This window comes from Astyanax mexicanus, chromosome 17 (assembly GCF_023375975.1).
Source record: "Astyanax mexicanus isolate ESR-SI-001 chromosome 17, AstMex3_surface, whole genome shotgun sequence".
Lineage (NCBI taxonomy): Eukaryota > Metazoa > Chordata > Actinopteri > Characiformes > Acestrorhamphidae > Astyanax > Astyanax mexicanus.
Window position 1 is genome coordinate 38980521 of NC_064424.1, and position 144179 is coordinate 39124699.

At 41.6% G+C, this 144179-nt stretch overlaps 1 protein-coding gene and 1 pseudogene across 1 annotated transcript; one reads left to right on the forward strand and one right to left on the reverse strand.

The window, feature by feature from the left end:
- Positions 1-8507: 8507 nt before the first annotated feature.
- Positions 8508-18096, forward strand: LOC125782393 (uncharacterized; annotated as a pseudogene).
- Positions 18097-32588: 14492 nt separating this feature from the next.
- On the reverse strand, positions 32589-98253 carry nsmfa (NMDA receptor synaptonuclear signaling and neuronal migration factor a). Its single transcript, XM_049466405.1, has 15 exons — positions 97965-98253; positions 69416-69474; positions 67520-68386; positions 65461-65527; positions 63535-63540; positions 52466-52518; positions 51680-51769; positions 49505-49632; positions 46231-46314; positions 45856-45889; positions 44822-44892; positions 44507-44586; positions 44260-44362; positions 36714-36789; positions 32589-34189 (listed from the first exon to the last, which is right to left on the reverse strand). Exons 1-15 carry the CDS (start codon positions 98033-98035, stop codon positions 34092-34094), a joined length of 1887 nt encoding a protein of 628 aa, XP_049322362.1. The 5' UTR covers positions 98036-98253; the 3' UTR covers positions 32589-34091.
- Between the last annotated feature and the right edge of the window lie 45926 nt (positions 98254-144179).

Below are 144179 nucleotides of genomic sequence, written 5' to 3' on the forward strand. Positions count from 1 at the left end.
CCCATAGCTTTCTTTTCACGTAAGTTATCTGCGGCCGAAAGTAATTACGGTATAGGAGACAGGGAATTGTTGGCTGTAAAACTGGCATTGGAAGAATGGCGTCACTGGCTGGAAGGGGCCGTACACCCGTTTACAGTACTTACAGATCACAAAAACCTCGAATACCTCAAAACCGCTAAACGATTAAATCCCCGTCAAGCTCGCTGGTCTCTATTCTTTTCGAGATTCCAGTTCTCCATTTCGTTTCGTCCAGGTACCCGCAACACCAAAGCTGACGCGCTCTCCAGGGTTTTCAGCACCACGGACAGCGCAAATGATGTAACCGAAACCGAGCGTATCCTTCCGCCTTCAGTAGAAATAGCTGTCATACGCTGGGAGTTGGATGACCAGATTATGGAAATCAATGCTGGTCATCCACCTCCAGCAGATTGTCCTCAGGATAAGACGTTCGTTCCACCTCGTTTCAGAGATAGATTAATTACGTGGGCCCACTCTGCTCTATCTTCGGGTCATCCTGGTGTAACGCGCACGCTACAGTTAATTTCCTCTCGCTATTGGTGGGAAACCATGAAAGCCGACATACACACTTTCGTTACGTCATGTTCGGTCTGCGCTCAGTGTAAGACTCCCAAGACCCTTCCAGCCGGTAAACTTATGCCTTTACCAGTGCCTGAGCGACCTTGGTCGCATTTAGCTGTGGATTTTGTGACAGATCTACCTGTTTCAGAGGGTTATACCACAATCCTTACAGTGATTGACAGATTCTCTAGGGGTGTTAAATTTATCCCGTTTCCTTCCCTGCCCACTGCGTTCCAAACTGCTCAAGCAATCTATACTCACGTGTTTAGACACTTTGGTATTCCCGAGGACATTTTGTCTGATCGAGGGTCTCAGTTCACCTCTAGGGTGTGGAGGGCATTTTTTGAACATTTAGGAGTGCATGTTAGTCTGACTTCTGGCTTTCACCCTATGAGTAACGGGCAGTGTGAAAGGGCTAATCAGGAATTAGGCAAATTTTTACGTGTTTACTGTTTTAAATATCCTACTGATTGGTTCCGTTATCTCATTTGGGCTGAGATAGCTAAAAATTCGCTCACTAACTCCACTTCTGGTCTCACTCCCTTTCAGTGCGTTCTGGGTTATCAACCTCCTTTGGCACCATGGACAGCGGTGTCTTCCGACGTGCCAGCTGTGGATGACTGGATGAAACGCAGTGAGCAAGTGTGGGAGGACACTCACCGGCAGGTCTCAGAGGTGCTCCAACGTTACAAGGAGCAGTCGGACAAGCGCCGTGGTGACACCCCTCACTTTTCGCCTGGTGACCGTGTATGGCTCTCGACCCGGGACTTCAGGTTTGAGGGGTGCTGCAGGAAGCTCCTGCCTAAGTATATTGGTCCCTTTCGTATACTGTCTCAAATCAATGAGGTTTCCTATAAGGTGGAGCTTCCTGCGCAATATAAAGTGAATAATTCTTTTCACGTCTCTCTCCTCAAGCCTGTGGTTCCGGGTCCGCTGGCAGAGGGGGCTCCTGACGACGTACCACCCGCGGCGGTGGAGGGGGAGGATTCTTCGATGTACGCAGTTCGTGAGGTGCTGGATTCTCGCCGACGTGGTGGCTTGCTACAGTACCTCATTGACTGGGAGGGTTATGGTCCGGAGGAACGTAGCTGGGTGGCTGCCGGGGATGTGCTGGATCCTGTTATGCTGGCCGATTTTCACGCTCGCCATCCCGGTAAGCCAGCTCCCAGACCTAGGGGCCGTCCCAGGCGTCCTCTATCCGGCGCGGCTCCGGTCCGCCGGGGTTCCCGCTCCCGCAGCCCGTGTCTGTCCGGCGCCTCCGCTGCAACTCCTGCCACTCCCGCCTGTACTCCCTGTCCGTCGGGTGGGCGTCGCCGTGGACGCCCCCGCGTCTCTGCCGCTCCGGTCTCGTCGGGGGAGGGTAATGTCAGGTCTGATGCTGATAGCGCTTCTGTCTCTCCCACACTCAGTGCTCCCTGCGATCTCCAGTCTCCGAACTACACTACCCAGAACGCACCACACGCTGACATCACACATTCACCTGATCTCGGTACACCTCCCGGAAGTCCGGAATACTAATTTCTCACAGTATAAATAGCCCTTTCACACGCATACCTGTGCTGAGTATTGTTTGGTTATCCACTGTACAACGCGTTTCTATTTCTTGCATGTTTTCCTTTTGTGTATGACCCCTGGATTGTTTTTTCTCGACTCTGATTTTTGCCTACGCTCTGACATTGGATCTTTTGTGTATTACCTGGACTGTTTATACCATTGCTGATTTTTGCCTGCTCTTCTCTATTGCCTTGCCGTGTATGACCTCAGGACTGTCCCTCGTTATTCGGTACGTGTTATCTCTCTGGCTGCTGTTCGCCCCTGTTGAATCTTTTCTGTATACTGACTACCCGTTGTTTCTGTGCTGTAAAATAAATCACAGTGTTCTGCATCTGCACGTGTCTGAGTACTGTCTAGCCTTGACAGTTTGATAGTACTCCAAATTCTGATCTGTATAAACCAAATTGTTTAAGACTTCAGGAATGTCGTTTGATAATGCTTTAATTTTCTTATTTTATAGAAGTCTAAATTCTAGTCTATGTACAAACAAATACAAGCGCAGTGTCTGATCCACATAAAGAAAGCCCTGGCACTGAACTACCAGCACCAGCTTATCAACCCACAAAACAATTACTTTTTTGAAAATGATCAATATAAACCAAATTTTACAGACTATAAGGCACACTGGATTATAAGACACATTTTAAGCAACAATAGAAAGAAACAAGGGTGTCACCATGTTTGCGTTCTAATTCAGCATGTCTGGCCACTGGGGGCACCTAAATAAACAGTTAATAAAAAATAAAAAAAATAAAAAAAAACATATTTTTGAGTGTTGTATGTTAATCTACACAGTTTCTCTCCTGAAAACTGTGTGTTTGGGTGAGTAAAGTGCTTTCATTTATTTACAGTAAGCTTACATTCCCAGTATTCTCAACAGCGCGGTTAGCAGCAGTGCTAGACGTGGTTAGCAGGGCTTAGAGCTAGTAAACGTGCTACACTGAGGAATCCTGAGGGTTCCAGTATCTCAGGGTGCTATCAAATCATATCCAATCAAATAAAGTTTATTTGTGTAGTGCTTTTTACAACTGGTGTTGTCACAAAGCAGCTTCACAGAAACATGATCACAGGACAAAGAATCAGGCAAAACATTAAACATATAACATACAGAATACAGAACCCCCCAGTGAGCGCGGAGGCAAGGAAAAACTCCCTCAGAGCTGCAGGAGGAGGAAGAAACCTTGGGAGGACCAAGGCTCACATTTAAGGGGGAACCATCCTACCACTGGTCAAACGGCTTTTAAATTAATTTTAGTCTTTATACATCCACATAGATGATCTGTGATTAGCTCTATGATCTGTGATCTGCTGATCTGTGGTGGGCGATGGAGAAGAGCTGACTTCAGAAACCTCCATCAGTCTGACAGGACAGGAGACATGAGAGACTGAGGGTCCAACACCCATCCATCGGTATCGGGTCAGACAGGTGGGCAGTCAGTAACTCGGAGGAAGGCAGAGAGATGGAATTAGTTTTAACTGGATTTATGTAAAACAGAGAATATAAAACATTATCAGAGTGTGGCTAATGACTCCGGCAGATCTAAATAAAACAGCATAACTAAAGGGAGAGAGCCAGAAGGTAACATAGACATGGAGGCTCCCTGAAACACTGGCATCCACCCACTCCACCGTCCACAAACCTGAGTGACTGAGTGCAGTGGGAGAACAACAGCACCTTAACACATTAATTACCAAAAGCTAAACTAACAAGTAAGTTTTCAGTCTAGACTTAAAGATTGAGACTGTGTCTGAGTCCCGAACATATTCAGGGAGATTATTCCAGAGTTGAGGCGCTTTATAAGAGAAAGCTCTTCCTCCTGCAGAGCTCCTCTGAATTTTATTAACTACTAAGAAACCAGCACCCTGAGATCTAAGTAATCGCGGTGGTTCATAATAGGAGATGAGGTCTCGGAAATACTCAGGAGCGAGCCCGTGTAGGGCTAATTTTTCTGCATCATGCAGGGATCAGGCATTTCTTAGTTTGGCAATGTTACGTAGGTGTAGAAAAGCTGTTCTAGTAACATTAGATATGTGTTTATCGAATGCTAGATCTGAATCTATAATAACTCCAGGGTTTTTAGCTGCTGAACCAGGTGTGAAGAAGAAGTCGGCCAGATTTAGCATTAAGTCTGATAATTTATTTCTAGCAGCTTTGGGGCCTAATAGGAGAACTTCTGATTATCACTATTTAATAGGAGGAAGCTGTGCGACATCCATAATAATTATTTCACATCTTTTACACATTCCTCGATTTTCTCTATTCTCACTCTGTCATCAGGTTTGGCTGATATGAAGCGGTGTGTTATCCACATAACAATGAAAAATTACATCATGTTTTCTAATAACTTTGCCCAGTGGGAGCATATATAATGTAAATAATAACGGTCCTAATATAGAGCCTTGTGGAATTCCATATCTTACCTCGGTATAACTGGAAGACATCATTTATCCTCACAAACTGATAACGATCGATTAAGTATGATTTAAACCCTGATAAGGCAGTTCCAGTTACACTGACCATGTTCTCTAATCTTTCTAAAAGGATAGTATGATCTATTGTATCAAAGGCTGTGCTCAGATCGAGAAGTACCAGTAGGGAAACACAGCCTTGGTCGGCAGCTGTAAGTAGATCGTTTGTTATTTTAACTAAAGCTGTGATGAGGCCTAAATCCAGATGGAATTTTTTCATAGATCTGTTTTTTTTGCAGGTAAGAGCAAAGTTGTTGGGCTACATATTTTTAGGTTTGAAGTGTTAGTGCTGCAGTCTGATTATGATTGTTTAAAATAAGTTAAGATATTTAGATTGACTGTTTGAGTTTTTGGACGTTTTTGTTTGACTCGGGGGACAGACACAGTCTGAATACACTGGTATCTAGGTAACGTCTCTTTGCAGCTCGCAGACGGTTGGTTAAGCCTCTCTTTCTGCGGCCTGGTCCCGGCTCTGGATTGTCAGCAGCTTCTATTAGCTAGCGGTTCATTCCACGTAGCTTATTTAACTACGGTTAACAAGCAGATTACTGTTCAATATATTCCCTCTCAACAGCGGTTCAGAGCGGTCCTCTGTTTAGCAGCTAATGCTAATTCTGCTGGAGATCTAAACTGAAACTCCTGTATAACGCTGCAGAGGAGTGTCTTTACTGCTCCTTACAACCTCCCTTAAAACCTGGTAGAATTCATACATAAGGTGCACCAAATTATATAGCGCACAACGTTTTTTTGGTAAAATTAAAGGATTTTAAGTGGGAAACTCAATATACTTCTAAAGCTCTGAGCTGCTAAAACAAGCTTCTTGATAATCATGGTTAAAATAAACTACTACTAATCATAATAACGTTGTAGAACCTTTTTACTCTTATATTTTCTCATTTATTCATAAAGGTGTATTTATCTCTGTCTGTGTCGTTATAAAAAGCTTTTTGGATCAGTGTGTGAAGATCAGTTATGTGAATTTGCTGAATAATTTTAGTGACTATTTTTGCACTGGCATTAAAACAGGAGATTTTGTGTAAGAGCTGAACAGGACATGCGTCAGCACTGTGTTTCTGAAGCCGGCGGTTATTAGGGTTATTAGGGAATTGTATTTCAGAATTGCATGTTCTGCACTACTATAATTACTGCGGCTTCATGGGGATCTGACTCGCCTACAGAGAACACTGTAGCAAATGACCTTTTCTGTTTTACTGAGGAGAAACTATTCTAGAAAACTGCAGGAACACTCAGCCCCACACCCCCCCACCGGGTCTCGTGTGGCACGGGCAGGTTTAGATTCCTGCATCAGCAGACACAGACACACACACACACACACAGATGCCATGTTTAATTGTTTACTGAGGGACTGCTGGAACAAAGGTGGATTAATAACAGCTCAGCAGTGTGAAAAGTGCAGACTCCTGCAGATAAAGAGGTTTTTCTATTCTCTCTTTCTTTTCTGACTCAATCAAGCTCTGTTTCTTTTGCCCTCACCTTGTTTCTTAATCCAGAGTAAGAACAGTTTTAAGGAAAGACTGAAAGAAAAGCTGAAACAGCAAAATGATGAAAAAAGGAAGACACACTGAGGTGAAGGGATGCCCAGGGATACAATGTGAACCATTTCTACTGACTGTTTACAGCAGACCGGGGCCCACATGAGGCCCGTTGGCTGTTCACATCTGGCCCACATGAGTTCTATGGCAATTAGAATTCAAATTAAGCTTTCAGTAATGTATAAAATGAAAATATAATGACAGTTTAGTCTGTTTCCATTGACCACTTCTTTTCTATTGGCTTTTGGCACCATCTATTTGCATGGTGTACCACAGTGTATTTGGTAAACATATATATTATACAAGCATCATCTGAGCTGCCAGCTTTCTGAACTGTTCACTCTGTAGCATTTCTTTCTCCATCTAATTTTCTATGAATATTTTAAATATATATTTTATCTGTCTATACTTTTTCCTCTCAAACATCCAAATTATTGTGCAAAGTAATTTATATAAAAATATAAATTAAATTAAGTTACAATTATACATAATAACTAGTATACTTTTAAGTCTAATTAACTGAAGATTTTCACATACAAAATATGAGGGAACAAATGAGCTCACATTATTTAAGTAAATTCAACTGGATCCCAAAGGAGGAAGTTTCCAAGAACATAGACCAGTTCAGGATTATTTCCTTGCTGAGTGTCGAAGGGAAGATTTTCTTTAGCATACTAGCAAGGCGGCTGACCGACTTTCTCTCTAGCAACCACTACATTGACACTTCAGTGCAGAAGGGGGGCACATCTGGAGTACCGGGGTGCCTGGAGCATACAGGAGTGGTGACCCAGCTCATTAGAGAAGCCAGGGAGAACAAGGGAGACCTGGCAGTGCTTTGGCTAGACTTGGCTAATGCCTACGGCTCCATCCCACACAAGCTGGTCCAAACAACCCTGGAGAGGCACCATGTGCCGGGCCAAGTGGCTGAACTCATCATGGACTACTATGACCAGTTCAGCATGAGAGTATCAACAGGGTCCATAACATCAGAGTGGCACAGAGTGGAGGTTGGGATCATCACAGGCTGCACCATCTAGAGCTGGCCTGGGGACCTTTTCAACACCTCAGTATGAGAAAGTCAAGGGGAAGGAGAGACGCAGACTGGTGCAGGAGGAAGTGAGGGCAGAGGTGGAGGAGAGGAGGATGAGCAGAGCTGTCGGTTTGAGGCAGCAGGGTGCCTGGACAAGGTGGGAGCAGGCCATGGACAGGAAAGTCACATGGTCTGAGCTGTGGCGGGCAGAGCCGCAGCGCATAAAGTTCCTTGTCCAGGCAGTGTACGACATCCTGCCCAGCCCATCAAACCTCTCCATCTGGGGCAAGATGGAGTCTCCCAACTGTCCGCAGTGCCCAGGCAGAGGAACATTGGAGCACATCCTGAGCTGCTGCCCAGTAGCTCTTGGGCAGGGGCGATACACCTGGCGCCACAACCAAGTCCTGAGACCCATTGCGGAAGCCATCAGCATGGGAATCAGCAGTAGCAAACGGTCCCACTCCACCACCCAGAGGATCGCCTTTGTGAAGGCTGGCGAGCGCCTGGGGAAAACCACCGGAGCCAGAAACCCAGCAGGACTGCTGGCGACGGCGAAAGACTGGCAGCTGTCGGTTGACCTGGAGAAACAACTGAAGTTTCCCCAGCATATAGTCGCCACCACCCTGAGGCCAGACATCCTCCTGGTCTCAGAGGAGACAAAGAACATTCTCCTGATTGAGCTAACAGTTCCATGGGAGGACCGATTGGATGAGGCCCACGAGAGGAAAAGGACCAAGTACGAGGAGCTGGTCATAGACTGCCGCAAGCAGGGCTGGAAGGCAAAGTGCATGCCCATCGAGGTAGGCTGTAGGGGGTTTGCAGGCCAATCACTCTACAAGACCCTGAGTGCTCTGGGCATAACTGGGATGGAGAGAAGAAGGGCCATCAAGAAAATCATGGAGGAAGCAGAGAAAGCCTCCAGATGGCTCTGGATCAGGAGAAGTGACCCATGGAGTAGTAGCAAATGCCACCTGAACACAAGCCGGGTCTGATCAACCTAGGCTGGGTCGCCAAGGAGAGGGTGTCTGATGTTAAAAGACCCGAAACACCCGAGGACCCTTGGTTACATCACTGACGATGTGTTCAGGAGCATCCTAGAGATGTATTTCATCAAGTGGAGCATCCTAGAGATGTATTTCATCAAGCACTCTACTGGCGAAACCAGTGGCGACCAGGAACAGGCTGGTTGACAACCAGGAATAGATTGGTGACGACTGGAGAGACAGTGGACAGCATGGAGAGACGGCAAACGGGGCGGGAAGGGTTGGCAGCCCGAACCGCAGCTTCTGAGAGGAGGAAACCCACAACAAGCTACAGAGCGGATCATGGAGAAATACCCCCAGGGATGCCCGAGAGGGGGGGAGGATGAGCATCCCAACCGGACGGACCTGAGGATAACGAACACTGGCAATGAACAAAGGTTTACGAGCAATGGCAAAGGACAATTAACGACGAGCAAGTGCAGATGCGGAAAGGTCTGCAAGAACAGCCGAGGTCTTAAGATTCACCAGACCCGGATGAGATGTTTGGAGGAAGAGCAAGCGCCACAACGCACAGGTACTCAACCGGATGAGACGCAGGAGGAGCCAGGCCCGGAGATACCCCACAGAGCCAGGAACCTCCAAGTGCCGCAACCAATTCCTCGAAACAGACTTCCGGAGACCGGAGAACAGACTTCTGGAGACCTTCCGGAGAGGATTCAAATCAAATGGCCACAGGCCTGCAAGACAGCAGTCTGGCAGCAGTTTGACGAGGATGCCAACTCTGTCTTAGATGCAATGGCAAAGGGTGATGCGGACCGAAGGCTGCAAACGATGACGACAATCATCGTCAGGCTAGCTGTGGAAAGGTTCGGAGTAGTGGAGAAGAGGATAGGAGGAGCACCCTTCACTATGAACCAGAGAGCAGCAAAAATCCACCGGATCCGGCAGGAGCTCAAGTCTCTCAAACTGCAGTTCAAGGAGGCAAGTGAGGAGCAACGCCCTCCCTTGGTAGAGCTGCGAACCATTCTGAGAAAGAAGCTGCTGACCCTCCGCAGAGCTGAATGGCACAGATGGAGGCGGAAAGAAAGGACCAGGAAGCGAGCATCCTTTATAGCCAACCCCTTCGGCTTCACTAAGCAACTCTTGGGACAGAGGCGTGGTGGGAGATTGGCCTGCTCCAAGGAAGAGATCGATCGGCACATCCAGACCACCTACAGCGACCCTGCCAGGCAGCAGGACTTAGGCCAGTGCAACACCCTGATACAACCACCTCCGCCCACCAAGGAGTTTGATGGCAGGGAACCACTCCTGAAAGAGGTGCAGGATGTTGTGAAGAAGGCACGATCTAGTTCAGCTCCCGGTCCAAGTGGAGTGCCCTACAAGGTCTACAAAAACTGTCCCCTGTTACTGGAAAGGTTGTGGAAGATCTTGAAAGTCATCTGGAGAAGAGGGAAAGTGGCGCGGCAGTGGCGATTTGCTGAAGGAGTCTGGATCTCAAAGGAGGAAGTTTCCAAGAACATAGACCAGTTCAGGATTATTTCCTTGCTGAGTGTCGAAGGGAAGATTTTCTTTAGCATACTAGCAAGGCGGCTGACCGACTTTCTCTCTAGCAACCACTACATTGACACTTCAGTGCAGAAGGGGGGCACATCTGGAGTACCGGGGTGCCTGGAGCATACAGGAGTGGTGACCCAGCTCATTAGAGAAGCCAGGGAGAACAAGGGAGACCTGGCAGTGCTTTGGCTAGACTTGGCTAATGCCTACGGCTCCATCCCACACAAGCTGGTCCAAACAACCCTGGAGAGGCACCATGTGACTGGCAAAGTGGCTGAACTCATCATGGACTACTATGACCAGTTCAGCATGAGAGTATCAACAGGGTCCATAACATCAGAGTGGCACAGAGTGGAGGTTGGGATCATCACAGGCTGCACCATCTCCGTGACTCTTTTTGCGTTGGCAATGAATATGCTTGTGAAGTCTGCCGAAACTCAATGTCGGGGCCCAAAGACCATGACAGGAGTGCGTCAACCACCAGTCAGGGCATTCATGGACGACCTGACTATAACCACCGAATCAGTACCCGGCAGTAGGTAGATCCTTCAAGGGCTGGAGGAGCTATGTGGGTGGGCTAGGATGAGATTTAAGCTGAAAAATCAAGGTCGCTGGTTTTGAAGCGGGGCAAAGTTGTGGATAAGTTCTGCTTCAGTATTGGAGGGGCATCAATCCCAACTGTCTCAGAGAAACCAGTGAAGAGCCTGGGCAAGGAGTTTAACAGCAGCCTGAAGGATTCAGTATCCGTTCAGGGAACCTGTCAGGAGCTGGAAAGCTGGTTGAGAGCGGTGGACCGGTCTGGGCTTCCTGGTAAGTTCAAGGCTTGGATCTACCAGCACGGCATCCTGCCAAGGGTACTGTGGCCTCTGCTCGTTTACGAGGTGCCAATCTCAATCGTGGAGGGCTTAGAGAGGAAAGTCAGCAGCTTCCTCAGGAGGTGGCTGGGTCTGCCTAGGAGCCTTAGCAGCATTGCTCTCTACGGACGCAACACCAAGCTCCAATTGCCCCTGAGATCACTGGAAGAGGAGTTTAAGGTGACAAGGGCCAGAGAAGTAATGATGTACAGGGACTCCAGCGACCCTAAGGTGGCCCAGGCAGGGGTCAGAGTGAAAACCGGGAGGAAATGGGTAGCCGATGAAGCCGTATTACAGGCAGAGTCGCGGATACGGCACAGAGCTTTGGTTGGAGCTGTAACCCGCGGTAGAGCTGGCCTGGGGACCTTTTCAACACCTCAGTATGAGAAAGTCAAGGGGAAGGAGAGACGCAGACTGGTGCAGGAGGAAGTGAGGGCAGAGGTGGAGGAGAGGAGGATGAGCAGAGCTGTCGGTTTGAGGCAGCAGGGTGCCTGGACAAGGTGGGAGCAGGCCATGGACAGGAAAGTCACATGGTCTGAGCTGTGGCGGGCAGAGCCGCAGCGCATAAAGTTCCTTGTCCAGGCAGTGTACGACATCCTGCCCAGCCCATCAAACCTCTCCATCTGGGGCAAGACGGAGTCTCCCAACTGTCCGCAGTGCCCAGGCAGAGGAACATTGGAGCACATCCTGAGCTGCTGCCCAGTAGCTCTTGGGCAGGAGCGATACACCTGGCGCCACAACCAAGTCCTGAGGCTGGAAGGCAAAGTGCATGCCCATCGAGGTAGGCTGTAGGGGGTTTGCAGGCCAATCACTCTACAAGACCCTGAGTGCTCTGGGCATAACTGGGATGGAGAGAAGAAGGGCCATCAAGAAAATCATGGAGGAAGCAGAGAAAGCCTCCAGATGGCTCTGGATCAGGAGAAGTGACCCATGGAGTAGTAGCAAATGCCACCTGAACACAAGCCGGGTCTGATCAACCTAGGCTGGGTCACCAAGGAGAGGGTGTCTGATGTTGAAAGACCCGAAACACCCGAGGACCCTTGGTTACATCACTGACGATGTGTTCAGGAGCATCCTAGAGATGTATTTCATCAAGTGGAGCATCCTAGAGATGTATTTCATCAAACGTATCCCAAATTACAGTGTGTGAGCAGCTGCTTCACTATAATGTGCTGCTAAATAGAACTCTAGAGAGATATGAATTAGCTAGTAAGCTAACTGCTAGCCCTGAAAAATGTCAGCTTATTTTTAATGTCTTTGTAAAAAGTTTTTAATTTGGTCTTTGCTGCAGAAACACATTTAGATTAGAATTGTTTCTGTGAATGTTGGTGTTTTTACTATTGCTGTGTGTAATATCTACTAAAGTAAATAAGTATAAAAGCACACACATTCACTTCCCACTTTTAATTCATTTTATTAAAACCAAACATGCAATTAAACTGCTCTGTTATCTTTAGAACTTTATCCTATACATTACTGATCCAACAGCAAACTTTCTCTTAAAAACACAAAGAACTGTAAGTAAAGAGTGTCAAGAATCTGTAAATTGGAAAGTACCTCTATTAAATGAGTTTTTAAACCTTTTAAAAATACTTTGTGTAAGAGTGTAGAGCAAACATCGGTCCATAATCATTCTGCTAGCTTATGTAATCATTCTAATGTTTATTTATAGTGTTTTATTGGTAAAACATAATTAACCCTCACAAAAGTAAAGAGTTAAGTTTAAGTTAATGTTAACGTCATTGTAAGATTTCAATGGTTAGCTCACCCTGACTGACCTGAAGTCAGCTGGACTGCAGTTACTGCAGCATTTACTCACATTGTCCCCTGGGTGGCAGTGGATCTGACTGTACCAGACGTCAAAATCACAGGGGAGTAGATTAGATCTGCTGTACAAAATGTTGACAAGGTGAGTCTGCCCCAAACTCTGAACAACACATGCTCTGCACTTTACCTGCAGGCGTGAGAAATCAAGAAAATATAAAAGGAGAGTGATTAAAGGATTAAACGCTATTGTATTCTACAGCCTTGATTAAGGCCTGCGTTATTCATACAGTATAACGTCAGGTGCCTGTTTGTCCCTCAGCTGGAGGGCCTGTGTGTGTGTGTGTGATGCCGGGAGAAGGTCTTGGGCTCTGAGGTGAATTGCTGACCTTGGCGGGCGAGGCTGGTGGCGGCTGGTCGCCGATGGCCTGTCACAGCTCATCAGGGAGAGCGGCTATACCCGGAGATTTATCACCTTATCACTGCGCTCACTTTCACCGGGCTGCTGGCTCAGTGCCAGCTCAGACACACAGAGAGGCCTGTTCTCTTCCCTTCATTCATGCTCTTTTCCCGTGGCTACAAGCATAAAACATCTTAGATCCGTACTGGATGAATTTACCTCATCTAGGAAGTGTATTTCAATTCACTGGGGTAAATACTCAGAGCCGGAACACCTTATCCACTCATTATGCACAGTGTGTAGGGCCCCGCAAATAATATGAAGGCCCCAATCTTTCCTTACATCAAGTTACAGAGAGTTGGAGTCCTGTATTAATCAGAAGCTGACGTGAAACTGTCCTTCAGGCAGCAGAAAAAGCAGAAAAAGACTCTACAAGAGTGAACTGCACACACAGATGTCACGCGGCCGTGTTCTCCTTCCACGCTACCTGACTACATTTCCCAAGATCCCATGAACAATAACGTCAACAACACACGCTCACCTTCACCCAATCATGTTACGCTCCGACGCTCAGACTCACCAGTGTTCTGAGTTAGTTCCGGTTCATTCCCCTCTAGCTTCCTGTATTTAAGGCGGCCGCTTGTAAACAAACTCCGCGAGGTATTGTTAACTCATGTTACATACTAAGCGTTTTCCTGTGTATTGTTTTTGCCTTCTCGTTACGACCCTGTTTTCGGATTATCGGTTTATGTCTTTTGTTTTGCCCTTTCTGGATTTGATGTATGGTTGGACTGTTTCTCGGTTACGAACTCGGACTGTATTTTTGACTACGTCTTCTGTCATCGGTGAGATCTTTGTTTGCCTGGCTATTCTGTTAGCAGTATCTGTTAGCTTTACTGCTAATAAACCTGTTTGTATTTTTAACTCGGCTCGCGTCACTCCTCACTACCTGGCGTTACAGAATACCTCGCCTGAAGTGATGGCCGAGTTTAATGACCTCCAGCAGGCAGTCAGGAATCAGGGGAGGGTTCTCGAACAGCATAGCCAGCTTTTTGAGAGCCTTGCTAACACCGTTACTGCTCTTACTACCCAGCAGTCAGATCAACACTCTCAGCTAGCTCAGATAACTGCTAGCCTTCAGGATATCGCTACTCAGCTTGTCCAGCTGAGAGTGGCCACTCCAGCTAGCCTAGCCTCTGCTAACCAGGCCCCGGTTAGCTCTCCTGCTATCGCTCCCTCGGCAGCCGCTTTTCCGGTAAGCAAACCTGATAAATATGATGGTTCTCCAGATTTATGCAGAGGCTTTCTCTTGCAGATGTCACTATTTTTTGCTAATTCAGCAGTTAGTGCCGACGCTGCGCGTATTTCGTTTTTTATATCTCGTCTCACCGGCAAGGCTTTGGATTGGGCTACTGCTATTTGGCCTAGTATTGAAAATAGCCCATACGAGCATTTCCTCAGGGAATTTAAGTTGGTTTTTGATCACCCGCATCATGGACAATCTCAGGGAGAGCTCTACGCGTGATGTTTCGAAATGGACTCAGGGCTGATGTTTTGGCCGAATTAGCTTGCAAGGATGATGGGCTGCCTTTGGATGAACTTATATCTTTAGCCATCAGACTTGATCAGCTCAAACAGAGCTCAGTACCTGGCCGTAGAGCTGCTGCTATTTCTCCTCGTTTTGCTACGCCATGCGCATCTGGATTTACTCCACGGACCACACTCAGGGATGAGGAACCCATGCAAGTAGACGCTACCCGTTTGTCAAAAGAAGAAAGAAAGCGACGATTTCAAGCTGGATTATGCTTCTATTGTGGCAGAGCAGATCATGTGTTGCGAGATTGTCAGCTTTGCCCCTCCCGAGTTCAACGCCAAGATACTTCAGGCTCGTCCTACGGTGGGCTCTCCCATGGTTATCATGGCAACCCGGACCGTCCATATGAGCCATCTGCTACTAACTCGGGAAAGCGTGTGGAGAGGATTCCACACGCTAAAGGGGTAAGCCGACTCAGTCCTGATATGTTTTCAAGATCTTTTATTATTTCTGTTGTTCTGTTCTGCCAGTCTTCTTCATTTGTGTTTCCAGCCCTGATTGATTCCGGTGCCGAGGGGAACTTTATACACGAGCAGCTGACCAGACAACTCCAGATTCCGTTCAATCAATTGGCAAATCCTATGAGACTGTCTGCGGTGGATGGGACCCCAGTTGGCCGAGGAGCTGTTTCCCACACCACCACACCTGTCAAGCTCAACGTCAGCGCTCTGCACTCAGAAGAGATCAGGTTTTTTGTGATGAAGAACACTAATTACCAAATTATATTAGGACTTCCATGGTTGAAAAAACATAATCCTCTGATTTCTTGGTCTAACTGTGAAATTATTTCTTGGTCTCCATACTGTCATGATCACTGCATTACTGTTCCTAAATTAATGATCCAATCTACTACTGTAGAGAGTCCTGGCCTGGAGTCACTTGCACATATTCCTCCTGATTACTCTGATCTGAATGAAGTTTTTAGCAAGTCACGTGCTACTCAACTTCCCCCACATCGCTCCTATGACTGTGCTATAGAGCTTATAGACAATCAGATACCTCCCAAGTCACGTATATATCCTTTAACTCAAACTGAGGAACGTGCTATGGAGGAGTATGTGCAGGAGGCTCTATCTCAGGGGTTCATTCGTCATTCCACTTCTCCTGTAGCCGCATCCTTTTTCTTTGTCAAAAAAAAGGATGGAGGTCTGCGCCCATGTATCGACTATCGACAACTAAATGCAGTTACCAAAACTTATCCCTATCCTCTCCCTTTAGTACCTGTAGCGCTTGAACAACTACGCGGAGCTTCCATCTTCACTAAACGCCCCGTCCGTATTCCAATCTTTCATAAACGATGTACTCCGTGACATGCTAGGAAAATTTGTCATAGCTTTTATAGACAACATTCTAATTTATTCACCTGACTTGACTACACACATTTCCCATGTTCGTGCTGTATTGACCCGTCTTCTCCAAAACCAGCTTTTCGTTAAAGTGGAAAAATGTGAATTTAATCTGTCTACCATTTCCTTTTTGGGTTATGTTATTAGTGCCAGAGGCATTACTATGGATGATAGGAAGATTCAGGCTGTAGTTAACTGGCCAACCCCTAGATCAGTAAAGGAACTACAAAGATTTCTTGGTTTCGCAAACTTTTATAGAAGATTTATTCGTAATTATAGTTCTGTAGCTGCTCCACTGACCAATCTATTGAAACGGAATGCTAGAAAGTTGATCTGGTCTGAAGAAGCATCAAATGCTTTCTCTTCTCTCAAAGAGGTGTTTACTTCAGCTCCCTTGTTAAAACATCCAGATCCTAAAGAGCCCTTTGTTGTTGAGGTAGATGCATCCAGTGTTGGAGTAGGTGCTGTCCTCTCCCAAAATATTGGCTCTCCCAGTAAGATGCACCCTGTAGCCTACTTCTACCACAAACTCTCCCCAGCTGAACGGAACTATGGTATTGGTGATCGTGAACTATTGGCCATTAAATTAGCTTTAGAAGAATGGAGACACTGGTTAGAGGGAGCACTACATCCTTTCGTGGTAATAACTGATCACAGAAATTTAGAATTCTTGAGATCTATGAAAAGTATGAATTCACGTCAAGCACGTTGGTCTGTCTTCTTTGCTCGTTTCAATTTTGTAATCACTTATCGACCTGGCTCCAGAAACACCAAGGCAGATGCCCTCTCACGAATTTATGAGGAAGATAATGTAGAAACCTCAGAACCCCCTACAATTCTAAAACCAGGTATAGTTCTAGCTCCTATCAGATGGGATATCTCGGAGGAGATCAATCTAATTAACTCTACATCCCCTGCTCCTTTGCAGTGCCCCCCAGACAAATCTTATGTACCAGACCAGTGCAGAGATAGACTCATTACTTGGGCTCACACTTCTCCTACTTCAGGACATCCTGGCGAGACCCGCACTTTTCAATTATTAGAGAGTCGTTTCTGGTGGGAAAATATGCGATCTGACATCCACAATTTTGTATCCTCCTGTACTGTGTGTGCTCAGAGTAAAACTCCCCGTACTCTACCTGCTGGTAAATTAGTACCTCTGCCTGTTCCTGCTCGGCCTTGGTCTCACTTAGCTGTCGATTTTGTTTCTGATCTTCCTGAATCTATGGGTCAAACAGTTATCATGACAGTTATAGACCGTTTCTCTCGCGGAGTTAGGTTCATTCCTTTTAGTAAAATGCCTACGGCCCTAGAAACTGCTGAAGACATTTTTATTCATGTTTTTCGTGTTTTTGGTATCCCTGAAGATATTGTCTCTGATCGTGGTCCCCAATTTATTTCTCAAGTTTGGTCTGCCTTTATGAGTAGTTTGGGTATATCTGTTAGTTTATCTTCTGGCTATCACCCTCAAAGCAATGGACAATGTGAGAGAATGAATCAGGAGCTAGGAAAGTTTTTGAGAGTCTATTGTTCTAACAACGTCCATGATTGGGCCAAATTTCTCCCTTGGGCGGAACTAGCTCAGAACTCACTGATCAGTTCCACTACTAAAATGACACCTTTTCAATGCTTTTTAGGATATCAACCACCCATCATGCCCTGGTCAGCCGAACCCTCTAATATTCCTGCGGTAGACGATTGGATGTGTGGGAGGAGTGTGGGAGGAGACTCACAGACGCATTGAGGCTGTTTTACAATGGCAGAAACAACAGGCTGATCGCCTACGCCGTGAGACCCCCCTTTACTCTCCTGGTGATCGGGTTTGGCTATCTACCAGGGATTTCCAGCAACCAGATGCTAATAAGAAACTTTCAGTTAAGTATATTGGTCCTTTCAAAGTCATTAAGAGAATTAATGAAGTTACCTACCGTCTCGATCTACCCTCTCACTACCGTGTATGCCCTTCTTTTCATGTGTCTTTATTAAAGCCGGTTATCCCTGGTCCGTTGGATGAGACATCGCTTGGGGCGTCTCCTCCTCCTCCGGTGGCTATGGACGGTGGCCCGGTTTATGCGGTAGAACGACTTTTGGACTCCAGGAGGAGAAGGGGAGCCCTGGAGTATCTGGTGGACTGGAAGGGCTACGGACCTGAGGAGAGAAGTTGGGTTCCGGCAACTGATGTCCTGGATCCTTTAATGGTGGATGACTTTCACCGGTCTCATCCATCCCGTCCTGCACCACGCCCCAGAGGTCGCCCTAGGAGAAGGTCTCCAGGTCCAAGAAGGGGTAGACGCGGTGGTTCTGTCTCTGTCCGGTCCCTCAGTTCTGTCCGCAGTCCCAGGAGGGGTCGTCCCAGGTCCAGGGCTTCCATCCATTCCGTTCCCGTTTCTGGGCCACCTGTTCAGGACTCCGCTGAGGTTGGGGGGGCTGTCTCCTTGTGTCGTCCTCATCCTTCGGATTATTCGGACTCTTTGGAGGGGGGTACTGTCACGCGGCCGTGTTCTCCTTCCACGCTACCTGACTCCATTTCCCAAGATCCCATGAACAATAACGTCAACAACACACGCTCACCTTCACCCAATCATGTTACGCTCCGACGCTCAGACTCACCTGTGTTCTGAGTTCATTCCCCTCTAGCTTCCTGTATTTAAGGCGGCCGCTTGTAAACAAACTCCGCGAGGTATTGTTAACTCATGTTACATACTAAGCGTTTTCCTGTGTATTGTTTTTGCCTTCTCGTTACGACCCTGTTTTCGGATTATCGGTTTATGTCTTTTGTTTTGCCCTTTCTGGATTTGATGTATGGTTGGACTGTTTCTCGGTTACGAACTCGGACTGTATTTTTGACTACGTCTTCTGTCATCGGTGAGATCTTTGTTTGCCTGGCTATTCTGTTAGCAGTATCTGTTAGCTTTACTGCTAATAAACCTGTTTGTATTTTTAACTCGGCTCGCGTCACTCCTCACTACCTGGCGTTACAACAGAAAATTACTTACTATTCCATTCCACCTAAAAAACGTGAAGTTGTTACTTCCAAGTGCTAAGATGAATTCTTAAATGCTGCTGCTATATTTACACAATCACACAGGCTTATTTCACATAAAAAAACTGTGGGTCTCTACCCTGTAAGGTCCTATACATGCATACAATAATACGTGATAAGGATACCTGATAATGAATAATGATATCTACAGTGAATCTAAAATGTAAAAAGTTGGATATGTTTTGGTTGGATTGGTCATAAAACACTTTTTGATTGTAATGGGCTGGTCTAGGAAAAAGCCTAGGGCTGAATTTAGATCCCAGTCCAGCACTGCATGTTTTCCTGCAGTTAGTAAACAGACAGTATAAGCGTCTAATTGAAGCATCTGTCCAATAGCTTCTTATAGATTTTCTAATTTTGCAGATTTCTCTTCAGTTACTCTCCCTCTTCAGTTATCTGTATGTCACAGTGGATGCAGATGGAGTCGTTTGAAAAGCGTCAAAGTTTTCTTTCATGCTGAGGTTTTGCTTAAGTGCTTTACAGCGCTGTATTTTAGAAATGTTAAAGCGATGAAAAGTGATGAAGTGTTGGATGCGCGCTGTTCTTCTTCAGTTGTTCAACGAGGGTTGGGGATTCTTCAGTTGTTAAACTGGGGTTGGGTGTTCGGAGTTGCCACCGTTCTCTTTCAGTTGTTCATCGACATGTGTTTCAGAACTTTCAAATCGGACAGTTCTTCGCGCCTGACACTCTGGCTGAAACTCCACTCTCTTTGACTAGGTCTGCCTAACAACAGAGCGATCTATATTCTGATTGGCTCAACGAGAGTACATTTTAATATACAGCTGATGGATTGGCAAGCGTGAGAAATACCATGTGTGGCATGTGAACTCGCTGAGGTCTCAAGTGAGTCTCAAAGCGTGAGACTTGAGAACACTGAACATAAGGCAACTAAACACACAAGCAAGTAAGAAAATGAACTCACTTCAGCTAAAGTTGATGCAAAAATTAACATAACATACTGTATTTAACCTAATAAGCACCTGTTTTAGCCCTGCTGTTATAAAAGTTTTAAATTTGCATTGATTTGCATTTAAACTTATCATAAAAAATATAATAAAATAAAAAATGGTAAACTCACAAATAATCAGAAAATCAGCCCTGGACGTTTTCCCAGGCCAGTCCATTACAATCACAGAAAACACCCAGCTCTTCCTATCAGACCTCTTACATGCATATTTAGTTATAATTAGTTAAATTTAATGAATAATTTAATATTAGAAAACATGAAACAGACTTTATTCTAGCTCTTTCAGAGGCCCACACACAGAGCAGCCCACCAGGGGTTGTCCCAGTACTCCTTATGATCAGGGATGTTTTAATGCATTTGGGGGCCACAAGCAAAATGGACCCTACCCTAATACCATCACAATACAATACAATTTGGCAGATGCACCTGCTGCTCATTCTCACTCATTCTCTTTTTCACATCATACAAGAGAAAAGAGAAAAGCACTTTGAATGTACCTACAATTATTTAATTTCACTTCGCTATTATTTAACAGATTTTTTTGTTTTATTTATATTTAAAAAACATCAAAGCATAATGCCACTGCGCTCTCTCACGCCTTTTCTCAGGCAGTGCTGAGAAAACTCCTGGTGAAACTAGTGGTGAAATACACAAGGTATATGTCAGCGTTCATTTCTCATCACGAGGTCACACTTAAGGTCACAAGTAAAATTTATTAACTCGTTACTAGTTTTGCCCAGTCTTCTAAAATGCGCCTTAGTCTTGGTCAAAAATGTAATAACATTATAATAACTAATGGATCAAGTGTAGTTCAAACAGCAAAGCAATGATATAAAACACACTGTAACCACCATCTTTACTGAAATGTTATATTGTTGTTTGACCCGGACTGAGGCAAAATGCGCTGTGCCTCGTCTCTTTCACATAACCATATAAAACTCATTTTAGTTTAATAAATCTTAGGATGAGTAAGGGCATGTACATTTAAACAAATATTGTCAAATATAAATTATATGTTAAAGGTTCATTATCAGACATCCCAAGATTTCAGGGAGGTTATCCCCCAACACCCCCCCTAAAAAAATAAAAAAACAGAACAAAAAAAGCTTGCACACACACCAAAAGATAACGAAACTTTACTTTTATTTAAATTCATTTTATTGTTTTTTATTAAATTTAGATTACTCAGAGGTGAAATGAGTTTTATATTTTTTCTTTTTGGAAGGCCCTGCCTCTGCTTTCCCTGCCTCCGCCATGATCTGCTTTCTCTCACTCACTGAACAAATCCCGTCCGGGAGGGGGGAAAAACACTGCCCGCCCACACAAAAAACTGATTGGCTGTCTCACAGACTCTTTGCAGAGAACAGGCCAATCAGAACCCTCTCTGTTTTGTCTCTCTCCTTCCCACACGCGATTAGAGAAAAAAAGTCTGTCGCCTGTGTGCGCGTTTGTTTGCAGTGCACTCTTGGGGCACTCGTTCTGAATTCCGGGAGATTATTTGTGAGTCGCGGGCATCAGGGAGCCACCACTGAAATGCGGGAGACTCCTGCAGCTTCAGGGAGACTTGGTTTGTCTGCATTATGTAGGACCTGAGAGTGAGTGTGTGAAATGGTTACAGCAGTCCAATTTCAAAACACCACAGAGAGTAGTCTGCCCCACCCACCCCTTCCCAGCAACAAAACTTATTTGGGTTGCCAAATTCAGCAGGCTGAATCTACACAACGTTAAGGCTAGTAGGAGGCGGAGAGTGCGAGCGAGAGGAGAGGAGAAATACAGAAATTCTAAACGCTTCTAAAACCCATATCTAGACTTATACTGACTGTATGTTACACAAGCTCGAGCCCCGCGGTGTGCCGGACCGCGGCTCCGCAAAAGTACCTGCCTGAATTAGCTAGCCAGTTAGCTTACCTGTTCAGGAGTAAAAAAGTAGCAGCTCTGGGTCAGTCTTGGAGTCTTTTTGAGCTCTAAGTCTCCACCATTTGAACTCACTGCCAATATTCACTATTGTTATATTCCTGCTTTGGTCACTGAGATTTTTTGAGACATGCTGAGGCTTTTTAAGCCGTGTAGCAGCTGAGGTTTAACTGAACCAGCTCTGCTAGCTCCTTTACTGTGCCGAGCGGCTGTAGTGCTGGCAACCTCGGTGGGTGGGGTTAGTGTTGGAGAAAGAGCAGGAGAAGGAGTCAGAGGACAAAACAAACACAAAACCCGGGACGGCCTGCACATTTAAAATAGGAACATACTGCTGAAGCTCTGCTGACAAGAGCTGCCAGTGCTTTCACTCAACATGTTTCCTTAATATCTGATGATACATCCTGATCATTTTATCATTCACTACTGAAATGAGTTACATAGTGGTCCTTTAAGGTTTTGGTGTGTTGTTTTCATAATTTAAAATGAAACTAATCTCAGTTAATCAGTAGCTTTATCTGTTGTAGTGTTAAAGACAGTGAACAGCTTGTGTGCATAGATACTGCTGAGGCCTGGACAATATTTCGATATCGGTATTTATCGCGATAAGAAATGTTTCAATAACGGTGATATCATTTTTGTGATATATCGATATGTATTATTTACAGACAGGCGTTTTTTAGCGGCGTCAGTTCACTGCAGCCCTGAACATAGCCGGGCTACGTCAGTGCGTGATGACGCAATCATACAGGCACGTAGCCAGCTAGGCTAGGCTAGGATAGGCTAGACCTGGGTCGCCTCCTCTCCGCTCCGCACCTAAAATCTCCCGCGATGAAGCGAAACCGACCCTAACCGAGCGGATCTCGGCTGTGCTCCGCTCCGCACCTAAAACCCGCCCGCGATGAAGCGAAACCGAGCAGATCTCGGCTGCGCTCCGCTCCGGTCCGCACCTGAAACCCACCCGCGATGAAACGAAACCGACCCTAACCGAGCGGATCTCAGCTCCGCACCTAAAACCCGCCCGCGCTGAAGCGAAAACGACCCTAACCGAGCGGATCTCCGCTCCGCACCTAAAACCCGCCCGCAATGAAACGAAACCGATCCTAACCAAGCGGATCTCAGCTCCACACCTAAAACCCGCCCGCGCTGAAACGAAACCGACCCTAACCGAGCGGATCTCGGCTGCGCTCCGCTCCTCTCCGCTCCGCACCTAAAACCTCCCGCGATGAAACGAAACCGACCCTAACCCGCTCGTTTTCATCGCAGGACATTTTAGATGAAGAATGAGCGGATAGTTGAGGGAGGCAGGTCTAATTCAGTGGTTCGACTTTCAAAGGTTTGATAAACTTCAGACTTCAGCTTGCTCCAAATTGTTCTGGAGAGTGGAGCCGACCAGCAACAGTAATACATCGGTTCCTCCACCTCAAGCAGATTCACTACACACAATATCTTCCTTATTCTGGCTAAAACACTTTTGTAGTTTATGTTGTATCTAAGTTATTTATAGTTTATATAGGTTTGTTTATTTGACAGGGGTATCATGTTCCTTTTATATATATGAAGGCTTTTTCTATTCCCTATTCTGGTTGAAGCACTTTTGTTTTGATCTGTTAAATATGTTTACAAAAGAATAAGAAGCTCTGCCTCTGTTGTAATGTAAAGTTATTTATATTGGTAATTTGTATATAGGTTATAGGTTTATGTTTGACAGGGATGTCATGTTTTTATTTTGCTAAATACAAATAAAAGCGAGCATTGATTTATTCTGATCATTTTTTATTTATAAAGTATTATACAGTTTTTTGTGAGAGGAGGCTTTAAAGACTTCAATTTAAAATTTCAGACATTAGTGTACAGATTTCCATTGCAGGGATTCTTAGCAGTTTTTCTGAGGCCTTCAAAGTATTTATATCAATATCGAAATTAAGGAATATATCGTGATATCAATTTTGGCCATATCGTGCAGCACTAATACTGCTGAACATGTTCCAGTCCGGTTATATTCTACTGTCAGTAACTAGTGGGAGGGGCCCCCTGAGGGGGATTCTGATAACAGTGTTGTACTTTCCTGCATTGAAAGAGGTCTATCTATGGCCAGTCCATCCCTGCTTCTGGGTGTAACTATTTTTGGTAATGAGTGTATTTATCGATTATCAAACATTAGGGTGTAGTATAAGTCATGGAGTATAAGGGGTTAATGTCAGGCACCACTCATTTTTGAGAACCCAGCAGCTGTCTGTTTCACCACAACGATGCACATCAAAAGCTGTTGCTGTGATATTATTACATAATAGGCCTTACACATATTTCCAGCACTAATGAAGCTCTTGGACTCTTTATCTCTAATGAGCACTGGCTCATTAACGAGGCTCTTTCCCCCAAAAATTTGCCTCAAAAAATAAACAGCCTTTTCAATTAGGCATGCAGATTGTGACAGTGTTAATTCCTCAGTGGTGCTGTGGTGAGGGCGTTCGCATTCAGAGACTCTGTTCATTTTAGAGTTCCAGTTTTTAAATTAGTACCCTGACCCAAGAACATTCTCAGCATGAGATGAGCTTGTTTGGTGCTTATTTGGTGTGAGGGAGGCTCGCCGCAGCTCTGATTGATGTAAGCTCTCGATGCACCAGGCCTCTCACTGAGCCCAGCTGGATAATTCACTGAGACTTGTTTACGAGAAGCGGTTGCTGGGGGCCTCGGCATCACACAGCGCTTAATTCCGCCATTCAGATTCCACTGTCTGCTGCGGCTTTACACATCCTGGGAAAGTGCTCTTAAATAAGGGAGGAAAAGAAATAAAGCAAAGCAGAAACAAGAATAAGGACTACAGGAAATCAGTTAGAAAAAAAAAAAATTGATATAGCAATTAACCATAACTAAATGGAACTGCCTATGTATCTTTGACATCACAATAGTTGATGCATTTACACAATATCTGCCTTTTCAGCCTGAAGCAGGCTATCCTGTCCATTCACTGTAACGTTATAATAAGTGCTTCAACCTGGGCTGATTCTACTAGAATGTACAATACATGGCAACCAATTAAAACACAGTGCATTAAAAAAAATAATTTTCATTTTTTCATGTTACACCCAAAAACTAAATTCTACATGGTAGACCAACAAACACAAAGTAGCAAGTAATTGAGATTTTACAAATAAAAATCTGTGTTGATATGCATGTGTAATTAGCCACCTACATTCTGATACCCCTAAACCCAAGAAACCCATGGCCACTCTGGAGGAGATGCAGAGATCCACAGCTCAGGTGGGACAATCTGTCCACACAACTACAAGGCATGTATCCACAAATCAGGTCTTTATTGAAGAATTACATTTTTGAAAGCCGTAAGCCATAAGAAGTCCATGTAGGGGACACAGTAAACACATGGAAGAAGTCGCTGTGGTCAGATGACACCAAAGTTGAACATTTTGACTTAAATGCAAAACGCTATGTGTGGTGGAAACTAACACCGCACATCACTCTAAATACACCATCCCCACTGTGAAACAGGGTGGTGTTAGCATCTTGCTGTGAGGATGCTTTTCTTAAGCAGGAACAGGGCAGCTGGTCAGAGTTGATGGGAAGATGGATGGAGGTAAATGCAGGGCAAAACGGGCCAACCAAACGGTCACATGTCACCCCGCTGCTCATTGAGCTCCACTGGCTACCAGTTGATGCTCGCATCAAATTCAAAACTCTTACAATCGCCTACAAGGTGATGACAGAACAGGCTCCTTCCTACCTGCACTCACTACTGAAGGCTTACGCTACCTCCCGGCCGCTGCGCTCCTCCAATGAACGTCGCCTCGCTTTGCCAAACACTCACACAAAGCAATCCAGACTGTTCTCATACAGAGTTCCCCAATGGTGGAACAAACTACCTTCCACTACCAGATGAGGAGAATCTCTCACTATCTTTAATAAACTCCTGAAGACAGAGCTCTTCAAAGATCATTTACTTTCTTAACACCTCTAACACACTAACTACTTCTAACCTCATTTCCTTCTTCCCCTCCTTCACTTCTCTATCCCTTTATTTCCCTTCGACCTCCTTTAAGCCCTATCTAAAAATCTTAATTCCTATTACTTTTGTACTTCATTATTGTAAGTCACTTTGGACAAAAGCGTCTGCCAAATTAATTGTAATGTAATGTAATGCAATGTAATGCAATCCTGAAAGAAGAAAACCTGTTGGAGGCTGCAGAAGACTTGAAACAGAAAAGGAGATTTTCCTTCCAGCAAGACAATGACCCTAAACATACAGCCAGAGCTACAGTGGAATGGTTCAAAGAATATTCATGTGTTAAAATGCCCCAGTCAGGGCGCTGAGTGGACCCCATAAAAACACAAACAGATTATACAGTTTATACAGAAACACAAGAAGAACAAGAATAAACTTGTTTTTTTTTATTTAAACTTGACATTTTATTAGAAAGAAAAACATAAGAAACTTTATGCACCTATCCAGTGTCAGCATGGTAGAATGTTCCACATTCAAATGCTGTTAGTACTGCAGCTGCAATCTTCACACTGCAGTTTAATCCCAGTACACTGATCAACACTCTTATACAATGCAGTGACCAACACACAAGTATGCTGCTGTGATTTATTATAAAAGAGAGAAACAACAAAGCAGCTCATATCAACAACATCTACCTCTATTAATAAAAAGAAAAATATTGTTAAGTTAAATGTTAAATGAATCAGTGGTCTTGGACGGTATTCCTTTCTTCATTTAAGAGGTTTATTCAAATTTCTTCTGATTAGTTCATTTGGAATAAGAAACTAGACACTGAATATTTATCCTGGAACTGCTCTCCAATCAGATCGACTGAGAAACAAAATCTGCTGTGAGATGAAGAGAGCATGGACCCCACATGCTGAGAACCATCAATCATCCTCTAATAAACCCAATCAACACCGGGCCAGCTGTGCTGCTGTTAATCTCCTCATGCCCGGATTCAGCACGATGAAGAAAGGAACTGCAGTGGGTTTTAAAGCAGAAATGATGGAAATCAACTGTTCTAAATGCACGTAAGGCTGCAAACAGCAGCAACATTCCGTCAAACCTGGGGTGTCATATCTTATCCACAGAGGACCGGCGTCACTGCAGGTTTCCACTGCTAATTAATACTCACCCCCAATTAGACTTACTAAAGTTACTCCTTCATTATTCCACTTGGTGGCACTAATCAGGTGAAGAGAGTAAACCTGTGGTGAAGAATATTAATATTAAATTCTGTGAAACTGACACCAATAAATCCATAACTCCTGGTATTTCCATTTTTAGGAGTATTTAATCCTCTTCAGTAACACTGATGTTGTGAAATATCGTAGAGAAGTGTCTTGTGATAAATTAAGTATCGCAGAATCAGTTTTGTGATATCATCGTTATCATAAGATGCCCTGTGACTTCCACCCGTACTGTTTTATTTAAAACTACCCAACTGTGAGTATAATCAGAGATCTGTCTCAGTCTGGACGCTCTGGATGCTCAAATCTGAGCTTTGCATCACTCAAAGGTTAGTCAAAGGTTACCGATCTCCATACCACAGCAACCCATGCAGATACACAGGCAAATTTGGCTTCAGTCTGAATGCAGCCTTAAACCCATAGTTTATTATGATAGTTAAGACTTATTTATCCATACAATAAATAATCTAATAATGACTGACAAACTCAAATGAAAAAACCTATTCATGCAGTACTGTGTAGATGTTTTTATTAAAGACTATCATGCACTTGGAGAGTTCTTACTGTGAAGTAAATGTTTACTTTATGAGTAGCCTGAGCAACTGGCTCATGTTGACCCATCTGAAATTAAAGTGGGTTGTGGCAATGGCACCCATTGGGAAGCTCAGCTGGGTCCCAGCAACAACACATATACAAACCCACTCAGAGCCCACTATGCCCACCTGAAACTCACCTGATAGCCCACCTTCCACCCATGTAAGCACTACATGAACACCTGTTGTCTGGATGAATCAGCCCTGTGGGGAATACACAGAGGCTACTGCAGTGTGTGGTGTAGCACTTCATAACATTCAGTCATTTAATGCTGTTTTTTACTAAATAGTTAATTAATCTCAAAAAATAAAAATGCGATTTATAAAGTAAATATTTCACAAATCTTTTATCTCTTTGCTTAGGAGAAGACATGAAATTTAAAATCAAAACAGATGTGTGTTTAAAAAAAAAACAAATCAATTATAAATCAGAGCAGAGGCAGTGAGAGCTACAGCACTGAAGCAGCAAAGCAATGTCAGTAGACTTTATTTCTTAAGTCTGATTTAATATTCTCACTAATGAGAGTCTGATTACTGTGTTCCCAAGTCATCTCTTGAGAACCACTGAAAATATTCTGACTAAAGAACAAATAGGACTAAGACTAAACTGAAATTAAAATTCAGACACAATGTAAATAAATGTGACTATATTGCTACATCAGCAGAGATCTTAAACAGGAAATGTGTTCCCACATGACATCTCTGTACATTACGCTCCCACAATAATGATTATATAGGCCAGACAACAGCGACCAGACAGACAGCTAAGAATACACAACCATCAGGGACCAGATTCACCAAGTCTCTTAAGAATGAATTTGCTGAATAATTTTACTGACTATTTTTGCACTGGCATTAAAACAGGAGATTTTGTGTAAGAGCTGAACAGGACATACGTCTTCAGTTTCTGAAGCCGGTGGTTATTAAGGTTATTAGGGAATTGTATTTCAGAACACTTTTCTTAGTGTTTTTTGAATCATTTTATATTTATATATTAATAATTTTTATTCTTTTAAAATGTTTTTAGTTTTTTTTCTTAAATTTCAGAATGTACTCACTCTTTTCAGACATCAACAGTTTACAGGTCAGACTCTAAAATTCAGTTTAAAATGAATGTAATTATTAGCACTAATGTCTAATTTAACAGTAGTTAACAACAATATCCACTCTTTAATGCGTTGATGTACATAAGAAAAATAGCAGCTTACCAAAGCATGCTGCAGCAGTTACATTTAGTTATTTTACTCTCTATTTTAAAAAACTGTAAAATGGCAATTTAAGAAAACAGTAAAGAGAACCTTAAGATTGCAAACCTTTGATAATTACACATAAAACATTCTTTCAAACATCTTTTATTTTGATCTTTTATACTCATTTATTTTGGGATTAGAATTCTATTTCCTCTTGCTGGTGCTGGAGCCGGTGCCAGTTCCTGCAAACCTTTTAGAACCGGCCAGTGTTTCCACCTCTTTTAGGAGTCACACACTACGGATGTAAACAGAAACAGAAGTCAGGAGTTGATTTGAATCACCTTTTTTGTGATGCTTGAACATCCTGCCCTTTGGCCGCTCACGCCACAGGTTCACTGGTTCCAGACCAGCAAGACTGTGGGGCCAGAACCGTTCAGGAGCTTGGTACCAGCACCGGCACCATGCCGGTTTTGTGAATCCGGCCCCTGTATGGTGTGTCATACCTGTTGGATTTAAGTCTAGAATATTTAAAAATATTAAAACTGTTCCAGAATGTTCTCTATCATTTACTCCCATTCTTTAGCTATTCTTTAGCTTGCCTGTTTGACGTCTTGTTTGACGTTTTTCATGAGACGACTCTGAACGCCAGCCTGTGTGTGTGTGTGTGGTCAATAAAAGTTACAGTATGTAACGTGTATGTTCTGAACTCATAGTAGCATCCTAAATCTATGTACATTTTTGTTTTGTTTCAGTGTGCAAATGTTTCGATGTTACCATGTGTGGAAAGCGAATATCATGGGATAGCAGTATGTAAATTTATCATGAAACACTACTTTAGGGGATAGCTTGGAAAGCTGGCCAGCTTGCTTATGGAATGCATTACCTCCCACAGTAGACAGTAGGGATGCAACGGTACAGTGTGGCCACGGTATCGGTTCGGTTTCGATATAAAATATTAGAGCTTATATTCTCTATTATATTCTCTATTATATTCTCCAAAAAATAGTCTGAGAGGTAGGCATATGTTTTTTAATGCTATTTTTATTTTATATAAAGCTCTGGCGTGATCATCACAATATAGCCAAGTAACCAATTAAAAAAACATTTTTGTTAACTGAAACTAATAAAAACAGTAATTAAAAGAAAAAAACATTACTAACTGGAACTGTACTGTGTTTATAAAACTAACTAAAATGAACTGAAATTACTGATAGAATACACTTTGTTTTTGTGTTTGTTAATTTATTTATAAGCGCTGTTTCCACTCCAGCAGTTTTTACAGGTGGAGGTTTTGTTTCTGTGGGGAGTCGGATTCGGCACAACAGCGGCATCGCGGCGGCGCCTCACAGTCCATGGCGTTAGTTCTTGTTTAGAGTGCTCACCTTAACAGCGAAATAATGACAGAAAACACTGAGGAAGCTGCAGAATGGGATTAGAATATGAGTGTGAGGGTGATAAAAGCACATCCACACTGTTTGACTGTTTGTCTCTCTGGCCATTCAGTACCAGAACCAGTTCGCTCTGTTAGTGCGCGCACCAAAATAACGCGGTCCACCGCAGCTCACATCCAATATTACATCCACATTCAATGCAGGAGACCCCAACAGTTCCACAGAAACTTGGCAAAAGTCATAGGACACAATCCTATAATAGTACCTGTGCCATGGCACACTCATCTAAATTTAAATGCATGTACATTGGTGAGTGAAGCATTTATAGGTCAGCTGGTTGTATTTACCACATTTGTAGATTATTCCTTTCAGTAAAAAGAAGGGACTGACCTGTCCAGAAAATCTATTTCATGGTGTGTGGTTGTCATTTTTCCAGGTGATTAGCCTAGAAATCAAGGCTAAGGGCCGGACACAATCAGACCAGACCCTGTTTACAGGCATCTGTTCATTTCCGAGGCGAACGCATCTCACATCAATGCTTTTCCACAACCCCCCCCCACACACACACACACACACACACACACAAATACACACAAACACACATACACACACACACACACACACACTCTCTCACACACACACACACGCACACACACACACATACACATACACACACACACTCTCACACACACACACACGCACACACACACACATACACATACACACTCTCACAAGCCAACTTACCCTCCCACCTCTCTATTTGTCACTCATACACACTCCAGCCTTGCTGACTCCAAACACTAGTCACAGATGGCTCCAAAATGGCTCAAATTGCTGGAGGATCTGGCCAATTCATTAAGTGTCTGTTTCCCAGCCGGCCAGCAGACTGCCGGGGAGCGGGCTGGAGGATAGAGGGCTCATTACACTGATCCAAATCGAGCTTTCAGTTAGCAAGTTATGCATCAAAGATTGTTGTAACATAACTGGTTTTGTGTAGATATTATCTGGTAGATATTGTCAAACATGAACAGTGTGACATTTTCTTTGTATTAAGAAATGTAATTGTAATTTAATTTAATGTTAAAAATGTAATTTAACATTGCACAAAACACTGCTTCTCCCGCAATGTGACTATTGGGCTTGTGTAGACTGTGATGATGATCCTGAAAATATATATTGCAACCCAAGTATGTAAATTCAACATAAATAAATGCTCACATCTGTAGAAGTGAGATCTTGTGAGTGAGGCGGAACTCTGTTCCTAGACGAGCTGTCCAGTTCCTAGACAGCTACAGAATAGTGTAGAAATGTCCCCATTCAGACATGCCTTCTAACTGGATTACCATATCACTATGCCAGCATATCCCACCTTAATGATCCTGTACTGATCATCTGGAATCACCATTATTGTCACGTCCTGGTCTTGTCTCATGTCTCTGTGTGTTTATTCCCACGTGACCTGTGCCCCTCTGTATCTCCTGTCAGTAGTTTTCCACCACGTGTTTCTCATTTGTAGCTCCGCCCCTTCCCCAGGTGTTTCCTATTCTAGTGTGTGTCCTGTTTGATTAAATAGCCCTCCTCTGTCACTTGTCCTCCGTCGGTCTTTGCACTAACCTCTGTTGTTTTGTCTCTCTGTGTTTCTCCGCGTTTCTATAACCCTAGCTCCGTGTTTATTCCTAGTTTGTTTCCCGTGCTCCTTATTCTGTGTTTTTCTCTGTTTATCTCTAGTTCCCTGTTATTTTCCTTTGTTTTCTCCTTGCCCTGTTTAGTTTATTCATTCTTGTCTAGTTTAGTTATTCCCTGTCTGGTTTAGATTCTTGTTCATTTCCTTGTATATATATATCCCTGCCCAGTTTAGTTTTGTATTTATTAATTCCCTCGTTTGTTCTTTGTTTATTTACTCCCCGTTTGTTTATATCATTAGTACTTCTTGTTTGTTTAGTTTATGTTCTCTAGTTTCACTGGTTTGTTTTGGTTTTTGGTTATTTGTTTATCTAGTTTCATTTATTTGGTTCACTCCCTTGTTCCTTCTATATATCTCCCTGTTTTATGTTTAGGTGTTTACTTGTTCCTTGTTTACTTGTTTTTTATTTATTAAATTATTATTATTTATTTCACCCTACCTGCACTTGCGTCCGTCTGCTCGTCTCCCTGCCTGGGTCATTTCCTGACAATTATTTAGAATGTTCATTATCTAACGTCTTTACAAACTTGTATAACCAACACTACCTAGATCTTCTCAATATTATATCCAGGATGAAATAAAACTCTCTTAAAATAAAAATAATACTGTTTATTGTAATTATTTTTGGGACAGTATATCGTCCAAACTAATATAATCATTAGTGACCTCAGGGGACGGTTTGGGAATGCCTACATATGTATAAGTTGTGAGTTGTTTTCTTGAGATTGAGGTTGAACACTGACCAGTGCCCATGGAAAGGCATCATGAATTATTAGAGTTGTAGTGAGTAGGCCTGATAGCGAGTGCAGATCAATGTTCTTCTGCTTCTATTGGACATGCCAAAAAATCATGGGATATGACACTAGTTCCTCTCCCATGACCTTTGGCATGTCAGTATTATTTCTGTATATTACTAAAACAGGGTTCTCACTCAGCTTTTAAGAACACATTTTTTACTAAATTCCTGGAATTCCAGGATTTTACAATTCCAGGTACAATATTAAACACAATAAAACATGATGATATTAGTCCACGCGGGAGTGCAGCATTACAAATCTAAATAAAGTGGGCATCATTTTAACTTTTCAAGAATCTCACTAATATTTCCAAAAAATTTCCAACGATATTCCAGGTTTTCCAGCCAGGATACACAGAAAGCCCTGTGGAGGCTCATTCTCAGCTACTTTATGCAATGAAAAAAAGGCTTTTAATGCACATGGAAATCATTTCCAACATGACCCAACATCTGAGCAAGACCAATTATGAGATATGACTGATGGTGAGATATTTAAACATGGTTCTACGTGCATTCCGCATTCGCTTCCCTCGAAAACCCTGCAGCACTGCTGCCCCGTAAGTGCTGACACCGCACTTTTTATTTTACTAGGCTGGCCCATGAAGACAGAGTTAGTGTTCCTGATAAACGTTATATCTATAAGCTACTGCAACTTCAGGTCCCAATGGAGGTCAGTAGCCAAAGACTGAATGGCCTTTACCTCAGCACTCCAGAGCCCTGATTTCAGCTCCTATTGGCTTTGTTTCCATTATGCTCTAAAACTAAAACTCGTTTAAAAACGATATGCATTTATATATGAGGACATAGTGTATATATGGTGAGAGAAGTGTTTTAATGCAGAAGACTGGACTACAAAAAAATGAGGGAAACATATTCCGAGTTTGGCTAGAAGGATTCTCTGGCATCTTCTGCAGCGAATTCAGAAAGTGTTACAAGTCGGCAGAGTATACATTCTTCACACAAAATACCGAACAAGGACTCTCAAACACATCTGGACAGAGGATTATTAATGAACATATTCAATAATGGCTAAAACCTGAGTTATTCAAAGTAGTTCATTAGAAAGACCACGACGATAAACATCAAAAAATAAATTATGTACCACCAACATTTAGATTATTTGCATGACTATAGCTACACCAGATATTAATGAGATGTATGTACATCTATATATTAGTGGTATTATTTCTTCTCATGTCTACGTTGTACTTTCGAAAAAGGTTCGAAAGTCAGCCTGATCGTAGACACAAGACTTCTGCTGTCTGAAGCACGCTTGTCTCGTAGTGAGAGCGTAGTGAAATAGATATACTATACATAGAAAAACAGAACAGTCCTCCTCCATTTGTCTGCATCTCCGCAGAAGACAGATTTTCACACGCTCTTGTCGTCCATCTTTTTTTTTGCTTATTCAGACAGGAAACGTCGTCCTTGGCACGCGTCCACTCCGGTACATGCGCTCCGCTGAGAGTCTGTGTCCCACTAGAATGGCTCAAGTTCTCGAGTGGAGAGAGGTGGAAATACATGATGGCTAACTCACACAGTCTGCAGTACCTCATCCTCCTCCTGTACCTCCAGTTCCTGTCCTCCTTAATGAGAGCTGGTGGGATGGGTTGGTTCTCAGAGGGATGCTGAGCTGCTCTGGGTCACAACAGATCCTCATAGTCCAGCAGTTTGGAGTGCTGCCGCGTCTTCCACAGCCGGTAGAGACGGAAGTCAAAGTACATCTCGATCATTTCCTTCCCTGTGGCAGAAAGAGGTACAGTGGATAAACCTCAGTGCAGGAATGATTGAATGTGGTGCTACTTTACCTGGGTTCAAAAATTAGAACACCTCATGAAAACTTATTTTACAGTCATATGAAAGAGTTTGTGAACCCCTATTAATCTTAATCATTTTTAGTTCTAAATATTTGGGTGTTTGCAACAGCCATTTCAGTTTGATATATCTAATAACTGATGGACACAGTAATATTTCAGGATTGAAATGAGGTTTATTGTACTAACGGAAAATGTGCAATATGCATTAAACCAAAATTTGACCGGTGCAAAAGTATGGCCACTCTTATCATTTTATTGATTTGAATACTCCTAACTACTTTTTACTGACTTACTGAAGCACAAAATTAATTTGGTAACCTCATTGAGCTTTGAACTTCGTAGCCAGGTGTATCCAATCACGAGAAAAGGTATTTAAGGTGGCCAATTGCAAGTTATTCTCCTATTTGAATCTCCTCTGAAGAGTGGCATCATGGGCTCATCAAAACAACTCTCAAATGATTTAAAAGATTGTTCAACACAGTTGTTCAGGGGAAGAGACAAAAAGTTGTCTCCGAGATTTAACCTGTCAGTTTCCACTGTGAGGAACATAGTAAGGAAATGGAAGACCACAGGGACAGTTCTTGTTAAGCCCAGAAGTGGCAGGCCAAGAAAAATATCAGAAAGGCAGAGAAGAAGAATGGTGAGAACAGTCAAGGACAATCCACAGACCACCTCCAAAGAGCTGCAGCATCATCTTGCTGCAGATGGTGACACTGTGCATCGGTCAACAATACAGCGCACTTTACACAAGGAGAAGCTGTATGGGAGAGTGATGCGAAAGAAGCCATTTCTTTTTACACTCGCCACAAACAGAGTCGACTCTGTTTGTGGCGTGCTTGCAGAAATGGCTTCTTTCAAAGATAAGGGTGCCCATACTTTTGCACCGGTCAAATTTAGGTTTAATGCATATTGCACATTTTCTGTACAATAAACCTCATTTCAATCCTGAAACATTACTGTGTCCATCAGTTATTAGATACATCAAACTGAAATGGCTGTTGTAAACACCCAAATATTGGCCACTGTGGTAGGTAAGCAAGAGAGAGACACAGACACAGGAATTGAATGTCATTTTTGTGCCTCCTTATCGCCACATTATTTAAACATATAGAGATTTGAGCAATACTGAGAGACAGAGGAAATATAACTAATCACATAAATCTAATCCACTTATCCACTATTTACTTGATTTTAAAAGGTTTACGGTTTTATTGTATTTAAAGTAATGCAGTCTAATCACACCTAATGCTGTGGCTACTGATCATGAAGTCAAAGCACTCATAAAGTCTTTATTGGACAGTCCTTCTGAGGACCTGCCCCATACCTAGACTCCAGACTAGACTTTAGAGCACAGCTAGTATTTATGAGGTTTGATCTTGATTGCTGCAGGGAGTGGATTACCATGATAAGAGTTCTCTGATCCTTCAGAGAGAAGGGTGTAGATGCAGATGAGTCTGGGATGAGGCTGCTGCTCAGCTTATTAGCATAAATATTGTCCAGAAGGAGTGAGAGCAAAGAGAGCAGAGTACGTAGCAGCAGTGTGATCAGGCTGCCTGCTATTTATTATTTATTTATTTATTTTATCAAACATTTTCTCCCCATTTTGAAGGCCAGTTACACCACCCTATCACAATTAAAGCCCCCATCACCAGGGGTTATTTAACATAAATTCATTCATATTATTAAGAACGAGACAGCAAAACTTAATTTTTGTACCATACAGTTTTTAGTTCTCCTATTGTTATTGAAATATAGATCATTTATATATGTATATTACATTTATTGTGTTTAACATATATGGGTAGCACTTTATAATAAGGGTACATTAATCACCAGTTCTTACAGCAGAATGTCTCAACTAATTATTAATTAACACTGATTAAGATATTATTAATAAATACAATAGTTTTTAACTAATGTCTTAATTCATTTACAACATTAAGGATTCAAATTTAGCAATATTAAAATATAATACAATACATAATATCTTAACTAGCTTCCTTATTGTAAAGTGTTGCTCATATATGTTGGTTAATGTTAGGATTCAACATTTAAAAGCATGCATATATGAAAAAATCATAGAGAAAATATATCTGACAACAGTCTATTGTCCATTTATCACATCATTTCAAAACATTGTTGGAAACAACTGCCAGATTCAGTGTCAGAAAGTGCAAAATGGCAAAAATGGACAGTGATTATATGCAATGTTAATATATTAAGACAACATGAACAGTTCATCATACGTAAAAAAAACACATATTTATCATTAATCATTCATATAATAATCATTGCTCAAAAAAAATTAATTTAATGTAAACAGGAACAGACAGGAATGAGAATAAAAAGAGACAGTATTTCTGTTGTGTGTGTATGTGTGTGTATGCGTGTGTGCGTGTGTGTGTGTAAGTGCAGCATGCTGCAGTGTGTGCAGGTTGTTAGCCTCACCCTGTGCGGACAGCTCCAGTGGTGACTCAAAGGTGACCGAATAAGGCCTCATCAGGTTCTTCAGCTTCTGGAACAGCTGTTGGCAGACGATAAGCGCAGACACCAATTAATCCTCCCTGTCTTTGTCCTTTAGTCTAAGCAGAACTGAACGCTAGCATCCTCTCCTCCCTCTCTCTTTCTCTCTCTGCCTCCGGAGCAGCTGTATTTACGAGGGGGGATAATTCTACCACAATAACAGCAGGCTTTCTCTTTACCACAACAAGCAACTCACTCATGCCCCCAAAATATCTGGCTGTGAGGGCAAACCAGGGGAATGTTCAAAGACACCAATTACCATGACCACGCTTGGCCTGAGGCATGGATTTGAGGGGCCCTGGAAACTGGACCATGACTCTGGCTTGGCTATTTATCTATCTTCTCCTGGGAAGAAGTATCTTTTTGTTTTTTTTTCCAATAAGATGTTAAAATTAGCATTACATTAGCAGATGAGCTGAAGCTGAACACTACATAAAAACACAGTGATGAGAAGATTTACCATTTTCCTTCTCTCTCACACACAGAAATTAAACAGCTCCACACTTTTAGTGCACAAGGCACTACGAGTTAAAATGAAACACAGGACATCTATCAATAACAGTAATATCACGATATGTTGCCTATGGTAACAATGATAACATGATACTGTGATTCTGCAATATTCAATATATCACAGGACCTCTACGATATTTCACAGCATCTGTGTTACTGAAGAGGATAAAATACTCCTAAATAGGCAAATACCAGGAATAATGGATTATTTGGAGTTGGTTAAAAAGAATTTTGAAACCAATATTCTTCACCACAGGTTTACTTTACAGGGCCATTTTAAAAAATGTGAATATCTTTGAAAAGTAACTTTACTTCAGTTATTCAGTTCAAAATGTGAAACTGTGTGTATTAAACACAGAGGTATCTATTTTAAACGTTTATTTATTTTATTATTAATGATTATGGCTTACAGCCAATGAAACCCAAAAATCAGTGTATCAGAAAATTAGAATATTATATAAGACCAATTGGTACTTTCTGCAGTGTGGGCAGTGTGCCAAGTCCTGCTGGAAAATGAAATCTGCATCTCCATAAAAGTTGTCAGCAGAGGGAAGCATTAAGTTCTGTAAGATTTTGTGGGAAAACAAAACTGCACTGACTTTAGACTTGATAATAAAACACAGTGGATCAACACCAGCAGATGACATGTCTCTCCAAACCATCACTGATCATCAGTAAATTTTACATTTCATTTAAAATCAAGGGAGCAGAATCTGGAGGAAGAGTGGAGAGACACACAGTCCAAACTGCTTGAGGTCTAGTGTGAAGTTTCTACAATCAGTGATGGTTTGTAGAGTCATGTCATCTGCTGGTGTTGATCCACTGTGTTTTATTATCAAGTCTAAAGTCAGTGCAGTTTTGTTTTCCCACAAAATCTTACAGAACTTCATGCTTCCATCTGCTGATAACTTTTATGGAGATGTGGATTTCATTTTCCAGCAGGACTTGGCACACTGCCCACACTGCCAAAAGTACCAATTGGTCTTATACATAGACTGTATATAGCTGGACAGAGCATCGTCTCTTAAAAGTGAAGCCACCACAGGTCGGGCGCCCCCTGCTGTTCGGCTGCAGAAAGCTGTGTAACTCCACCCATTCCCATAGGTTTCAATGGCAAAACAGACAACTTTCAATCACGTTTTTTTCTAATATACTGTAATTCTACCTCCATTATTTAAATGCAACAGCTAGTGTAACCTCTGCTTATATTGTCAAATTTTATATCCCCACAGAACTCGGTTTTTAAAACGTTATTCGGCTCTATTCAAAAAAGGTGTGGTTATGATAAAAGGGCTGCTTATGGGCGGGACCAATAACAGACCGTCAGCTCCGCTCCGCTCTGCAGTCTTTGACCGCGAGGCAGCTCTCAGGGGCGGGGTTATTTAAATGAGTAGGCGGTCTCTCCACAGCCTTTCTCCCTCCTCTGGTCTCTACTGCGCAGACTCTGGTCTCTGAATCTCCAAAATGGAGGAAGATTTTGGCTTCATTTTCATTGAATGAATGGGAACGGCGACACGGCGTCCATCTTTATATACAGTCTATGGTCTTATATAATATTCGAATTTTCTGAGACACTGATTTTTGGGTTTTCATTGGCTGTAAGTCAAAATCATCAACAATAAAATAAATAAACGCTTAAAATAGATCACTCTGTGTTTAATACATCTATATAATATATGAGTTTCACATTTTGAACTGAATTACTAAAATAAAGTAACTTTTTAAAGATATTCCAATTTTTTGAAATGGCCCTTTATTTCTTTGATTAGCACCACCATGTGGAGAAATTAAGCAGTAAATTTAGTCTGGGGGGCGAAGGTTTTGTTCCAATATCCATATTTGACACTACATATCGATAATGTGTTGCAAAAGGAAATTTTATGATAATCATACTATCAATATTTTGTCACACTCCTTTTAAGAGTAGATAAAACCCTAAAAGGCAAAAGAACAAACTTAATATTAAACACAATATACCTATATTGTTTTTCTGCCTCCTCAGGAGCCTGAGTTTGATTTTATTTAATGTAATTTTATATGAAAAGCCCAAATCTGCACATAACAATAAACTAATTTTAGCTGCAGCTTATTTACCAATATGTTTAAACTCAACTCAATATGTATTGTTGACAAAAAACTAAATAATGAGAGTTAATATAATGTAATCAGTGCTTCATACTTCATGATTTGGTAACTTGGTTGTGAAGCTGGACTCTCTAAAATGAGGATGCTGTGAAAACTCAATCACCTCTTTTGTTCCACACTGAAATCATTTCACAGAACTGTCAACCATACACTCAGACCGCCATGATGTACAACAGAACATCAAAGAAAGTTTTTGTTCTACCAGTGGCTATCAAGCTGTATAACTCCTCCTCCTTCTATTGAAGGACATGCAGAAGGAGTATATATAAACAAGTACATAAAACAAGACACTCTCACTCATTAAAATGGGCATATTACAGCTAAAAACAGCAACAGTGTCCAGCACTAATCTTACAGCATGGGTATTTAAGCCATTATTGTAACAACACACTGCATCATGTCAGAACTCACACATGAACATAACTTTTTGAAATTGCTTTGAAGTTTAATGTGGTTTAAAGTGTGTGGAGATTTAACCCACTAAACATTAGAAGTCTTATAGACGTGCAGATCATGTCTGTATTGCGTCCGTCGGTCAAATACCAATTCTACACGCTGTGCAAACTATATCTGCTACTTAGACGTGTAACCTAATTGGACGTCAATATGCAGTTAAACATTTAAACGTCGGACCAGGTAACTTTTTTGTACGTCCTAGAGACATTAAAGAATATATTCATTATTTTTATATTAATTTATCAACCTAGTCGTTATCAATATCATTAATCAATATGAATATATATTATTTATTATTAAGCATTGTTTATTATTAATTACATTATATTTTTGTATCTTTTTAATTAATTCATGAATTTAGGTATTATTTATGTAATTTATTTATTTATTTTTTGGAAATGCAATTTGTGTGGAACATTTTTAGGTTGATTTTAACCAGACAGCGCCACTCTGATTTGCTGAGACCGCAGGTCATCATAACCCAAACTCCACTCTGATCTGTGAGGCAACACTCCAAGCACACGCATTTTTCAGGAGCTGCAGAAGCGCAGCTTAGCTTAGCTCAGCTCAGGACAGGACTTGTGTACCACAAGCTGTAAGGTAAATTTGGCCAGGTCGGTTATTTTTAACATCATGTATGTGTTTGTAGAGTTAGTAGTTTTTGCTCTGAAGTCTTAAACCACCCGAACCTGCTGGCATTGCCTCTTTTTCTAGGCAGCTAGCTAGCCAACTAGCTAACTAGCTAGCTAGCTAAGGATAGCTAAACATTGCCCATAGCCCAAAATGCTGTTTTAATATGGGGTAATATAGGGGTGATTATTGTAATTTATCCATTGCTTTTAGTGGTTGTTGGCAGATTGAAGTGTTTTAGAAAAAATGAGGGAGATTTAAATACAATTTATTGTAAAACATGGTGTGTAACAAATGTGCATAACTAGTACCAGAAGATGGTGAAGCTGTTTTGTGTTCCAGTAATCCTTTCTGTAGCATTGTTTGACTCAGCAGCAAACAATGAACCTGAACCTTTAACCTTTAACCTACCACTAAACAAAGAGACGTTGAAACAACATCTTTTCTTAGTAATTTTTGCACATTACATTACATTACATTACATTACATTACATTTGGCAGACGCTTTTGTCCAAAGCGACTTACAATAGTCAAGTACAATGTAAAATAAGTTTAAAGGAAAAACATCTTTGGATAGGGATAAAAGGAGGACAAAGGGGAATAATAGGATAGAGGAGTGAAGGAGAGGAAGAAGGAAATGAGGTTAGAAGTAGTAAGTGTGTTAGAGGTGTTAAGAGAGTAAGTTCTCTTTGAAGAGCTCTGTCTTCAGGAGTTTCTTAAAGAAAGTGAGAGATTCTCCTGATCTGGTAGTGGAGGGTAGTTTGTTCCACCATTGGGGAACTCTGTATGAGAACAGTCTGGATTGCTTTGTGTGAATGTTTGGCAAAGCGAGGCGACGTTCACTGGAGGAGCGCAGCGGCCGGGAGGTAGCGTAAGCCTTCAGGAGTGAGTGCAGGTAGGAAGGAGCCTGTTCTGTCATCACCTTGTAGGCGATAGTAAGAGTTTTGAATTTGATGCGAGCATCAACTGGTAGCCAGTGGAGCTCAATGAGCAGCGGGCTGACATATGCCCGTTTTGGCTGGTTGAAGACCAGACGTGCTGCTGCGTTCTGGATCATCTGGAGTGGTTTTACTACACAGGACGGGAGGCCAGTTAGCAGGGCATTGCAGTAGTCGAGGCGTGAGATGACGACCGCTTGCACCAGGAGTTGGGTGGCCTGTTGCGTCAGGAACGGTCTAATTTTTCGGATGTTATAGAGCGCAAAGCGGCAGGACCGAGCAACTGAGGCCACATGGTGCGTGAAGGAGCAATTTTGGTCTCCTGAAAGTGCAGACTGTAACGCCAGATGACATCTTTTTCCGACATCTTGCTCACGTTCAATATTGACGTCCCCCAGACCTTCAGATAAGGGATAGTTCTAGTCCACATTAGGTCGTTGCAGACATCTTTTCTACGTAGAAAAGATGCTGTATTTGGACTAGAATTAGCCCTTATCTGAAGTCATCTGGCCTCACAGTCTGCACCTTCAGGTGACCAAAACTGTGGAAAAAATACCTAGAAAAGATGTCGTTTCAACGTCTTTTTGTTAATTGGGAGGCATGAAATCCTGCAACGAGAAGCTTCTACTGGTTGTAAACTACAGTATATTAATCTTACAGTTCCAGTGCAAAACTAAAGCAGCAAACGTTAAACACTAAATATGCCTTTGCTTATTAAATTAGTGATTTGTTTGTTTACTGGTCAAATCATCCTTTTATATATTGAAAGGTTGCTTGCTGAAGCCTTAATATTTCTGCTGAAAAAACTAAATCAGCTCTAAAAACGAGGAAGTTCCATTTCCCACTCTGCAGTTTTGGTGATGAAGGTCAGAACTTCTTATCTAATAGCAGCACACACTCACAGCAGCACATCACACACGTCAATCACACTCACACACTCAGTTCTCAGGAACAGTCGAGCCTCATGGCCAGTGACGCACAGGAAAGTTAATCGTTGCCTCGGCCATTTGTGCCACGACCATCTCCATAGAAACACACCCGTGGGATACCAGAGCAATGCTAAAATGTCCTTAGGGCAAAACCTCAGAACTCACAGACCAAAACTACATACCAACATACAGAAATGCAAAGAAATGTGTTTATGGTTACATAAAAAAAGATAATTGTAGAGCAGAAAACAAACAAAATGTTTGTTGTTGTATGTATTAGTATTATTATTACTATTTGTATTATTATTATTATTTTTAATTGTATTATTATTATTATTAATTTGGTTTGTGATCATGCTACATGCTGAACAGGAGACCTTCTGGATTACATCACCAACCAGACACAGTCTGTCAAAGATGACAGGAATAAGCACAGAGGTGAGAGAGAGAAAAAAGAGAAAGAGTGACAGTTCAGAGATGAGAGAGAGTGAGAGAGAGAGAGAGAGAGAGAGAGAGAGAAAAGGGAGGGGATGAGAGGTGAACATGGCCACTTAGTGCTACACTAGGCCCCAGGGGCTCCAGTCCTGACTCCAGATGAGATAATGGATTGCTGCAGGCAGACAGAGAGAGATGGAGAGTGTATGAGAGTCTGCCCCTCAACTCATCTTTATCGACTAAAGAGACAGCAAAAGAAAATTGCCAAAACTCATATACCATAGAACCTCTGACAGAACCACTGAACAGGTGAGATCAGTGTTTAAAATCTTTGGAAAACTTCTAAAAATGGAGCCCAGAGCCCTTAAATTTATGATCTACTCACACCTGATGAGCAGCGGTTAGACTAGTGTACTTTTTTTTACCAAAAATGGTAACCGATTTAAACCTGCTTTACCTGGTCTTTTTATTATTTTTTTTGTTAGGAAATGTATATCTAATTGGAAAAAGAAATATATAGTGGTATGAAAAAGTTTGGACACCCCTGATACTTCTAAAGTTTTTCCTTTATAAATCATTGATGATTCAGATCAGCAATGTCAGTTAACTATTTCATATATCAACAATCTTTGTTTTCAGGTCATTTGAGAGTTTTGTGCTTTGAGGCTCCCGTGTTGCCACTCTTCAGAGAAGATGCAAAGAGGAGAAACACTTGTAATTGGCCAAATTAACCCTTTCTGATAATTGTATTCACCTGTGTATGCAGGTCAAGGGATAATGAGCTTACCAAACAAATTTTGTTTCAATAATTAGTGCTAAAATAATTAAAAGGGTGCCCAAATTTATGCTCCTGCCTAATTTAGTTTAAAGAATTATTGCACACTTACTGTAAATCCTATAAACTTCATTTCACTTCTCAAATATCACTGTGTTCATTTGCTATATGATATATTTAACTGAAATTGTTGATACAAACAACTAATGATTTATAAAGGAAAATCATGAAAATGATCAGGACTGTCCAAAGGTTTTCATATCACTGTATACTAGCCTGTCACACAATTCTGGAATCCTCCTCTTTCACTCTGTTCTAAAATGTCTCTCTCTCACTAATCTATAATGTACATTTACATCGTTTCTAAATGTTGCCTGTTCACATTACCATGTACACACGCAGAGTGATAGAATATTCTCCTGTCACACTGTAGTACAAATCTTCCACTTTCTCTCTTTATACTCAGCATTTCACTCTGTCCTAAAATGTTCTCTACCACTACAGAACTTTGTACCCCAGTAAAACTGGAATGTTTTATACTATTCATGTGTGTGTTGGTGCATTGGTGCACAGGTTCTCCGACATTGCTCTGAGTTTTGGATTTACAGCACTGTGCTGTTGACTCTCAGTGTGCAGTATAAAGCATGTACCTTCTCTCCATTGGGATTCCCCAGAACGTAGCAGCCCATGATGTGGATCAGGTTGGGCTCAGGGTTCACCTTACTCATAAATCGGCTTAGCCTTTTCCAGAATCTACACACACACACACACACACACACACACACACACACACACACAAATAGAGGAAGCACAGCAATTACTCTACAGAAGAGAAGGCCTGTGTTGTCAAATTAACGCTGTGTTATAGAGAAGGGGACAGGCATTGATTTTACTCACTGGCTCATGTCTTCCTCTTTCTCTACTTTGGCAAAAGTTGCCACTTTATTCTTCAGCAGATACAGATGGCCTGGGCCGCCCTAACAGAGAAAGAGAGAGAGTTCAAGCTCACAGACACAATAAGTAATACACATGATAGTCACAATCTAATTTCACTAGTCTGCTGTGTGTTCTGTATGTGTGTGTGTGTTCTGTATGTGTGTGTGTGTGTGTTCTGTATGTGTGTGTGTGTGTGTGTGTGTGTGTGTGTTCTGTATGTGTGCAGCCCTGTTCATATCAGTGTTTTATTTAGTGGCTTTTTTAGCATAAATCCACCTGACAGAAGATGAGCATGCGCCAGATCTTGCTGCCTCTTCGGTAAGATGTAAGCCTCTTCTCGATCTCCTCTACAGCACAACAGGACACAGCATCAGTACCAATGACGCAGTTTTATATTTACATGCACTGTTATATCAGAATATTCTCATTACCTAATTGTTTCTTCAACCACTATCCATTTTTTCTCCACAGATCATGTAGGACACTTTGTAGCTCTATAATAATTAAATATTGTAGTCCTGAATCTGCACCTCTACATACTTTATTATTATCCTTCTTTCAGCTTGTTCTTCAGTGCCCAGGAGCTACCACCACAAAAGAGTTCTTATTTGGGTGGTGGGTCATTTATTCTCAGCACTGCAGTGACACTGATTAGCATGGTGATGGTGTATGAGGGATTAGCATGTGTTGTGATGGGATGATTGTATTAGAAGCAGCAGTGCTGCTGGAGTTTTTAAACATCTTAGTGTCACTGCTCGACAAAGAACTGTTCACTACCCAAATGAAATCTGCTCTGTGGTGGTGCCGTGGTCCTTTTTCAATTCAAATTGAACTGAAAATGTAAATAATGCACTATTGATTTATATTCATCTGGGACTGATCTTTAAATGAAGAATATTTTTGTGAAGGCCTGACTGATCAGTTGCTTGCAGAGTTAAAAGACTAGACCTAGACATAATCTTCCTATGTGGTCAGTGGAGCAAAACAGTAGACAGTGAGTGTAGAAACATGGGGGGGTGTTAATGCTATGGCTGATTAGTGAATACTCTACAATAACTAAAAAAAAAGGCATTTTGAATAGTATAACAGAATCCTTCAGTACATAACAGACAGTTTGCCTCAGTGTTTCCATTTTCTGCAGTTCAAATCTACTTTGAGTGTCATGCAAGTCAGTGCAGAGGTAAACACAAAGTCATTCCACGTCAATCAACCAAGCAGAGCAATATAGACACAAAAACAACAGCAAAAACTGGTTCACAAATACAGAACACACACAGACAAAACACACACACACACAAACCACTACCTACCCAATATATCATCAAATGTAGCATGCTCATGGTCCTGAAGATAAAACCAGTAATGCAGAATGATCAGTCAAAGAGCTGAACAGATACAGTCAGATCAGAAAGACTTCAGTAAAAGACTGTGTGATAATAATAATACACTGTGTGATATTCTTAATCTGCAAAGTGAAAAAAATACACTTCTATCAGTGTTTTTATCGTGAAAGAATCTTCTTTAAAGGAAATGTGATTAAGCAGCTGAAAAGGCTTTTTTATATACAGAGAATATGAATGTCTAGTTCTACCACCTAAGAACCTGCTGCCATTGTGTGCATTTCTAATGTGATTCTGTACAGTGTTCAATACAGTACCAGAGGGCAGTCTGCAGCATATACTTACATATAGTATGGGAATGATGGAAGGATCGTCTCTCCGAATAATGTTTGGAACATACTCTGCTTTGGGTACCTTGGAGGATATTAACTAAAAAAATACAAAAAGAGAAAAATAGATCAAACACTCCACAAAAACAGATCTCAGGCTAAAATTTTAATAATAAATTAAAAATAAATTAATAAATTAAAAATTAATAACAAAAAGATTCTATGACTAATAATGATTAATCACACTTGTTCTTTTTTTTTATAATTTTATTTAAATTTTTTCCCATTTTCTCCCCAAGTTATACGGACAATTACCCAACCCACTCATTAGGACTCCCCCTATCACTAGTGACACACCAGGAGGGTGAAGACTAACACATGCATCCTCTGATACATGTGAAGTCAGCCACTGCTTCTTTTTGAGCTGCTGCTGATGCAGCATTGCTGAGCAGCATCACAGCGCGCTTGGAGGAAAGCGCAGCGACTCGGTTCTGATACATCAGCTCACAGACGCCCTGTGCTGCAGACATCACCCTAGGAGTGATGTGGGGCACCATCTACTGTACCCACCCGGAGGGAGCAGGGCCAACTGTGCTCCCTCTGAGCGCCGGCGGCTTGATGCAAAGCTGCATGAGCGGGGGTTCAAACCTGCGACCTCCTGCTCATAGTGGCAGCACTTTAAACCACTGGACCACTCTTGTTCTTTTTAAGAATTTGATTTAATAAAGTATTTTGAAATGTAAATACAGTAGCTGAATGCATTCATTAGACAGGGTGTCCATAAACATAACTAGCAGAATGTGTTTATAAATGTGTTTAAAGTTCTACTCAACATTTAGAGCTTTATTTTAGAGTTTGGGTGTTCTAAGCAGAGATTAACTTTAAGTTTTGGGTTTGAGCTAGGACAAGTTAATTGCCTTTTTATCAAAGAATGGGACGTTCCATGATGCAGCCACCATGCTGAGTGTTCCCATTCATATTTCATAATGTTTCTGCTCTAAGTTACGGCTAATTTGGTCCCTTCTAATATCCAGCTTTCTCACACACCCTTGGGCATCATGGCCATTTTTAGAAAAAGGGGTTTCTGCTATCACACTTTGTAGTAATGTGTTTTGGAATTTGCACATTTTTCTCGTTGATGCCACTGAACTTCTGGTAATTAAAAATGTTTGCTTACGAACAAAGAATACAGACAACATCACAATGTCAGAGGTCTATTAAAATTTTCCAAAATTTGCTAAAAAGCAAATCTAAATGGAAAATTCTAAAATCCAAGGCCCAATCCCATTTCGTCTAGGGGTAGACTTTCCCGATTCTTGTTAGACTGGAGGGGTAGGTGGAAGTGTTAGGGCTACATTGATATTAATATTAGTTTGTAATATTAGTAATATAAGTAAATCTGAGATTTTTCAGAGGTACACTCAAAACAGAGGACTATGAGAATCACTGTTGGCTCAAGTGACAAAAGAAACCCACAAATGTGGAAAGTATTTTTCTTGTTAAAAATGACCATAACCATTATATTACTATAGTTTAATGTGTAGTTTCAACGGTTTGGCCATTTTTCTTCAAAACAAGCAAACAAAAAAAGCAATTGCTAGTAGCTACTGGGAGGAATTAAGGCATGGACAAGATTAATTAACTGCTTCACCACCTGCCCACCTTCTGAATACATACAATGCAATAAACTTTACTAGTTTCCAGCAGCTTGGTTGCTAAACTTTAACGCTCCTCTGCTATATATAAATATGTGCATTTAAAATAAATTTAAAGGTTAATACACCTAATACACCTATTAATATAGTTTTATATTTTGAACTGAATTACTGAAATAAAGTAACTTTAAAAAAAAAAAAATCAAAAATATTCTAAGTTTTTGAGATGTACATATATATTCTTATTTTTAGGGGGAGGATTTCATCCCTTCCCATTGGGAGTTTAATCCTAAGGGTTACACTAGTAAACAAGGGGTAGGGGTGCAAAAGAGAAATGTGATTTTGCACAAGTTTCTCGACAAACTCCAAAACATCATCTGGCCTTTAGATTAGATCAAGAAAGAGTGTAGAGAGATTCATGCAATTGGTTTCCATGGCAGAGCAGCTTACATCACAATGCAGAACTCATTTAAAGTGGAGACTGTTCTTTAAATGACTGTTCTTTGTTCTCCACTGGTTACACACATTACTGACTCAAATGCACAAACACACAGTGCTGGTAGAAGAGAATTACTGCCAATAGAATAAAACTCTGGAGCAGATAAATAAACAAAAAGTCTAATGGCAGACATGGGCAGTATGGAGCTGTGGAGCAGCAGAACTGTGTTGTCTGGAATGATGATGCTCCATCCAATACCTTTGGACGGGATGAGGTGAGGTGGTGATTCTCCAACATCCTGATCTACTAATGATTGATTTACCTCAGAGACTAAAGATCAAGCACCAAGGCTACAAAATAACCTGTTTCTAGTGAGACGATCTACAGATGCACCAGCATGTCAAACTCGCTCTTCCTCAATGTTTCTATTAATAGTTTTTTAATAACGTACATGAAATACACTTCAAATGCCTCCTGAATCAATAGTATCTGTCCTTTTGATTGCATCCAATCATAAGACAGCACATGAGAGCCAGAGTTACAAGCTTATAAATAAGGGCTAAGCAGCTCTCTCCTCCTCTGGTCCTGTCTGACTGCTGTGTTTGTGTCTGTATTCACCCTCTGCACAGTAACCTGGTGAATTTGGTTCTATGCTTTGTGTGGCCAATGGGCACACAGGAAGTCATTAAAGACAAACCCATTACCTCAACTTGTCAGTTAGAAAGACGTATTTAAACAGTTTGTGCATCGGAGAAAACAGTAGATAACACCAAACTAAAGGGTTTAATAACTCTGACCCACATTATCTGTACACCATTATGACTTTTTATCAAATAGATCACACCTACGCAATAAATGACAATGAGTTCATTTGTATATTTCACATTTAGATGCTATTTCATTACTACTTTGTAAAGAATCTGGTTAACCCATTTCAACCACAATAACAGTTAGAGTTTTCACAGGATTTATAAAAATATTCTAAAATATAAGAATTTTTCATGTTTAAAGCAAGATCATCTCTTTAAACCTGCTCTATGTCACATGAGACCTCATTACTGAGAAATCTGAACATTTCCACATAAATTATTTGATATTTTTTATGGATATTATGGTATATGATTTTTAAAGGCAAATTAAAAAGATATGCACAAACTGAAAAAAAATGTCTTTATGCAGCATCTGATGAAACTGACCATGACTTTTGGAGGGATGAAATCATCTCCTTCACATGCCAATCTCTCCATCTCCCTCTCCTCATCCCAATCCAAGTCTTCACATCCTCCATCTTCCAGAGTGGCACAGGACGCCTGCAGGTCACCACCTAGAGCACAGCACACCACAGCAGAGACGAGGAGAGAGAGGGACAGCATAAAGGAGAGAAAGAGAGAGAGTAGACAGATATAGGGACAACACAGAAGGACTGAACTGAGGCACGAGGCCATTTGGAAGCACAAAATACCTGCTAGTATTATAAAGAGAATCAGAGAGAAAGAAAAGACTGATGGGAAGAGAAAAGACAGGAGAGAGAAAGAGAGAAAGAAAGAGGCTAACAATCAGATAATGAGACCAAAAGCCACCACAGAGTTGCAAGGAGACAAACTCAGACAAGACATCACATGCTAACAGATCTGTACACGGCGTGAGTGCACACACACACACACACACACTCCGAACCCCAGACACACCAGCTGGGACAAATACTCACAGAGCGAGAGAGAGAGAGAGTGAGGAACACATACTCGGGACAGACCCTCGCTCAGAGGAAGACAGACATACAGGGTCAGAGTCAACAGCAGAGGAAGCACATCACGGGGTGTGGGTGTATGAGTGTGTGTGTGTGTGTGTGTGGGTGGGTGTATGAGTGTGTGTGTATAAATGTGTGTGTGTGCACTTTGATGTAGTATGTATGGAAAGGGTGTGTGTGTGTGTGTCTGTCCTTTTTTTTAAAAACAATGTTTAATTGTATTGTTTTTTCCCCTAAAGATAGGGCTGGATTGACAACATTGACAAAATTGCCCAAAATTACCCAACCCACTCACTAGGTTTTCCCCTACCACTGTTAATGCCCCAACACACCAGGAGGGTGAAGACTAACACGTGCTTTCTCCGATACATGTGAAGTCAGGTACCGCCTCTTTTCGAGCTGGGGAGAGAGCACCATCTACCCACCCGGAGTGTTACCCAACATTTCTAAATACATTACACAAAACCTAATTTTCCTACTGGCATCAGTTATTTGCATAACAACTTCTGTACTGTAAAAGTGCTGCCAATGCACTGAGAACTACAATGCAGTACGTTTAAACCAGTATTAAAAAATAAAAACACAAAAAACTTTTTTACAAATTTTTTTGTTATACTGATTAACTAATATTCTTCAGTGTTTTAAGGATTTGAACGAACACTACTGTGAGTTGTGTTAAATGTTGAACTATTTAGAGAGTGTTAACCCTTGTGTGGTGTTCATATTTTTGTTACTCGTTTACTTTGATACTTGTATTTAATTCAGCAAAATTAAGCAATTTTACATTAAAATGCTTTACACATGCTCGCTTCACCTAAATTGCAAGCAATATAATCAGCTTACATGGTTAATATTTGCCCTTTACCTTTCTTATGTTACATTTCTTTCAAAAAGTGCTACTCTTTTTTTTTATTAGTTTTTTAATAAAATGTAAAAGAAAATGAATTAAACTCAAGATATGAGTAGAAAATTTGTTTAGTTTCAAATTTACAAATGAAGCAATGTTTATTAGCCCTTGGCCAAACATACTGTATGTAATATAAATGTGTAGGGGGGGGGGGGGGTGTACAGTGTGTGTTTATTGAAAATGTGTTTTGATATATGTTTTACACAAAAAATGAGCCAATGCCAATGAGTTTGAGTTAAACAAATATTTTTTTAGTATCATTTGATGAAAAATTAAATGGGTCCCACAGACCCGAACACCACACAAGGGTTAATTTAACTCCAAAGAAAATGAAGCTATAGAGACCCTGAAATCAACTCTTTGGGAGTTGCAATTGACTTTTTGGTGTGTAGTTAAAATAACTAACCATGTAAAAATGACTTAAATGTACAAGACTTCTTATTTATTACCAAGGCAATTCTATAATAAGAAATAATTCAATTCATCTAATAATTTTACATTTTTAAAAATGATTTTAATGGCTGGGCTTATTATTATGCAGCAGAGGCTCATATGTGGCCTTTGCTTGAGTAAATAAACCCTGTTATGAGTGAAGTGTGGGAACAGAGTACGACTAATTGTGAAGTCGGAGTATCAGTGGAGTATCATGATGTGCGTGAGTGTGTGTGTGTGTGTGTGTGTGGCAGTGTGGAGGGGTGTGTTAATGGCTTGACTCACTGTCTTTTGAGTCGGGGAGCGAGTCTTGCTTGACTGGAGTCGGGTCGCTCCAGGACCGGTTGAAGCTCTTCGCCCTGCGCTCTGCAAACGCTATCGGAGGTGGATAGACAGTCACTTCCTCTCTTTCTTTCTCTCTCCGTCTCTTTCTCTCTGTCTCTCTCCCTTTCATTCCCGCACTCTCTCTCATTCCCTCACTCTCTCTCTCTTTCTCTCTTACACACACACCTCTCTCACACTGTGTCTGCTGAGCAGCTGTCACACTCTCTGTAGGGGGTCTGGACCACCAACTGCACTTTGCATGGCACCGCAACATGTGCATAGACACACACACACACACACACACATACACCCATGCACCAAACTCGCCTCCATCTTTTCCTGCATTTCTCCTTTTTCTCTCTCTCTCTCTTTCTCTCTATCATGTACAAACACACACACACAACCCCACGGTGCACCCCCAAGACTCAAATCATTATCTTAATGATCACCAGGAGGAACAGGATCACCCGGAATCCCACCCACGCTTTCCACCAGTGTACACACACACACACACACACACACACATGTACCTGTCCATGCACACAAACACATTCCAATTACAAAACGCATGCACATAACACTAACACAAACAGGACCATGCTATGACCCAAAAAACACACTTTAAACACACCAACACGAAACCATAACCATAAAATGTCACTAATGACATCACTCTCTCTCTCTATCTCTCTCTCTCTCTTACACACACAAATACATGTATATAAATAAACACACTCTCTGACTCACTCTGAGCTTTCATTCTTCTGCTGCCCACCATCCTTAGGTGTTTCCGGAAATTCCTGCACAAAGATGGACAGATGGATGAGGACAGAGAGAGAAAATGATGTATCCGAGTAGAAAACAGAGAGAAGAACAATCAGATCAGGTTCTGATGCACTCAGAGAACAGTGGCTGGAGGATACACTGTACACTGTGCACTGCATTCTGTTCTGATAATAACCAGGTATTTCATTCATATGTCCCTTAGACAGACAGGCCTGACAGGGAGCAGTTCAGTTTGACCTCTCCTTAGGTTGGTTCTCACATGTCACGCATTGACATTAAGGGCTGGACAAAATACTGATATTGTGATATATTGTACTGTATTTGTTTGTGATACAGTATCGATACTTGGCATCAATATAAATATTGAAAGATTGAAACAATGGGGCTCTAAACTCCCTAAGACAACAATTACTGCTTCATAACTCCATATAGTGGCACTAATCAAATGAATAGTGAAAACCCATGGTGAACAGTATTGGCTGTAAAATTCTGTAAAACTCTGACAGTGTAAAGACACTGTAGAGAATTGTTTAATGATATATTGAATAGTGCAGAATCAGAGTATTGTGATATTATCCTTATCATGGGCAATATATTGCCACACATCCACTCCAGTGTTAGTTTGCAGCTTAATTTTAATATATACGGAAACAGATTAGCTGGAGGGAGTGAGGGAGAGAAAAAGTGAGAATGTGAACGAGGGACTAAAGGAGTGTGGGAGTAAAGGAATGCAGGTGTGAGGGAGAGAGAAAGTGAGAGAGTGATGGAGTAAGAAGGTGAGGCAGTGAGAGAGTGAGGGAGGGACAGAAGGAGTGAGTCAGAGAGGCAGTGAGAGAGTGAGGGAGTGAGTCAGGGAGGTAGGGAGAGAGTGAGAGGGTGAGTCAGGGAGGCAGTGAGAGAGTGAGGGAGGGACAGAAGAAGTGAGTCAGTGAGGGAGTGAGAGAGTGAGGGAGTGAGTAAGGGAGGCAGTGAGAGAGTGAGGGAGGGACAGAAGGAGTGAGGCAGTGAGACAGTAAGAGTGAGGGAGGGAAAGAAGAAGTGAGAAAGTGATGCAGTGAGAGTGTGAGGGAGGGACAGAAAGAGTGAGAGAGTGAGGCAGTGAGAGAGTATGGGAGAGACAGAAGGAGTGAGAAAGTGATGCAGTGAGAGAGTGAGGCAGTGAGAGAGTGAGGCAGTAAGAGAGTGAAGGAGGGACAGAAGGAGTGAGTCAGGGAGGCAGTGAGGCAGTGAGAGAGTGAGGGAGAGACAGAAGGAGCGAGTCAGGGAGGCAGTGAGAGAGGGAGGGAGTGACAGTTGCAGTGAGAGAGTGAGGCAGTGAGAGAGTGAGGGAGGGACAGAAGGAGTGAGTCAGTGAGGCAGTGAGAGAGTGAGGGAGGGACAGAAGAAGTGAGTCAGTGAGGGAGTGAGAGAGTGAGGGAGTGAGTGAGTAAGGGAGCCAGTGAGAGAGTGAGGGAGTGACAGTAGGAGTGAGAGAGTGAGGTAGTGAGAGAGTGAGGGAGTGACAGTAGGAGTGAGAGAGTGAGGTAGTGAGAGAGTGAGGGAGTGACAGTAGGAGTGAGAGAGTGAGGTAGTGAGAGAGTGAGGGAGTGACAGTAGGAGTGAGAGAGTGAGGTAGTGAGGGAGGGACAGAAGGAGTGAGAAAGTGATGCAGTGAGAGAGAGTGAAGGAGGGACAGAAGGAGTGAGTCAGGGAGGCAGTAAGGGAGGGACAGAAGGAGTGAGAGAGTAAGGTAGTGAGAGAGTGAGGCAGGGACAAAAGGAATGAGAGAGTGAGGCAGTGAGAGAGTGAGGGAGGGACAAAAGGAATGAGAGAGTGAGGCAGTGAGAGGGTGAAGGAGGGGCAGAAGGAGTGAGTCAGGAAGGCAGTGAGAGAGTGAGGGCATGACCGTAGGATTGAGAGTGTGAGGCAGTGAGAGAGTGAGGGAGGGACAGAAGGAGTGAGAGAGTGAGGTAGTGAGAGAGTGAGGGAGGGACAGAAGGAGTGAGTCAGGGAGGCAGTGAGAGAGTGAGGGAGGGACAGAAGGAGTGAGAAAGTGATGCAGTGAGAGAGTAAGGGAGGGACAGAAGGAGTGAGAGAGTAAGGTAGTGAGAGAGTGAGGCAGGGACAAAAGGAATGAGAGAGTGAGGCAGTGAGAGAGTGAGGGAGGGACAAAAGGAATGAGAGAGTGAGGCAGTGAGAGAGTGAGGGCATGACAGTAGGATTGAGAGAGTGAGGCAGTGAGAGAGTGAGGGAGGGACGGAAGGAGTGAGTCAGGGAGGCAGCGAGAGAGTGAGGGAGGGACAGAAGGAGTGAGTTAGGGAGGCAGTGAGGGAGTAAGGGAGGGACAGAAGGAGTGAGAGAGTGAGGCAGTGGGAGAGTAAGGGAGGGACAGAAGGAGTGAGTCAGGGAGGCAGTGAGGGAGTGAGGGAGGGACAGAAGGAGTTAGTCAGGGAGGCAGTGAGGGAGTGAGAAAGTGAGGCAGTGAGAGAGTGAGGGAGGGACAGAAGGAGTGAGTCAGTGAGGGAGTGAGAGAGTGAGGCAGTGAGAGAGTGAGGGAGGGACAGAAGGAGTGAGAGAGAGAGTGAGGGAGGGACAGAAGGAGTGAGTCAGGGAGGCAGTGAGGGAGGGACAGAAGAAGTGAGTTAGTGAGGCAGTGAGGTAGGGAGGCAGTGAGGGAGGGACAGAAGGAGTGAGAGAGTGAGGCAGTGAGAGAGTGAGGGAGGGACAGAAGGAGTGAGTTAGTGAGGTAGGGAGGCAGTGAGGGAGTGAGGCAGTGAGGGAGTGAGGCAGTGAGGGAGGGACAGAAGAAGTGAGGTAGGGAGGCAGTGAGGGAGTGAGGCAGTGAGGGAGTGAGGCAGTGAGGGAGGGACAGAAGAAGTGAGGTAGGGAGGCAGTGAGGGAGTGAGGGAGGGACAGAAGGAGTGAGTTAGTGAGGTAGTGAGGTAGGGAGGCAGTGAGGGAGTGAGTGGGGCACCTGCAGAAACAGCACATCCTGTAGCTGCGGCTGCACAGCTGTGCAGCTCGGTCTGCTGGGATGTTAAACACACTGTTTTATTCATTACCTTTTTTCACTGCTGAACTTTAAAGTGGAGCCCTTACACCAGATGACATCATCCTGCACTACTAAACCTACAAAAGACCACTAAGGGAAAGTGAAATATGGCAACATTTAACTTTGACAGGCAGCATTCAGTACAAATAAAAAGCATTAACAGAACATGGAAACGGATTGACAGTAGGAATTTTTGATTTATATACTATAACTAGAAATATGTATTTAATGCAGAATAACCACAGCTAAATTTATCAATACAAGCATTTGCTATGTGGAGGCTGGTTGCAATGGTATTCCAAGAGTTGCTACGGTGTTATTTAGTGACTACTATGGGGTTGTTATGGTGTTACTCAGTGGTAACTAGTGAGGTTAAATAGTACTATGGTATCCTCGTAATTCTACACCATCAATACTTGGGGTTCCTATGGTATCCTGGGTAGTTGCTATTTTGTTGATAATTGTTTGCTATGTGGTTGCTATGAAACTGCAAGGTCGCTGCTATAGTGTTATTAGTGGCTGCTATGGTATCCCAGGTTGTTGCTATAGTGTTGATAAGTGGCTGCTATGGTGTGATTAAAACAGTCATGTCACAAGTATACTTGTAGTAGCTATGGTATCCCAAATATGGTTGCTGTGGTGTTGCTAATGGTCTGCTAAAGAATTGTTTGGTGGTTGCTATACTGTTCATAAGCGTGCTTTGGCATTGGCTGTATAATGTGTAATTTTCATTATATATCCTCACAGGCATTTATACTGGCATACTGGATAACTGTGTAAAAACACAATACAAAGACGTAACAAAGCATTGATATATCAGTGCATACAACTTCAAAAGGTGATCAGCATGTTCTAAAGCTCTGGCTAAATTCCAAAACAAAGAAATTTGGGTCTTTGGGTGCACTGTCTTAGGAAATCTCTTTGTTTGTATTATATTATGCAAAAAAGAATACCAAGGATGCCATGTCTATGAAACACAACACTTAATCGAGAATTAAACTTAAGTAATTTAAAGAACAGCATGAATTTGCAATTAAATCCAATGTCTGTCTTGTGTTTTTCCTTTTTTAAATCCTTGCTGTCCTTGTCCTGCTTCTCTGCCTGTTTTGTTTTCCTCCTCATGTGCTCCACTAGCACCTGGCCCTGTGTTATTGGCTTGTTTCCACCTGTTCACACCTGCCTTGTTTGTTACCCCACCCCCTTGTTTCCGGTCCCAGGTGTTCCTCACCCTCATCATGTAGGTAAGCTTCTTTGTTTTAGTGTTCCTGGTCAAGTCTTTTGTGTGCTTTGTGTGCTTCAGTTTCATTTTCAGCTGTTTCTTCTTATGTCATGTTTGTTTGGTTTTACCAGCTTTTCTGTTTTCCTAGCTTTGTTCTGGTCTTTGTAATTATATCTGCATTTTCGTCTGCCCTCTCATCCTTCCGTCTGTGACATAAATGCTTTTCTGGGAGCTAGAAACAGCTCACCTGGCAGCATTTCACATTCTATGGTTAATTTACACCCTCTGAAACAGATACAAAAGTACAGGAATAGCATGCTGTATTTTTACTGCCTTCTAAAACAAATTGCATAGCACCTTCACTGGTGCTGACTATCCAGTGTGCTATTTTTTACACAGAATCATTTTTATACATTTTATAGGTTAAACACATGGTAGGTTGCTGTGGAGGTCACATACATAAATGTATCAGCACTTGCAGTTTAAGGGACATATTTGTTCACATTATATATACTGATAAAAAAAAATCCCAGAGATAGAAACAAGTCACTAAGTTGAACTTGACACTCAAGTCAATATGATTAAGTCTTAAGTCTTACACTTGCTGTGCCAGTCAAGTTGCCAAATATATTTGCCATTTTAACTGAAATCCAATGTTATATACTGCTATTTGATGCAAGTCTAATATATTTAGGTGAATGGCCACAACAGCAATATAGAACATGGTTAAGAGTTTATGTAATCTTCAGTCTAGTTGATAGTGGAAGATGAGCAACTAGTCTGAGGTAGTGGGCAGATGATCTGTGACAGGTGACAATAACACCAATAGTTCATTAGTAGTAATCATTAATCCTTTGTATTTATTAAAACAAAAGAAAATCCTTAACTGATTAAAGAGAACCATAATGTGAATATTTCCTTTTCTATCACTTGAAATGAAGGGAACAGTTCATGTTACTGATTGACCCAGTAGTAACACACACCAAGCGTCACATAATCTCGGTCCAGAAATGGAAACTGAATTCAAGCTCCAGATTTAAAAACCTCTGATCTAGGCGATCATCCTTTGACAATAAAAAGAATATTGACAAGGCTAGCTGATAAATTAGCACACTAGTTAGCTACATCATTATAACTGTATTTATCGCACTATAAGGCACATTAAAAATATTAAAAAATTAAAATACGCCTTTTAATTCAGTGCGCCTCATGTATGTATTTTACCAGTCAGGTTGTAAGGAGCAGTAAAGCCACTCTGCTGAAGTACAGATTTATACAGTAGTTTCAGTTTAATTCTCCACCACCGGTGCCAGAGTAGCAATAGCATTAGCCACTAACCGCTATTTCCATGTTCAGAGGTAAGTATTATCGGCCTGTAGCGTGCTGCTAACCTGTGTAACATCCAGCACTCAGTTGAAAATATTATACTAGTTTTGTTTACTTAGCTTAGTCTTAATTTAGTTAGCTAACCCCAACCACCATCCAGCAGTGCGACCTGCTGAATTAGAAGTTTCGTATAATCTAGTGCGCCTTTTGTATGAAAATAGACCAGAAAATAGACTTTTTTATTGGTAGTGAGCTTTATAATACTGTGTACCTAATATTGGGAAAAATACAGTAATGCGAATCTGAGTGAAATATTTTTGAAACAGTGTATGAGTTTTGCTCATCATGAAAATTTTAATTGTTAAAAACAGGTTATTTGGCACCATTAAGCCTAATTATAAATTTAATAGGCTACATTTTATTAAATGTAGCGTTAAACGTTGATTACCTTTACACATTGGCCGTGAGTAGTCAAGAATCCCTACGTTTGCAACTTTTTTACTTTTTTATTATTATTTTTTTTAATTGGAGATTCTACACTGAAATTAAAATATGGTCTACGGCTAGGCTTAATCCTTGTCTGTGAAACTAAACCATTAGTGTATTTAGGACATTATAATGGTGTGCATGATGGCACTGTGGGAAATCATGAAATAATAAAAACATGCAGGCCTAGTACTTTACTTAGAACCACAGATTTAAAGCCCACGGGATCCTGAATGACTCCCTGCAAGCTATAGTATCTTTACTGTGGTAGTGCAGTGTTAGTCACTATAATTACAGTGTAGTGACTTGTAGCTAATTGGAACAACAGTGATCGAGTGTTGGTGTGGAAGAAAGAAACCAGGTTACACATGCTGAGTGGGCAGACAGCTGTGCAGGCCTGAGCTCACATCCAAGAGAGAGAGAGGAAGAGAGAGAGAAAGAGAGAGAGAGATAGAGAGAGAGGAAAAGAGAGAGAGCAATCAGAAGGAAGAGAAGGACCAGAGAGACCCCCTCTCTTCTTTGTCCTTTTCACTGCTCTCGCCCACAGACATCACAGATGCACATTGCCTGCCTAATGAGGGGATGAAAGAAAGGACAAGAAAAAGAGAACGAGAGAGAGAGAGAGAGAGAGACAGAGTGAGAGAGAGAGAGAGAGAGAGAGAGAGGGAGAGGAAAGGGAAGCACCCTTCGCCCCCGCAGCCACCAGAGGATGAGTCAGTGGCTTTCTCGGCCATATCTCTTCTCTCTTATCTTCGCCAACTCTTTCATGTCTAGGCTGCATTTTCTATCCATGTTAACAGCTCCACCTATTTCTGTGCTCTGCTGCTAGGGGTGAGCACTATGACACTACATTTACGCTTTCATCTTAAATGACGTCGCAATATGTGTGAGAGACTGTATGTTTTGCGTAGATTCTATGATCTGCATTGTAAAAAAAAAAAGTTTAAAGACTGAGGTGTGCAGTTACTAGAGGTCTTAGAAAAAAAAAAATATATATGTTGTTTTGGAATACTGTTTCAATTTACTAAAACACTGTATACATTTTTAATTATTAGTTTTGATTTTTAGATTAAGATCGGTGTCAGTCATGAACGTACGATTACATTACATCACATCACATTACATTTTGTCCAAAGCGACTCACAATAGTGAAGTACAAAAGTAATAGAAGTTATAGGTAAAAACATCTTTAGATAGGGCCTAAAGGAGGTCGAAGGGAAATAATGGGATAGAGGAGTGAAGGAGAGGAAGAAGGAAATGAGGTTAGAAGTAGTTAGTGTGTTAAGATGAGTATGCTGAGGTACAGAGATTGCCAACCTTCTTCAGAGTCAGTCACTACAGCCCTTCCCCAACTTCGTGTAGCTTTAGATTTGCTCAAGAACTTGTAGATGATAAAAAACTTCATGGAATGGATTTAAATGGCCGAGCAGCTGCATCCAAGAATTACATCACCAAGCACCTTGCAGACTCTAGAGCAGTGGAAATGTGTTCTCTGAAGTGACCAATCATGCTTCTCCATCTGGCAATATAATGGATAAGTCTGGGTTTAGTGGTTGCCAGGAATCTGACTGCATTGTGCGAAGTGAAAATTTTGGTGTGGGGTTGTTTTTTAGTCCCTTAGTGGAGTTATGTATCATAACTAATTTTTGGGAGTGAACCGCGCCCTCACTCCTCCCATTTCCTTCCCTATTTAAACCGTCATTTCCTCTCTACCTGCTCATTGAACAAACCTCGCACCCACCTCCTCCCCATCTTCCTCCTTCTTTAATTTTATTCTCTTCTCATGTTTCTCTTCATGAGAGGGGGGGCTTCGGCTTCACGCTTTACAGCGAAGCTGCCCCGAACTCCATCCCAAATACTCTGAGTTCGCTCCCCCTCTTTTCTTCTTCTCTGCCCAGTCAAGGGCATGGGTCAATACTAGCAAATTTCCAGTGAAAGAAAATCTCAATGCTTCAGCATACCAAGAGATTTTGGACTATTTCATTCTCCCAACATTATGGAAACAGTTTGGGGACAGCCATTTCCTATCCCAACATGACTGCGCACCAGTGCTTAAAGTAAGGTCCATAAATGACACTCCTCAACTTCTTCTCAACCCAGTAGAACACCTTCAGAATGAATTAGAGTGGAGACTGAGAGCCAGGTCTTCTTGTCCAACAATAGTGTCTGACCTCACAAATGCACTCCTGGAAGAATGGTCAAATATACTCTTCATAAAATACACACTCCTAAGCCTTCCCAGAAGAGTTAAAGCCATATAGTCGTAGGGATTAAGAATGGGAGGTCAGTGTGTATGTGTGTGAAGGCAGATGAGCAAATTCATATTTTTTGGACTACTTAACTCTCTCCCGAATTCCTCCCCTTAGTTTCCCTGAATGGTTTTGCGGCACCAGGAGCTCTCCTCTATTATTCAGCGGCACGTCTCGTCTCGGTCACACTGACCTTCCTGAACAGCGGTCAGGCAGCGAGGAATATGTCCCACTGTCTGCTCCACAATCTTATTGTCCTTCCTGTGGCTAATCTAAACCCCTTCCCGCTGTCCTCAACTCCACCCCAACACTCCTGGTTATGCAATCATCAAGTACAAGTGTCCTTCACTCTCTTCCTCATTCATTCCTTTTCTTTTTATCTCTCTCTCTTTCATATTTACTCATTTTCTCTCTCTCTCTCTTACTCCTTCTCTGTCTCCCATTCACTCTCTATTTCTTCCTTTCTCTATTACACCCTCAATCACTTATTCACTCTCTCCTATTCTCAGTTCAGTTCAGTTTGCTTTATTGACATGACAAAATTACATTTGTATTGTCAAAGCATTTCAGACAAACAATAAAGATATAGACTAATGGGTACAACATCATACAAACATACTCTCACTTACATTCACTTCTTCTTCTCTCTTACTCTGTATCTTACTCTCTCTTTCATATTCCTTCCATCTCTCTCACTCTTTTTCTCTCTCCTCGCTATCATTCTCTCTCTTACTCCGTCTCTTCTTCTCTCTCGCACACATTCACTCCACCTCTCTCTCTCTCTTTCTCATAAACTCCTTCTCTCTCTCCCCATCCCATTCTCTTATTTTTTTCTCACCTCTCTCTCTCTCTCTTTCATATTTACCCCTTTTCTCACTCTCTCTTTATTACTCCTTTTCTCTCCCTCCCTTTATATTTTCCTTCTCTCACACACTCATTCCTTCTCTCTCTCTGTCCTTGTCCCTCTCTATCATTCTATCTCTCTTTTACTACTCCTCTCTCTCACTCCCTCCATCTCCTGAATGAATAATCACTGTATGCCGTGTTCTCTGCTCGGAGGGGGGCTTCACTCCTGCCTAACAATGTAATGTAAATCATCAGAGGCAGAGTGAACTGTCTCCAGAGCGATGAGATTTCATTCAGCATTCCCTTTCAATTATCTTTCTCTCATTTTCAGGAACTGCCTCTGATGGTATTTATTCACATAACACACGTCTCTCTAAAGGACACAGAGCACATCCAATACTGCCAGCTACGCTCGATCACTCACCCACCAAGGACTACCTCACTTCTAATTACATTCATTCCACATCTGATCTCATTCTCTCAAATCTGTCCAGACATAAGAAACATACCAGTAATTGCATAACAGCCATATTTATAAAAGCCACTGATGAATTTAATTTAAAATGGTTAAAAAAAAACTAAAAACAAGCTAAACCAAGCAGAAAAAGGACATCTCTGTCTTACATCACATAATTCATTCATGCTTCTGAAACACAAAGGGGGAAAGCGTTCATGGTTGGTGGAAAAAAGCAATTTCAGGGTGGGATGGAAGCGTGAAAAGTGCTCTGAGGCATTGCATTTCTGACAGTGTGACAATGAGTTCTTTTAACTTTTAGTTAAGAATGTGTGTGATCAGACATACCAACCAATATATCTAACAATCTCAACTCCTGCAGTGAAATAGATAAGAATAAAGCAATAAGCTTACTGAGTTAGACAAACTGACCATGACATTTCTAACACATTACAGTAGCTCAATATTGGAGATAGTAAACATAAAATAACCCTGCCTAATATTGTGTAGGTCCCTCTCAAACTGCCAAAACAGGCAACTGACCCACCCACAGACCCAAGGAGGGTGATGGCAAGCGCCTGCCTCCTCTGATATATGTGAAGGTAGCCATCATTAGACACTGCCACCAATGCAGCATCACAATTTATATCTGTACATTAGTGGCGTGTATTAGCAAGAACTTGCCATATTACAAAACAGGGGTTATGATTCAATATATCATGATATGTTACAAAACTGTAAGCAAGGTGACATATTGCAAAACCAAATTAGTTTAATAGACTATATATTTTTATTGGCCAATGAATCCCCTAGCACCTACCAACCACTGACTCAAATGAATGTCTCAAATTCTACAATGATTCTGATTTAAGCATCAGTTTTACACCAGTGTGATATATTGGGAAATCTATATAAACCTCATAAAACAGACCAGATACTGGGCTTTCAACACTACATCCAAAAACCCCTGAACAGCTGTCCAAATATCTTTAATATAGAATTTATACAGTTTAGTTTAGCTCTTTATTGGCCTATAAAACTGTACCTGAATGAGAATAAGACAACATTCACAGCATGGGTACCAACCTCTTACCTTACAGTGATTCAGATTAATACAAAATCCCTGAACAGCTGTCCAAATGTGTTTAATATACAGTTTATACACTTTAGATTGGCCCTTTTATTGGCCTACAAAACTGCACCTGATTCAGAATGAGAATTAAAGATGTGAGGGATACAAGCTGGCAGTGCTCATAAATTTAACTTAGTGCTAAAAACCACACTCGAGTCTCCTTGGTAACTTCAAACAGTCAGCCAGGAGTAACGGAGGAGGGGGCTGGGTTACAGCAGGAGGCTGAACGGACAGAGGGACAAGCTAGAATTAAACTGGCAAGAAAAATGATGAAAAATTGTACTCACGATATCCTGCGGGATAATGAGAGAGTGCGCATATGGAATAGAGAGAGAGAGAGAGAGAGAGAGAGAGAGAGAGAGAGAGAGAGAGAAAGAGTTAGTTTCACATTAATTAAAACTCTGATTTGTGACCAAATGTGTTTCTTTTATGTGTGTTTTGTGTGTGTGTGTGTGTAATGTGTGTGTGAGATGTGAATATGTGGGGGTGTTTGTGTGAGTGTGAGTGGCCTGATCACTGTGTGCTTGTCAACTTCCTGAGTCACTGTGTGTTTGAAAATGTCACTAAAGTGCTGAGTGTGTTTGAATACAGCATCGCCTGCACTGCCATCTGTGCCTGCAGCGTAGACGAGTGTGCGATTAGGCCTGTCACCATAACTACTTTCTTTTGGGTGATACACTGTTTTTTTGTATGATACACAGAAATGATTGTGATAAATAATATGTGTGTCAATGTAATTCTGTTTCATGCTATTTTTATAAGGATAATATAATAGCAGAGTAATGAAAGAACACTAAAAGTGTATGTGTTAATAATTAAGAATGTTCAGAAAATGGAAATGGAATGTTAAAATAGTTAAATAACCTGCACATTTATTAACTGTTATCAACTTATCATTCAATATATGGACATAACCTTGAAAGAATGTGGAGAAGTTTTGTTCTATAGTGTATTGTGTTATTTTTAAATAAAATAAATAAATAAATAAATAAGTCATACGTTTTTTGTCTTTATCAATATTTTGCATCATTGGTATGTTATTGTGATTTACTTTATGATCTCTGGTTATTTCTTTTGAGTGATTCATATGTAACTAAATGAAAAAAAATCGTATGTGCTGTGTTTACTGTGGCCGAGAAAAGCTTTAAGGACTCTTCTCTGAGTTGGTATGAAAAGGTTTAAACAGGTTTACGTTTAATCAGTTTTTTATGGAAACCTATGGCACCTATTTTAAGATTACAACAGGCTAAGCGAACAATTTGAGACCAGTCATTATCTTATTTAAGGTCGACTTTGAAGATGAACACCACTCACTCTTGATTGGAGAGCTTCAAAGCACTTAAATCTGTATGGGCCCAGGTTACTGTCTAGGTGTAGTGGACTGTTCATGCTGATCATGCTAAATATGTATTAAGATAAAATATTATTTGTTTAATTAAAATAGCACAGTTATTTGTTCATTGTGTTCATTGTGTTTTCTTAGCAAGGAGAGTTCATTAGCATTAATGAGTCAACTTCTCAACTTTATTTCATTGTATTCATGTTTTATTTATTTAGGATATTTTTCAATAATGCTATTATATTATTATGTTATCAGTGGTATAAACTGTTATAGTGCTATTGTGGGACAATATGTCATCCAAACAAAAACAGTTATCGTAACAGGGATAAGCTTACATCCAGAAAACAGAAATAAAATAAAATCACTGTTTTAAAACAAAGTCAACATACTCGCTTATTGATTAATGGGTTCTCCTTTTCCTACAAAGCTCTCTGGATGAAAAATAATTTAAATAATGATGATTACTGAGTGTCTGTGTACGCCAGTAATCCCATTTACATAAACTTGGGTAAATAGATAATGGGAAAACTGTAAGTTTACATGAGTTGGTAAATAATCAGATTTTTGCTTCACAACTAGTCAATTATCAATTTTTTTTTGGAAAAACGCATTTAGCTGCAATATTTAAAATATATCAGCTTAAAGGTGAAGATTATTTACTATCTGTTTGCTCACAGACTCGTCCTCACCTCAGACAGAAAGAAGACTGCTAATATCTACAGCTCTGCTATAAAATGACCAAGCAAACACAATGGGAGCAAAAATGATCAAGGTCATGTGCATACATTGTACAGTATGCCAATAGCGTAACAGGTCAATGTGTGAGTGATGGACTGAAGTGCGTGTGGATGGATGTAAGCGGGTTACTCACGCTTGCATAGTTGTGGTAGCAGTCTGGAAGCTGAACATGTTCTCTTTGGGGTACCAGTGGCTGTCGTCTGTTGGGGAGAAAAATGAGGTAAGGTGTGTTAGTGGTGTTTATTATGATGTAGGTTACTCTGTATTTAAATGGATTTCATTATCAGTGTGTTGCTGTGCACACAGAACACTCACAGGTCCACTGCACAGAAGGCGAGAGAGGATCACAGAGACACAGAGGAAAAGAAAGAGAGAGACACAAAAAAGTACAGACCACGGCACAACCAACAAACGCCCCCCCGCCCCCCTGGGGTTAAATTAGGCCGGAGCTTCAGCACCTTTGGCTTAATGCTAACACCAAGCAGAGATCAGCTCCGGTACTGAGGTTTAATGATTTTTTTTTATTATTTCTGATTCAATTTTCGTGAAATCTATTAAAAAATAGATACAGAACCTTTTATTTGGAGTTTTATTTATTTAGAGTTTTATTTAGAGACACACCACACTATTCAATCTCCAATTAAACAGTAAACATGAATGAATGTGATCAATATTTTAACAGTTGCATAAATTAAATAGCATAAACCTATTTTTGTATATTTTTTAATGTAAAAAGCACATTATATAACAACAAAGAATTTATTCCTGTGCTTAAATAGCAGGTCTACATACATACGCTATATGGACGAACGTATTGTGATATCTGCGCATTTATTATTGCTTTTAAAATCCAGGGTAATAAAAACACTTTATTCTAGTTTTGTTAAACTATAGTCTCTACTTTACAAAGCACTTTACCCCAAACCTTTATTCCAACTACCCAAACAATTCATCATGTCTTGAAAGCAGCACCATCATTCCAGAGAACCAAGTTCCACAGCTCCACAGCTCAATGCTGGGGGTTAATACTTCACTATATCACACACTGCCTCACCAACGTAGTCAATGTTGGTATGGCAGAGTATATGTATTGTTTGCACATTTCAAACGAACATAACTTTGTTAGCTTGATGTACTGTTTGTCTACCGTCCCAAAAATCCCACTGAATTGAAAATATACACTGTGGAGTGTGGAACTTTTGATTTCTGTTGTATATTTCTGCCAATAGGTTGCTCTGGCCCATCTGCTCCACCATTGTAACTGCAGTACATGTTAAGATGTTGTGGCTGAGACTAGAATGTTAAAATCTCATGAGGGAGATGTTACAGAATATGTTCATTTCTGTGTGGAGAACACTGTGCCAACAAGGAGGGCCAATAATAAACCCTGGGTCACTCCCGATCTTAAAGCTCTACTGAATAAAAAGAAGCGTGCTTTTAAATCAGGGGACAGAGATGAACAAAAAAGGTTCAGAGGGTGGAAATTAATATAATATAAATATAAATATAACTGCATTTTACATTTCTTACATTTATTCTTTTATTTACATTTAAATATCTACTATAAAACGTGCTTCTTAGGTAGAACAAGTGCAATAAATCACAATTAATCACAATTAATCACAGAATATTGTTGTAATTAATCAGATAGATTAGTTTAATCGACTGACAATTAGCCAGCTTAGCATTCGTCTTCGAGTTTATCCCCTTCTGTCAAACTCAGTGCCAATATTTACTTGCATTTTACTCCATATATTTTCTTTAGAGGGATGCAGAGGCTTAAGTTTAATTGCTAGCTTGCCTGGCTGCTATTGTGTTTAATACCTTGCAGTTCGGGGTTTGGTAATAGGACTGGGGTAATAGTGGTGGGCAGGTTCAGAGACAAAAACCCATGCAGATTATGATTTCATACCGGATAATTAGAAAACTAACATAATGGCTGAATCACTACTGACAAGAGACGATAGTGCTTAAACTTGGCATGTTTCCTTAAAATAGGACGATACATCCTGATCATATTATGTTTACTATAGAAAATACAATCGTTACTGTTCTTTTATGTAATTAAACTGGCACCTGTTATAAAGTAGGTCATCTCTTAAACCCCAATTTAACCCCTGTTGCCATTTTAACACCACTCCCCTTTGAGCTCCTCTTTCTCTCTCTCTCCCTCATTCTCCGTCCCCTCTCACCTCTGTCCAGCCCAGTCACCCGGTCCACACTGCACATCCGCTCTAGCGGCCGCCGGGGCTGCTTGCCTGCCTCTCGTGTGCTGCTATCCAGGTCCAGCGAGCCCTGGCTCCTGGACGGTGCCCCGGGGCAGGACTCACAAGCCAGCCCACACTCTTTGGCTTCTCCCCAGCCACGGATGTTGTGGGCACTGACGGAGCTCTGGAGCGGCTGGGAGAGGTGGTGGTGGTGGTGGTGATGGTGTTGTTGTTGGGAAGGTCCGGCTCCAGTGCTGCCGGATCCTCCACCGATTCCATGCAGGTTGGGCCCACCCTTGCTGGTACCGCCGTGGTGCTCGTTGCTGTGGTGATGGTTGCCGTGGTGGTGTCCGGCACCTACGCCTCCTACTGGCCCTCCTCCGTGGTGGTGGTGATGCTGCTGGGTGGGTGAGGAGGATGTAGATGAGGAGGCTGAGGGTTGGCACAAGGTTTGGGACGTCGACCCGGTGTCCCGCGCCCCCCTCAGCACCTCCAGCTCCAGGCTCTCCTTGCTGGTCAGCATGGCGCTCTCGCCGCTGATGGTGTAGACCCGGGACGGCTGCAGGGAGCACTCCACGCACTTCTGCTGCTCCTCCTCGGCCGAGAAGCTGCGCTCCAGCGACAGGCGGCTCTTGGAGGTTGAGGAGAGGGAGGTGGAGGAGGTAGGTGGAGGAAGAGGCGGAGGCTGCAGGAGGCCCAGGGTGGGGTTAATCAGGCTGGGGTCAGCACCGCCGCCGCTGCTGCTGGACGGGTCCTGTAAGGGGTAGTTGTGGTGGTGATTGTTGTTCTGAGTGCACACGCTGTCTGGGGAATCAGAGTCGTGGCCAATGAGGGTGTCAGACAGTAAGTGATCTACATTGATAAACAGAGATAGATACAGAAATACAAGACACACAGAGACAAAATAGACAAATGAGACAACATTCACAGCATGGAGGCACATCTCTGACCTGACAATGACTCATATTGGGTTAATGGTATAACTGTGTATATATTAGTGCACGCAATCAATCCTTTATCACTTAATGCACATTTATCACTTAAGGCCCCAACTTCCTCCAGTATTTCTTATAGACACACAGGGAACCACTAAGAGCACTTACATCACTTCAGAAACCTGTCCATTATTTTTTAAAGCTTGTGTAAATAGTTTACAGTTACTGCAGTGCTTTTTGGAAAACAGCAGTAGAGCCTGATGGATTTTGATTTGTATAATGATCAAAATCCGAAACTTAAAGACCTATTAAACAATTATTACTGTCTCCCTCTCAAAATAGAGGGCAGTACTGTTCGCAATTTTTAAGTGATTGACCCCACTACTATTTTCATTATTTCATTTTGCCTATCTACCTCAGATATTTTTTTATTTACATATAAATAACCACTATTAAACGATTAAGGCTTTAGAAGAGAAAAAAATAAAATGTGATTAAATGTGTTCCACAGAATACTGTTAAGATTAATCTGATTATTTTGTGATTGGCACCACTAATAAATATTAATAATGCAAAAATCTGATACACTGGTTTAACATCAATGCACACCTTATAATAAAACATGTCTGTCTTTATTGAATATTTTACCTTGCGTTGCCCTGGTAGACAAGCATGACTAAACCAATAGGTATGTTTATGTCTGAATGGTCATCTTTCGAACTACCTTAACCATTAATGGTCAGCTTAGACCATCTGAAACCAGCTTCCAACAGTAGCTGGTCTTGATCTGGATTATTCAGCCGGGCTGCATTTCTACAGCGGGAAGAAAAGTGATGCTTTTACAGATTTGTCTGTTTTAGCGCTCCAACCTACAGCAGGTGAAAGGGGAGAAAATACATGGATTAAGAGCAGTAAGAAAGCAGAGCAGGGGAAAGTCTGAGCTGACCTGATCCGTTCCGGCTCTCAGGATGAGTGTGAAGATACTCTCCAAATGCTCTGGCTGCTCTGCAGAGAGACACAGAAACACACACACTCAGATTATACACACCAAACCATCACACAGGCCTGTACCTGTAAATGCTTGGCTATGCTCAATCAGTTACAATTTTAGTAATAAGGGATGCATTGAAAAGCTGGAAACTGAAAATTGTTGTTAGGAATTATTTTTTTTTATTTAACCTTATTGCAATGTTTCATTCCTAACTGTAACATTAGGATTGTACTTATGATTAAAAATAAACTGCTGAGGTATATTTAAAATGCTTATGATACAAATAGGTAACTGCTGAGGTAAATTCATTTCTAGAATAACACTGCTGAGGTAAATGTATGTTTAGAATGACTGAGGTTACTAACAAGCTAAATGTATGACTAGAAAAGCATTGTTGAGAAAAATGTTTCACTAAAGCAGCACTACTGTTTACATATATCAATTGTGAGGTAAAATAATGATTAGAATAACACTGCTGAGGTAAATGTATGATTTGAATAATTATTTTTGTGACCAATTTTTTATTAGTTTTGACACCATTATTCATTTTACAATAATTCAACATCACAAAAAAAAACAAATAGCATATGATTTGAATTATTGAGGTTATTAGCTAGTTCAATGTATGTCTAGAAAAGCACTGCTGAAGTAAATGATGATAAGACTTGCATTTCTAAGGTAAATGTATGCTCAGCACAGCACTGCTGGGGTACATATCGTCCTTGTCCAATGAAAAACACTTCACTTCACTTCACTTCTCCAAAACAGCAACTTTACAGGAGAGAGAAAAAACCTTGTAAACTTTCAATGAAAGTCAAAGTAAAAAGAGTTTATTTCAGGTAATTTTGAAGAGTTTTTGTCTGTCTGTTCATCAAGAAATGTTGGTACAGTGTAAGGGGAAGTTTGTCAGTTCAAATTATGTAGTAAACTAAAAACTGACAAAAATGGACATAAGTGTTTTTTCTAGGAGTGACGATATACTACTAGAATAGCAATGCTGAGGTAAACTTATGATAATAATTGCACTGCTGAGGTTAAATTATTATGCTTTGTTTTGTTGGTTTGTTAAGGTATTAAAATGTTAAGTGTTGAGTAAGTATTTTTAATTGTAGTTTTCTTATTGCTTTCTGTTATATGTTTTGTTCGGTCCTATCAGTAATATCGAAATATTAGCCAGTAAAATCAGTCCTGCAGCTTTTGATCTGTGTATGCTGATTAAAGCAATTCAGCCTGAACTGGGACCTCATTAATTCATACACTAAGCCTTACTGTCTCATTCTGCTTGTCACTGGTTTCAGTTATCCCAGTACATCCCAGCTTCCTATTCACTCCATTACCATTCTCTGTTCTGAAAAAAGCAGCTCTTTTAGCTTTAGTTCCCTGGAAAGCTAATACATGCACAGGACATAAAGTGATTAAACTGGGTTTGTCAGAACACAGTAGTTCACATCATCTTAAAAGATGAAGTCAGAACTGGAACTGATGGTGTTTAAAGATCTGCTTCACACTGAGTCAGCAGTGAAATATGGATATTTCCTATGGATATATGCTGACATATTTTCAAAACACATAAATACAATTATTTATTGGAAATGCTTTTTGAATGTGTTTGATATAAAATAACTGTATCTTTAGCTCACATTAAAAACGTAAAAATAAAAAAGACAGACATACGACAACTTTTTGTTACACACATACTATTTTTTTATGGACTAGTCATTTTATGTGACACATATTTTAAAATATATGTTTCACATGTATGACCATACATGTTTATATTTTCATTTCCAAAAGGGGAGAGGGAGGAGGGTGGGGGGCATCACTGCCCACTTTGTAGATGTCTGCCACCCACAGATTCATATGTAATGTGTTTATCTTTCCATTCTAGGCTTAAAAATAAGGAAAAGAGCTAGCAGAAGAGAGAGAGAGAGACAGATACAGATGACAAAACATAATTCAGTTTGATAACCTTTGTCCCGCAATCCTGCCTTGAAATGAGCATCAAGACATTGCTAATTTGTGAGTCAATTCATGTGTGAGAGAAAAAGAAAGACAAAGAGACACACGATAAGAGAAAAGGATAAAACATCTATGATGGGCTTCAGCTTACTGGATGTACTGCGCTGACCCAGAAAATTGGCATGTGACCCTGAAAATAAGAAAAAATAGCTCGGCAGTTCAATTATAAACACTTAGATGTGCCGGAAACTGCTGAACTGTGTAATCTACATACAGCCATATGTATCCACTTCCTGCAACAGGTGATAAATAACAGACTGAAGTTCAGGGATGTATTACATTCTTAAAATAGCTCAAATGTCAGATTTAAAAGAACAGAGTATGTTCATTCGAGATGTTCAAATACATGCTCAATATTCAGGCCCGTAGCCAGCATTGTGATGGGGGGGATCTTTTTCCCCCAAAAGTGGACTTCATTTGGCTCTCTACTCCAATGCCCCCTAAATACACGAGCACACTTCAAACCTTTTAATTTAGACATATTTTATTCATTATAAGTTTGTTGTGAATCTGTTGTTGCTGTCCTTATTTGTTCGTCTGTTGCTCCCCACTGTTAACATAAATTTGATATAAATGTAAGTGTTACTCAAACTTCCTATATCTGTGATGTGACTTCATTGTCTGTCTCTGTTGCTCACCTCAGTTGTCTGTTGCTTTGTTCCATTGTCTCTGGTGCTGCCCTCCATTGTCTGTCTCTGATGTTGCTGTCCTTTATTGTCTATCTCTCTACTATTGACATAAATAGAATTACTTCATGAGGTACACTATCGGTATGGTCATTAAAACTTAAACATGAATTAATAATAATATAAATTGAAGTGTATAACCGCCCCCCCCCCCTTCAGCTCGCTGAACTCGGCGCCTGATTGGCTGACAGAGCTCATTTGCATACCGTCTGGTCTGTGAGGGTCTGCTGATTCATTAGATATGCGTGGATTCATGGAGCGACCAATAATCCGCTTTTAATAACGCGTTAAAGTTGATATTATTTTTTTCTGCCTCAAATTATTTCAAGCACTGTTTGGATATATGTGAGAATTACTGGTGACTGGATTGCGTTTTGAAGGTAAGAGTGTGGGGGAAGCGCCGGAGGGAGTTGGGTGTGTGTCTCGAGTGTCCTGAGGTAAACACAAAGCGAAACACAAGCAGATTTAAACTCTAAACACAGTTCCGTAATCCGGAGGGGCAGACGGTTTGAATGGTGTATAACATGTCCGCATTCGATCAAATATGGACGTACGAAAAACGTAAATATGAAAATAATATTTCATAACTTTCATAAACCAGGCATATTTCGCCCTAAATGTTTATTTTCTGAAATGAGAGACGGCTAAATAGGCTAGATAACTGAAAAGCTTTAAAATGGCATATTGGGTGTCTACATTGAACCTATAAGTATTCATAAACACAGCCAGATATTAAATGTTATATTTTTCTGGCCCGCCGGCGGGCCAGGGCGTGTTAAGAGGTTAACCCCCTTTTTACACCTCTATACTGTATTTTATATATGGCCTTAGGAGCAACAGGCATGTTGAGAGTAAAATACACCCTAGCTTGATCGTCAGAATTGCAAAGTGAGTGACTGAATGTTATTGTCACTTAACCTACATTTCTTAAAAATCAACTAAAATCCAGACTTTGGATTTATCGCAATAATAACAGTAATAATCCGGTGTTACATGTACAATATGGGGGATTGGGGTGGCTGAGGGGGGGTTGTGGGGGATGGGGGGGGGATCGAACGAACCCTTCGATCCCCCCTGGCTACGGGCCTGATATTTCTTTAAATATATCTTTATTAATTTAATTCAATCATTATAATTGGGCCCTGTTTCCAATTGGAGAAACCTGTCATATTTTTTTTGTTTCCATACATTATATTTCTACACTGATTGCAACAATAATCTCAGCCCATGATAGAATATGATTGCTGCATGTTGTACTAATGTCTTTGTTTCAGTGTGTGCAGAATTCTTCCAGTCTTCCTGACACCTCCCTCATAAATCGGTGGCCTAAAACAGCAGGTGTTTCGAAATTTAGTTCCTTTTAAACACTGATGAAAATGAGTGTCACAACTTCAGTCACAGGGGAGATATGTTCCTGGTGGCTTACCGAAGATGGAGAAAATCAAAGAGAAGAGTGAGACAGTAATTAGTGGTGAGCCTGAGGGGGTTTCATCAGTCACCATCTTTCAGGCACCCTGAGGATCATGGGAAATGAGCTTTACACATCAGAAGCGCAGAAGGCTGCATTGGTGGAGCTCTAAGTCCCAGACTGTAGCAACTACTGCAACCAGCAATCACAACAAGCAGATTCCATACAGTCAAACAGCACTAACTTGTAGAAATGGGACTGATCCGAGCCAACATCGATATCGGGTACGATATTGATGACATGAAAATTTTAGATAGCGTCCGATACACTTCCCGATCCCCCCAGTTAACAAAGAATGTTATGAGGACGTTTATTATAACCTTTCTTTTCCAGGTTTAGGAAGGTTAGCCTGTAAGCTTACAGAAATAATGTTTCAGGAACGTTTTGAAAAAAAAAAAAGATTAAATACAAAATCAGTTTATTTACAGACGGAGAGAACACGGCACACACTGAAACTCTATTTCTAACTGTTCAGAGGAGAATAATAGGGGGGCTGGATGGAAAATTAGCTTTTTTCCGTGTTGTTGGTTCTGAAGCTCACTTAGGCTAATCTACCCTCCAGTACAGATATACTGACAGAGTATCAGAAAGCTCAGTACAGCTGTTTCTGAATAAATACCCTGAGAACTGATTATAACAATTTGCTTCTGAGAGAGAAAGTTAGCTAATGCTAGATGACTAGACACGTTAGATAACAGGCTAACCGCTAACTGGCAAACTTTTAACATGCAAACCTGTAACTGGTAACAGTCTGGTCGCTAACAAGCTAGCCACTAACAAGTGAACCTTTAACTTTAACTTTAACTACTAACAGACTAACCGCTAAAGTTCTGAGCACACAGTCAAATGAGACTTCAGAACACCCTGCACACTCCTGTATGCAGGTTCAGTGGCTTTGCCTTTAACATAAACAGAGAACACTGCCATGTTTTTTTTTCATCACAGTGATTTAAATGCAAAGAGCGCCCCCATCTTGTGCCCATCCTAATTGCACCTGAATAAAGGAGTTTATTTGTGCCAAAAGTTTTACACAAAATAACAAACTCTGCAAAAACAAAAAGAAAAAAATTGTTATAATTAAAAAAAAGAAAGAATCAAATATATGTTTTAAAAGATTCTCGGTTACTTTGATATATTTTGCAGTAACTTAAAAATTATTCACGCTTGGATTTTGTCAGTCTTTTTTTTTTGCTGTTAAAGTTTTTTGATTCTTCAATCTCTCGTTTGCTTCTGGGTGGGGCTTAGAAGAAGGCATTCATCTTAAATATCATGGTCACCTGATTTCAGGCTAACAGGTACACTGAAAGCTAGACCACTTCTCTTTTCTCTTGAACAACTCTGTGTCCTCTGCATTACAAGTTTGTTCAAAAGTGGTAATGAGAATAATGCTAAATGTAAGCTAATACTACTGAACTGCACTGAACTGATGTAAAGGGACAGCAGCACAGTATGCTAGCAGACTAGCATTGTTATTGAACTGGCTGTCCATCTACAGTTGTATCATGTATTGGATTATTATTCTGCTTTAAAGATTATTATTAATGTATTGAAAGAGATGAAATGAGCTTTCAGTCTGTTCATGTTGAGATCTGAAGTCTGTGCTATTTTAGAGCTTGTAAAAGGCACAGAAAAAGAGAAAGTGAGCATTAGCTGCTCAGTGGTTCTCAGTGCTGTTTATGGAGTGGTGCTTCCCTGGTGGTTTTATTGTTTAATTACAGCACACCTGATTCAACTAATCAACTAACTGCCCTCGCTGAGCCAAGCTGGGGGTATTATAGCAGGAAAAACTCTAAAACTGGCAGCAGAGTGGTACTACACAACCCAGCTTGAGAACCACAGATCTAAAGACCAATATAGAAAGAGTTAAAATGCTTAACGTAAAGGGCTTAACACAACAATGGCTTCCCTTAAAAATATATTGTTAGGGAAAAGCTTAGTGTTGGCTTATTGTACTAAAACTAGAAACTCCAGATGCCTATCATTTATTAAAATCTATATAAAACATCATCAGAAGATAAACCAGTGCCCTATAACCCACATTACATCCCAGTTGTAAAATCAAGATTAACACTAGCCTCTGTTGTTAATTATGTTTATTTATGGTGGTCAATGATGGGCAAAGTGGCTGGGAAGCTGCACATCTAGTTTGACCAGACTGAAAGAGGTTTTCACTTCTTTTAATACTTTAATGTTCATCTGTGACTGATGCTGAACAGCCAGTTTAGGCTTTATGTAGGTGGCTAGCTAGCTTGGAGCCGTCTAGGTAAACCAAGAAGGCATGTGTAAGTTCAGTAGCCTAAATTACTTAAATTAACAGCTAAAATACTTAAACATTTAATTAGAATGAAGCAGTGCAGGGTTTAAAACAGTCATTACTGTGACAATGGCTTAGACCTGCCCATGTCCTGGTTTACTGTGGGGAGGCTGTCCACCTCTACATGGATTACCTAGACGGCTCCAAGATAACTAGCTAACTACAGTAAGCCTAAACATGAATAACACACATTAATAGCACACAAAAACTGGTGCTTTTAAACTACTAGTATACTTCGGGGAATGAAACATTTTAGTAAGTGCGGAAACTATTTAGCAATTCATAACATTACTATCTACTTTTTAAAGTATCAGACATTAGTGTACCTGTCGGTCTAAAATCATGTGACCCATGGATATTTAAGGTAAACGTCTCCTTCTTAGCTCCACCCACCAGTGAAAATTGTGCCAAAACTTAGGAGCAAAAATATGAAACAGAAGCAAAAACAAGAAATTCTAGAAAATAAAAGCAAAAATGTAAGCAAAATATATATTTGATATATGTCTTTCTAGTTTTACGATACTGTACAAACCTTTTTCACTAAATAACTCCATATACTTTGGCCTGAATTAGACATGGAGCAGAAATTTGGATCAATTGAAGATACCAATAAAAAGTTTTAATACCACGTTATATATAGTATTACTGTCATACCACACAACCCTACGTATATTATTAACACACATCACCGATCCAGATTCCTTATCATACCATGAACCCACAGCAGCTTAAATCTCTGTGAGCAAATGACTAAAAATATGTTGCTCTGTCTGAAAAGGCATTTGTTTGGTAATGTAATGTAATGTAAGTAAATTAAAGTTTAATTAAGCACCTGCCGAGGTTTCAGATGACAGAGTACTGGGAGTTCCTTCTAGCTAATCTGCAGCAGCTCCAGACAGTAACGGTGTGTGATAATGGCATTAGTTGTTGTTTTTGAGTAAAATTTGTTTGGAGAAATTTTAGTCCGGAAAAGCTGACAATCATTACAGGTATTGTGTGAGTAAAGCCAGCAAGGTAAAGAGTGGAGGTACTGCTGGATACAGTCATTTAACTAATTTACCTGTTTAATCAGGTACCTGCGTTTAAAGAAGCTGTTCTTCAGTGAATAACACAAACAGAATGGGAAGCGGTTAATGAGGGCCTATCTTATCTCTGTTTATTTCCTCAGTGAGGCTAATGTCCCTCCAAAAACACACACACACACACACAAACACACACCAGAACACAATATCTCCAATAGAAATGTCAAACTGTGTCTTCCGAGGGCAGGCTTTTCTTGTGTTTCCACAGTCAAGATAATACCCCTACACAAAACACACACATACACCAGCACGCCCGCCGGAACCGTGTATCTGCAATAAAAGTGTCAAACTGTGTCCATCCCCTTTCCAAACACCCACACCGCTCTCAAAACTGCTGCCACCTCCACAGAAGCTGTCAGGCGGCCGGGGGATCCCTCTACAGGTGATTCCCAGCGGGGGCCGTAGCCCCGGGCCCACTGACGCCATGTCCCGGAATGTGAAGGCAGCCTTTGCATTGCTGACACCGTGCCACATGACAGCACTCTCAATTATTCAATTGCAGCCTACACCGGCGGCCTGAATACCAGCGACTTCTCCTCTGACCGTAACCAGCACTCAGCTGCTCCACACTTCCAGCTAATGGGAGAGCCAGATCAATCTGTGAAGATACTAAGCCCACTTTTAAGAGCGTTTCAGAGCTGAGTGGAACTGAACTTTCCATGCTCCTCCCAAAAACGCTTCTTTTGTAGGAACTGCTGCCAAGTTGTACAGAAGGCTTACAGAATGTTGACAAAAATCCCACTCAGACTAATGAGAAACTGCAGTGCATATCTAAGATTTAGCTCATTTTTATTCAGTTATTACTGCTAACAGTCACGATGGATCAGAGGACCACCCCTAATATTTATTCTTGCATGCACAGTGCTGTGTTTATTGTGTTTCAAATATATAACCTTTGAAGACAATTTAACCAAATAAAGCAATTTTGGATGTTTGTGAAAGTTTACATTTTAGTGTAACATAGCTAATATTACTTCACTGGCAGATTTGCTACACTTTCAATCAGTTAATTTCAATTAGCTACAGCAACAACACAATCCAGCTCAGTATCAGAGCATCCCAACTAAACACAAAAGAGCATCCACCTTATTCTGCCTGCCTGGATCCGCTGATTATAAACACAGTAATAATTAACATACAAAATAAGAAATATAATATAGCACAGTAATTGAAAGAAAGGGAGATTTTTTAATTTAATTTTTAATAACAACACAAAAATCTTCAGTGTCCACAGCAGTAGCTACATTAAACTGCATTTACTTAATATATGATACGATTAGAAAACATTTAACAAAAATTGACCATAATTTTCACACAAATGTGAAAGAAACAAACTACTGAAAGTGTGTGAGGCAGAATAAGGTGGACACAGCAAATCTAAAATCAATTGAATGGGATGTTTGCCAGCATTTCCCACCTCACTACAGTAGCCATTAAAAAACATATGTGGGTGCAGAAAGGGTCAGTGGATCAATCTACTGAAGCACTGTCGAAGGACACACACATCACATACAGATAATTTTAGATTCTGAGCTATTGGCACTACATATAGCCGGTGCATATGTCTCTGTGACTCTGTCGTCACTGCCTCCCCCGCTGCCTTTCTTTTCTATACAGCCACACCAGCCAGCGTTTCATTACCTCCCACAGGCTGGATGGCAGGCATCTCCGTGGGAGGAGCTTTAACTATAGAGGATATCGTTTAACACGAGGGAATTTGTTGCCTTTTTTGATGACTTTGCCGCATGCTTGCATGCTCACAGCGCTAGTGTGACTCTCAGGCTCTGCATGGTGTGATGATGAAAAGACGTTTAGCAGTAAGAGGCAATTATCAGCTCCTTCTGAGGACCTCACACAATGCCTCATATTTTCTTTTATATCCTCTGAGCTTTGATTAACCTCAAAATGATGACACACACTCTGCCACCTGGAAGATTGCACCATTAATAATACATAAAGAGAAATACAGAAGGGTGAGGCCTCTGTCAAAAAAGGGGAGAGGCAGAAAGAGGCCAAATCTGTCCTCAGCTTTATACATCCCTAACCGTCCTAATTGTCTTTTGCATTACGGCTGTTTGCATTGGTATTTTATAACAGCAGCTTCACAATTATATTGATGATTTATTAACTGTAATAAAGAGAATAGTGTCTCTGTCATCACTCTGGATTGAAACGCTGAAAACGTACTACGTAATTCTGATGGATTAAAGCTGCGTAAACGTATTTTTAAGTATTTTATTTGTGGTAAATGCTTGTAATATGATGCCACTGCCATATGCATCTTTCATTCATTTCTCAGCTCATCATCAAATGCACATAGATTTCCACACATGCATTTTGTATTTATAGTAGTAGTGTAAAAGTGAACTACACTCCCCACCTCTAGGGGGAGCACATGAGCATAAGTTTGATTTAATTTAAGTTCCCTGGTCATTTAATGAAGTACACCAACATACAGTACAGTAGCACTAGTAAGCTCTAGGTTTACAAACTGTAGGCTCACAATTAATGTTTTTTACATACTGTAGCTGATATGTGTACTATTCCTAGCTAGTTCTGATTACTGTTTAAATTCCAGTTTACTGTATTTGCAAATACACATTGTAACACACAATGTCTACTGACAAACAACAATACAATGTTGAGATTAATAAGTTAGAATTTCTGTTTACAGAACAATATTTAGCATTTTTACCTTAAAATAGCATGTTCTAAGTAATATTGATGTGTATTGAGGAGAATGATGTCTCTGTTATTGCCACTCTGAGCTTCTACTGCACCATGTAACTTTCACTAACTAGAACTCTGTAATGCTTATTTACGCATCGATAGGGATGCATCAAATATTTGGCAACCAACATTACTTTTCCAAAAAAAAAACAATATAATTCTTTATTTGGTCAAATGTTTAATGTTGTCCGGTTTCAGCAAAAAAAGACATTTTGGTGCATCCTTAGCAATCATATTTGCATAAAATGCAGTAATTTAAGGCGTCTAACTCAGTCCACATGCCATATCCCCCCCCACCCCGCTGCCGGACGGCCGACACATAGAAAAATATTACAATTACTACATATTCTCTGTCTTGACAATAGCTATGATATATATTTCCTGATTAAAAAGTAGGTAATTATTTACATGCATTTATTGTCACCCCTTCTCTGAAGGGTTAGAAGGGCCTCACTGCACACCCCTGCTAAACAGAGTACCTATTAAAGTTCTACAGCCATTTTATTTAAACGCTTATTGGCAATAAAATTGCTAAATGGTTGATAAAATGTAGCTGGTGGTTTCTATGATGCTGCTTACTATCTAGTAGATTGTTTCTATATAGTAGCTCAGTGGTTGTTATGGTATCTTAGTAAGGTTGTGTATTGGCAGCTTGGGTTGTGATTTAATATATGTCAATATACTAAAGGTTAAGTACATTTTCTACTGTATATGTACACTGGAGGATATGATATAATATGATATGACAGTAGTGTTCCTGATAAAATCACTAGATATTAGGCGTACCTAATACACGTCTAGCTCATGATATAACTGCTGTCTAAAGGTCTGTGAAGCTCAGTTCTACAGCCATGTTTCAGGTGGATTCAGTCAGTCTGAATTGAGTCTCTAATTGGAAAGAAAGAATAAAAAGAGAATTACAGTAGATGTCTGCATGCTGCTGCCCATGTGACAGGAGTCACTGAGGAAGATGTGTGTGTTTGTGTGTGCGTGTGGGTATTGTAAAAAAAAGCTAGGTGAGGACAACCGAGCGGAGGAGGATGAAGGAACGAAAGGGATGGAAAACAAAATACGTAGAAAGTCCATTAGCGTGTTAAAGATGAAAGAGTGTGAATCCTGGTGAGAAAAGGCTGAAGATAGCACTCATCTTTATCTATTAATTCATGTGAGACACAGCTGTTAGCACACAAACACTTTATAATGTAAAATAGACATTTTCTTACTTATTTTCTTACTTATTAAACAAAATACCTAGTGTACTTACAGACCAGAGAATGAGTTTACATATACAGTTTATACAGTTTTAGTTTAAACAACTAATGAACAAACTATTAACTTGCTGTGAGAGATAAGCTGCAATCTACAAAATGGGTCCAAACACAGGGCAAGATTAAGGAGCCAACAGAACACAATTAAGGAACATGGTGATGGGATGTAGCTAAGAGGTTGTTCTGGTATCACACATGATGTTCCTATACTTAAACTTAATTTTAAAAATTGTTTTATAATGGATCCACTGATCCACTTTTATCACCTTTGGCTTTTGAAGTGTATCTGAAATAGTGTTGAATAAGCTTTACTGAACACTTTTGTCTCTTTTAGTCTTTATAAGGTTCACTGCATGTTTCTGACCTTTCTCTCTCTCTTACACTCTCTTTTGCTTTCTTTCTTTCTTCTATTCTTTCTTTCTTCTACTATGTTTCTAATATGCTTTTATTTGCTCTTTCTTCTTACTCTCTCTTCTTTTCTCACTCTATTTGCTCCAGCTCCAGCAACTATTACTACACATACCCACATGTGCACTTACTGGAAAGAAAAATCTCCTTAATATATCTGTAGTTTATCCTAGACAACAATGAGTTCAGATAAAAAGACAAAAGACACTTTAGTATAAATCTCCTGCTGCTGAAATGTGTCTTCTGAGATAAAGAGCTCAGTAGTCTTACATGTGCCTCCTTTTAAGGTTTAGGTCCATGTCACCCCTTGGCCCTATCCCTGTGTTTTACACATGCATGCCTACCGGTAGGATGTATGTTTTTCTTCCAAACAAGCATAAAAAATCTAACGTAAATTTTAAAAATAAGCATCAATACTATTACAGCACATAGATGTCTAAATTATATTTAATTTGTAATTAAATATAGGTTTAAATGATGGATGCCAGAGACAACTCACTGCCAATAAACTAGGCTAGGTTTGAGAGTGAAAGGTAAGAACACAGCTATGCACTGCAGGTGATTTATTGGAATTACCTTAACTATGAAGTCCTTTTTGGAAACAAGCTTTTCAGTAATCTGGAAATTTATATGTATTTATGTGTATAATCTTAGCAGTTTATCTAATGTTTAATAACTTCTTTAGAAATTCTATAAATAAGATATTATGTTTATCTTTCTTTACTTCTCCTAGTAATAGTTCCTTCTTTTTACTTCTATACTACTTTTGAACTCTTAATTCAGCACATCATTAATGATTTTTGACATTTGAGCAAAAATACCATGTCTCTTTGAAGGCATGCACCTACCCAGGCTCGCTGTTTTGAATGCCGGATCATGCTGCTTCTCCATCAGCAGCCGGAGTCCGCGATGATGGTCAGCACAGGCGTCTCTTAAGCGGAAGTTTTTAGCCTAAATTTAATACCATCTTCCGGTTATGTTAAGCCTGTGATAGTTGGCTTTAGTTCACAGACTCTGATGCAGTCAGAGTGAAAGTCGTGAAGTCTATGGAAGGCTGAACCTTGTTTTTTTGCCATAAAATTGTTAGATTTTTTCCATCAGATTATGGAGTCGGTTCAGACTTGAGTTGATAAAGAGTTTACACTACCAGATTCCACCAGCAGCTGGAGTCAGTACTGCAGACCCATTTGTAGTGTTTAGCTTCCATTCAGCTCTTTATGTAATGTGTAGAGACCATGCGGACCACGTCTTCCGAACAAATTCACACAGATTCAGGAGGAACAATATAAAATGCCAGTGCAAATTATTTTAAATTGATTCCAAAACTTACAAAGGGAGGAACTCAAATAAAACTGTCCCTTAGTCTTTACTAACTGACATATCAGATCAATACACTCTCTTTATGCTCCTACTCAAGCCTGCCTGGTAGAACACATTGCCTTCTGACTGTATCACTGTAACACTTCATTCAAAGAGCAGGAAATACAGAAATATAAATTAAAATAGGAAACTACGATGTAAAATGATCTGTGTACAAACTGCAGTATTGCATACTATGAACTCCAATACTGCTGGCTCACCATAAAAAAGTAGAGATGCCCAGCCTGCCTGTCTAGAGGAGTCCATATGTATGGAAGTAAAACAGTGTCACCAGACTTTTAGTATCTTGTCTATAATCGCACAGTCCCACAGCTAATTATAGGTAGCTATAATTTAGCAAACTAAGTTACTATCTCAGATTCTACAGTAGTAATTATCTTCCACACAGTCTGGCTGTATTTATAAATAATTGATCTAGTGTTCGTGTTTGAAGCTCTTTCTGAAATGAACAGAGGAGCTTTATTTATTTAGTTAGTTAGTTTGGATATCTATCTTAATTTAATATGTTTACAAACCACAGAGTAAACCGTGGTTAAAGTGAGGATTTCTACACCGTTTAAGTGATATTACATGGCCACAGTGGTGAGGTAAATGCCCTGTTTTCAGCTGTTTTACACTCACCTACTCGAGAGGAGCAGCGGCGGGGGCTGTGACTCGCGTTGAGCGGCTCTCTGCCTTACTGCTGGCCGTGAGGCGCTACCTGTCACGTGATCTTCGGAGCGTGATGTGATTGGCTGGTTGTTGGCTCGATTGAAGACTGAATCGATTGCTCATCCTGTGTGTCCCGGATGTTGACAGCGAATTTTGAGCGTTGTATTTTAGCAGTCGAATTTGACAGGTCGAATTTGAGCAACCTGAATTTATTTTAATTGAATTTTTTAAACTTGAATTTTTACTTTTGAATTTTTTTACATTAAAATAAAATAAGTGAAAATGATATACTGAAAAATTAAAGTGTTTAATTCAGAGGCAAAAAAAATCACATGCAATAATTCAATGTAAAATAATTCAGTGCTAAAAATTCAAGTGCTTTTAAATTTCAAAGTCTGGTGACACTGTTTTACTTCCATACATATGTTATTCCAACATTTCAGAATCAGGCCTGTCCCTCTACTCCAAACATCTTTTTTAATCTCCTTTTCCTTTCCTTCCTTTCGGTTTTCTCTCTTTTTATCTCTTTTGCATGAATTGAGATGCCCTGTTCCTGATGTTGCCCAGCCTGGCTCTCCACTGCCCGCTGTGATGCATTTCTGCTCTATAACCCTGCGCTGATCCATTCCTGCCACACTAAGTGAGCATCACTTACTCACACATTATTGTGTTGTTTTTCCACTTTTTGCCGTAATGGGAATCTGGCAGATGTTCTTTATATTATGTCAAAATAGTGCTAGATGATACGGCCAAAATTTATATCACGATATATTCCTTAATTTCGATCGATACGATATATTTTCGATATCGATATAAATACTTTGAAGGCCTCAGAAAAACTGCTAAGAATCCCTGCAATGGAAATCTACTACTGTCTAAAAAAATCAAGTTAATTTTTGAAGCCTCCCCTCTGTGAAATAAGTGTTTATTAGCTCAGTAAAACTCTAGCATTACAATAAATACAAACAGCTATTTTATAAAAAGCACTGCTTTAACAGCACTGTCTTCCTTAAAACATCTCCTAATCTCTCCTCATCTGAGTTTAATAGAGTTATTTCTAGTTCTCATTTCTGCAAAAGGAGGATCTACTAAATATTGATGTATTTTTTCTGTTAAGGTGCCCAAATTTATGCACATGCGTTATTGTTTAAAGAATTGCACACTTTCTGTAAATCCTATAAACTTTATTTCACTTCTCAAATATCGCTGTGTTCAACTGAAATTGCTGATCCAAACAACCAATGATTTATAAAAGAAAATCATGAAAATTATCAGGGGTACCCAAATTTTATATATCACTGTATATTTACTTTTTCAGGGCAATCAGTTTTCCAAAGTCAAAATCAACTTGTGTAGGGGTCGAGTGGTTTCAGACACTCAGTAAAGCAAGGTGTCCGCAGGCTTTTGATGGTAGTGTACCTGGATTGAAGACGTAAAGCAGATTAGGACAAAGATCTAATAGCATGTTCCAGCAGAGCCTGTTCACACAGCATTTGGGGTCTTCCCACAGAACAGACCAGCCATTAAAATGTCACCTCCTCCGGGTCCCACGGCTACACAACCCATGCTAATGACGTCTAGAGCCTTCCCTCTTATACACACCTCTCTCTCTCACTACCACACACACACACACACACTCTCCCGCACACACATGCTCATTGGCAGAGTCAACAATGTCAAAGGCGTACTCATAGTGTCAAAGTCATCCTGGAATCTGTATCGTTTCATGCAATCAGGCTAATTACAGTGCGCTCTCTAATCCTTAACACTGCGAGATAAAGAGAGCAAAGAGGCGACACACACACACACACACACACACTCTGCACTGCCTAACTACTTCAGCTGTTTATCCTCCCCATGCACACAATTTAGTCTCCTCACGAGTTAATAATTAGATGCTGTTAAACAGAAAAAGTGAGGAAAATAACAAGTGAAGGAATAGCTTAGTATAGCACTGCAGCACATTAGCACTATTAGCTTAACTGTACCAGTCAGGCTCTTACAGGAATCAAACACTGGAAACAAAACTATGTGTACGGAAATATAAATACAAAGTACTAACATTTGGACACACCCTTAATTTAGTTTGTTTCAAATTTTAGATTATTTAAAGTCCTCACCTCTTGCTTAGATGACAGTTTTGCACATCTTTTCTCAGTTAGCATTATGAGGTATGAAAATGACTTTCAGTTAACAGCTGAACTTGTCAAGAGTGCATCAGTTGTAAAGTTATGAAGAGGTAGAGTTGGTATATAGTGAATAGTCCTATTTCAGTAATGTTCTAATCCATAACATGAAAAAAAAGAAAAAACTCAACTAAGTAAAGAAAAATACTAAAAAATGATCCATTAATGATCAGTCAATCAGAAAAAAAAATACAAGAACTTTGAAAGTATCCTCAAGTGCAGTCTCAAAGACCATCAAAAACGTTATGATGAAACTGGCTCTTATCAGGAACTGGCCAAGGAAAGGTAGAGCAAGATTCATTACCAGCCTCAGAATCCTATAAGAGCACCTAATGCTTCACATTTTGGTTTGTTTAACACTTTTTAGGTGCTACGTGATTTCTTATGTGTTCCTTTATAGTCTGAATGACTTCAATATTCATTTCCAAGTTAATCGCTTTGGTGTTGCTACATGAGAAACGAGAAGAACAAGAATTAGAAGAAGTTGTCTTTTTTAGCTGAACCTAATCAATCTGAGCTCTCAGAAACAGAATTTGTACCTGTTGACCTTGGTATGGTAGGTGACAGATAACAAATAACTCAGAATATTGTGTACATTATACAATATACTGCTGCACAGCTTCCATTGCTTGGCTCTTGTCTCCCCTTTTGGGCTATATTTATTAAAACACTGTAATCTTCCTAAGACTTACTCCTGAATTTGGCTTACTGAAGTTACTGCTTCATTACTCCACATGATGGCGCTAATCAAATGAATAGGGTAAACCTGTAAAATTCTGTGCCACCAAATGACACCAATAAATCCATAATTCCTGGTATTTGCTCTTTAGGAGTATTTTATCCTCTTCATTAACACAAACGTGGTAAAGTATCAGAGAGAACTGTCTTCTCAGATATTGTGATATCGTTATTGTTGGATAATCATTATTGTGAGATGCGCTGTGATTTAATCTAATTAGAATTGGGTGAAACTTTAATTAGCTGAATGCATCCATTAGAAGGGGTGTCTACAAACATAGACATATTGTGGAAATATGAGGAGTATCCAGCTATCAAATATAAATCTATATGTGTAACGTCCTATACAGCGCAGCGTCTAACAGGGTTAAGGCTCCAGCTGTGCTGACAGCAATCTAGCAGGCGTTTGGAGAAGTGGTGGCATTCAGAGCAGCCGTCTTGGAAAAGCCACAGATCAAAGAGTAAAATTTCATCAGCCTGTTTGGATCTGAACAAAGGACACACTCAAATGAGCCTCTCCTCCTGCTCAATATCTCAGCCTTGGATGAACAAAAAGCTTCCTCAGAAGTGAAAGACTCAGCAGCCGCTTCAGGAGAGATGCTCACAAGATACAATACACACAACGTTAATGAAGTCTGTGTGCTTTAAGTGCTTCCTCCTCCACTGACAAAGCATCTGCACACGCAGTGATAAACACACACTTTAGGTTATTAACCAAAACGGACAGTCGTGACCTCTGAACAAACACAGAGATAGTTTAGCGTTTTCAGCAACACTGGACAGCTCATTTCCAGCAGCATACAGTTCCTCAGGACGTATCGTTGGGTCAATAGTGTTATACAATGGCTCTGAATCCCAGGCTTTCACTTTTTTCATTTTCTGGCTTCCGTCTGGCACCTCCGCCACTGCAGGTCTTTTCATTTCCCAGAGTTCCCACATTCTCTAAAGAACTACAGGCACAGCTGAAATGAAGGTAGTCTGAATTTAAAGAAGAAATTACGAATATACACTTAAAACAGCGACACTTTACAGTAAGGTCAATAAAACATTATTGGTTAAGTAATGTCTGAACTAATTACACAGGAAATTTGGCAGTGTTAAATCAACACTTTTAGTTTTAAATTAACACTGAGAGTATAAGTTTAACACCAATAAGTGTTGATTTAACACTAACAGTGTTGATTTAACACTGCCAAATTTCCTGTGTATTAATTGACACTAAAATGATTAAATATTAGCAAATGTTTATGCTTAAGTATTTTAACAAATTAAGACTTTACAAAACAAAGCTTGTATAAAGCTTTATTTTAAATGTTTTCTGAGCAGGTTTTGAGTCAAAAGTAAAAAATTAATGGACATTTTGGTACACCGATTACCATGGTAAAAATTACATGATTAGGTCCTCACACTTTAACTTAATAATAGCACTTTCCCTATCAAATATTTAGGGACTAGTATCCTGTGTCAATCCTGTAGTTATTACTCTGCCTGCTCAGGACAGAATTTCACAACAAAGACGGCACGCTCGCCAAGCTTCTGATTGCTCACACCTGGACTGCTTTGTATAAATATCCCAATGTTTTCTTTTGTTCCCTCTCTGCATATTATATCTAGATTTCTGGCTCTTCTACTAAGTGTTTCTTTTGATTGTGCTTCCTTATTACTGACTCCTCTTTGTGTTACAGTTTGTTTACCTTTATCGACTTTTTTTTTTATTATCCTTTATTTCTAATTTTTTCCCATTTTCTCCCCAATTTACATGGCAAATTACCCAACCCACTCGTTAGGACTCCCCCTATCACTAGTGATGCCCCAACACACCAGGAGGGTGAAGACTAACACATGCCAATACATGTGAAGCCAGCCACCGCTTCTTTTTGAGCTGCTGCTGATGCAGCATTGCCAGCTTGATGGCAAAGCTATTCGAACCTGCAACCTCCCGATCATAGTGGCAGCGCCTTAGACTGCTGGACCACTCGGCGCCCCCTATTTTTGTATTTTTCTATTTGGGATGTTGTTTTTTTATTGCTGCCATTTTGATACTGAAGCTGCCTGTGTCTGAACCCTGTTAGCTTTTCCCCTGTGTTAATAAATTGTACTGGTATCTGCATTCGTCTGTCCTTCGCTTAGCCGGCATGACATCCTGTGACGTTTGCCATGTCCTACTGAATGTAAAAAATGATGAACTGATATGTGTGTGAGGTCTCCTGCGTCCAGTATCTCTTGTATGCTTGCATGGACAGTTCCGACCTAATGCCGTTGGTCACAATCATTATAACTTAAATCGCACTGTCCACTGTGGGTGGTAACATTCGGCTATGACATATTCCTGGTACACAAATGATACCGTGGATTGAAGAATGAGAACATCACGGGCTGTGGGTACTCTAGAGAGAACACTGAAATTGAGATCCGATGCAGGCAGTTTCCGGCCCCGATAATATCGGGCTAAAATCGTTTAGTCTGATCGGAGTTTTTTTTTTTTTTAACTTTACTTATTTATTTATTTTCTTTCAAGTGCAGCAGTACAAAACGTGTGCTTACAAGACAATATAGGTATAATAGAGGTATAATGTCTTACTCAACAGTCCATGGATTCATCTAAGATTACAAAAAAAAAAGACAGTTTGTGTATGCTAGCAGAAAAAAATGTAAAAAAAAACTGGACACCATTTTGTTCCATTAATACCCTTATTTATAATAACCTTTTCCCTCCACTGTTGTAATGAGGGGGGCAGTGGCTTTAGCCAAAAGATTGTAATTCTTTTCTTAGCAATCAAAAAAAGAACTCTTGCTATTAGTATCTGGTTTCTATCTGTTACTTCCTCTGGTTTAATTCCTAAAATAAAGCATGATGGTTCTAATGGCAACTCTGTATTTAGGCATTTGTTTATTTCATTTAGTATATTTTTCCAATATTCGAATAATTTTGGGCAATCCCAAAATATGTGTGTATGGTCTCCTACCAAACCACAGCCCCTTGAACATTTATCCGATGTGTCTCCCGATTTTGATGAAATGTGGGGAGTCCTAAAATATCTCATCTTAACTTTCCATTCAGATTCCTTCCAGACTTGGCTATTGGTAATTTTATGTCCCTTACTACATGATAATGTCCAATTTCCATCTGAAATTGTAATGTTAATCTCCAATTCCTATTTTATTTTAATATCTATACTATTATCTATTGATTTATTTTGTAATATCTTATATATATGTGATATAAATTGTTTTTTAATTGTTTTGTCTATTGTTAACATGAAGAAGCGTTCTAAATGATCTGATCTGAGTTTAAAGAGCCAATGTTTTAATTAAAATATCTATATTTGACAGCATGTACCGATAATACGGAAAACAGTATGAAAAAAAAGCTATGATAAAAATTTATCTCACAATACATTTCTTAATTTTGGTCGATATAATATAATTCCAGTATCAATATGTACCACGTACAAGCCTCTGCTCATGGTACATATAATCATGCACTAACTAGCTGGGCAATATGGTAAAATTATATCACAATATTTGCACAATACACAATATTCATCGCAACATTTGGACACTCACAAAATGCATTAACAGTGGCAGATTCTTAAAAACTGGTATTGTCTGTCATTATTAGCACAGTGATATTTATTCCTTTTTTGCTGCACATTATCCACTTAAACAGGATTTTTCACTCTTTAAAGAGATGTCCTGTTGGGTTAGTGTTTTCATTAAGAACTGATTTGATCCGCGATGTGCTAAAAAAGCATAAGGTCGTTATTATAAGAAAAAATCCTCATGATCCGATAAAAGATCATCATATTGCCTAGGTCTAATTTGCAATATCAACATTTCATCCTATCCCTAATCGTGTCCTGGAGGCAGACATGAAAAGGACATGCCACACCTGGGGACAGTTGGAGGAAATAGCTCAGAACCAGGATGGCTGGAAAGCATTTGTTGGTGACCTATGTCCCAGGTGTGGCTCAGGCCCTGATTGATCAACTGAATTATGAATTTTGTTGGAATGCTAAAATCTTGCTTAAATTCTGCACATATGGCTGCATTTGTTTCTGCTTCATATCGCTTCATATCTGCTGGCTGCCGGCATGAACAGTTACAAGCCAGAGGAATAACAAACAGCTCTCGGCGGACGTGACCGCATGTGTCTGTTTGCACAACAAGTGGGAGCTCGTGATTCGCAATCGCTGAGTCAAAGCCTGCGATTGGAGCCCTCCAGTTTCGCCTCCCGTAATATGCATGAGTGTGTATTGAGAGCGTGGCGAGCGATGGAGTCCTCGGTGATGACTCAGCCTCTCTGCACATAAACCAGGCTGGATGGGCTTCAAGTGGGACGGCGAGGGAGTGGCGGGCGGCTTTGATCACTCTCTGGGGCATCCAGGAGCAGTCGCAGCCTGAACCGCCACTCTGGCCTATTGTTCCTGATAGCATCCATCCATCCAGCTACATGACTCAGACGGACTGAAGACGTGCAGAGAAACACTGCCAGTATCTGCGGAGTCTGTGAAAGTACGTGTGAAAGGAAGGAGGTCCTGAAGGACAGACGGTACTGAAAGCCAGCAAGAAGCCCCAGCATGCTGAAAGAGTGATGCACTGTGCAGGGCGCCGTGAGTGTGTGCTGAGATGAGAGAGATGTCATATGTAAGCACTTTGTTTTTTAGCATTTGTGTGTCTGTTTCTCTCCCTGAATCTCCCTCCACCACAGGTAGTCCTGCTCACTAGCTCTCAATACAACTGATCAAGGAGAGTCTGTGATGCAGGACGTGATGCAGAAGCTAGCTTTAGCCTCAAATAGCCAAGATGGCTGCCAGAGAACGAGGACTGTACACAAAAGCCATGCCCTAAGACTTAAGTCTCTCCTGTAGTGCACTTTTATGAAGTTTTTAAAGGGCAGATATAGTAGCCTTGGATATTCAAGTTGTTGGAGGTCATTGGGACACTGTTGTTCACCATTCTTCAGTTGGTTTGTGTGGTGAATTTCACAGGATCGCACTAGAACATAAGTGATCACCTTCATAAAAGTGTAATTAAGAGCATCAAGTTATCATAATAGCACTTCTGAGCACACTTGTTGGGGGAAATTAAAAGAAATCGGACACCCTGCAGTGTTGCAAACCAAGCAGGCATGTACAGATAAGAGGTGTGAGGGTGTAGTAAGTGCCAGTGCTGCCACATGCTTCATTTGCTAACTTTGTTTTAACTCGAGTTTATAACTCGCTGTGTTAGGGAGGTGCTTTGGCTTTAAAGTATTTTAGACATTGTTTCTAACGCATTCCAAACCTGTTTTAAAAGTGGCCCTGATCGTTTGTTCCAACTTGAAGATTTTGAGGAATCTATACAATAAAGAATTAAAGCAGTTCTGAGAAAAGGGGAGCCTTTTCCCAGTTCCCTTTACAAGAGTGTTCCTAAGAAAAATGGTTAGAGAGTCTTTGGGTGGGAAGCTTTACCCAGTATTACAAGAGGGTTTGTAATAAAGCGCTTTGTAAATCTTTTTAAATGCTTTGTTTTTTGGGACATCACAAAAACAAAGAACGGACACAAATTTTTTATCTTTACTCCATTTTATACCAAAGTTGAAAGATTAATTACACAAATCCCATTTATATAAACTCATGCCATCACTACTCAGGCCTCCTGCACCTATTTTCAAACTTAGCCAGTTTGCTTGGAAGAAAACACAGCTCTGATACATTAGCTAATAAATGCTTGTGCTGACCATCCAGAAAACATATCCAGAAAACATGGCCAATTGTACTCTCTCAGGCTCTGGCTGCTGAAGGAGAAGCAGCATGACCAAGGATTAAAACCAGCGATCCTTAAATCATAGTGACAGTCCTCTCAGAGCCCCAAAAGGTCTGTTAAGCAGCTTAGTGAAATTGATTTAAACAATGTTTCAATAATATTTATAACTCAATAGATAGGTCCTTCATGTCCTTAGTGGTGCTAAATAGCATTATAAGTTTCGTTTAAACTCTTTCAGTGTTGTTTCTATTTATATATGTCTTTTTTAGTGTACCATTCACTAAAAGATTCTTTTAGAAACCAAAACTGGGTCACCTATGGCACTGATCCAAAAGGCCATGACTGGTGCCTATATTCAAAGAGTTTTGAGACTTTATTTCGTGACAAATATGAGTCACAGCTCACAGCCTCTCACATCATTCTCACACCTCTCTCTGTGGGAGAATAACAAACAGTCAGGTGAGCTAACCTGAGAACGCAAGGTGAAAGTGTGTGAGAGTCCTTAATCTGTTTAATATTGAACAAAGCTGAAAATACAGCTAATTCCTAAATACACAATCTGAACAAAAGTAATGGGACACTAGATCCTTATGTATTATTTCTAGTGCTGGGCGATAAAACGATATTGATATGTATCGAAATATATATTTTTTTGATAACTATGATAAGCGCTGAACTGCTCACCTCCTAAATATGAGGCATGCGTCTCGTCCCCAATATATTTAGAGAGGTGAGCTTGTTCAGATTTCTGAAGGCAGGTAACGCTGCTCCGTTAGCTCGTTTGCTAGTTTAGCTTAGCTTGTCTGATCGTCTCCAGTTCAGAGTTAGCGATGTTTAGGTGTAAAAGGGATTTGTGCAATCTGTCATCATTAGCTAAGGTGCTTTCACTGCTTTTAACATTCTAATAAACTAATGGGTAACACATGTTAGCCGTGCTAATCCATTTTTCGTGTAAATAAACGTTAACTTCAGCGCAAGTGATGGGTTAGCACATAAACACACAGAAAAGCAACACTTTCTTTTTCCTAACCCTCACTGTTTCTGTTAGAAACCCTGTTGGCAGAATTCTCCTCTTTCTTTGTGTTTTTAGTTTTTAACAGACAGAGAGTCTGTTGTGCTGGATATTTTACTAAACACAGAAGATTATATAATCTGTGTAGCTGTATTTGAGCTAAACATTGCTGGACTTGTTACTGGACTGGATGAGTTTTAAATACACTTGTTAAGTAATGTAAGTCTAGTCTACTGAAAGTCAGTAATGTTAGTATAAATCTGTACTACAGTAGAAGTGCAGAAACTTGACTTTATTCCTCCCACCTCCATTACAGGCCACTTGCTTTAAAATATTTAAACGTTAGCATAATTTAAATGCAACAAAACTCAAAGGCTATTATTTTAATAAACATTATCAGTAAATAATCTCAAAATAACAACAAATATAAAATATAAAACAGTAAAACATATGTAATACATACTTTTTATATGGCCAACATTTATTAGGCTAAAACTAGACTAAAATGTGACTAAAACTAATAATATCCGATAGACTAAAATGTAACTAAAACTATTATACATTCTAGTCAAAAGACTAAGACTAAACTGTATCAAAATCACCTGTCAAAATAAACACTGTGATATACTCTTGTATTTTGCTTTATATGTTAGTTGCCTGCACTCAGGGAGGGGAATAATCCTTTGATTAAATATGATTTAATTAAAAATCCAAGTGCTGTTGCAATTTAAATTAAACAGACAAATAATGTAAAGAGTCTGATTTTTTTTTTTTTTGAGTTTATATATTTGTCCCCTTGTACTTGTTTTAAGGGCCAAACATGTGGGGGGTTCCGGACCTGTGTGGATGTATAATGACTTTTTACAATTAATTTAAAAGCTGTCTGAGCACCTTGTGCCCACCTGGCAAAATGTAGACATCCTAGTGTCTGTCCACAAGACTCTGAGCTGCTAGTGAGCTTGGCCATAACTCCCTTATTCTGTCACTTATGAGTAAAAATGAAACCTTTAAGTGTTACAGAAAGTGATTTGATTTATTTCTTCTGAAATCAAGGTAATTTAAAAGAGTCTATACTACTTTTGCTGGAGTAACTGTCTTTGGGGAAGGCCTTTCTAATAGATTTTGATTTTGAGAGCATTAAAGTAAGGATTTGACTGCATTTAGCAATCAGGATCCCAAAAGTATTGTATGAAGTTCTGTCCATCATTCTACAGCACACATTTCTGCTGCTCCACAGCTCGATATTTAGCTGGGGGGCTTTACACCCATCTGACCCATACCTGGCTTTAGGCATGGTGAGGGGTCTACATGGTCTGGACAACCTATGTGTGTGCATTTGCATATCTGTGTCAGCAATGGGTGCAACCTAAAGAAGCAGAACACATTCAGAAGGCAGGGTGTGCACAAGGGCAGCACAATATATTGTTTAAGCACCATCATTGCAATGTGCACAAGCTTAATAGTCAAAAACCAACACTTGCAATGTTATATTTGATTACTCCAGTCTTTAATGCATGAACTGCATTATTAATAACATAACATGTTGAATCACTGACATCTGGAGAAATCTGGTGAAGAATTCTTTTTAATGGCACATAACAATAACATATCACAATGTCAGTTTTTTTCCAATATCGTGCACCCATGGCGTCCACAAATAGGGAAAAACACTAAAGCTCTCCAATATCTAATATGTACAAATAAATTATCCCACAGCACACCACATTAATCCCTTATTTCCTATCCAAACATGAGTTGTCTCGCTGAAAGGCCGTGTAATAAATGGCATCTGAGGTGAGAGTGTGAACATGCCAGCTCGTTATCACGCTTCAGCCGATATAAGTCATTTCGGCACGCACTCAGTGCAAGTTACTGATACACAGAAACAGCCCTGGAGCTACAGTGCTACTTCCTTACAGTCTAATTATTCATATTCAAACAAAAATGCAGTCGGGTCTTTGCTCATTTCTGCACACTTGCATCAATAATGTATTCCAGCTTTGAAAGCGTGTGTCACTGCAGCAGGGTGATTACCCACTGGGCTGTGCATGTGTGTGTGTGCATGTGTGTGTGAGAATGTGCAAGCCCTGCTGACGAGAGTCTGAGTACTCCGTGTCTTGTGGCTCCCTCTCTGTTATATCAACACTGTGTTTGAAATCAGTATGCTGAGCTATGTGTGCATGCACACACACACAAACACACACACACACACAAACACATAAACGCCTGTCCGGCATACTAAGCAGCATCACTCTTCTCTTCTCAACATACTCTCACATACACACACACACACACACACACATAGGCTTAGGACAGGGAATGCCATGCATCCCATACTCATGAATTAAAGCGAGCAGACCCTGAGCCTAGGCATTCGACACTACCGTCACGTAGAAGCCGAGGTCACACAGGTAACATCCATGACCCCTTAAAAAGGGGCTAGCAAGAAATACGACGCATATTTAACACTTGTGATGTCATACAACTCCTATCATCTGGAACCTGAGCCACTATACCCATTATTTAAATGAGAGCAGTACAGCACACACACTGAGAGGACATGAAAGCACATGGAGTAGGAGGACAAAGGATGAGCATTGTCTATGAATGACCTGTAACGCTACACGCTCGCTGGACTGGGGCTAAATCACGACGCACGCCCTGGGCCAGCATAATTCAGCAGGTATAGAGGTATAATGACCACAGGCAGCTTAGGTCACTTTCAGCTGATTGACTGATTGACTAACCGAGTGAATGGCGGTTAGTCGGTTAGGATGGCTGGTCTAGTGTTTGCTTGGTTGATTGATTGACTTACTCATTATTCACTGACTTGACCAATCTACTGATTGGCTAACTGACTGATTGTTTTATTCATTTATTTATTCTCTGGGTAATCTATATATTAGAAGCCTCCTATTGAAAATTACTGCATGGGTGATTATGTTTCAGCTGGCAGCAAGTAAATTAACCCCAACTGATGCAGTGAGTAGCTTCATACTTATTAAACAGCCATGTGGAAAGACACATTCTGTGCTCATGGAAAGGATGTTAATCTGTTTCAGAAGTGATGCACCCATCATGTCTAGGCTTTGTGCAGTGCTCCAATTCGCCATCAATAATACAAGATCTTGGGAAAAATGAATGCAATTCTGGACAGAAATAAATGCTGTGACATTACAGAAGCTTGTGGAAGCAATGACACAGCAAATGTCATAATCAAAGCTAAAGGCGGTCAAACCAAAAATTTGAGTGTTTGACCTTTTTTGTGGCCAGGAAGTGTGATATATAAAGTATAAGGTAAAATATTTCCAAGGGGACCACTTCTGATCAGATGGCTTACTGACATATCATATCAACTGATTAACTAACTGATTATTACATTAATTAGCTGACTTTATTGGCTAGCTGACTAATGAACTGAATGGCTTGCTGATTTGTTCTCTGACTGATCAAACAATTAGCTCATACTTTTTGTTTAAAAATGGCTAATATGATTTACAGGTTCATTGGTCAACTGATTGACTGTTATATTGATTACTTATTTATTCTGTGATTGGTCAACTGATTAACAGGCTAACTGGAGAATATATTTATTGATTGACTTATTTGACTGAATTTTTACTGATTAATTGATTGCTTGGTTGGTTGATTGATTTATTCTCTGATCAACTGACCAGCTTATCGGTTGGATTATCAGTTGTTTGACATGTCAAGCTGACTGGTCTTTAGATTGACTAACTGATTGAAATATTCTCTGACTCTGAATTGATAAAAAAAATATTCATTTGCTAAGTTGACTGATTGGCTGTCTGATCAACTGACTGGCCTCTGGAGTGATTGATTGATTATTTCTTTGACTGATCAACTGATTGTCTAATCAACTTACATATTAATTGATTAGTCTTGTTCTCCTAATCTGTCTGCCTGATTGACTGACACACTTATTTTGAAATCCTGCAGATCTCAGACACTGCATGGTCCACTTCACAGCTTCACTGTGCTGTCCATCCCAAGGTGAACTTGGCGAGCTGCTGCCCTCTGTAACCTCCTCCTCTTTGTGCTTTATTAGTCTATTATGGGCTGGAGATCATGAAACACCAAGCACAGTCCTACAGAGCTGGTACAACGTGGGAAACCTAAACCACTAAAGCCATCAAAGCTACATACCCCCTTCTTCATGCCCTTTCATTTTGCTTTGCTTCATTCCTTTGATGCTATGCATGTTCGTATCCGCGTGCCCTGTTCTTTTGTGGGGCACCGGTCTGAGCTCGTGCGTGAGAGAATCAATGGAGTGATTTATTTCAGTTAGCTCCTCCATTCACTGTTCTCTGAGTGAATGCACGCAGATCAGACCCTCCGCAGTGCTACCTGACAGCCACGCCATGCGGATACAGCATGTGTCCATTGGACTATTCAGCCTACAATAGTGGTGCACACAATACGTGCCCAAACCCCAACAGAACACCTCATATAAACCACATATAAACCCCATATAATCCCTCCTGTCCCGTTCTGAAGGTGAATAAGGAGAAGGCGTGCATAGCTTAAAGCACCATTAATGCATACATCATCTCAATACCACAGGATAGCTGTGATATGATTTACATATAAGACCTTTTCCAGACGCACGCTGATCTAGTACCAGTCCATGCTGGTCACACCGTGTTGGTGCATGTAGTTCTAGGATGCATAACATCCCGGCGCATCGTTTCGCAACTCCAGCGGTCCCCCAGATCAGCTTCGCATCACTGAGATGATGATCACGGGGGTTACTGAGACAGGACAGGATGCAGGTTCACAGGTAAAACACTCACCTAACTTTTGCCGCCACCGACGAAATGGCATCGTTTCTCAGACTCTTCCTTCTGGACACGGCAGTTCCCATGCTGGAGGGAAAACGACGCTGGCGAGAAAGCAGCTCATTCCAAAATATCACTCAAAACCGGAGAGAAACGCAGGGAGGGAGCAGAATATGAGCTCATATAAACCCAGCAGGTCCTACTCACAGACCAGGACCCTGCAGGACACTGTGAGACCCAGCGCAGCGCGCGCTCTCTGCGCTCCAGGCTGCTCTTCTGAAAATAAGAACAGAACCGCGGCCAGACACGCTCCACCACGCTATTACCACTTCCCACCCGTATTCAGACAAGCTCCGCCCAACCGAGACACGATTGGCTTGTTATCCCGTTCGAGAGCCGGATAAAATTAGCCCCGCCCTCCTGCGCTAAGATAGAGCACCGCGCGCACAGAGCGCATCGCGTCACCAGAGAAGAGGCACGCCCCTCGTGAGTGTAAAACATTTACCTAACTTTAAAGAGAACTGAATGGGTACACAAGCTATTTTTATACATAGCTACATAGCCAGATACAGTATATACATAAACAAAATATGACTGGACTGTGAAAATATGATTCCTCAGTAAGAAGAGCCAGATCTGGATATGATTAAAAAGGGTTTTGTCTCCATTTTGTCACTCAAAAATGCTTTGGTTACTTGTGAGACTTGGGTAACAATGCTAGACCTCATGTGACTGAAGTGTGTTAGCAGTTCCTGCAGGATGAAGGCATTGACACTATGGACTGGCCCGCCTGTTCCCCAGACCTGAATCCAATTCAGCACATATGGGACATCATGTCTCGCTCCATCCACCAACACCACACTGCACCACAGACTGTACAGGAGTTGACTGATGCTTTAGTCCAGGTCTGGGATGAGAGTCCTCAGGAGAACATCTGCCGCCTCATCAGCATCATGCCCAGGCGTTGAGGTCATACAAGCACGTGGAGCCACACACACTACTGAGCCTTATTTTAACTCGTCTTGAGGAATTTCCACTTTAATCTTGAGTGTGATTCTAAATCCATATAAAATTAAAATAATTTCTTAGCAACAATTTCTCAGTCAGAGAATGAAGCAACCTATACAAACCACTGGACAAAATATCTGCTTTACCTGTGGATTTAATTACAATCCCATAATGCTGAGGCTGATGCTAGGGAGCCCTAATACCTGTTATTACCTTATGCCACCTGTGGCAACTGTTTAGCCCTATTTTGAGTTTTGGAGTAATGTGAAACATTAAATCAGCTGTTTTAATCTTATATCAGTTTTTTGGCATACTTGTCAGTCAGTTTAAAAAATGTGAGAGATCTGCAGTACAAATCATTGGAAAGTGTTGTTTTCCTCACGGTGGGGGGTGGCCTATTCACGCTCTGTCTCTATTGGCTAGCAGCTATTTACAACAAGCCCCTCCACCTTCCACCTGTTGACCAATTTTAGACCTTGTCTTTATAAAGGTGGGGCAAAGCAACCACCTTCTTTCTCTTTAGTTCTCTTTGATCTGGGAGGGCCAAATAAATGGAGGTGTGGTTTCTTATACTGGAGGGCTGGGTAGGTGGGGGGAGGAGAAAAAACAGTGGAGCCATATACGGGTCTCTGGGTTGTGTTATTGGCTAGAGTTATCTGGTGCGAGGGGTGGATGACATTAGCCCCGCCTTACTGCACTAGGATTGGATAAGCAGTTCCTGGCTCTGATACACACAAGCACTGGCCCTCCACCTTCCACCTGCTAATCAATCATAGTGCCTGAGGGTGGAGCTTGCCATAATGAAAGTGGGACACATCTCACACCCCCTTTTTCCTGTATTTTTTATTAACGTAGAAATGTAAAAAAAAAAAAAATGGGGGTGTGGCTTCGTCTAGTGAGTGGGTGGGCGGGGCTTGGGGACACACAGGAAACAGTGCACCAGCTATAAAAGGTATGTGGGTTCATGGACTGTGTTTGGTGGGAATGATGACTGTCAGATGGAGGCATAAAAATGGGATATGCACACACACACACACACACTAAAAGGTAAATTATGTATTATATACAGCACACTGGAGCGCAAACTCATTCGTGAGTCAGGGTCACGGTGCAGAGTTGGTTACACATCCATAAAGATTTAAAGCATTCTGCTATCGTCCCACTGCAGAGGCTCGGAGAGTGAGGGAGTGCGACTTAGATTATTAGGCTACACACACACACACACTCACATGCACACACACAAATACAGATAGAATGATAAAATACTCACCAAGCTGGGCTGGGTCTCCTTTGGCTCTCTAATTTAAGATTTTTTGCACACCGTTGAAGTTATGGTCCATTTTTCCACAACTGCATCAAAAAAAATTCCTACAGATTCTTTAGAAATATGTTGATGTGGTTAATCTTCCATTATACCATAACCCGCATGTGTTCTAGAATTTAAATTGGACTGGAAAGGCCAATGGAGAACACTGTACTCATGATGTTCATAAAACCAACTTTTGATTTGTAACACTGCGCATCATCATGCTGTAACTAGGGGTGGGACAAAATATTTTTTATTGCGATATATCACCTAGTTTTTGTGTCATGCATTTTCGATTTGTGGCATTAAACATCAATATTTTATTGAAACATAGGCGCTTTACAACCCCTAAGACCCAAACTTCAGTTTGATAACTAAGTAACTGCTTCATTGCTTCATGTTGTGGTGCTATCAAACAAAACAAAATTATCACAATATGTTACGTACGATAACAATAATATCATGATTCTGTGATTCTGCGATACTTAATATATTGCAAGATACTTCTCTAAGATACTTAATGTCTTTTTAAAGAGGACAAAATACTCCTAAATAATCAAATACCAGGAATTATGGATTTATTGGTGTCAGTTTTACAGAATTTAACAGCTAAAATTCTTCACTGCAGGTTTACCCTGTTCATTTGATTATAGCGCCATCATGTGGAGCAATGAAGCAGTAACTTTAGTAAGTCAGATTGTGGGGTGAGCCACGTTTCAGATTAAACTTTGTATGTGACTTATTGATAATGTATTGTAAATTAAAACTATAGTATATATAGGTGGACAAAAGACCCCACACTCATATTGCCCAGGTCAGTGCACTGTTCTTTGGCTTCCATGGGACATGCCAAAAATCATGGAACATGAAAATAGTTCCTGTCACATGACATTTGGTATGTCAGTTTAAATTTGAATTTGGCTTGGAAATGGGAAGTGTGGATTTGAGGTGAGAAGGTGAGAGAAGGTGTGCTCTTAGAAAAGAGGAGAACACCATGAGTGAACCAGCCGCTGAATATAATAGCACTGTGGGAGCAGCAGCACCGTAACAGTGCTGAAGCGTGGAGTGACTGCAGATGAAGAGAGGAAAAGGGAGGGATGAATGAGGGAAAAAATCAACAGCACAGACTCGTGCACACAAACACACACACACAGGCACACACACGCACACATATTTACAGGCAGCAAAGGAAGCACATGGTCATGCTGTTAAAGGGACTGTGTGCCATAACAGATACCCCAGCTAACAATTTTGGATAACATTCTTAGTATGTTCAATCTGTCAAGTTCTTAGAACATTTATATTTAACAAATTTTCACATTCTGGCAACGTAGCTACAACATCCCTTGAATCAGTGGTTTAATTTTTGCTTTTGGGAATGTTACTTTTAACATTTTCATAATGTAAGTATTTGTCTAGCTGGGAACGTCATGTGAGAAACTTTCAATATTATTATGTTACAGGTTTACAACACATTCCTGAAACAGTATTTATGTAACGATACAGGTTAACCTTCCTGACACCTTTTTGAAATGTTGCTACACATTTTTATGACATTCTATCTTAGTTGGGACAGTCAAATGAGGCAAATAGAAAACCTAGGAGCAGTGTGTATAATAGCCTACAGTGAGTGGTGGTGTAAATTCTTTATTTTTTATGTACTGGTGAGTTATGTCTGATTGATTATGCTGTGACAAATAAAAAGCAAGAAAAGTTACTTCCATAAAAAGGAACACAAAACAAAAAAGGGTGAACTTAGTTATTAATGAAGGCAAAAAACACAGATAGTCAATTATCAGGGTAAATAATTGATGATTTAAGATACTGCAAAAGCAGAAACAACACAGGCAAGACAGTCACATGTGTCTCCTGCCTTTTCTTCAGCGGCAGACGAAGTAATGAGCCTGAACTCCTGAAGCATCAGCCCAACCCATAATCCCTGTGCATTAACACATTTAACGCTCAACCAGCTGATCAATATGTCTGAGCGTTCATTCTAACGTCTGCTCCTCTCTCACCCTGCCACCACACTCTCAGTCTCCCCAGCTCCACACACTCATAGCCCTCACTCCTCCTGCAGACAGCATGCTTTGTTTTATTCTTTAATATCGCGTTGTCTTCTCTGCCACCTCCCTCTCTCCCAAAACACAGTTTTGCTGACGTTCATAAAGCCCAGACCTGAATTAAACTGCACTCACTCTCAATGAATCTTCTCCAGTCTAGCACTATACCCTGTCTGTGGCTGTCGGGGGAAGAACGGGCCGAGAACACAGACAAGCCTGATGCTGCGTGGGAATTTAAATGGGTGAATTATGGAAATTAATTGTGTGCTGTTTTGTCTGAATGAGGATGAATGAGGAAAAGGGAAAATGAGGTTTAATTATGAGGACTGTGACTGAGAACCATTGAACAGTGCCTTCTTAAATGGGTAATAAGAAAGAGGAAATTATGGTTATATGTGGTACACATAAGTCTCTTTTCCACTTCAGGGCTGAAACGGTTCTGAGGACGGAGGATAACCTTTCTTATCAGGAACGGAATGGGAACTAAATTCAGTCATGAAATAAAATTCCCAACACACAGCAACTCCAAAGAACAATCAGAAATAACTTTGTCGGGTTGACCATGGTCTCCAACAATCTGGCTTACGTGTCCTTAGACAAGGCCAGTAGCTGCATAACACTCTCCAGTTTGCATTTAATTAGCTAGTATGCTCTGTTCTACACTGAAAACTTACTGGTTTAGTTTAGCTTTTGGTAATTAATGTTTTCCCTTAGATAAAGGCTGCAGATCCAGGGATTCATGAACGAAGGGAATTGTGGATGAGATGATGGTGTTACTGTCCTGCCCACAGCACATTATCACTCAGGTTTGTGGACAGTGGAAGGGGTAGATACCAGTGTTTCTGGCTGCCACCATGTCTATGTTACCTTCTGTCTCTCTCTCTTTAGTTAAGCTGCCGGAGTCATTAGCCTCACTCTGAAAATGTTGCATATTATCTGTTCTTATAAACCCAATCAAAATGAATTCCAGTTTATTCACTGCGCACCTGTCAGGCCTGATTCTGATGGATGTTGGACCCTCAGGTTCTCCTGTCACCTGTCCAGCCAGACTGATGGAAGTCTTCCTCATCACCCTCCCCCCGGTCAGCCGTCCACCATCCAGTTAATGCCATCTGCCTGGGACTAGCTCCCACTCCACTACAGTACATCAAGTTTATATTAACTCTAACTAGAATTTTTCTAACTGCTGCCCCTGCTGGTGTGGCTTTTCAACTGAATATATTAGATCTATGTGGATGTAGAAGGAATTTTCAAACTGAAACAGTACAGCATCACTAGACAACCAACTACTCACTCAGAGAGAGCATGGTTCTAGATGCTGATGAACAGCATGCCCCCAGACTCAAGTAAGTATGAACCAGCAATTGTCAGGCCGTGTTTATGACCTAGGATTGAAGTCAGCAATGATTGGGACATTGTGTCTTATAGTACAAAATTATGGTAGTAATAGTTACTATTATGGTACAATAATAAAAATAAAGGCGCTTGGACTCACATGAGTTGTCCAACATGTTTTAATCCAGGGTCCTGCTGCTCGACATCAGTAGCTGGAGTCCAAAACATTGACCATGCTCTTTCTGGGTGGGTAGATGGTACCCATGCTCTTTCTGGGTGATTAGATGGTGGGTAGATGTCGATCAGCACAGGTATCTGTGATCTGCAGATGTATTGTAGCTGAGACTCTGCACTTTCCTCTGCTGCTCTGGCTACCCATGTTTACCAATGTAGCAGCAGTTCAAAAAGAGGCAAGTAATAGAGGGAGTCCTAATGAGTGCATTGGATACTTGAACTTCCAAATTTAGAGCAATTAAGAGTGATTGGAATGTGAAATTAAAAAACAGATGAAGGGTCTCTAGACATTTAAATGATATCTTTTTTAGCACTTTTATTTTTAATTGTGCATCGAGACAAAATATGGAATAGGGACTCTTATGCAAGATTTAATAGGGATTAAAATGTTGTTCTTCTATGGCATTGTTCCAAGAACCCTCTTTGATTCTTCTATTTTTAAGGTTTAACCACCAGGGGCATTAACCACCAACTGAGCACAAACACACACACAAACACACACCAGCCTGTGTGATTACTAGAGGTAGGAATTGCTATTCTCATCGCTCACTTTCTGTTGTTCTGCCAAGCTCATCAGCCAGCCACACAAACAGTAAGGTCAGCCAGACACCCCATCCTGACTCTCTGTCCCACTTGGTTCTGGCATGCACATCACTGCACCACAATCAAACTAGGACCATGACCTGGCACACTACCTCCACGCTGGATACCTGTTAGGGATGTGTGTAGTTGAGAGCAGGGATGGAGGCTGGAGTATGCTATAGCCACTTTTCCACTGCAGGAATGGATTGTTCTGAGCTTGGAAGATCTTCATTGTGGTGGCTTTTCCACCAGGACACAGTTTGGCACGAAAGGCTCACTAACCAGGCTGGGCACCCTGCACTGATCACTGGTCACAGGCATTGCTAATGCCTTGTTAGCAGTGTTGAATGATGCTGGTAGTAATTTGAATGAAGATCCTTTACTATAGAGCAGTACATTTAATGAAGCCATATCCTTTAGACCTTCCTCTGGTGGCGCAGTGGTGGCACCGGGGTATAGATGACGGGGTTGTGGGTTCAATATCTGTTTGGCCCTTGAGCAAAAAGTTTATCTGCGTCAAACACAAGTATGGTCATTTGTCTTTCTTTGTCTTTGCCCAGCAGAAAGTTCACATCAACAAAAGGGAAAAACAATGAAGAGCAAAATTCCTATTAGCTCTACTCCCAACATCTAAGGATCACTAATCAAATAAAATCCCTTAATATACAACAGTACATTTAAAGAAATATTCGGCTGTAAGGCCACGTATAATACACAATTTAGATCTCTTTATGTCTACACTATTCTGTTTTCTCAGTCGCCATCTGTTTTTTGTAGATCGCTGTCATAAACCTCTGCTTGGAGGCAAATGGACGATCACTCTGTGCACAGTGGTGTAGTGTAAACTGCTGAAAGATGACTTGGCTTTGTGACCGTCTTTCAAAAGTTCTTTCAGAAGCTCTTTTAGAAGTTAACATTTCACCAAAGAGTCAAGGATGCCCAGCCAACATATAGCTTAGATCTAGTTTAAATCTAGACTAGCCAATGACTACAGCCAATGTGATCATGGAGAGAACCAATGTATTTTCTGCATGGCATCAGTAGTTCTCACGCATTTATGCAATATCCAACAAGGCTAAGGGCCTTATTGTACACCCTGCGCAAGGCCTGTCGCAATGCTCATTCCTATCTTACGTCCCGTCAACACCCCCATTTTCACGCCTAGCACTTGAGTTTGGTAATATATCTACATGGCATGGGCGTGGTGGTCCGGAAGTGAGGTTTGTTCAGGTGAATTTCGGGCATGTTTCTATCTGGCAGCAGAAACTACAGGTGCACCACTGACTGATTTAAACCCTGACAACAGTCGATCGTCAGAGTCCATACCTATCTTACCAACACAGGTACGCTCAGCGTGAATACCCCTGTTTGTTAAAAACACCAACTTGCAGGTTCCAGCTTTTACCTCAACAATAAACAGAATACTAAATAAATAGAATTGCTGTTCCTGTAAATTACCTGCTGGCATACCTTCACAGTGTGGACGAGCAGGTTAGCATCCTCTGCTGAGACATGCAAAGCACTATGCTGTTAAAATACCAATGTTCCAAAGTTAAAGTGCAACTGGCTCTTAAAGGGAATGGCAGGTGAAACGCTGATTGGTTTATTTCTCGCTACATCCAAAACACACTCTAATTAATTAAGAGAATTAGTACATGCCTTTTGTGCATTTTGAGTTGCGAAAGACGTGCTTTTTGCATCCTCATGATACCAAAGACACACCGACAAGCAGTCACGTAGTTGACATCTCGCCTATAGAGCTCCAAAAAAGGGCCCTAAATGTTGTACGTATCCACTACTGAGACATGCGTGCGTGTGCATGTGTGTGTGTATGGATTTAAAGAGGGCACGCAGCAGGAGGTTTTAGTCTGAGGGGTTATAGTAGTGACCCCCTGTTGTACAGCATGCATACGCTGACATTTATATGACCACCCAGATCCAAACCCAGACCGGTGAGTGTACGTGCAGTGTGAGGGCTGTTGCCAAATATTGCTGATTTGATTACTGACAGAGACAGCACGCTGTCAGACTTAATCAGAGGTTTCATTTGAATAGTGAAATAATTGCCAATTATGGCGATGTCTCTGTAACAAGTGTAGGATGTAATTTACTGTGTCAGAATGTCTAGGCCCACATCAAGTGAAGAACGCTGCAGGAGCTGTGATTTTACACCATTACCCAGCAATTTACTTCGGCCTTATGTAGAGATACTGTATGCATTGCATAAAATGTCTCCACCCTCTTTCTGACCCTGTACTCAATGTCTTTTAGTCTGAAGATTAAAAAATAATAAATGATAATCTGGAGGTACAGGAGTTGGACAATAAAACTGGAAACAGGAGAGTTGAGGTGCACATTGAATTCTGCCGTGATTTGGGCAGCCGTGGTTTTATGTTTTTTGGATACAATCCAAACACCCAAAACATCCCTTTCAGACAGCTTCCTCCTACAGCGTCCACAGTTAATCCTGTTGGATGTAGTTGGTCCTTCTTGGTGGTATGCTGACATTACCCTGGATACCGTGGCTCTTGATACATCACAAAGACTTGCTGTCTTGGTCACAGATGCGCCATCAATACGTGCACCAACAATTTGTCCCCTTTTGAACTCTGGTATGTCACCCATAATGTTGTGTGCATTGCAATATTTTGAGTAAAACTGTGCTCTTACCCTGCTAATAGAACCTTCACACTCTGCTCTTACTGGTACAATGTGCAATTAATGAAGATTGGACACCAGGCTGCTCCAATTTAGCCATGGAACATCCCACACTAAAATGACAATGACAAGTGTTTCAGCACAAGCTGCACAAATTTTAGTAGTGTTTATTTTTATGCTAGTGCTGATCTTTGCAATAGAAATATCACTAAGACAGGAATATGCAAATTAGCTTATAACCAATATTTGTAATCCAGACCAAATTACTTTAATCCAAAAAATAGTGCATTTTTTCTTCACACCATATCAAGAATTCACCACTGTGGATTTAAAATGCATTCTTTTATATACAGCTGTGTGTGAATAAAAAAGCATAATACCTATTTAATTAAAAGTGCCAAATAACACATTTACAGGCATCCACCCTGAAAAAACAACCTTCTCTATTAATTATATTATATTATGCAACTGTATAATGTAGTGCTTTGTTGTGTAGCATACATTTAAACATGAAGGACATCAATAGAGCAGCACAGCTATCAGCTTGTATGAAAAACATTACCTATAGCAGGGAAAGAATCACACCTGTAAACCTACCTCATAGTTATTTTACCCACCATGGACACAAAGGTAGGGGTGGTACATTTTATAGCCATAGAGCTGCAGAACAACACGGAACTGATGGAGTATGAAAGTAAAACATGCTTAATAAAGAGTGTAAATCCTGACACGGAAAACACTGACAGGTCTTCCAGGCACAAAGAGAATAACCAGGATGTAAATCCAGATTTCCAGGATATTGTATATGATATATGGTTGTAAGGGAGCTGCTATCAATATGCAGAAGAGCCACGTACATTGAGGAAGATGTGGGATATCTAGAGCTATTGAGGTTTATAAGTTATATATAACAATTTTTTAAATATAAATCTGTATTTTCTGTCTGACCTCCTGTGCATGGGACACCAGACTAATTGAAGTCTATGGAGCTGGTTAAACTTCTGGTGATCAGATGACCTGAGGCTTTTGTTTGATTGGGCTGCATCAGATGTTTGATGGGGTGCAGCACTGTGCACCCAGGACAGGACGCTGGTAGCCAATCGGGAGTGTTTAAGTGTTTTTAGCCTGATGTGATTGCACTATTATCCACTCGTTGGCTGTCTGTAGTTAAACTCTTTCACACAGCCCTCAGCTAAACAGAGAAAAAATATTTAGATTCAGCAGCAGGTCAGGGTTCTTTATTGCTTTACCACTTTTCCACAATGTTGGGGGCTTAATACCTCTCTACCCTATGCCTGGCATTAGGCATGGTAAAAAAAGGATCATGCTGTAAAAGTCTTATTTTTTTATTATTTATTTCATTATTACTTTTAAATACATGTTTTGATTTTTTTAGTTTGTTTTGCACCCCCCTCAAAAATGTATCACCAGCTGTCACTGATTTTTACTTGTTGCCCTAATCAATAAATAAACAATAGAATTCTATTATTAATCACACATTTTATTCTCTTTAAGACAAAGCTTTTAATAATGGGGATTTAAATGTAATTCAATGAATCAGGGTTAGATTAAATACATTAAATTATATTTATATTAGTGGTGTAATTTGGTTAAAATATATTGTATTAATTTCAACAATATTCTGTAAGTGATCATTATTAAAATCAAGATAATCATTTTAAATTAATGGTACTTCCCTCTATGTTTGGGAAGGAGACAGTAATAATAGTCTAGTGTGGTTTAGGTCTACACTTTAAGTCCAGATAAGTTGAATTTACTTTAAAAAAAATTGAGGACACCTGTTGCCTTAAAAAAAGTTGAGAAATTGGTAATAAAAAACTTAAGTCAAGTCAAGAGTCAAGAGGCTTTTATTGTCATTACATCTGAGTACAGGTACACAGTGTGATGAAATTACGTTCCTCCGGAACCATGGTGCAACATAGAACAACAAGCAATAGACAACATAAAGTGCAGGAGTGACGACAGTGCAACATAAAATTATAAAATTATAACACTAAATAACAATAAATACAATAAATACAAAAGACAAGACAATTTAAAGACAGGACAGTGCAGTACCGATACAGTATAATAAGTGTATTGTGGGGATAAGGTGCAGAGATGTGTGACATACTGTAACATATAGAACATATATAATCACAGCAGTTACTGAGGTAGAGTTTATAGTTTTTTAGAGTGCAGCAAATAAAGTCATGTCAGCCTCTGTGTGCTGACTGGGTGTGTGTGTGGGTGAAGTTCAGTTCTTGTGAATGTAAGGGGGGGGTGTACAGTTTAGTTTTGTGTGAGTGTGTTGGGTGAGTGGTGGGTGGGGTGGGGGTTCAGTTCTGTCTCTGTGCGTTGAGAAGTCTGACTGCCTGGTGGATGAAGCTGTTGCAGAGTCTAGTAGTGGAGGCTCGGATACTCCTGTATCTTCTGCCGGACGGCATCAGAGCGAAGAGTCCGTGTGAGGGATGGGTGGGGTCGTCCACAATGCTGGTGGCTTTGCGGATGCAGCGTGTGGTGTAGATCTCGGCGATGGAGGGAAGAGAGACTCCGATGATTTTCTCAGCTGTCCGCACTATCCGCTGTAGGGTCTTGCGGTCTGAGGTGTTGCAATTCCCAAACCAGAGGGTAATGCAGGTGCTCAGGATGCTTTCTACAGTCCCTCTGTAGAACATGGTGAGGATGGGGGGTGGGAGATGTGCTTTCCTCAGTCTCCGCAGGAAGTAGAGGCGCTGCTGGGCTTTCTTGGTTATGGAGCTGGTGTTGAGGGACCAGGTGAGGTTCTCTGCAATGTGAACACAGAGGAACTTGGTGTTATCCACAATTTCCACAGCAGAGCCGTTGATGTTCAGCGGGTGGTGGACACCTGGAGCTCTCCTGAAGTCAACAACCATCTCCTTGGTTTTATCCACGTTAAGAGATAGGTTGTTGGTTCTGCACCAGTCCGTCAGCCACTGCACCTCCTCTCTGTATGCTGACTCGTCGTTCTTGCTGATGAGGCCAACTACAGTTGTGTCATCAGCGAACTTGATGATGTGGTTTGAGCTGTACTTTGCAGTACAGTCATGAGTCAGCAGAGTGAACAGCAGTGGGCTGAGCACACAGCCCTGGGGGGCGCCAGTGCTCAGTATGGTCGTGCTGGAGGTGTTGTTTCCAATCCTGACTGATTGTGGTCTCTCAGTCAGGAAGTCTAAAACCCAGTTGCAGAGGGAGGAGTTCAGGCCCAGCAAGCTCAGTTTTCCGATCAGATGCTGAGGGATGATGGTGTTGAATGCTGAACTGAAGTCGATGAACAGCATTCGAACATAGCAGTCTTTGTTGTCCAGGTGGGTGAGAGCCAGGTGGAGCGCAGTAGAGATGGCATCGTCTGTTGATCTGTTTGGACGATACACAAACTGCAGAGGGTCCAGTGAGGACGGGAGCTGGTTTTTGATGTGCCTCATGACCAGCTTCTCAAAGCACTTCATGATGATGGGAGTAAGTGCAATGGGACGGTAGTCATTAAGGCAGGACACTTGAGACTTCTTGGGCACAGGGACGATGGTGGTCGTCTTGAAGCACGTCAGCACGATTGCAGTACTCAGAGAGATGTTGAAAATGTCCGTGAGAACATCCGTGAGTTGTTCTGCACATCCTCTGAGCACTCTGCCAGGTATGCTGTCTGGTCCTGACTTCCGTGGGTTGACTCTGAGTAGAGTTTTCCGCACATCAGCTGAGGACAGGCACAGTACCTGATCGTTTGGAGGAGGTGTAGTCTTCCATGCTGTCGTGTAGTTCTGTGCTTCGAACCTTGCGTAGAAGGAGTTCAGTGCATCTGGAAGGGAGGCATCACTGTTACAAGCACGGGGGGGTGACTTGTAGTTGGTGATAGTCTGGATGCCCTGCCACATGCGCCGAGTGTCAGTAGTGTCCTGGAAGTGGGCGTGGATTTTCTTTGCGTAGGTGCGCTTTGCCTCTCTGATCCCCCGGGAGAGCTTGGCTCTAGCTGTTCGGAGGCCAGCCCTGTCCCCTGACTTAAAGGCCTTGTCTCGGGATCTCAGCAGCACACGCACCTCTGCAGTCATCTACGGCTTCTGGTTGGGGCGGGTTGTGATGGTTTTGGAGACAGTAACATCCTCAATGCACTTGCTGATGTAGCCAGTCACTGAGTCTGTGTACTCCTCCAGGTTGATGGAGTCATCAGAGGTAGCAGCTTCTCTGAACATGTCCCAGTCAGTGTGCTCAAAACAGTCCTGAAGAGCAGAGATGGCTCCTGGAGGCCAGGTTGTAACTTGCTTCTTCTCTGATTTGGCACGTCTGATGAGCTGTCTGTATGCTGGGATGAGCATGACAGTGATATGATCAGAGTAGCCGTAGTGGGGGCGGGGCTCTGCTCTGTACGAACCGGGAATGTTAGTATACACACAATCGAGCAGGTTAGCTCCACGGGTTGGAAAATCCACATGTTGGTGAAAGCTGGGCAGCAGAGCCTTCAGATTACTGTGATTGAAATCACCAGCAACAATAAACAGTCCGTCGGGGTGTGAGTTCTGGAGTTTGGAGATAACAGTTTACAATTCTTGCAGAGCGTTAGCATTAGCACTGTTAGCATTAGCATTAGCACTGGGTGCTACATACACTGCTATTATGTACACGCTGCTAAGCTCTCTGGGCAGGTAGAATGGCCTGGCTCTGACTACAGCAAACTCCACCAGCGGCGAGCAGTAGCTGGAGATCAGCGCAGCGTTGTTACACCATGCTGTGTTGATGTAAACACACACCCCACCTCCACGTACCTTGCCCGAGAGGCCGGCGTCGTGGTCCGCGCGGTAGCATAGCATGCCGCTCACCTCAATCGCGGAGTCCGGGATGGAGTTCGTTAACCACGTCTCTGTGAAAACGAACACACAGCAGTCTCTGAACTCGCGCTGGGATGTCCGCTGGAGCCGGAGATAGTCAATCTTGTTCGGCAGGGAGCAAGCGTTGGAGAGAAGGAGAGATGGAACCGCTGGCCGGCTGGAGTTAGCCATTATCTTAGCGCGGACACCGGCTCTCTTACCGCGCTTTCGGCTCCTCGCGCAACGCTTGCGGAGAGACTGCTTATGGATAGCAGGCTCAGGAAACACCGCGGATCTTAGCAGGCCTAGCGCGCGTAGCTCCGCTCGTAGACCGTCTGTAAGTACAGATTTTTGTTGATTTTGCAGGTCTAGCAGGGTCTGTCGGTCGTAAGTTGTTCCCATAGCAACCTTTTGCATGATTGCGAGTTCAGATCGGATTATTTACACAGAAAAACAAACAAAAGCACCGTGTTTTGCTTCCGGAGTAGCCGCTGCGACTGCTCGCGCCGCCGACAGGAAGTACCAACTCATAACTCATAAGCATAAGCAACTCATAACTCATAAGCATAACTTAAAAAATCTTTAATGAAGGAAATTAATACTAGTGTTGCTCCATATTCCACCTTTAGCAACCTGGAAAGAGGAAGTGTGTGTTTGTTATATCATTAATAAATATAAAATATAACTAATGCATCACCAGGCTCAATAAACTTTGTCACGTGATTCATTTATGGTCACGGCACTAATATTTATTTTTTAGCAATACATTATATTATTTCATATTTACTCTAAATTACATAAAAATCAGCAGGAACCCGTGCTGGGGGGGAGGGTGATCTGCGGGTGGTTGTGTGCACATGACTCAGAAGGAGAAGGGCAGCCATGCACGGCCTGCAGCATGATTATCTGCTTAATGATGTGCACATCTCAGGTCTCCCAATAAATGATTCCCGCAGTCTGCTGGCGGGGTCTTCAGCGGCTCTGACAGAAAAGTTAGCCTGATGATGATGTGTATGACTTCTCCTGTCACATCCAGCCACAGCAATATGTCATCAGCACTGTGTAAATCATTAAGCTGAGGGTCTGTGTGAGATTCTCTGCAGTAAAGGCTGACTTTGTAAAAGGATGTCTTTAAATACGCTGTAGTTGTCACAAATGAGGATGGAGGGATGGACGTAAGTGCACAATATATTTTATTTAAACAAACTAGATTATAAAAACAGAAAACAAAACACGGGTAACGCAATAACTCAAAAAAACAAGATAAGGATATAAATCTAACTAAGACAAAGACTAGAAAAACTGAGGAAACATGAAACTCTAAATATAACTCTAAACATAAAATAACCTGAGAACACAAAGATTACAACCTGAACAAACTTGGAACACTTACATACAGAGGACAAGGATACAAAAGACTCAACACTGAACGCTCAAACAGAGGGGCTTAAATACATGAGGAGAGTGAGGAACACCTGGGCTTGGATAACGAGGGGGCAGGGTTACAAACAAGACACAGGTGAGAACACTAATAGTTAGGGCGGGACTAGGGCGGGGCTAGGGCGGAAACAGGTACAAAAACACAACACAAGCACATGGCAGGGAACACATGACAGGTAAACAGAGGGGCAGGAGCACAAGAGACCAAATGAGGGAGACAGACATGGGCTAAACTGTGACATTACCCCCCCTCAACGGCGCCACTACCAGAGGCGCCGAGAGAGAGGGAACAGAAAAACAAGACAAGGCTAGACAAGACCAGAGAAAGAACACAGGGGCAGGAACTGAGACAGGAGACTAGACAGGAGAAACATACTGGGACTGGAATGGAGACTGGGGAGGTGGAAAAAACAGAGACTGGACAGGGGACGAGAACTGAGACTGGACAGAGGGCTGTACATTGGGCAGGGATGCAGAAAGGGCAGGGGACATGAACAAAGACTGGACAGGGGACGGAGACTGGACGAAAGACTGGACAGGGGACGGAGACTGGACGAAAGACTGGACAGGGGGCTGAGACTGGACAGGGGGCTGGACGTTAGACTGGGACAGAGACTGGACTGTGGAGGAGAACATAGACTGGGCTAGGGGCTTAGACTGGACAGAGGACTTGGGCTGGACAAACTGGGACTGGACAAGACAGGGCGATGGAACCGGGACAAATACACTAACTGGGACTGACACAAATACGGTGACAGGGATGGGAACAGAAAAACCACCGGGGACAGGAATGGGAACAAACACAGACACTGGGACCAGGACAGGGAGAGACATGGGAACAAACAAAACTTGGGGATGCCCAGGACTGGCTAAAGTCTGTGGGGTAGTTAGAGGGGCCAGCCTGGGCACAGTTCTTGGGCAGAGGTCCGGGGGCCTTGGGGCGGGCCTAGGAGCCCGTGACCTGGGAGCAGGCCTGGGGATAGGCCTGGGGGCATACAAAGTTCTGGGAGTGGGCACAGGGTCAGAGGCGGCCGGAGCCGCGGGCACAGGGTCAGAGGCGGCCGGAGCCGCGGGCACAGGGTCAGAGGCGGCCGGAGCCGCGGGCACAGGGTCAGAGGCGGCCGGAGCCGCGGGCACAGGGTCAGAGGCGGCCGGAGCCGCGGGCACAGGGTCAGAGGCGGCCGGAGCCGCGGGCACAGGGTCAGAGGCGGCCGGAGCCGCGGGCACAGGGTCAGAGGCGGCCGGAGCCGCGGGCACAGGGTCTGGAGCAGTGGGTACCACGTGGGCGGCAGGCACTGCTGGCGCTGGAGCTGAGGCTGGAGCAGCGGGAGCTGCTGGCGCTGGAGCTGAGGCTGGAGCAGCGGGAGCTGCTGGCGCTGGAGCTGAGGCTGGAGCAGCGGGAGCTGCTGGCGCTGGAGCTGAGGCTGGAGCAGCGGGAGCTGCTGGCGCTGGAGCTGAGGCTGGAGCAGCGGGAGCTGCTGGCGCTGGAGCTGAGGCTGGAGCAGCGGGAGCTGCTGGCGCTGGAGCTGAGGCTGGAGCAGCGGGAGCTGCTGGCGCTGGAGCTGAAGCAGCGGGAGCTGCTGGCGCTGGAGCTGGAGCAGCAGGTGCTGGAGCTGGAGCTGGGGCAGCAGGTGCTGGAGCTGGAGCTGGGGCAGCAGGTGCTGGAGCTGGAGCTGAGGCAGCAGGTGCTGGAGCTGGAGCTGAGGCAGCAGGTGCTGGAGCTGGAGCTGAGGCAGCAGGTGCTGGAGCTGGAGCTGAGGCAGCAGGTGCTGGAGCTGGAGCTGAGGCAGCAGGTGCTGGAGCTGGAGCTGAGGCAGCAGGTGCTGGAGCTGAGGCAGCAGGTGCTGGAGCTGAGGCAGCAGGTGCTGGAGCTGAGGCAGCAGGTGCTGGAGCTGGAGCTGAGGCAGCAGGTGCTGGAGCTGAGGCAGCAGGTGCTGGAGCTGAGGCAGCAGGTGCTGGAGCTGGAGCTGAGGCAGCAGGTGCTGGAGCTGGAGCTGAGGCAGCAGGTGCTGGAGCTGGAGCTGGGGCAGCAGGTGCTGGAGCTGGGGCAGCAGGTGCTGGAGCTGGGGCAGCAGGTGCTGGAGCTGGAGCTGGGGCAGCAGGTGCTGGAGCTGGGGCAGCAGGTGCTGGAGCTGGGGCAGCAGGTGCTGGAGCTGAGGCTGAGGCAGCAGGTGCTGGAGCTGAGGCAGCAGGTGCTGGAGCTGAGGCTGAGGCAGCAGGTGCTGGAGCTGAGGCTGAGGCAGCAGGTGCTGGAGCTGAGGCTGAGGCAGCAGGTGCTGGAGCTGAGGCTGAGGCAGCAGGTGCTGGAGCTGAGGCTGGAGCAGCGGAAGCTGCTGGTGCTTGAGCTGGAGCTGAGGCTGGAGCAGCGGAAGCTGCTGGGGCTTGAGCTGGAGCTGAGGCTGGAGCAGCAGAAGCTGCTGGTTCTTGAGCTGGAGCTGAGGCTGGAGCAGCAGAAGCTGCTGGTGCTTGAGCTGGAGCTGAGGCTGGAGCAGCGGAAGCTGCTGGTGCTTGAGCTGGAGCTGAGGCTGGATCAGCGGAAGCTGCTGGTGCTTGAGCTGGAGCTGAGGCTGGATCAGCGGAAGCTGCTGGTGCTTGAGCTGGAGCTGAGGCTGGAGCAGCGGAAGCTGCTGGTGCTTGAGCTGGAGCTGAGGCTGGAGCAGCGGAAGCTGCTGGTGCTTGAGCTGGAGCTGAGGCTGGAGCAGCGGAAGCTGCTGGTGCTTGAGCTGGAGCTGAGGCTGGAGCAGCGGAAGCTGCTGGTTCTTGAGCTGGAGCTGAGGCTAGAGCAGCGGAAGCTGCTGGTGCTTGAGCTGGAGCTGAGGCTGGAGCAGCGGAAGCTGCTGGTGCTTGAGCTGGAGCTGAGGCTGGAGCAGCGGAAGCTGCTGGTGCTTGAGCTGGAGCTGAGGCTGGAGCAGCGGAAGCTGCTGGTGCTTGAGCTGGAGCTGAGGCTGGAGCAGCGGAAGCTGCTGGTGCTTGAGCTGGAGCTGAGGCTGGAGCAGCGGAAGCTGCTGGTGCTTGAGCTGGAGCTGGCTGTAGAGCTCGGGCAGCGGCGGGTGCAGCTTGGGCAGGCTCGGAGGGTTCCAACCCGAGGAAAGGCGCTGGGAGCGGAATATCTCCTCGGATTTGCTCGGCGAGGAGCCGGAGAAATTCAAGGTCCGCCTTCCGAGTAGCATGCCACTGTGCTACGTCCATATTTAGGTTGAGTCTTATGTCACAAATGAGGATGGAGGGATGGACGTAAGTGCACAATATATTTTATTTAAACAAACTAGATTATAAAAACAGAAAACAAAACACGGGTAACGCAATAACTCAAAAAAACAAGATAAGGATATAAATCTAACTAAGACAAAGACTAGAAAAACTGAGGAAACATGAAACTCTAAATATAACTCTAAACATAAAATAACCTGAGAACACAAAGATTACAACCTGAACAAACTTGGAACACTTACATACAGAGGACAAGGATACAAAAGACTCAACACTGAACGCTCAAACAGAGGGGCTTAAATACATGAGGAGAGTGAGGAACACCTGGGCTTGGATAACGAGGGGGCAGGGTTACAAACAAGACACAGGTGAGAACACTAATAGTTAGGGCGGGACTAGGGCGGGGCTAGGGCGGAAACAGGTACAAAAACACAACACAAGCACATGGCAGGGAACACATGACAGGTAAACAGAGGGGCAGGAGCACAAGAGACCAAATGAGGGAGACAGACATGGGCTAAACTGTGACAGTAGTGTAGTGTTAGCTCTGGACCTTACAGCACCAGTGCCATGATTCATGATCTTCCACATCATTAGCTCATTATTAACTGTTTGGAATAATTATAGGTCAAACACGTTTCATTAGTATATAGCTACATATTGATCGTATTGATAATATACATGATTGTATAGTGTTGTGTAGGTTTGGGCACTCTTGGCTAAATGTGTAATGGTTGAAGTACTGGTCAGATGCTTGCAGTGTCACGCTCTGGTCCTGTTCTTTGTTCTTTTGGGTCTATCTCTGTATTTTTTCCATCCTGCACGTCCTGTTTTCCTTGCCATGTGCTCTCTAGCACATGTTTCTTTTTCTGTCCTGTCTCCTCGTTGTCTCCTCTCTTCTCTTTAGTGCTCCCACCTGCCATTTGTAATAACGCCTCCTCGTTACAGGTCCCAGGTGTTTCCCATCCTTGATGTGTGTATTTAAGGCCACTTTGTTTTCTGGTCTTGTGCGTGTTACAGGTCTGTCTGGTTGCTACTCCATGTTTCCTTTCCTAGTTTATTTTCCATGTTCTCTTAAGCTCTATCCAGACAAGATTAGTTTCTCAGGGGATCCTGGGCTAATTTTCTCTTTTATGGGGGTTTTCATCCTCTGTAATTTTATTCCCGTCCAGAACGACCATGTATGTAATTTTCTTAGACGTCCTCTGAGAGAATTACAGGCTGAATTACCTACTGAACTCTGTGGTCCTCTGGTAAGTTTAGTCCCATCCAGACTCACTTGCCCAGCGGCAAGACCTGCTGAATTAGAAGGAAAACATGGTGACACCCCTGTTCCTTACTAGTGTCGCATAATGCACCTGTATAATCTGATGTGTCTTATGCATAAAAATAGACCAGAAAAATAGACGTTTATTGATAGTGCGCTTTATAATATGGTTCACCTTATAGTGCGAAAAATACAGTGCATCCATAAAGTATTCACAGCGCTTCACTTTTTCCACATTTTGTTACGTTACAGCCTTATTCCAAATTGTATTATATTAATCTCTTTCCTCAAAAATCTACACAAAAAACCATTATGACCATGTGAAAAAAGATTTCTTGAGAGTTTTGACAATTTATTAAAAATAAAAAACAAATATTTTCTGGATGCACTGTATGTTTAAGTAAGATATAAACACAAAACTCATTATTTGAAAGTACTTACATCTCCCTCTCTCTTGACTTGCCACAGACAGTAGGCACAGATCCCTCCTTCAGATGAAGTCTGCTGGCTAATTCTGCTGTGTACTGTCTGAGGATCTAAATCAGCACTGATATAGTGTGTGGGGCTTTGGTGGTGGTTGACAGGTAAGAGGGTAGTGCCATAGTGGTTTTATGCAGGTTTACTTATTGTAACGTGTAACTCTTTTATCTGACTCACAAAACAGATGATTGAATTTTTTTAAACTTGGAGTGTTTATAGGGGCAGTAGAGACCCAAGTGGAAATACAAAATCATGCAAGATTGGGTTTTGCATAATATGTCCGCTTTAATGCTTGCTTTTAAAGCTTTATGCCAACGTTTCTAGAAACAGCCATTGGTTTAAAGTATGCTAAAGAACATCCAGACAAATGGACTCTGGTAGGATTTGAATGGTATGCTATAGTCCATAGTGAGACACGGCCACTGGTTCCATTTACCCTCTCCTCACCCCACATCATCTCTGAGTGCCCTTTAGCTTTCCACTGAGTGAGACAGGAGCAGGGTGTACCACAGCATCCAAACCACAGCTCATCTCCACAGCTCATCTCCACAGATCCTCCAGGAAAGGGCAATCTCTCACATCTACTGTGCTTCATCAGACCGGCCCAGACAGACAGAAACAAACACAGACCCCCCACCCCCTCCCAAAACACATACACACACACACAGTGCTGACAAGACACCCGCATTAATATCAGGGCCATTCTGTGGGTTACAGCTGCACAAAACTTCAATCACACACCTGTGTCTCCTGTATTACCAGAGGACCTGTTAGCCACAGTAGCGGCTATTTCTCAGCACGGCCTCTGTTGTTCAAGCTCTTCTTCATGTCTGCCTGTGTTTTTTACATTAGAACACAGTGGTGGACTGTTTAAAGGCCAGAGAGAAAAAATAAAAAGGCCACCTATTGCATGACATGGGGACAGAGGGTGTTGTTAAAACTGAAAGGTATATAAATGTATGGAACAATTGGAGTTTTTTACCATCACTGACAACAATATATTTGGTCTTTTAACATCAAATAGTGTTTATCCCATTGATTTGGAACCTATAGGTCACCACATCTCATCTAATACCCTGGTGGTTGGTGTTTTTAACCGACAACCACTGCTAAGTGTTAGTGTGGTGTTTCCCCCAGTTATGCCAAACTCTAGTTTCCACTTGAAGGGTACACACTTAATGACATTGCTAAACAGTAAGTAATAGTGTGATGTGACTGTTTTTTTTTTATCCTATTTTCTCCCCAATTTACAAGGCCAATTACCCAACCCACTCATTAGGACTCCCCATATCACCGGTGATGCCCCAACACCAGGAGGGTGAAGACTGTCAAATGCCTCCTCTGACACACAACTCGGGTCCGATACATCAGCTGACAGATGCCTTGTGCTGATCGACATCACATTTTGGAGTGTGATGTTGGGAGAGCTCACCATCTACCTATCCAGAGAGAGCACTGCCAATTGTGCTCTCTCAGGGCTCTGGCAGCTGATGGCAAGCAATTTGATCAGGATTCGAACCAGCGATCTCCTGATCTTATTTTAAGTGTTTAAGGTATTGGAAACTAGGACACTTCCCATCACATATTATTAACTTCTGTCATATAAAAGTCCTGTCAGAATAGTAGGGGTGAGTTAAAGCAGATGAACTCTGTGAAATGTTCAGGCAGGATGGGCACAGGACCAAGATCGAGAAGCACTGATATAACAACTTATGCTGTTAACTCTAAGTTAGGTGCGTAGGGTTTCATTTCGGTTGAAAGTATTTTACTACTTTATATTTTATGTTAAGTGTAATTCAATATCAATCAGAAATAGGTCTTTTGTGTAGTTATTTTATAAAACTGTACATCATTATCATGATATGAAGTGCCCAACATCAGGATAAGAATTTTTTTTCACAGCCCTAATCCATTATATATATTTTATTTATATACAATATAAATATTTAAAACTTTCCTTGGTCTTGGCCCTGACTCTTCAAACTTACACATCTATGCTACACATCTACTTTGGTTCTTAATGGAATCAAAAGTGGTTCTTCTTTGGCATCACTCAGAACGTTTGAACCATTTAAAGAACCTTCATGTTTAAAAGTATTAAACACACAGTACACTGACATGGCAAAGGTGATTGGACAGCAGTATGTAAACAAAAATATTACCTTATCGTGAAGTATTACCTTAGCAGATGGGTTGGCAAAGGCCACATCTTTATAAGGTGGTGAGTTGTGGGTGCAGTTGGTATGGCACTGTGGATAACACCACTGCCTGCTTGTAAACTACCATGTCATGTGGGAGAACGGGGTTCAATTCCCAGTCTGGGTGACTATGTTGGGCTACACCAATAAGAGTCCTTGGGTAATACTCCTAACATTTCATTGGCCCAATTCTGTAACAGGAATAACCTTGTCACTCTGGATAAAAGTGTCAACTGAATACCATAAATGTAAATGTAAATAAATTGTGAAGTGCTGTCTTGCTCATTGCAAGACCATTTGAATTATAGTTCAGTTGAGTTCTGATAGTATGTGCAGATGGATTGTACGTTCCATTTCTAAAGTTGTGCAGGTATTGTATTTAACATTCCTCCATACACAATGTCACGTGCGCACCAGGACACCATAGACCCACTAAAAATTAGACGTCTTACAGACGTGCAGATCATGTCTATATTGTGTCCATCGGTCCAATACAAATTCTGCACTTTTACACGCCGTGCAAACTAGGTCCGCTATTTGTACGTCTAACTATGACCCTAATTGGACGTCAATATGCAGTTAAACATTTGAACGACGGACCAGGTAACTTTTTTGGACGCCCTGGGGACGTACATTAACGAATATATTTATTATTTTTATATTAATTTATCAACCTTGTTGTTATCAATATCATTGATCAATATAAATATGTATTGTAATTATTAAGCATTGTTTATTACTAATTGCATTATATTTTTGTATCTATTTAATTAATTAACGAATTTAGGTATTATATATGTTTTTTTTTTTTTTTGGAAATGCAATTTGTGTGGAACATTTTTAGGTTGATTTGCTGAGACCGCAGGTCATCATAAACTCCACTCTGATCCTGGCACCATATATTTACATATTGGGTGTGGCGTCTACCTTACTTACCATCTTTGTGTTGTCTGTTGCCCAAAGCTACCTTATCCTAGGCACACAGTAATATAATATATGTGTTGATTGCAAGGTCTCAGTGTTGTAGGCTGTAAGGGTACATCAATTTCCTTACTATGTTCCTCACAGTGGAAACTGACTGGTTAAATCTCTGAGACAACTTTTTGTATTCTTCCCCTGAACAACTGTGTTGAACAATCTTTGTTTTTAGATCATTTGAGAGTTGTTTTGATGAGCCCATGATGCCACTCTTCAGAGGAGATTCAAATAGAAGAACAACTTGCAATTGGTCACCTTAAATACCTTTTCTCATGATTGGATACACCTGGCTATGAAGTTCAAAGCTCAATGAGGTTACCAAACCAATTTTGTGCTTCAGTAAGTCAGTAAAAAGTAGTTAGGAGTATTCAAATCAATAAAATGATAAGGGTGCCCATATTTTTGCAAATTTTGGTTTAATGCATATTGCACAGTTAACCTCATTTCAATACTGTATTTCAATATTACTGTCTCCATATATTTAGAACTAACACCCAAATATTTAGAACTAAAAATGATTAAGATTAATAGGGGTGCCCAAACTTTTTCATATTACTGTATATATCAGATAAGGGCTGGTTCTAGTCCAAATTTCTACGTAGAAAAGAGGTCCACAACGACCTAATTTGGACTAGAATTAACCCTTATCTGAAGGTCTGTGGGACGTCGGAAAAAAGACGTCATCTGGCATCACAGTCTGCACCTTTAGGAGACCAAAATTGGACGTGCAAAAATTCCCTAGAAAAGATGTTGTTTTAACGTCTCTTTGTTTAGTGGGGAAGACTAATATTACCATCTATAATATATCATCCACAGATGCATCTGGCTGGAATTTTCTGTGTGAACAGACAAGTAACTCTAGCAGACCCACATATGGTCCAACATGCATATCCCACAGGTCAGCGCAGCATTCTTTAGCTTCCATGGGAGATGGCAGAAGTCATGGGACAAATTAAATGGGAGAGGATAAAAAAAGCCACTGAGATTTCTGCTCATCCAACATTTCCTCTGAACTCAGGACTATTTTAGGAAGTTTGTCCCCTCTTTAACACAGTAAAAGCTTCTACTCTTGCGGGAACTCTTTACACAATGTTGGAACATTGCTGTGACAGCCACACGAGCTACGAGTAAGGTCAGGTCCTGATGTTGAGTAATTAGTTTTGGCTCAAAGCGATGCTCCAACTCATCCCAAAGGTACATGATGGTGCTTCATCATTCTAGAAAACATGTTCTCATACTTCACAGCCCAGTGCTGAGGAGCTTCACACGTGATAGCTGATGCTGAATGTTGTAGATGGACAAAGATTTAAATAAACACTAATGCTGCACTTATTTTTCAAAACACTATTCTTCTGACATTTCTTTTCCTTATTCCTTATCGTCTTCGCAGAAGATAAAGAACACCTGCATCATTAATACGTGTCATTTCAACCTTGTGCTGTCTTAAGGTTAAAAAAATGTCCTGCCACTATATGTTTTACATTAAATGATCTTTTTTTAAAAGTTGAAATTGACTGACTCTCCCTATAGTGACCCCAACATTAGAGAAAATGAAACAAAGAAATCTATTTTGTTCATACTTTCATGAAAGCTGTATTCCACCATGCTACACATATTGTCTTTAAATTAATTTTTTGACCTTTAGTTCATGGAGACTGTACATAATATTAAACCTTGTGTTACATTCAACAGCAATAATCTCTCCAAGTCAAAAAACAGAAATGCTTTATTTAAATTATATGTATTGCTCAGGGGCTTTGAATTGTCCAGCTGATTGATCAGAGGATTGCCAGTTTAAACTGCAGATTGTGCAGTTTGCCATCAGCAGCCGGAGTCCGAGAGATCACAATTGGTCATGTTCTCTTTTGGTGGGTACAGTAGGTTGCACTTTCTCCCCAGCACATTAAATGAAATGTTGGTCAGCTGTTTGCTGATGTATCGCTTTCCTCTGTGCATGCTGGTTGCCCAATTATGCTGCATCAGCAGCAGTTGGAAAAGAGGCGGAGTTTACCTTATATGTGAAAGAGGAGGCGTGTGCTATAGTCCTAAACCTCCTAGTGCTGGGGCATTACTATTAATAGGGGCATCATAATCAGTGGGTGTAAATGTTCCTGGAAGAGTACTTCTGTAATGTTACAGGCTAACCTTCCATGAACCTTTTTAAAACATGTAACATTCTTCGTTAGCTGGGTTGCTGCTTGTCACCAAATCACAGCTCAAAACTGTGTCCTCCTATAAGAAACAACCGGCTGCTTGATGCTCCTTCCCTGAAGGCACGGTTAGGGGTGGATTTCAATCACTTGGTGAGACTTGAAACCAAGGGGTAGGAGCATAAATGAAAAATGGGATTGGGCCTTACATTTATGAATGTGAACTGCCAAATTCAATCTCAGCAAAAAACGGAATTGATTAATGAGGCTTGTAATGTGAACGCAGCTTATGAAAGAAGTCCTTAGTGTGCAGAGCATGGCTAGATCAATTAGACGGGTTGTCCAAACACTTTAGGCATACAGTGTCCCTTTGTGGCAGCGTTAGTTAGTTAAGGGATCATGCAAGAGGAAAACTTCATTAGTGAACACAGCGACTTAAAGAGTGCAGTGACATTTTCTGATCAAACCCAATGACTCTGACCCTGAACGACTTCACCAATATCATTACTGCTCTAGTCCCAGCACGGCTGGCATTAAAGTCATTACACGCCGGCCTATTCAATTAGCCTGCCGGGGAGTGGAAACCCTGGGCCTGTACGTGATGCTCATGCCTATGGCCACCTTGCCTCACCTTCACTCTGCCTGCAGTAAAGCTAGCGGTGCTGGGAGAGGGGCCGCACGCTGATGTGTGTGTGTGTGTGTGTGTGTGTGCGTGCGCGTGTATGCTTATTGTGTGTACTGCTCGTATCTCACACTGATGATGTCAGCTCAGCGCGTGATGTATGGCAGGTGCTGCTGCTGCTGCTTATTGGTTTCCCCTCGTTCACCCGCTGTCGCCTGCAGCCGCATGACCTGATTCCTGCGAGGGAAAAACGTGAGGGAACAGCTGGGAGGAGTGAGAGAGGACAGTAAAGAGATGAAGATGGGGTGAGAGAGGACAGTAAAGAGATGAAGATAGAATGAAAGCACAAATATAAAAGAGAAAAGAAGACAAAGAAGTTTGAAAAAGCAGGAGGAGGGCACAATAAAGCGAGACAGAATTAACATGTTTGTATACTGTGCAAACTGCACGGCCATTGGTCTAAAGTGATGATGCCACTATGATCGGGAGATCGCTGGATCGAATCCCAGTCATGTTGCTTGCCATCAGATGCCAGAGCCCTGAGAGAAGCACAGTTGGCATTACTCTCTCTGGGTGAGTAGATGGTACTCTTTCCACTAATCACTCCTAGGTTGATGTTTATCATTACAAGACATCTGTGAGCTGATGTATCAGAACCGAGTCGCTGCACTTTCCTCCGAGCGCTGTGATGCTACTCAACAAAGATGCATCAGCAGTAGTTGGAAATTGGCTTCATATGTGTTGGAGGAGGCATGTGCTAGTCTTTACGCTCCTGGTGTTGTGGCATCACCAAGGATGGGGGATATACAGCTGAGTAGCAGCTGAATGGGTGTGACCATTGGCCTAGGTAAATTGCAAAGAAATAAGAAAAAAGTTAGAAATAAAAATATTTCATTTTAAGTTTTAGAGTTAATTTAATTTTGTTGAGTCAAACGTTCTCCTGACTTATACTTTTTACTATTACTACTTTAACTCAAAACACAGATTGAATTAAGTCTCAAAGACATTAGAAAATGTGCTGCAGCTCCTCCCCCTCAATCTGTTTACTGTTTATTCCCATTAGACCATCCTCTGTCACACAATGTCCTCAAAAGGGGGAGAGAGGCAGAGAGAGACAGACGTGCAGACAACGAAGCAGAGAGAGAGAGAGAGAGAGAGAGAAAGAGAGAGAGAACAAAGGGAAATAAAGAGACAGACAGAGAGAAAGAGACAGATAATGACAGACAGAAAAAGAGGAGGTCAGTGAGAGAAATATAAAGAGTCAGAGAAGGAAATAGTCACACATGAACACGACAAAGCAAAGAAAGACAGATAAACAGACAGACAAACAGACACAAGGAGAGACATTAGGCATGAGGGACAGATGAATGGAGGCAGAGTGAGACAGACAGACAGGCAGAGTCAGGTGAAGCAGAGACAGACAAACAAGTCAAAGACAGAAAGAAATAAGACAACATGTAAAAAGTACATATACAGACATTGAAGCAGAAAGAGTTGGTACATGGGAGTTTGATATATGAATATATACATACTATACAGTATCTCACTACTCAATAAACAGTCTTCATTAACCATATTACTGACAGAAAGTCATTAATGCGATATTTAAATCTCCTGCTCCTGCAGACAGCTGTAAAGATCAGACTGCACGTCTCTGATCTGCTTCATCACTATTCCGCTGCAGTGCTGCCTGCGTCCTCCTGTCAGCGTTGGTTGAAGAAGACCTGCTAATACTATGTCAGGAGCACAGTCAAGACTCTGCTGATTTCTGTCTGACCTTTAGCTCACGTCTGTATCCAGCACCCTTGCTCTTCTCCTGCAGGTCTACAGCCCATCGGAGCCTCGTCTGCACTAATTTTACAGCATTCTGTCAGAGCAGTAATGGAGGACAGAGCACATCCCTCTAAATGTGACTTTGCAGGCAGGGCTGGGAGTCTCTCGCTGCAGCCTCGTCCGCTCAGGCTCTGGGACTTTATGAAAGTCTGGCTGCTTTCCCAGATGCTGACAGATGAATTATTGAGCTCTGTTTAGCCAGACGGTCAGCCACTATTCCATTCAGACTGGAGGGCAGCAGGGGAGGGAGGAGGAGGAGGGGCAGGTAGAGTGCACGCCACTAAAAAAAAATCAGGCTGACTGCACCATTACACAGCACACTGATACGTCATCAGGGTTTCACCTCTTACACTACATCCCACACGGCCACACACTTTAATCAGAAGTATTATATGATTAGTTCACATGTTCTACAATGAAACTACACTGATCTGCCAAAGTCATGGGATAACAGTATGTAAATTGATCATTTGATCACGTGTTACCTCAGGTGCCATGGCTGGACAGGTACTCGCAGATACAAATAAGATGGTTTATTAATAAAAATAGCAATACAGGGGATATTAAAAAATGTTCAAGGTCAATACCAGTATACAGCAGCATCAAAGAGCAAACATACCATAAACAAGACTCAGTCCAAAGGTCATACACAAGCAGTAGATATCAGAGAGAGGGCAAAAAGCTAAGTAAAAAAAAAAACAAGATCATACACAAGAGGGATATACAGAATAACACAGGCAATGGGATAAACATGTTGTACGTGGAAAACGTATGTGGAGTGAGGACGTGTATATGGGTGTGAACAGGTGGAATCAATATTCCGGTGATTTAATTCCTGGATGTGCCTTGTGCAGTGACATGTGATCATGTGAGGGAGTGATGTCAGGGTGTGGAGCATTCTCGGTATCGTAGTCTGGAGGCTATAAGCGCCAGACGTGACATCAGTGGATGCCACAAGAATGCCCATACATGCATTATTTACAACCCCGATTCTAATGAAGTTGAGTCATTGTGTAAAACGTAAATAAAACAGGATCAGTGTTGGGAGTAACGGCGTTAAAACTAACGGCGTTACTAACGCTGTTACTTTTTTTCAGTAACGAGTAATCTAACTTATTACTCTGACTGTAACTAAAACGCCGTTACCATTTCCGACACCCCGTTACTGCACGTTACTTTAGCCTCTATGAACTTTTTTTTTTTTTTTTAACTTCGCTTTGCCCTCGTTAACCCCTCCTTCGGTGAACTTGAGCTTCTGGCCGCTGTGCCTGGTTTGGCGTGGTGAAGTGAGGCACAATTGTGACGATTTGCGTGCTCTAATCAATTCAGTGATTGCCGTGGATAGCCCAAGGGCTCCTATTTTTATTTTATATAAAGCTCTGGTGGGATAATCACAATTTTGCTAAGTAACCAATTATTATTGTTCACTAAAGCTAACGAAATAGCGAAAACTGAAAGTGAAAAACATTTGTGTTAACTGAATCTAATAAAAACGGTAATTAAAAGGAAAAAAAACATAACTATCTCGAACTGTATTTTGTGTTTATAAAACTAACTAAAACAAACTGAAATTAAGCGCTCGTGCTAGCCGCAAAATACAACGGAAAACACTGAGAAACTGCAGATTTATGTATGGGATTACAATATGAGCGCCAGGCAGATGAAAGAGAAACAGGAGATACAGTATGTGAGAACATTTACCTGTGAGTAGCTCACACCAAAACACGCAAATCTCTTTCTTTCTCTTTTTCTCTCTCTCTCTCTCTCTCTCTCTCTCTCTCTCTCTCTCTCTCTCTCACGTTTATTAGATTGATCTCTCTGATGAGATGTGTAAAAACTAATAGAAACTAGCAAGCCCAGTCAAAAACAAATTAAAACTTACTGAACAGAACAAATTAAAACAAAATAAAATTAAACTATAATAAAAATGAAAAATGTTATAATCACGCAGCACTGGGCGCACGTGAAACGCCTCCGCATTTGACTTGCAGCATTGTGTGTAGCTGTTCTTAAAAATCATTTTAATTAAATAATAGTTCTGTGCTTTTATGTTAGTGTAAATTAACATAATTCTGATTATATTTCGCTTGGCTTGGTTTGTTTAATTTAATCCCCAGACGCGTTTTTCCGTTTTTTTCAGTATTACAAGTTTTAGTAATTTTCTTTGGTTGTGTGGAGAATTTCGTTTTTTTTTTTTTTAAATTCGTTAGATTATATTTTTGTCAACATTTTGGGTTTATTTTCGTTTGTTATTTTTCTAATAATAATAGTAAATACATAATTGTTTTTTTTTTTTTTGACGGGCGAATAATAAAAAGTAACGCGATAGTTACTTTTACTGGTAACGAGTTACTTTTATAGTGGAGTAACTCTGTTAGTAACTCAGTTACTTTTTTGGAGAAGTAACGAGTAACTTTTACTAATTACTTTTTCAAAGTAACGTGCCCAACACTGAACAAGATACAATGATTTGCATTTGAGTACAGTAATTGTTGAAGCTTTGTAGGTGGAATTCTTTCCAATTTTTCAACTACAGTTGCTCAACATTCTGGGTCTCATTTGTTGTATGTTGTGCTTCATAAAGCAAAACACATTTCCTTTTCATTTCATTCAATTCTGATACATCAGCTCACAGACGACCTGTGCTGCAGACATCACCCCAGGAGTGATGTGGGGAGAGAGCGCCATCTACCTACCCGGAGGGAGCAGGGCTAATTTTGCTCCCTCTGAGCGCCAGCAGCTTGATGGGGTTCGAACCTGCGACCTCCCGCTCATAGTGGTAGCTCTTTAGACCACTGGACCAAAACACATTTTCAATGGGAGACAGGTCTGTACTGCAGTCAGGCTGGTCTACTACACCCACGTTTTACTATAAAGCCTGCTGAAATATGCAGGACGTCCCTGAAAAAGTTGTTGCTTAGATGGCAGCATATGTTGCTCCAAAACCTGTATGTATCTTTTAGCATCAATGGTGCCTTCACAGATGTACAAGTTACTCATGCCATGGGCACTAACACACCCCAATCAGAGAAGCTGGCTTTTAAACTTTGAGCTGAGAACAATCTGAGCAGTCCTTTTTGGCTCGGAGGTACACAACATTCATGATTTCCAAAAACAATTTGAAATGTGGACTCTTCAGACCACAGGAATATTTTAAACTGGTTTTCTAAAGTGTTCCTGAGTCAATGTGGTAATATCTGTTACAGAATGATCACAGTCACAGGCAGTCAGTGTTGGTTTTCTGTCTTGCTGCTAACCTGCAGAGATTTCTCCCAATTCTTTGAATTTTTTGTGATAATATTATTGTGATCATGGCTTATTTTAGGGAACAGCTTGAAAAGGCCAACACCTGTATGAGTTGTGAGGTGTTATCTTGTGAGTGGCTTGCATTCAAAACGTATAAAATGATTGGGATTTGATTATGGGCCGATAGATAGAAGGGACATTCAGTTTCCAAAGTTGTACAGATATTTAAAATTCTTTGATCCACAGGGTAATGTGTGAACTGGTAATACAGTAATAGAACTGTCCATGCAAACAGATAACTTAAACCTGCCTGATTTTTTTTTATTTAAAAGAAGATAATGTACTGTAAGGTACAGGTTATGTAAGCTTCCCACTAGGTCTTAAAGGCCACACTCTCAGTGATGGGGAGGGAGTCTGGTGTGCTCTTTCTCCAGACGGAGTGGGGAGCGTTGCTGGACGCAGCAGGTCTGGTCTTTGTTCCTCCGCATGTGAAGCAGCCAGCAAAGGCTGAGTGTCCACGGTGACCCATTTCCCTGCCAGAGGCATGAGAGCAGTCAGAGGAACTGAGAGACAGAACCTGCAGTAATCACACTTACCCTGAGCCGAAAACCAGCATGCCCTCACTCTCTCACTCACTTTCTCTTTCTCCTTCTACTTTATGTGTCTCTATCTGTCCTTCTCTCTCACTCTCTGCTTATTGTATCACAGCAAAATATCAAGTGCTGAATTCCAACTCCAAGAGAATTTATTTAATCTCATTTCCAGGGTTTATAGCTCCTTACTTTGTAATCAATGTTCCAATTTTTTTTTACTCGCATTATTGTCCATTTAACTCCCTAAATTGTTAACATAACACCGAAAAGAGTTAAAATTAATTAGAAGAACATTCATTCATATAAGTAACAATTGCTTATTTAGGGAAGGTTAACTTGTGTGTTTAGTTTTTAAAGTTCTGAACTGCTTTGTTGCATTGATAGTAAAAAAAAAAGTGTCAATACAGAAAACGGCAACTTGTTTTATACCTTACATGTCAAGGCTAGACAGTACTCAGACACGTGCAGATGCAGAAAACTGTGATTTATTTTACAGCACAGAAACAACGGGTAGTCAATATACAGAAAAGGTTCAACAGGGGTGAACAGCAGCCAGAGAGATAAACACGTACCGAAAAACTAGGGACAGTCCTGAGGTCATACACGGCAAGGCAATAGTGAAGAGCAGGCAAAAATCAGCAACGGTATAAACAGTCCAGGTAATACACAAAAATCCAATATCAGAGGGTAGGCAAAAATCAGAGTCGAGAATAAACAATCCAGGGGTCATACACAAAAGGAAAACAAAGGCAAAAATAGAAACGCGTTGTAAAGTGTAAAACCAATCAATACTCAGCACAGGTATGCGTGTGAATGGGCTATTTATACTGTGAAAAATTAGTATTCCGGACTTCTGGGGGGGTGTACTGAGATCAGGTGAATGTGTGATGTCAGCGTGTGGTGCGTTCTGGGTAGTGTAGTTCGGAGACTGGAGATCGCAGGGAGCACTGAGTGTGGGAGAGACAGAAGCGCTATCAGCATCAGACCTGACACTTCAACAGGGGTCGGCAATATCAATATGTGGTTGTTTGAACTATAATGTATATAAATTCCCCTCATTCTCTATTTTCCAGCTGTTCTTGGGCTCCCTATATTCATATAAGGCTTTTTTCCCAGCTGTGTCCCAATTCACCAGCCAGGGCATCTGTAGTATATTGGACCGTGATCCTAACGACGCGGGTTTGATCCCTGCATGAGGAGCGGTGTGTTCATTAATTTATTTTTATTATTTTTTCCTTTTTTTTGGGTTTACCTGCTTCATTTTCCAAAAACAGAATTTTTTTGGGGCACGCCACGTAAAGGTTTGGAAATAACTCGCCCACGGCCAAAAATAATTGCCGACACCTGTCCTTCAACATTGTGGTCAGGTAAACAACCATTATTTAAGAAATAACTGAATACCAAAGAGAAGATAGCACTGGTGGGCAAGACTGCACACTGATGGTGAGATAAAGTTGGGGGAAATGTGCATTATGCAAATAAATGATGCCAGGAGCCAATAGGGAAATTATGTTAGGAAGACTTTACTATAGATAAAGGTAGGTAATATTTACTGAAAATACGGGATGTTCTCATATGTTATATATATACATAATTTGAAGAGTAGTATTGGGTAGGGGGTTGCCATATTTATTGTATGTGATAAAACATTACTATTTTGGTTGACTTAGTTACATTACTTAAATAGAATTTACCTAGTCTCTGTAGGTTACCAATAATTACAAAATAAACAAACATTTACAGATGTTTTTTGTTTCTACTGAATGTTGAAATCAGTAATATTTATACTAGCTAAATAAATGTCTATTTTGTTGCCATAGTGTGTTCTTTAATTTAATCAAATACATTTTCTGCATTGTGTCATAGAAACTACCATGTCACTGATTTAAAGTATATTTTTATGATGTTCTAATGAAAAATTATGGTTTGTTTTAGTTTGACTAAAAGCAATTCCATTCTCCATTAAAATAACAGTTTACTTTAAACCAGACAGTATGATATCTGTTCACTTCTTTAGGGGTTTTTGCTGTCAGACATTTTGCCCTTTCTCTGTGAAGTTGTTCCCTCAGTTTAACAGAAAATAACAGTATTGAATGCATGAAAGTTAACTGTTTAAAAAAATATATAAGTTATCATCTTCATAATAAATCATCTTTTTTTATAAAGTTTAAAAGCATTTTTTGGTCTTTGGGAACAGTAATATTTTGATTAACTTAGAAAAATAGTAGATTCAAAGTAAATGTAAATAAATTGTTATAAAACCTAATATATTTAGGTGCAACAGATTATAGTATTTTTTAGGTTGGTCCACAGTTTTTAAAAAGGGTAATAAGCATTCCGATTATTTTTTAAAGTAACTATGCCATCACTGTGGAGCATCATTCCAGAGAACACAGTTCAAGTGCTCCACAGCTTATTTAGATCTGTCCTATAATAAGCTTGAATAATGTTGAACAGTTTCTGTTTAGTAGCAATTATAAAAAAAATTAAAACAAAAAATATAAGCAAAAATACAAGACGTTTTTGTGCAGCATCTACCTTATGCTCTGATTTTCCACAAAAGCAAAATTAACTTAATAAAAAGTAAACATGAATAGGTTTCTGTTGGGCTTTGAAGTTAAAGTAAATTCAATACAGCCTCAAGACCTGATCTCTTTCTGCACTCAGATGAAGGAAATTAAAGTAAACCTATGGCACAATAATGTTCTGTGGATATTGGAAAACCGTAATTGGGAACATTCACCAGATTTCGGTTTTACACCTCGGAAGCGCTTCTTATTTTAGGGTCAAATCAGAACACAATTAGATTACTAACAGGCTACTTACACATAATCCTATTACACATTGTGAGTGCTCTTTACTGACCATGAAATATGCTGAAATGCTTTAACTTTAATATGTAATTCTCTCTTTACTGTTATTACAGAGAGACTATTGCAGTATGCAGAAGCTGCTCAAAACTTCACTCTTGTAGTTTTCTCCAGAATAAATCTGTTCACATCACCCTGTTCTCCAGCAGATGTATTGGCTCCCTTCATCTTTTATTCTGTGAAGGTCTTGCTCTTGCTATATAAGGTTGTGAATGGACTGACTGGCACCTCCTATATTTCTGTTTGCATGCCTTTTCTCTGAGGTCTTTTGGTACTGGTTTCTCGATGGTTGCAGCCTATATCTCTCTAGATACGGGATACTCTTACTATCCCTGACGTCATTTCATACCTATAGTTGGTTTCCTCTGGTCTAAATCAGTAAATAAGTTTGTGAAACTTTTTTTCTTTGTTGGATTTGAATATTCTCTCTTCCTATGGGAGCTGTCTGGGGTGGAACAGGAAAGTAAAAACAGGAAGTAGGTGGTGTGTTATGGACTACTGATATTTCTATAAAGTTTACATGGAGTGTCTCTGTGATATTTATTAATAATCCCTCACTACCACTGACATTTATTCAGTGTGATTAGCTTATGTATCTGTTTCTAAATACTGGATACTTGGATTTCCACTCACACAGAAGAAATTATCCAGTCTATAGTCATCCTTTGCAGTAAAAAATGGTAACTTGCTCTCATCTACAACACTGTGGTCAGACAGTCAACCATTATATAAGATACAACTGCCAACCGAAGTGACACACCCATTATGCAAATAAATGATGTCAGGAGCCAGTAAGAAAATTTACTTTTTGAGTAATATACTAAGAAATCTAAAGTAAATGTAATCTTACTTTTCAGTGTGTCTCAGCTGTTTACTTTTTACTTTACTTTATATTTACTCAAATATATGGTGTGAGCCAAAATAAAGTGTGTGCATTGTAGTCGTTTATGTTTGGAACAAAATTTGCACAATGATTAATATTTAATGGCCTTTCAGATGTACATTTTACTTCTGTAAATTAAATATCAACGTGGATTTTCTGTATGTATATGTGGCCACAAGTGTTTACTTAACTCAGAGTACACACACGCTGCACCACACGCTGCAGCCGCAAAGCCACCAGCATAGTGGATGACCCCACCCATCCCTCACACGGACTCTTCGCTCTGATGCCGTCCGGCAGAAGATACAGGAGCATCCGAGCCTCCACTACTAGACTCTGCAACAGCTTCATCCACCAGGCAGTCAGACTTCTAAACGCACAGAGACAGAACTGAACCCCCACCCCACCCACCACTCACCCAACACACTCACACAAAACTAAACTGTACACCCCCCCCCCCTTTACACACACAAAGAACTGAACTTCACCCACACACACACACACCCAGTCAGCACACAGAGGCTGACATGACTTTATTCCCTTCAGCAATATTTGCTGCACTCTTAAAAACTATAAACTCTACCTCAGTAACTGCTGTGATTATATATGTTCTATATGTCACAGTATGTCACACATCTCTGCACCTTATTCTCACTAAACACTTTGTTATAATTTTATGCTGCACTGTCGTCACTCCTGCACTTTATGTTGTCTATTGCTTGTTGTTCTATGTTGCACCATGGTTCCGGAGGAACGTAATTTCATTACACTGTGTACCTGTACTCAGATGTAATGACAATAAAAGCCTCTTGACTTGACTTGACTTGAGTAGATGAGTAATGTTGGGAAATAACTAATTTTACCTAAACACACTTTTATTTGAGTTAAACTGTGGTTTTTACGTGGAGTTGGTCAGTTTGCATTGCGTCCATCCATCCATCCACCCATCCATCCATCCACCCATGCATCCATCCACCCATGCATCCATCCATCCATCCATCCAATCCATCCATCCATCCATCCATCCATCCATCCATCATCACATCCATTACTTTTTGCTGCTCAGTGTTGTGTCTAGAGTGTATTAAAATTAATCTGGCATAAAGCAAGAACACCTCCTGTACCATTGCAGAGTACCCTTTGTACCATCAAAAGGAATGCTACGTATCATCACAGCATCACAACCTGCTGTAAACCTGCACACACAGGTAATAACGGTCAGGGAGCATAATAGAAATGTTGGAATGTTGCTGCTTAAATTTGTTTTTTTGCTAATTCTCAGCAGTAAAGCCTGAAGCTATTGTATTACTAGTCCCTGCATCATACTCTGAGACTGTACACGTGATAAACGCATGACACGCTCTCAGCGGTTGCTGTGTCACATATGTGACAAACATAATTAACTTCCAATTAAATCTGATGACACTATCCATTTTAATTACTGCTGAATTAACTGCACCTTACATTTAAATGAATGAAGAGATGTTGAGATATTTCCATAGAAACAGAGCAGTGAAGCTAAGCGCTTGTGTAGTGGAACACAACCAATTAAAATGTGAAGGAATGAAATAAATCTGATTCAGCTCACATGCTCCAAGAACATGCACTCCAACTCAGGTCACACTGACAAGGTCTTACAGACATGCTCTCACGGATGTGTAAATTACATCCTCACACCTATGAGGAGGGAGATGGAGGTTAATTCAGGGTAAAATCCTGCTCTCCTAAACCAAACAGGACTGGCAGTAATGACTTAAAGTCTTACGCAGAGTTACACTGTCCATTCTGAAACCAGACAGAATGGATAAAACTCTGGACAAGCTTTGGGTTAAAGCTAAGCTGACACTGTCACTATGCATTAAACAATTAGATTTTTTCTCATGTAGCATTACCTTCAGTAATCAGTAATATTAAGTTATTGTAAGTTACATATTGTACAGTATTTGTGGATGGCTAGATCCAGGAGTTCAGTGTAAATGGCTTCTTGAATAAAATGATTTTGGTTCTACAATGACTGAACAATCAACTGTGCTCATCAATAACATCATCTCTCCATTTACCCTCACAAATTACTCTGAACATAGAGAGACTTTACCAACTTACCCATCATAAAATCAATGCTTTCACATTTCAAACTAACTATTTCATTCAGTCTTTATTTTCCTTTTCTTTTCTTTTATTGTTTAGGTGCAGCAAATACAGAATAAAGATTGGCATCAGAGATCAGCCACTAACAGCAGCAACTGTCTCTTAGTTATCATGAATAAGTGGAAAAAGCAATCCTAATGGGTATAACAAGTGTATCAAATCTACTCCAGTGCATAGCAGCATGTCGTAGAGCAGGAACCACGGCAACCAAACTTTTATACAGTCAATTGTAATAATAATACATGGCTCTGTAAACCCCGCCCGGGTTATGTGCGATGCAAGCATATTAGGGCAAGCCCTCCTGGAACCCATTGAGGTTACATTGCAGAGCTTGAAACAAAAAAAACGTGAATGTCACAACTCGCTGCTGATTGGTCTATCATCCACAAAGGTAGGACTGGCTGACTAGAACACTCAGTCTAGTTTAACACTGGTGGAATGTGCTGAAAAACATTTCCTGCTTCTTGCCCTGTGGTAGGGTGTCACCCAAACACCCTAAAGGAAAAAAACACCACGGTGGGGTGACTCAAAGCACAGATTTTACTTTCAGACTATAGAGGGGGCCCAGGAGCAAGAAATGCTCACATAAAGCTTCTTTAAAAGATAATGGGTATACACTGATATTCCAAATATAGTAGAAATTTTGCCATACTGAAAAAACTCAGCCAAGTCATCATTTTGCTTTGATTCAATTAAGTTGTAAATATGTACTATTTTAATTTTTTTCAACTCAACTGTTTTGTTCAAGTATTGTGGGTTTAACCAATTGTGTTTATTAATATATATATATATATATATATATATATATATATATATATATATATATATATATATATATATATATATATATATATATATATTAATAATACTAATAATACTAATATATTAATAATATTAATATACAGGGCCATCTAAAAAATATATATATCTTTGAAAAGTTACTTTATTTCAGTAATTTGGTTAAAAATGTGAACTTCACATATTATATAGATGTATTAAACACAGAGGTATCTATTTTAAACGTTTATTATTAATGATTATGGCTTACAGCCAATGAAACCCAAAAATCAGTGTATCAGAAAATTAGAATATTATATAAGACCAATTGGTACTTTCTGCAGTGTGGGCAGTGTGCCAAGTCCTGCTGGAAAATGAAATCTGCATCTTCATAAAAGTTGTCAGCAGAGAGAAGCATGAAGTTCTGTAAGATTTTGTGGGAAAACAAAACTGCACTGACTTTAGACTTGATAATAAAACACAGTGTAGCAGCAGATGACATGTCTCTCCAAACCATCACTGATCATCAGTAAATTTCATTTGTAAATCAAGAGATCAGAGTCTGAAGGAAGAGTGGAGAGACATACAGTCTAAGCTGCTTGAGGTCTAATGTGAAGTTTCCACCAATCAGAGATGGTTTGGAAAGTCATGTCTCTCCACACATGCTGTAAAAATCTTACATCACTTCATGTTTCCCTCTGCTGACTGCTTTTATGGAGATGCAGATTTCATTTTCCAGCAGGACTTGCAGGACAAACTGCCCACACTATCAAAAGTATAAATTGGTCTTATATAATATTATAATTTTCTGAGACACTGATTTTTGGGTTTTCATTGGTGTTTCAGGTTGTTTTCAGGTTTTCCGGTTGGATTTCTCTGAACTCATTTTATTGAGTTGATAATATTAGTTCTTCTGACTAAAACACAATCACTTTTTAGAGTGAATATACTATTGAAGCTAAAGAACACTGACCAGTGGGATATGTGGGCATGGTCTCCTGCATTGAATGTTGATGTGAGTTCTGCCGAAATCACTTGTCAGTTCACACAGACAATTCTAGCTGAATGGGGCCGATCACGACCATTACCGAGCACTGCTCTGTCCATTGTGGGTCTTCTGTGCCTGGTACACACGTGACAATATGTTCAGCTTTACTCACAAGATAACTCCTCACAATGACTTTTGGCCAGCCATTTTAGTATTTTAGATCCAATAAAAAGTTCTTTAGGGATTTAAATGTGGTCATCTTATGGTACTGTGCCAAGAGGGCATAGGAATGAATAGTGAAAGAACTGTGGGAGAAGCAGGTCAATAAGGATACATAAAACAGAGGTTGTAGAAGACAATACATTAAGATAAAAGAGGACAAAGACAAAGAGAGAGATCTGATAGCTATAAGGAAAAACAAAAAGAGAGGAGAAAGAAAGGTCATGACGGGAGCAGAATAAAGAGGAGATGGTTGTGAATGAGCGTGAGGGATGTGAGGACATGACTAATGAAGGTAAAGGAAGCAGACTGACGGTCGGTACAGGGACAGATCATTCTGAATGGAGATGAATGAGTGGACATATGAGATCAATCAGGCCTGAAGTGATCGATGGCTAGAGATGGAAGATGATGAGCCAGGAGACATCTGAGAGCATCAGCATTCAAACACTCTCATCCATGACTCACTGCCAGTCATTTATGGGGGTCTTAGTTGATATTAATGCTGCTCTGTTCAGGAAAGGTCTAGTCATCCAATGAATATGTATAATCCCTCTCCCCAGTTATCAGTAACAACATACAATCTGCACAGGTGCACAGAAACGCTCCAGAATTGCTTAGTGAATACTTGTACTCAGAAAGAATGAATTCAGAATGACCTTTCTGAATCACCTTTGGTGGCATGTCCCACCTATGTTTTGGTAAAGATGATCAGCAAGTCAGTGAAGTTAAGTAACAAAAGTTAAAATTGTCCTTAATGTGACCTAAACAAAATGATTAAATATCATTAAACCCTTCTGCAAACGAATTACCTCAACTAACAGTTGGTCTGACTAAATAATCTGTGTTGGCAAAAAGTACAAACTGAATTTGAACCCTAGTTGGGGCCAAGCCAACTACTTTACACATGTTCATTTAGACTCTTAAGTTAAACGGGGTCTACTGAGCAGTTCTGCAGGGGTTTTCACCTGATGTTGGTCACGCTATTTGCATACTGGGTGTGTCCGGATGTGTTATGTAATAGTTATTTGTTTGGCCTCAGTATTGAAGGCTGTAAGAACAAGTTGCTCTGGTTTGTGTTACTGAGTGTGAATTTATGCAGGCTGACTCCAGCTGGTCATATGTGCATTACCACAAGCATAATTGGTGGATAATAAATACAGATAGATAACAGTTGTTGAATAATGTAAAACGTGTCATTGACTAATTTTTTGTATATTTTTAGTTGTCATCAGAATAATAGACGTTTCATAGAAAAAAATGCAGCCAACTAAAAACATGAAGCACATTTTTAAGTTGATGTTACTAAAGATTTCTAGTAGAGCTGTCTGTGTTTTTTTTGGAGTTTTGAGTTTTTTGTAGTTGGTGGAGGCATTGTGGCCAACATCACACGTCCAGAAGGGCTGGTGTCATGGTGTAGGATGCAATTTCATATTATATCAGATCATTTTTGCTTTTCATTACAGGCACTTTGACAATCAAATGTTAGGTTAATAATGAGGCCCTGCAACCAGTGACCCTAGTTTTTATCCATATGATGCTGTCATCTCAAAACTTGCCTTAAGGACACAGATGCTATACCATGGTCAGCTGCATCACTCCACCTATCCCTGCAGGAACTGTGTGAGAATACTGGAGATAGGATGGATTATCACAGAACTCCATTAAGAACCTCTACAACTCCATGCTGAGACATCTGGCATGTTGCAGCATTGCACATGTGTTGTAAATGCATTTCACATTCATTACACACTGTGTCTGTGGATATAGCTCAAAATATATTTACAAGAGCATTAACATATCAGTCTGAATTTTGTATAATTTATTGTTCCTGGTGACCTTCAACTTCCTTCTGAAGGGCATTACAATTCTACACTTCCTTCTGGATGCAAATATTTTTGCAACAATTATTTGACCATGATCTTCTGTGTATATGTGTTGTTTGTGTGTGTGTGTGTGTGTCAGTCAGGGTGATGGTCTAAAGAGGCAACAACACAACACATCCTGCTTTACATCCCTGCAGAACCTGAATAAAAGCAAAGCCGTTTTAGGTCTGTTAGGCTGAGAAAATGCAGCGTGTCTCTCTCAGCTCTCATGAGAGAGCTCACATGGTCTGTAGTGTGTGTGTGTGTGTGTGTGTGTAGCAGTGTGCAGAGCCACGTGTGTAACGGATCTGTTTTTAGCAGCTGCAAACACTGGGTGACGCACTCCGACAGGGGTCTGTACCTCCCACCTCCCACTCAAACAACAGCAGCCTGTAAAAATAGAGCCAGCCAACCTCATTTACACACACTCACATACACACACACACTCACACACACACCTCTACCTACGGATCAACCTTTTAAACACATACATACGCAAACATTAAAAAGACAGAGAGAGGGTGAGAAGAAATAAGTCAAAAAGGGAGAAAGATAGAGGTACAGAAAAGGCAGGAAAGAGAGAACAATGCATAAATTAAGGGTGGGTGGATGGAGAAAGATGAGAGCAAGAAAGAAGAAAAGAACATGGAGGATGAGAGAGAAAAGAAAGCATACAGAAGAGAAAAGGACAGAGATGAGAGGGAAAAGAGAACATGAAAGAGAAAGATGGGTAAGAGAAAAAAAGATGAGAAAAGAGAAAGAGGGATCAAGAGGGAGAAAGGGAGAGGTAAGAAAGAAAGAAAGAAAGAGAGAGAGAGAGAGAGAGAGAGAGAGAGAGCATTAAATCTCTGTATTATACAGACAGGGTTCAGTAGCCCCCCAGGGGTCTGAGACAATCTCTGAAAAATACAGATTTAACTAATATCTCCCAGAATTCCCCATTTGTCAGGTATGACCCAGGCAGGGAGACGAGGAAAGCAGACACAAGTGCAGGTAAGAACAAAAGGAAATATTTAATAAATAAATAACAAAGATAAACAAAGAAACAAGTAAACACGTAACAAAGATAATAAACCAAAATAAATGAGGGAGACTAGAGAACATAAACAAACTAGAGATAATAATAATGATAAACAAACAGGGAATATATATATGAAGCAAAACTAGAAAATAAACACAAAGCAGGGTATATACAAGAGAATAACAAGGGAAACTAGAAATAAACAGGACTAGGAAGACTAAACTGAGCAGGGCAATAAACAGGGAAAATAACAAGGAACAGAGGCTATGAAAAATGGAGAAACTACGAAACACGGAGAGATAAAACAACAGGGGAAGGTGCAAAGACCGACGGAGACAAAGTGGTAGACGAGGGCTATTTAAAGAAACAGGAAACACTATAATTAGAAACACCTGGGGAAGGGGCGGAGCTACAAATGAGACACAGGTGGAAAAGTACTGAGACAGGAGACACAGGGGAGCACAGGTCACGTGGGGAAGACACACAGACACGAGACGAGACCAGGATGTGACAGAAGCCTCCCCCTAAACGCCCAGCTCCTGAGGCGCGTAAAAACGAACCCCGGGGGCTGGCGGCGGGGAGAGGCCAGGGAAAACAAGAGACGAAACCGGGGACTGAAACGGAGACAGGACAGAGGACAGAGACTGGACGGGAGACTGAACGGGAGACAGAGACTGGACGGGGAACTGGACAGGAGACGGAGACTGGTCAGGGGACGGGGACTGGACAGGGGACGGAGACTGTACAGGGGACGGAGACTGGACAGGGAACTGGACGTTGGACAGAGACTGGACAGGAGACAGAACGGGAGACTGGACGGGGAACTGGACAGGAGACTGAGACTGGACGGGGAACTGGACAGGAGACGGAGACTGGACGGGACTAGACATGGGAACAGGGACGAGGACATTAACAGGGACAGAAACAAACACAGTGACTGGGACAGGAACCGGAACAAACACAGACACGGGAACCAAGACAGGGAGAGACACAGGGACCAAAAACATGGGTGGGTGCCCAGGGCTGGCAAAAGTCTGGGGAAAAGACTGAGGCAAAGTCTGAGGAGCCAGCCTGGGCACAGTTCTGGGGACAAAGTCCGGGGGCCTCGGTGCCTGCCTGGGTAAACCGGCCCTGGGGCCAAACAAAGTTCTGGGAGCAGGAACCGGTGGGGTGGCGACTCGGGCAGCGGGAGCTGGTGCTGGCGGCGCTGCGACTCGGGCAGCGGGAGCTGGTGCTGGCGGCGCGGCGACTCGGGCAGCGGGAGCTGGTGCTGGCGGCGCGGCGACTCGGGCAGCGGGAGCTGGCACGGGGACTTGGGCAGCTGGCACGGAGACTTGGGCAGCTGGCACGGAGACTTGGGCAGCTGGCACTGGCACGGAGACTTGGGCAGCTGGCACTGGTACGGAGACTTGGGCAGCTGGCACTGGTACGGAGACTTGGACAGCTGGCACTGGTACGGAGACTTGGGCAGCTGGCACTGGTATGGAGACTGGAACTGCTGGAGCAGACACTGAGACTAGAACAGCTGGAGCAGACTTGAAGGCTTGAACAGCTGGAGCAGACACGGAGGCTTGAGCATTTTCAGCAGACACGGAGGCTTGAGCAGCTGCAGCAGACACGGAGGCTTGAGCAGCTTCAGCAGACACGGAGACTGGAGCAGCACGCACAGCAGCATATGCAGGCTCTAGGACAGCAGGAGTCCGGTGGCGTGGCTCAGCAGCCGAAGACACCTCGGAGATGGGTGTGGCCGGTGAGAGAATTTCGGAGCTAGGTGTGTGCATATCCAGCGCTGCTGCTGTGAGGCCTGAAGCCGCGGGTGAAACAAAAACCCGGACTGGATCTGCAGCCTCGCCGGTAAAGTCCATTGCAAGCAGTGCGGGGCCGCCGGTAGAGACCGGCGCGGGGAAAGTTTCTAAAATAGTCCCGGAGCACGGCTGGGTTGCCGCGGAGATAGTCCCAGAGAGCGGTTGGATCGCAGCGGCGGAATCCAGCTCTGCAGCCGCCATGAAAGCCAGCTCCTCAGCCTGAAGTGCTGGCGCTGCAGCTGTGGGGCTTGAGAGTGCGGTTGCCGCAAAATCCCGGACTGGATTTGTAATCCTGGAGAGCGGCTCAAGCACCGCAGCAGTCCCGGAGCGTGGCGTCTCAGCCGCGGGCTTCACGGAGTGCGCTGTCTCGGCCGCGAGAGTCACGGGGTGCGGCTTAGCAGCCGCGAGAGTCACAGAGCGCGCCGTCTCGGCCGCGGGCTTCCCGGAGCGCGGCGTCCCGCCCGCGGGCTTCACGGAGCGCACCGTCTCGGCCGCGAGAGTCATGGAGCGCGGCTCGGCCGCGGGCTTCACGGAGCGCGGCGGCTTGGCCGCGAGAGTCACGGAGCGCGGCGGCTCGGCCGCGAGAGTCACGGGAGTTGGGATGGCCTTAGGAGCTGTGCGGCCGAGAGCCGGGTAGAGCACCGCCCCTGGGGGGAACGGCAATGGAGTGCGGGCTGGTGCAGGGTAGAGCTCCTCTTCGTCCTCGGAGCTGCTGGGAGCGCACCCGAGAAAGTCCCACGGATCCCGCTCCTTGAGCCTCGGGTACTCGGAGGCACCGAGGCTCATAACACCAACCCTCATCGCCCCCCAAGAAAATCCTCCCCGGAAAAGGGGTCTTTTTCCGGCTGGTGGGACCCCTTAGAGCGCCTACCCCGAGGCCTGCGGCGTCCATGAGGCCTCGAGGTTTCCTGCGCCGGGATCCCGCCTGGAGTACGACGAATCGCCATCCTGGAGCCTGTCCACGCAGAACCTGCTGTGTCCATGTTTGGTCGGTCTTTCTGTCAGGTATGACCCAGGCAGGGAGACGAGGAAAGCAGACACAAGTGCAGGTAAGAACAAAAGGAAATATTTAATAAATAAATAACAAAGATAAACAAAGAAACAAGTAAACACGTAACAAAGACCAAAATAAACGAGGGAGACTAGAGAACATAAACAAACTAGAGATAATAATAATGATAAACAAACAGGGAATATATATATGGAGCAAAACTAGAAAATAAACACAAAGCAGGGTATATACAAGAGAATAACAAGGGAAACTAGAAATAAACAGGACTAGGAAGACTAAACTGAGCAGGGCAATAAACAGGGGAAATAACAAGGAACAGAGGCTATGAAAAACGGAGAAACTACGAAACACGGAGAGACAAAACAACAGGGGTTAGTGCAAAGACCGACGGAGACAAAGTGGTAGACGAGGGCTATTTAAAGAAACAGGAAACACTATAATTAGAAACACCTGGGGAAGGGGCGGAGCTACAAATGAGACACAGGTGGAAAAGTACTGAGACAGGAGACACAGGGGAGCACAGGTCACGTGGGGAAGACACACAGACACGAGACGAGACCAGGATGTGACACCATTCATCTCACACACACCCAGAACCAGGCCTTCTCCCCTCACTGCT

Coding starts and splice junctions, on each gene's coding strand:
- nsmfa (XM_049466405.1), bottom strand. CDS start 98,035: ATGGGAACTGCCGTGTCCAGAAGGAAGAGTCTGAGAAACGATGCCATT. Junction 46,315..49,504: donor TCATCCCTCCAAAAGTCATG/GTCAGTTTCATC, acceptor GTATTTTTTTAG/TTAATATCCTCCAAGGTACC. Junction 45,890..46,230: donor CCATCATTCCCATACTATAT/GTAAGTATATGC, acceptor TTTTATCTTCAG/GACCATGAGCATGCTACATT.